The 122,059-nt window shown below is 32.6% G+C and overlaps 8 protein-coding genes and 1 pseudogene across 11 annotated transcripts; 7 read left to right on the top strand and 2 right to left on the bottom strand.

Annotated features, from left to right (window-relative positions):
- Positions 1 to 11,634: 11,634 nt before the first annotated feature.
- Positions 11,635 to 16,454, bottom strand: LOC114381363 (ABC transporter G family member 11-like). The gene is made up of 8 exons (XM_028340603.1): positions 15,448 to 16,454; positions 14,760 to 14,839; positions 14,166 to 14,636; positions 13,989 to 14,075; positions 13,372 to 13,497; positions 13,065 to 13,259; positions 12,893 to 12,982; positions 11,635 to 12,551 (listed from the first exon to the last, which is right to left on the bottom strand). The coding sequence occupies exons 1-8, from the start codon at positions 15,728 to 15,730 to the stop codon at positions 11,946 to 11,948; spliced, it is 1,938 nt and encodes a 645-aa protein (XP_028196404.1). The 5' UTR covers positions 15,731 to 16,454; the 3' UTR covers positions 11,635 to 11,945.
- Positions 16,455 to 31,641: 15,187 nt separating this feature from the next.
- LOC114380739 (2-carboxy-1,4-naphthoquinone phytyltransferase, chloroplastic-like) lies at positions 31,642 to 35,577 on the top strand. Its single transcript, XM_028339773.1, has 11 exons — positions 31,642 to 31,854; positions 31,937 to 32,174; positions 33,009 to 33,112; positions 33,669 to 33,740; positions 33,851 to 33,989; positions 34,082 to 34,188; positions 34,270 to 34,369; positions 34,453 to 34,491; positions 34,582 to 34,692; positions 34,824 to 34,889; positions 34,970 to 35,577. The coding sequence occupies exons 1-11, from the start codon at positions 31,766 to 31,768 to the stop codon at positions 35,096 to 35,098; spliced, it is 1,194 nt and encodes a 397-aa protein (XP_028195574.1). The 5' UTR covers positions 31,642 to 31,765; the 3' UTR covers positions 35,099 to 35,577.
- An 8,427-nt stretch (positions 35,578 to 44,004) lies between these two features.
- LOC114382300 lies at positions 44,005 to 50,945 on the top strand (annotated as a pseudogene).
- Positions 50,946 to 52,455: 1,510 nt separating this feature from the next.
- LOC114382299 (bifunctional riboflavin biosynthesis protein RIBA 1, chloroplastic-like) lies at positions 52,456 to 60,628 on the top strand. Of its 3 annotated transcripts, XM_028341614.1 has the most exons (8): positions 52,456 to 52,528; positions 53,191 to 53,554; positions 53,667 to 53,888; positions 54,419 to 54,741; positions 55,244 to 55,373; positions 59,524 to 59,820; positions 60,039 to 60,310; positions 60,465 to 60,628. In XM_028341614.1, the coding sequence occupies exons 1-7, from the start codon at positions 52,473 to 52,475 to the stop codon at positions 60,306 to 60,308; spliced, it is 1,662 nt and encodes a 553-aa protein (XP_028197415.1). In that variant the 5' UTR covers positions 52,456 to 52,472; the 3' UTR covers positions 60,309 to 60,310; positions 60,465 to 60,628. The 3 variants fall into 3 exon arrangements, with proteins under 3 accessions (XP_028197415.1, XP_028197414.1, XP_028197416.1); XM_028341613.1 differs by having other exon boundaries at positions 60,039 to 60,617; XM_028341615.1 differs by lacking the exon at positions 52,456 to 52,528 and adding an exon at positions 52,535 to 52,725 and having other exon boundaries at positions 60,039 to 60,617.
- Positions 60,629 to 63,774: 3,146 nt separating this feature from the next.
- Positions 63,775 to 64,462, top strand: LOC114381146 (classical arabinogalactan protein 1-like). Its single transcript, XM_028340329.1, has one exon. The coding sequence runs from the start codon at positions 63,852 to 63,854 to the stop codon at positions 64,266 to 64,268; it is 417 nt and encodes a 138-aa protein (XP_028196130.1). The 5' UTR covers positions 63,775 to 63,851; the 3' UTR covers positions 64,269 to 64,462.
- Positions 64,463 to 69,459: 4,997 nt separating this feature from the next.
- LOC114381481 lies at positions 69,460 to 72,307 on the bottom strand. Its single transcript, XM_028340746.1, has 5 exons — positions 71,861 to 72,307; positions 71,689 to 71,760; positions 71,173 to 71,255; positions 70,388 to 70,590; positions 69,460 to 70,137 (listed from the first exon to the last, which is right to left on the bottom strand). The coding sequence occupies exons 1-5, from the start codon at positions 72,058 to 72,060 to the stop codon at positions 70,060 to 70,062; spliced, it is 636 nt and encodes a 211-aa protein (XP_028196547.1). The 5' UTR covers positions 72,061 to 72,307; the 3' UTR covers positions 69,460 to 70,059.
- A 2,428-nt stretch (positions 72,308 to 74,735) lies between these two features.
- LOC114382627 (RING-H2 finger protein ATL54-like) lies at positions 74,736 to 76,324 on the top strand. Its single transcript, XM_028342182.1, has one exon. It carries the CDS (start codon positions 74,858 to 74,860, stop codon positions 75,914 to 75,916), a length of 1,059 nt encoding a protein of 352 aa, XP_028197983.1. The 5' UTR covers positions 74,736 to 74,857; the 3' UTR covers positions 75,917 to 76,324.
- Positions 76,325 to 78,883: 2,559 nt separating this feature from the next.
- LOC114381364 (protein SRG1-like) lies at positions 78,884 to 96,488 on the top strand. The gene is made up of 2 exons (XM_028340604.1): positions 78,884 to 79,598; positions 95,837 to 96,488. Exons 1-2 carry the CDS (start codon positions 79,087 to 79,089, stop codon positions 95,934 to 95,936), a joined length of 612 nt encoding a protein of 203 aa, XP_028196405.1. The 5' UTR covers positions 78,884 to 79,086; the 3' UTR covers positions 95,937 to 96,488.
- Positions 96,489 to 99,921: 3,433 nt separating this feature from the next.
- On the top strand, positions 99,922 to 114,868 carry LOC114382381 (probable protein phosphatase 2C 76). 2 transcript variants are annotated; one of them, XM_028341758.1, is made up of 9 exons: positions 99,922 to 100,090; positions 103,844 to 104,104; positions 105,185 to 105,312; positions 105,439 to 105,537; positions 105,780 to 105,938; positions 106,290 to 106,376; positions 108,246 to 108,337; positions 110,942 to 111,016; positions 114,396 to 114,868. In XM_028341758.1, exons 2-9 carry the CDS (start codon positions 103,857 to 103,859, stop codon positions 114,576 to 114,578), a joined length of 1,071 nt encoding a protein of 356 aa, XP_028197559.1. In that variant the 5' UTR covers positions 99,922 to 100,090; positions 103,844 to 103,856; the 3' UTR covers positions 114,579 to 114,868. The 2 variants fall into 2 exon arrangements, with proteins under 2 accessions (XP_028197559.1, XP_028197560.1); XM_028341759.1 differs by lacking the exon at positions 99,922 to 100,090 and adding an exon at positions 100,155 to 100,339.
- The last annotated feature ends 7,191 nt before the right edge of the window (positions 114,869 to 122,059 follow it).

Below are 122,059 nucleotides of genomic sequence, written 5' to 3'. Positions count from 1 at the left end.
AATCTTATTTGACCTACATAAAATTATTAATTATTATATATGATAAAAAAAATTCTTTAAATACTTAACGCAGTTATATGTTTAGGATTTAAATTCAGAATCCTTAAAATAATATATGATCTAAGTACTGATTTAAGTTTCGACTAATAAGTTAACCAATTTGATTTTCAATTGCATAAAGTTGGACGGGATGATTTAGATATTTGTAAATCTATATTCAAATAGTAAAAATTTTAATATATTTTAAATAGTATATTAGAATGCAGTAATATTAATAAACTCTCAATTAGTTTTTAAAATGTATGAGATTTTATAGACTTGGTATATTTTTAGAGAAGTTCAATTGCATCGATTAGATTTATAAGACTTGACATGAAAAAAAAAAGTGGGTAAATTTTGAACATGTAAAACAGTAAAAATTTGGTGTTTTTGAAAAAACAAAAATTTTAATTTAATTTCTAAATATATACACAAAAAAATACGATAACTACATCATATCTTTATTTTATGGGACTATTTTATTAATAAATTATAATATTTAAGAATTAATTTAATATTAGGTTATAAAATTCTAATATCATCAGTTCGTCGTTAAATTGTATAATCAGACAAAAAAAAATTCATTTTTTTAAAGTAATAAAGTGGCCATTTACCAGAATTTATTTTGTAAGAGGTGAAGAGCATCGTGACAATTAGAGCAGAGTTGTTACATCCAGATCAGACCTTAGCACATACACATCATGTCAGCCTCTGTTAGTTCTGAAGAAATTTCAGCCAGAAGAGCTACCAGATTACAACCTTTCTTGTTGGTCCCAAAATTTAAATAACTTTGGTAAAAGTACGTTATTTTTTATTGAAAATGCTGAAAACTACAATGTTCAGCACACCATAAGGCCCAAAAAAGAAGGGCTCTTGAATGTTTGATGTGAACAGTAGCTGAAGTTGGTTGAGTCCTCAGTTAATGCTTCGACAGAACTAAACTCCATCCAGACATCTTGTGCCTCCTTCATCGCTCCAGAAAGAAACGTGGTCGGTATATATAAAGAAAATAGAGTTAAGTAGCAATATTAATATAGAATTCAAGAGAGTATATATATATATATATATATTTTAAAAAATAAAAATCAATAATTATTATCATAAAAGGAGTGGAATATGAAGGAAAAATATTCAAAATTAGTTGGGGTTAAACTATATGTGATATTTATATTTTTTTATTGAAAAATGTTAATTGTTGATTTTTGTTATTAGGAAATCGAACCCACCATCATTTCTTTCTTGTCTTTTTCTTAACCACTTAATTATTTTATATCTTTTCAAAATATTTTTATGTGAGTTTTTCAAATATATATAATTTTTTGTTTTGTCATGTACAATTTATTATATATTCATGTTATATTATTGTATAGTTATTTTATCCAACTTCAATAAAATTGTCTCTAATAAAAAAATCCTGATGATCTATACCAAAATATGTTATATTCTTGTGAGTGATACGGGTAGAAAATTGGCATTGACTTTATGGGTCAGTTTGAAAGACCATAAATTAGGTAAGACTGAACACTTAAATTTGGCAATTGTTATATCCACTTTCCCTGTATACTCCCCTTTTTTATTTTTTTTCCCCAAACTCTAGTGTCTCTTTTCTCCCCCAATTTAATTATTTTTCAAAAAATGTACACACCCTCCCCCTTCTGTATAACTCTTTCTCTCCAATTTAATTAATTATTTTCAGCAAATAACAATGGAATTATTTCTTCCTTCTATGATTGGTTTGCACTATTACTTCTCATTATGTTTCCGATAAGGGGTTTCACCTACGACGAGGTAAATGACAATGGACTAATCTGCTAGGGACCATATATAAAATAAAAGAATCTTCTATGTTGTTGGGCTTTGAGATACCCTTCATCTTAGCTCTTTACACACCACTCATGTCCTTTGTATCTTCAACCGATATACCTCCAAATGCATGTGAATCAATTATTTATATTTGATTAGATAGCACCTCTTTGAAGAGTTATTCCACATCTATCATGAATAGCAAAAACCTGCTCCTTTGTTCGAGAGCCACAATGATGATCAAGGGGTAATTAAATTGTACAAATGTGCAAGTTGTATGAGACTTAGTTTTGTGTTGCCATATCCTTTGGTTGTTGAAAGAGTTATAAGGAAGGGGTGTGCACATATTTTGAAAAATAATTAAATTGGGAAAGAAAGAGATGGGGGAGTGTATTTTAAGGGTAGTTTGGAAAAAATAATTGAGAAGAAGGGAGTGTATTAGTATATAAGGGGAGTAGATATAGTAATTGTCTTAAATTTTGTCTGAAAAAAAAAACAGAACCAATTTAGTTTAGTTTGATCTCAGGGTGTTGCTAGGTTCATCCAGTGTATTGCTGGTACATCTAGTATTTTTTTCATTTTTCAAAATTTGTCCCCGTAATTAAAAGTTAGACTCGAATTTGTGATTTTCATATTATTAATACAACGTTGTAATCAATTGAGCTAATGAGTCAAAATAAATAATATTGTTATACATAACCCTAAAATTTCTAATGTATTTTTGAAGCGCATGTAAATTTAAATAATAAATTTTGTGACAATTAATTTTAATATAAATCATACAAATTATTTAATATGTATATTTTTTTAAATAAAAAATATTTACTATTACAAAAGTTAATATATATTAAATTTTGTAATAGTAAATATTTTTTATTTTTAAAAAAATATACGGATTAAATAATTCGTATGATTTATATCAAAATTAATTGTCACAAAATTTATTATTTAAATTTACATGTGCATTAAATATACATTAGAAATTTTAGTGTTATGTATAGTAACATTATTTATTTTATAATATAATTGACTCATTAGCTCAGTTGGTTAGATCATTGTGCTAATAATATGAAAGTGTTCGAGTCTTGCTTTGACCATTAATTTCAAATTAATTCGTCACAAATATTTTTCAAAAAAAAAATACGGAAGAACTTCTTCCGTAAGAGTTTACGGAAGAACCTCTTCCGTAAGAGTTTTTTTTTTTACAGAAAAACTTCTTCTATAAGAGTTTTTTTTTTTACGGAAGAACCTCTTCCATAAGAATCCTACAAAGGAAGTTTTTCTGTAAAAAATAAAATAAAATAAAAACTCTAACGGAAGAAGTTCTTCCATAAGAGTTTTTTTTTTATGAAAGAACTTCTTATGTAAGAGGTTACAGAAGAACATCTTCCGTAAGAATCCTACGGAAGAACAAAAAAAAAAAAACTCTTACAGAAGATGTTCTTCCATAAAAATTCATAAGAGTGAAGGGCAAAATTAGAAAAATGAGAAAATGCGGGATGCACCTTACAACATCCATATGATGGGTTAGCTCGAGCCAACAAATATATAGCCTATTAAAAATTTGGGTCGGGTCAATCCAACTTACTCTACACATCGTAGCCCGTTGGCCAACCCTGATTCAGGTGATCCATTTGCCACCTTTAAAGCGTGACATCGCTCAAAGAATTATGAATAGCTTTAAGCTTCAAACCAAGGCATTGGTTCTTTTTCCTGTCGTAGTTCTTTTGTTGAGTAATTATATCATATTTTAGTGTATATGTTAATGGTTGTGTGCTTTTGTTTGTTGGATCTAGTCATTCAATTTTTTTATGCCATGATAAATGGTGAATGAATATTAATTATTTTGTCAAGGTTTCATATTATCAACTATTGAGAGGTGAGAAGTGTAATCTTGGTCATACAACGATACCGAATGGTCTCGATTTTAGCTAGTATTTTTTTTCCTTTTTTGGTGATGAGAATTTGGATTTTCTTTGGACTCTATTATTTAAGAATTTGACATATAATTGTGGCGGTATACATATTTAAAAAAGTATGGTGGTATTTTTTTTTAGCCTAGATAAATGTTTTAAATTTTTTTTCCTCATGCCGATGAAATCATGCATATAAATTCATCAAATATCAATTATCACAACCCAAACTAAGAACTCTGCTTGTCTTCAAGCAAAACAATAATTTCGAGAGGAAATTATATGTGCATGATTTCCAATATTGGTTCAATTGCTTATTCTACTTGTTGTCGTTTTGCTATATCACGAATGGTCGCATGACAAGTCATTCATATTACTTAACTATTCAACACCAGTAAGAACAAATTAATAAGATAAAATGTCAAAGCATGAATTTCAAGATCTCTTTCTTCCCACGGTGCCTCACTCTAGTGTACATGTGTGAGCTTGCATTTGCACTTTTATTTCAAGAAAATCAATTCCTATAAGAAATTTGCAAGGATTCTAAAAAATTTCAATACAAAAATCGAATTTCTTTGAGAGGTTTATTAATCGTAATGGGTAAAGGTAGACAAGAAAGTCATTTAGGCTCAATCGATTGATAAATGAATCCTTAAACTAAAACTTGTATCTTTCACATCATAGATTTTTGTTTTCCCATAACTTTCTAAATTCCTTGCCTTGGAATGACAATCGTTTTCATATTTTTCTTGGCCTGAAATTCATTTATTTATGATTGTTTCACTTGACTTCTTTTTGGCCCAATATGCCTTTCTAACTCCTTTTTTCTCTCAAATTTATTTATACCCACACCTCAAACTTAAAAGTTTTGTTTGTCTCCAAACAAACCCTTAGTTGTAAATAAATAAGTCAACAATGAAGAAGTCAACTTCTCTCTAAATTTGATTATCCATTGTTAACTTACACTATTTCAATAAAAACAAAGGTAGAAGTTACACTAATTAATTAATTAAATTTTTTAGATTTTTTTAGAAGCAAGATATATCTGAAAGTTATGGAATTAACCCTCAAGACATAAAGATGAAGAAAGTAGACTTTACCTATTTTAATTTTACACTATCAGTATAAAAAAAGTCCAATAATTATCACATAAGATTATTTGTAAAAAAATTGACAAGTCTCATCTGACAATTTTGTTTTTGTCTAGATTAACTATGAATACAGTGATATCAAATTTGGATTTATATATATATATATATATATATATATATATATATATATATATATATATATATATATATATATATATATATATATATATATATAATATTAAAGGACCTTATAATCTTGAATAACAACACTAACTAAAAATACATTCTTATGTTCAATTCATACAATATGTTTTTTAATCCATTACAGCCGGCTTAACGATGGAAGGTCAAGGTAGTTTAGACAAGGTTCTAGGTTTTAACCTTGTTACCACTATTGACTATTGATACATTCTTAGTTTTCTATTTCATATAATTTGCTTTTTAACCCATTAGGGTTGTTAGTTAAATGGTGGAGGGTCTGGATAGTCTACACAAGGTTCTAGGTATCAACCTTATTACTACAACAACAACAACAAAAAAACTATATATTCATAAAGTTTTTTCACTTTAAAAAAAGCTTAACAATGGTAATGGATAGACTGTTAACCCCGAGCTGAAGCTGAACTACTGCTTAGACAACATTATGATCATCAATTCCCCTCATTTGGAGTTCACTGATGTTGATTCTGGAGAAAATTTTTGTTTCGGGTTTAATGCCAACATGATTTTGTTTCGATTTCTACTTGCACTTACTGAAGGCCAGGAATATAGAACTTGACACAGAAGAATCATTCCAAACATGATAGCAAGATCAACCCACTTAGAGTGACCCATTTGCACGTGCCATGTGTCAGCTAGAACTTCCGAAGAAAATGGCAAGTCTTCAAATTCATTCTTTAGCAATCCTTGGAAAGCATAGGTGAGGAACGAAATGTAGTAGAAAGGGAATTTCCATACTGGTTTGGGAAGATCATTTGGGAGTCGATAGAATCCACTTGTTAAAATCATGACTCCTTCAATTCCTCCACATACGATCACACCCATGACATAGTTTGGGAAAACACTCCCAACAACCATCATAAGGCTCTCAACGACCCATGTCACGGAAGCAAATAGGACAGAAACGAGGTATACAAAGTTATCAACTTTTTTCTTCTCATGAAATTAGTTGGTTGTGAATGACCACTTTATAACACGTTACTAATATGGCCGAGACCCCCCAGCCATGCCCTAGACTGGGAAGGTTCTCAAGTCAATGTAAGGCTAGATGCATGTCAGTCACTTGAATACGTCTTGGTCCCATGAAGATTAAGGATATTAGTTTATTTTATCTTAAATCTTAATCATATCTTAACTCAATTATGCAATCTAGAATTACATCTCCTAAATCAGAGATAAGGGCATGAAACTTGATGAGGTCCATAAATATGTATAATTGTATATATAAAGACTTAGATTTTCGACACAATAGACATTATATTATTCAGTATTCACTCTCTTATACCTGCTTAATTACTAGTATACCATCCTGCCGAAATATGAAGGAGAAAGGCCAAGCACTAAGGATAATTAAGGATAAGATATTGACATGAAGGAAGAAAAGTACCCGACATCCAATGAGTTTTTTTATGTTAGCTTTCATTTTAATTACTACATGTTAAGAGTAACCAACATCCTTTGTTAATTAGATAAATTAAGGAAAATACTCTGCATATACTCATTTTTCTTCTATCTTATTTCTATTCTATTTTATTTTTTATTTATTTCTTCATTTTTCATCATATCACTATACGACATCTATCTATTTCTTTATATGTTCCTCTTTCTTCTTATCTTTCTCTTCATGTTATGTGATTATTCATGTATTATAGGTTGAGTCAGGTTACTATGGAATCAAAGTCGAGTGCATGAGTACAACAATTGCAGTGAAACTTTTAAGTTAGGAAACAACAATTTTACCTTCATTTCCTCTATTAATGGAGAGATTCCACGAACAAGTGTCATGAAAGTCACAACTGAAACGAAAAAACAAAGCAGCGATCCTCTATCGGGAAGCATAAACGATAATGTATATCAACTTAAATTCTACATTGTAATCCTAGGAGTAAAACTATATTTACATGAAAAAGACATCTTATATTAATTTAATCCCTTTAAGAGACATTAACTCTATCAATTTATATAATCTTTTAATGTTTTAATTTTTAATACTTGTCCCCCCCCCCCCCCCCCCCTTAATTTATTTAAGTTTAACAACATATTAACTATTTTTGCAATGTTATGCAATAGTTCAGTTTGAATTAATAACATCTAACTTATGCGAAAATTTTAATTGTAATTTGTAAAACCTTATTGTTCAGGCATTTTTTTGGCAAGAATGTCAAACTTTTTATAGTTTATACGTGCTTTTATAATAAAATTAGATTAGATGAGTGGGCTTTTAGAAAGTTTGTTGTATCTAAGTTAATATTAATCTATGTAAGAAGTTTAATTCATTTTTTCTCATTAAATCATTTTATTTTATTTTCCTTCAATGCTTGATAAAAAAAGTTAACAGATTAAGTAAAAAATATATTCATTTTACAAAAAAAAATAATTAAATTTATATATATATATATATATATATATATATATATATATTATCAGTTAAAACTTTTTTACACGTATATCACGTCATCCTATTCTTCAATATGATATGATGTGTGTATAAGGTGAAATCTTATTAGATGACTGTAATAATGGTTCGATTCGTCTAAATTAAATTCAAATTTATTCTGAAACCTAGGGAATGCATATATGTTAATTAAGATAGAATATTATATGTAAGCAAAATTCGAAAGTAACGTATAATATTGGCAATGCAAGATCACATTACTTTAACTCAAGTTTTACATGTCATATTATCTTTCACGGTTAATTCTGTATTTGGTCCCAAAACATTTTATAAATTTTATTTTTAGTTCCTAAATAAATTTTTAACTTTTTTAGTTGTATATTTGAGAATTTATTCTTCTGAAGAATCTATGAACAATCTATTTAAGATTCTAAGATGTTGATTTATAAATTCAGTTAGATAGTTGTCATATTGTTTTCATTTTCTTGATTTTGCTAAAACAAATTTATTTGATGTATGGTTAGTGGGAAAAAAAACTATATATTACTACCTTGTTAGATTTTTATTTTGATTTTAAATTTTATGATATTATTTTATTTTTTATTCAAAGAATTTTGATAAGATAATCATTTGTATTTTTTTTAAAACTGTATTTTTAAATCCCTGTCTATTTAAAATAAATGATAAAATCAAAATAGTTGATGAAAGATTTAAAAACACAAATTATGAATAAAAGTTATATCTTATTGTTCTATCAAATTTTTTGATAATTTAACAAGTTAATGATTAACAATATCGTTATTATGTTATTAGTTGATGCGGTTACCGACAACAAAAATAAAATTACAGAAATTAAAATAGAAAAAAATTAAAGGATGAAAATTAAAAATAATTTATTTTACATAGACTAAAAAGGTCATTTAAGCATATGGTATATTAATCCTTTTAAGAACAAAACTAAGATTTTACTCTCTAATTTTACCATAATCGATCGCAAATCCGGGTGATAAAAGATAGAGCCCACGCTTAAAGATATCACGATAAAGACAATTAAACGAGCCCGATAGTTGTTCGTCTCACGATAGGTTTGCAGTGAAGCTCTTCTTATAAGGATCAGGCACTGAGTAATGAATGCAGCGTGGGTCTTCTTCTTCTTCCCAAATGCACCGGAGTCCTATACACGTGCAAAAGTTAGTGAATCATAATTTCATGTACGGTACATCACAAATTATTGAGTTTGGAAAGTTGTACTTCTTTGTTAACTATTATAACTAGACATAGATCCACGACACACGGCTTTATAAATAATTTTAAAAATATTTAAATAAATAATTTAATTGATAAATAAAAATTAAAAATATAATTATTAATAATATTTTATATCATTGACGGTTAAATAGATTTTAAAAAATGTATAAATTAAGATAATTTATATTTATAAGGAAATATTTTAAAATTGGAATATGACCACTCAACTAAAATTGAATAAGGTAAAAATAAAAGTAAGTCTTAAAGATAAATATTATAAAAGTAATATAAGAATAAAGTGAAATTGACATAATAAAGCATATAATGTTAAAACACATAATGTGAAGTATATATAATGAAAGGAAAATGGTCAATCATAATATTAAAATACATAAAAATTATGTTAATAAAACTCCAAAATTTATTTGTTTAAATAGACTTTTATATTTATTTCGTTTTGTTGGCGATCTATTGTTGAATTTTGTTTTTTTTTTGTGTGCTTCTTTTTAAACTTTGAAGTAAAATTGGTTTTCATTATCAGAGGATGTTAGAAAAGTTTGTTCGTTCGCCTTTCTCCTTAATGAAATTTCTAAGATTGAATAAACTTCATTTGATGATGAAGATGCATCTTTTAACTTCTTGGATGCTTGTAGCTTGGAGCTTTTGCTTATGACAGATTTTTTTTTTCAAATTTTTCTTTAATGGACTTTCTTCTTCTTTTGATGATGAAAATATATGCATCTTTTGACTTGGATAGTTATAGCTTTAAACTTTGAATTGTGTCATCTTCTTTATTTGCCTTTTTTCTTAAATGAGTTTGTGAGATTTCATAAACTTTTTCATCAGACTTTGTTTGTATTAGATTGGTGCAAACCCAATTTTGAAGCGATCGATAGAGTAAACGAGATAAGGAATTGTAAGTGGGAAATTAAAGGACAGAAGTAAAAGATAAAAAGATAAGGAAATTAAACAATAATTTAAATGCGAAAGATGTTCAGAATACAAATGTGTTGGGGCCTAGCATACCAAAACTACCTGTGATGCAATGTTAATAATTTTTCTCTATCTAATTTATTCCAGTTTTCACCCGCATCTACTATGATACCCTATCTTTGGTTCTCTACATGAAGAGCCTAATTTATCATTTTTTTTCTCCCAAATTCCTTTGCAAAGGTAAAATAGTAAATCACATTAAGATTAAAAATGCATGAAATAGGCTAAACAAACATCACCCTATTCCTAAACATGATTTCATTTAGATGTCTTTCCCCAGTTCTCTAGAAAATAACCATTTTTTAATGCATTACTTCTTAAACAATACATAAGTATGGGTGATGAGACCACAATTAGCAACAATAAAATACAAAAAAGAACAATAAAAACTAGAATTGTATTAAATAAATAGTAGGGAAGAATTACATCTGGCCGCTAGGCTCCTAATAATGGGGTTTTAGCCTAGCCTCTCATAGTGATGAGAGGCTTTACACGGGTTGATGAAGATAGAAGAAGAGGAATGGATAAAGGATGATATAATGTATATAGAAAGAGAGTTTCTCTCCTTTGCTTCCTATTCCTTTTATAGGCCTAAGGTAGCTTAAAATTCACGCAATCTCACGAGCTAAACGAAACTTGGGCTTAGCAAGTGTGACGGTGATCATGCGCTTAGCATGAGATTTGCGCTGTTGAGCTTCTTCATGGACCTTCTTCGCACTAAGCTTGTGCTGGCCCAATTTTCAACTTTTTTTAAAGGTTTTTTCTTTAAGTTTTTGTATCAATTTTTCTCTCAAAAGCACTTGTAATTTCCTTTTTTTTAACCCCACTGGTCAAAAATTAAAATATATTAAAATTCTTATTATTTCATTAAAACAATCGTAAAATAGAGGAATTTTAATCATTCTTAGTCAAGATTGACTATTAATCCATATTCTATATGAATCTCATTTTTTGAAGTTCAACCAAGTTTGGTGACCCATCGAATCAATCCATTTAATTCAATTAATTAAACATCATAACCAAATATTTTAAATTTCTACTTTATCTTACACCTAGTTCCACTCACCTCTTTTATTTTCATCTAGTCTATTTCTCTTCTATCTACCAATCAAGACATAAAAGGAAAAAAGTTTATGATTGATTAATTGCGAGTAATTAAAATTTTATTAAATATTAAAAAATAAAATATAATTAACCTAACTCAATAATCATTGAAAGCATGAATTTAGCTTTATAGCATATAATTATAATAATGTTGTGAGTGATTTTCATTTTAGTTTATGGGTGCTTTAGAAGCAAAATATACATGTTCTGTAAAAAAAAAAAAAAGTTCATTTAGTTGTTTCGAGCTACCGGTAGTCCGGGCGATTTTTAAAACAGTGGTACTATATCGTACGAAACTTGTTGGTACGAAAATGCACGAACGCGTGGGGATGCGTGATTTTCTTTCTATTAATCTGATTTTGAAAAAAATAAAAATAATGATTCTCCGTCGGCGAGCCACCCCACCCACGTTGCAATACCTCCACCGCACCTGGTCACTTTTATCACATCTTCCATTCCCAAATACAATTACTGCAATTTACTTTAAAAAGTGGCCACTGAAGAGGGAAGAAGAAATTGCAGGCGCCAGGTGGTGAGTAACGGGTCTTTTGGAATAGAGTTGAAAAAAGTGGTCATTGTTGCCACATCATTGGTGTATTATGTACTTCGTACAATTTAACATTTTCCTTTCTAAAAAATGTCATAAATGGTCATTTTCTTGTGCTTTCAAGTCGCCAGTAAAGAGAGAATGAGATATATTTCATGGAAGATACCAATTTCTAAAAAGGATCACTAACTTTGTTAACTCAATTAAAAAAAAATTACATGATGAAGGATCCAATTAAAAACTTTTTTTAGTTTTAGGACCTACTTAAAAAATCTCAAATAATTTCAGGATCAACAAAGTAATCAAACCATTATTACAAACCAAAAATTGTTAAATTAACATAAATTTCAAACACCACCCTATGTGACATAAATTTCAAACACCACCCTATGTGACATAAATTTCCTATGCATCGCACTATAATGCATTGTTAGTAAATAACATATTCACTGTCACATTTGTTATCAGGCAATTTGAGTATTTACTTAACATTCTAGGAATCATTAATTCTAGTTTCTCTAGTTCTAGAAAACACTTATGCTAGGGGACCACTGATAGCTGCAACAGAACCACTTTTTTAGTGATCACTGATTCTAGTGAAAAGGCTTCAGCTTCTCCTTGCACTTAGTGATGACCAAGAACAAAACTCGATACAGAAGAATCATTCCAAACATGATAGCAAGATCAACCCACTTAGAGTAACCCATTTCCAGATGCCATGTGTCACTTAGTACTTCTCTACCACTCACGGTTCTGGTGACTCCTCCATCTTGGTCTACAGAAAATGTTAAGCCTTCAAAGTCATTCTTGAAGGATCCTTGGAAGGCATATTTGAGGAAGGAAACATAGTATAAAGGGTACTTCCATAGTGGTTTGGGAAGATCATTTGGCAGTCTATAGAATCCACCAGTTAAAATCATGAGCCCTTCAACTCCACCAGCAAGGAACATACCTATTACATAGTTGGGGCAGATACTCCCAACAACCAACATAAGGCTCTCAACCCACATCACTATGGCAAATAACAAAGAAGTGAAGTAGAAGAAGCGTTCTGGTCCTTTGTGCATTCCACAAAGGTAGTATGCTATTCCTCCAGGAATAAGAGATATCAATAGCATGTAAGGAACAGCAGAGAATATGTTGCCTATGAGAAATGCCGTGACACCATAGTGCCCATTCAATCTCTCTCGTTCAAATACCTGACATGATACAAGGAAACACTTTAAATTAGAAATGAGAATAAACTACCATTTTAATCCTAAAAAGTACATAGCGTTGTCACATTAGTATCTGAAACTAAGGAAATTTCAACAAAGCCTTGAAAGTGCAATATTTCGATCATGTTAGTCTAAAATTAAAAAAGAAAAATGTGTGAATTAAGTGATTATGTTTATGGACCAAATGACAGCAAGTGGTTAAATTTAGTGGCTAACGTGACAGCGCGTTACATTTTCAGATACCAAAGCGGTAATTTACTCTGGAAATGAAAGCTACGTATTAGATTATCTTAAAATATAGCACAAAATGACAGAAAGTTTACCTTGATTTCTTCCAAAAGTGGAGAAAATCCACCAACAAGGGTCATGAAAGTCAGAACTGAAACAAAAAATATGAACAGCGAACCTCTCCCCTGAAACATCCAAGAGGATATTGTATTACTCATCAAGTTTGTTCATTAAAGCTAAAAGCATTGTATTTATTATCTATCTTACCTGAATAGATCCATTACTTGTGCCTATGTCATAGAAGATAGAGCCAATGCTTATAGCTATTACAATAAAGACAATTAACCGTAACCAGTAATTGCTTATGTCACGAAACAGCTGCAAGGAAGCTCTTCTTATAAGAACAAGGCATTGAGTGGGAAATGCAGCATGAATCCTCTGCTTCCTTATTGCATCAGAATCCTGCACTCATGCAAAAATTAGTATTTCATGTGTATCATTAAGTCTTTGGGTTTGAGAATTTATTCTTTGTGATTTTGTAGGCTTGGTGGGAGTGGTGAAACATGAAACTTACACTTTCACCTATTTTATTCACTTCCTTTTTAACTTGTTTTCTAATTTGAGACGACTTGTAAGACTTTACAAGGTTATCAATTGCTTTTTCTGAAATTACTCCCTTTCCAAAGCCTTGTTCAGCATCCTGGAAACAATAAGAATCAATAAGATGAGTCAATTTAGTTTGAATATTTTGGCTTCATTTTCGTAATTAGAAGACAGGCTTCCAAAATGTAAAAATTAATACCGCACCACCACTATTCAATTTAGTATTAGTGATACAAGAAAGAAAAGACAGTCAATTACTTTGATAACCGTCAATTAATTTAGTCTCTTAAATTGTCATCACTAATTAGTTCAGTCTCTAACATTATCAAATCAATCAACTTGACAACTGAAAGTCAACTTGACCCCTAACTGTAGGGAGCAAATGGACTGATGTACCCCAAACCCAAGGATAAAATTGACTAATAGATCAAATTTAAGGACCAAATTAATTAATTGACAATTATTAAAATCAGTCACCAAATTTGCTTTTTTATATATAATGTCACGGACAAACTGGGTGATAGTGTCAATTTTGGAAAATAAATAGAAGTTTTCCTCCAAAATAATCCAAGTTGAGAATTTGTGTACCTGTTCAAAATCTTTGTTTATGATCCTTAGGTAGTGATCAGAAGGATTGTGGAGAGTCGGGCAAGGGAAACCATTTGAAGCAAAAAACTGCACAGAATCAAAGTGTCACTATGTATCTCTCCAACTTAAAATCAAAGTGTGCTTCTTTATAAGGAATTAAGGATTTTATTTCCTAACCTGATTTGCATCAGAGGCTGGACCAAAATATACTGTTTCACCAGAAGACAGAAGACATAGGTCATGGAAAAGTTCAAAAATTTCACTGCTAGGCTGATGGATGGATGCAACAATAGTCCTTCGAATTCCGTCCCTTAGATTTAGACTTGCAATTCTACTCATAACATAATAGGAAGCTGCACTATCAAGTCCACTAGTTGGTTCATCAAGGAAGAGAAGTCTCGGGCGTGTTAGAATCTCAATGCAAATGCTAAGTCTCCTCTTTTGTCCCCCACTGAGGCCTTTAGAACCCCACCCTCCAACCCTTGTGTTGATGGCATCTTGCAGACCCATTTCTCTCAGTGTCATATCTGCTCGTTCCTTCTTCTCTGCTATGGACATGGAATCTGGAAATTGGAGCTGAGCTGAGTAGTATAAAGTTTCCCCAGTGGTTAAAGTTGATAGCATGGCATCATCTTGTGTTACATAGCCCTGATTTCACATGGTAGTGGTAGAGAGGTTAAGAAATCTCCTTTTTTAAACAATTATTTTTCCTACAAAAATATTGCTACTTTTTCTTTTATGGTCTTGTAGCTTTTGGGAATTGTCTCTTACTGATGTTCCATAGGCCAGTGCTTGTTTCTGGCCATTGATTAGAATCTTCCCTGTATGCTTTATGTTTGTGCTCAATCTTCCTGCAAAATTGTTTGAATCATAGGATAGGCATTACATTTATATAACTAGTATGTACAGATAATATCAAACAAAAAAAAAATATTTTAGCATCAAGATTAAAGAGTAATAGGTACAGTCTGCAGTTAAAAAAAAACTTTTGACTTCTAAAAATTTTCTTTTTCTCCTGAGAATAAATTATTGCTAGTGTTATTTCACATGACCAAGCGCCAGTTCAATTGCTTTTTTAACAAGTAACTCGGCATAAAGAATTTATAAATGGATCTAAGAATAAAGGTTAAAGAATTAAAAGATAAACTTTTTTATTGACTCATATGGGAGCACATTTAAAAATCACATGAAAACACACTTTTACGCATTCCAATTAAAAACTTTATCCTTTTACTTTCTTAACGAATGTCTAGCATTTGCCTTTATAAATCTATCGAAAACTTCACATATTTATCCAAAATGCCTTAAATTCCCTTTAAAACCAAAGGTTGCATTACAAAAAAAAGAAAAGAAAAGAAGAAGATATAACTCAGCAATCAGCATAATAGAAAGGTGGTAAAATACCATTCCACTAGCCAAAAAAATAAAATTGTAGAAAGTAGAGTGTGTTACTAATCACCTGCTAAAGCATCAAGAAGTGTAGATTTTCCACATCCTGAAGGGCCCATTATGGCCAGAATCCTTCCTGGCCGAGCATAACCTGTAAGATCCTGCAGAATTGGCTTTTTTTTCTTCCCACTTGAAACAGTGACCCACAAATTCTCCCATGTCACTGTTATGTCCTTCTCTCTTTGAACACTTCCATTGATTTCTGTTAACTTGATGGCATCACCTTCAAATGTGGTCAAAACTTGTGGGTTAGTTTGCAAAACCTCAGGTTGTGCAGAAGGAAAGGTAGTCATTCTCAACTTTCAGTTGTGTGTGAATAATCTATATGTGTATGAATTATGATCATGGTATAGTGGTGGAGAAAGGATTGGTGCAAATAGAAGCCATTAGGACGGGAAAAAAACTGATTATAGAAGAAAATAATGAGTGGTTACACACAAATTAACACAGAGATACAAGAGAGTTGAACAGTGGCTAGAGAGGATAGGTTTTGAATTTAAACAAGATTAAACGAATGTGATATATACAAGATATCACAGAGAGATAATAGGAGATTACTGATATCCTAAGTTCTTTCTTTGGTAGCAAATATCAGTTTATTTTATTCTATGATAAGAACAATGGCGATTTTACTGAGAGCCTGAGCTTCGAAAGGTACAAAATACATTCATTGGACACGTAATGGCAAAAGATTATTATGTATACTACTAGGTGCTTTTACGAGACACTCAACATTGTGCACGTACATTCCAACTCAAACAAGTTGAGATAACTGAGAGAACAAGGACAATATTAGCCATATACATTTATTCCCTAACACATCTCTAATAGTTTTTTTTTTTTTTTGGTGAGCAACACACCTCTAATAGTGTAACCATAGTAGAGTTGCATTCAGAAAGAAAAAAAAAACCATAATAGAGTTGCTTGACCTATTTTTGGTGGGTCTTCCAACGTAATGTTATCAAACTCAGTTAGGATATTAAGTCATTGGTAGGATCGATCAAGTAAATCATTAATTAACTCTTATGATGTGGTCTATATATATATATTAAAAAAATTAAATAATTTATTATAAGTAATATTTAAGTAATTCTAAATTAAATATTTTTAATTAAATGAACATAATCAAAGTTATTTAGTGTTTAAGTAATTTATAAAAAACTTGTAAATAAGATTTCTAAAGTTACTGACCATTCATAACCTATAATGTTTAAGTAATTTTAAATAAAATATTCTTAATTAAATGTACATAACCAAAAGCCACTTTCCTCTAAAAAAACAAAAACCACTTTAATAATTAATAAGTAATTTATAAAAAAAAAAACTTGTAAATAAGATTTTCAATCTTTCAATAAGATTTCAAAAGTTAACCATTTAAGTGTGACTATACACACGGTGCATTTATATTTTAAATTGTTGATAGAGGATATACATTTATACCTTGTATTGGGAGTCTGCAATAGATAATAATGACTATGAATGGGGCAGCGTGCCTGACTTTTTTTTTTTTCTTTTATTATGATTTCTCAGTTTCAAAATTTTAATTAAAAGAATGCCCTAGTATGTCACGACTCTCCCGTTCTCTTCTCCTAAAAGGAAAACGACTCTCCACTCCAGTCTCCTAATTCCTAACCTCTTCTTAGTATAAACATTCAAGAGTTTCTTCATTTCATTTTCTGTTGCTACGTCTTCTGTGTCTCATTGTTGTTGGAGTCCGAACACAACGCAACACAGTCATCGTCTACCACTATGGCGTGAACGACTGGTCATATGCTGACTGAATCATGTCTTGATCATCAATGTTAGGTCGCCGACTGAGCCATTATCCAGATATCAACCGATCTCATCAGGGTAGCAAGGGTCAAACACTTTGGCTTTATCTCAAAGTTACGTCAACTATACTAGTGTAATTGTCTAAGATGCACACCGAGGATCTCAGGATAATGGTTATGTCGATTACGGAACCTGTCCATGAAATATCACATGATCCCAATTGAATGTGATCGAAGGTATATAACCTTACACTTAGCTCATCAGGGTAGCAAGGGTCAAACACTTTGGCCTTATCTCAAAGCTACGTCAATTATACTAATGTAATTGTCTAAGATGCACACCAAGGATCTCAGGATAATGGTTATGTCGATTACGGAACCTGTCCATGAAATATCACATGATCCCAATTGAATGTGATCGAAGGTATATAACCTTACACTTAAATTTAAAACACTAAATAAATTACAATTTCACACTTAAATACTTTTAAGTTAGATATCCTATTTCCTAGGCATGATGTTACTGCAGAAACATATGCTGAATCAGAATTCTTAAAAATAGTTAAAAGATGGTCACCTATAATAGCAATGATTCCTATAAAAAAATGTAAGGTTAATTGCCCTAATAAATTAGATAAGAACTAATTCTCAAGTTTAAAAACCTCATAAGCTAGAACAAATGCGTCGAGGATGTTTTTGAAGTGCTAGAGATGTCCGTTGTACCAAGTGCTTAGGAAGCACCCATAAAGTTGTGTGTGGATGCTTAAAGAATGTTGTGAGCCCTATGTACATATTTTTTTTTATGAAATATTGATGAAATGTGAAGTCTATGGTTATTGTATATGTTACATTGATGAATTACTTAAATTTTATGACTCATTGAGTTAAAAAGATGAATTACTTAAATTTAAATAAAATATTAGTGATAGATAATAGTGTTACTGGACGAAGAAGTGTATAAAATAAAAAAGATTGTACGAAAATTGCTGTATGTAATTTATATACGAAGATTATTCTTTTTTATATATATTATACCAAGATTATCCTATGATCAACGTTACTAAATAGAAGAAATCAATTGAAGTTAGGCCAAGTGGCCTCTTAACACTTGAATCGTTCAATAATGAATTTACTCGACCAAGAAGTGTATAAAATAAAAAAGATTGTACGAAAATTGTTGTATGTAATATATATACGAAGATTATTCTTTTATATATATATATTATACCAAGATTATCCTATGATCAACGTTACTAAATAGAAGAAATCAATTGAAGTTAGGCCAAGTGGCCTGTTAATACTTGAATCGTTCAATAATAAATTTACTCGATGAAGAAGTGTATAAAATAAAAAAGATTGTAAGAAAATTGTTATATGTAATTTATATACGAAGATTATTCTTTTTTTTTATATATATTATACCAAGATTATCCTATGATCAACGTTACTAAATAGAAGAAATCAATTGAAGTTAGGCCAAGTGGCCTGTTAATACTTGAATCGTTCAATAATGAATTTAAAAAAGAAAAACTGGATATTTTACGGAAGGTAGGGTACTGGGTTTTTTTTGGTTTTATGGTTTTCGTAACCGACGAATTTGGACCATCAAGCTTTATCCTCCTATGATTTCTGGCTAACTAACAATTTTTTTTTTTTTGCCTTCTTAGATTTTTAGATAACCAATAAAATTCATTTATATATAAATTTATTTGATTGGTAATAAATATTTTTTGCTGTATTTAAATAAATTTCCTGAAAATCAAAAAAATTATTTGATATTTTATCCGTTATTTTAATTATTTATCATAATATTTAATTTAATAAGGATAATATGATATTTTTATTATAGTAAAATAAAATTTTAATTAAAAAAGTAATATTTTTACCTTTCTTATAAGAAATTTTTTTATGAAAAACTAACTAAAAAATATTTCTGAAAAATCTTCTTATTGGAAATGTTTTTTTTAAATTGATAAAAAATATAGAAAATGAAAATTCTCAATCTAACATTCACAAAGCCCCCAAGGAACCCACAAAAAAGTATTAAAGAATCTAAAATACGGAGATGGCCTTTATGTTTTTAATTTTAAAAAATAGGCCACTTTAAAGAATGTCGACATGCCTCGATTTCACGTCTTTTTCCTACGCATGTTGTGTTCAGTGTTTAGAAAATTAAACAATGTGAGTATCAGTTTTGCTGATCTCAAGACTTTATATTCTTTCCAAAAAAAAAGACTTTATAGTCTTCTTTTGTGTAGGTAAGAGTGTGCAATAATTAATGTTAGAGGATATTTTAAGCAGGGACTGCAGATTGATGAAAGATGTAGGACATAGGAGGTAGAAAATATTACCCACAAAATTAAACAAGAAATAACAACAAATTTTAAATCTATACCAAAGTTAGCATATCAAATGAATGAATTCGTTTTGTTTTTTTTTTCCAAAAAATTAAACAAGAAATAAGAACAAATTTTAAATCTATACCAAAGCTAGCATATCAAATGAATGAATTAGTTGTGTTTTTTTTTTTTAACTCGGGTATAGTTAACCGAGAGTAGAAAACCAATCCTCTAATTACAGAATTTATTTAAGAGGTTAATTTTTCTTAATATGTATTATTTCTTCCAACATATATTCTTTCATATGCATGGATAAAGGATCAAATGCTGATCAAGGGACAAAGTCATTTTTCAATAATGTGACACCATGTTAGTGATGAAGGAATTAGTTAATGAAATGATTAATGGAAGAAATAAGGAAAGAAGGATTGCCTTGTTCCGAAAAATAACTTGCTCTGCTACTACATTTAGAACAACTTCTCCTCGATCTGCATCTCTCCTCTGAACATTTGGCCAAATTGGCGCCAAGCTCTAAGTCACTTTGTCCTTGTATTGAACCATCATAAGCTTCATCATAATAACTATCTTTAGTTCTGAGAGGATGACAGAGAATGGAAGTCATCATGCTAAACTTTCTACTGTCTTTGTTTGGTAGAGAAGATACAGAGAGGTTTATCAATAATCAAGTCCAATTGTTTAATTCGTGGGAGAAGTAAACGTGAAAAAATAAAACTAATTAAGGAGAATACCAAAGCAAACTACAAAGGGTAAGTAATACAACAGAAAGTGCGTATAAAATGGTACAATCTTACTTGCTATATATAACCTGTGCCATACCTTACACGGGTTACCTTAAACCTTCAAATGATGCGTGCGTAGGAAATTTCCTACTAAATCATTGAAACTATGACAGAAAATTGAATATGTGGATGTAAGTCTAACTCCATCTTATAAAATTAATTTATAAGATAAGAGTCAGGACAGAGGTAAGTTGAAGGTTGAGACTCATGAGAGATCTCTCTTAATTTTTTATAACTAAAATATTTAATATAGATCATATTTTTTAAAAAACTAAAAGAATTAGTTTTATTTAGTAGGTCGAGTTTCAGGAAGAATAGTATTTAAGTATTTTTTTTAATATAATGATATTTTTTAGGTAATATTTTATTTTATTTTAGTCTACAATGTATAAATATAATTTTTTTAGACAAAATATTTGAGCATTATTTGTTTCCTTTTTACTTTAATAATTTGTCATTATTATTATTTTACTGCCGTTGTTACTATTTTAAAGACGGCAAATGATTACATTTGTTATAAAAAAAAAAAAACTTTATTACTCTTCCATTTATACTGATTTATTATAATTGATTTGAGATTAAAATTTATTTATTAACCTTTTCCAATAAAGTAAACTTACTATGAACAATAATGTCAAGAATTCACCACTTCAGATTTGAGAGAGACAAATAAATATTCTTTTTTCTTATTACAATTCTCGATATATTATTTTTATTTTTCTTTTTTCATTTTTTTTTTGGCATTATTTGTGAGGTTCCAATGATCAACTCATCTTGAATGTCTAAACATGTCGGGGTGCAAATTTTGGCATAACAAATATTGGATATTGTGTGGCAATGAAGGTTTTTCAAATTTGCTTTTAAGATAGTCAGCAATGCCACAACACATTATTTTTTTTCACCTAATTTTTAACAATCTGAAAGTAACTTATTTTTCGATGATTGCTGGAAATTGTTGTCGTAAAACATAATAACATATACAATTTTCTTATTCTTTTTATTTTTAATGAATAATACTTGATACAATTATTTCTAAACCTATGTAGGACTTGAGTTATATAATAACATATCTTGAATCAGGATACAATATAATTATTCAAGACACAATTATGAATGATTCAAGATATGAAAATTGAAAATATAAGTTAATATGAAACTTTTTTAATCTTAAAACATGGACGGAGGGAGTATTTAACAAAAAAAATTCATCAAGATATGCTATATGATTATTTTTTAGGGATGAAAATATTTAGATATACCCATGTAATATAAATAATACTCATAAAAAAATAATTTTTATCTCTCTTCTTATTATATCGCATTATCAATTATATTAATCATGTATCCTTTTCCTCTTTCTTTCAAAGTATAAATATCCAAAAGTATCTAAGCACTATTTTTCTATTTCACTTATTACTTTTTATCACACAATATAATTATTTTATTCAATTTCATTTCATTATCAATTTAAAATTCATTTAGGTCATGTAATTTTCAAAACAAAGTCAATGTTACATTCTTATACTTCAATTAGGTTCGTAATTTTTATGATTGAGACAGTATTATCATTTGTTACTTCAATTAGGTATCATAATTTTTAAGACGTCATTACTTTAATTGGACAAAAAGAATGTTTTAAAAATTATGGAATCACAAGTAACAAATGGTAATATTGATTAAATTTTGAAAATTATATAACTTAATTAAACCCTAGATTAATAGCGAGAAGAAATTGAATAAAATAAATAAATAGTAAAACTAAAAAATTAATTAGATCTTTCTAATTTTGGTATGGTGAACCATGAGGCATGAGGCCAGTTATTTTGACACATGCTGTCTTCTTCTTTTAGGACATATTAATGTTCGTTATATCCGTTTGTTAGTCAGCTAGACTTTCTTAGATATATATATATATATTATCTGGCTCCAAATGGGCAAGGAAAGAGCACATAACTGTGGAATTGTTTGAGGCGTGATTGAAGGAACACGTAACTGCGTTCCTTGTTGGATTTGTGTCAAATAAATTCATGCACGTACACTACGAGTTAAAATAGCTTCCGCGTAACCTATCCATGTATTTGAAAATTCCGAAGATAAATAGAACACACAATTACACATCGAAATCAATTTCACGTCCACATAACTAGCGAAATTTGAGTGCGCAATTGATGGTGTTCAATTTTTTTTATATGCCACACAAATAACTTTCAGTCAAAATAATTTTATTTAAGATGGTTAACATTATTATAGGTGATAATTTATGGTTTATTATTTTACTCAAAAGATATTGAGGCGAGGCAAGGTAGGGTATAAATTTTAATGATTTATAAGGATCACAACAATAGAAAAATAAACATAATGTTGAAATATATAATTCTCACAAATAATAAACAAACAATGTGTATTTTTTTTTATAATTAGATTTTTTTTTAACGCGCTTTAATTCCTTAAAAGATGAGAGAAACAAAATTTTATTTTCTTTATCTGTTCTTTTTATTTTCTGTATCTTTCGTGATGATGGCTAAGGTTGATAAAATACTCTAATGTGAGAAAGGAGAGCTCATTTTACATTAGTGAGTATCGATCCCTTTATAATCAGTATTCTCATCAAATAGTAGTTGTTTCTAGAAATTGTTCCACTTAAACCCACAATCCATCTACAACTTAGTTCATAATAAATAATAATTATTTATTAATCCTTAATAAGTCATATATCTCTCACATGAAATATTAAATCTTACATTCTCTCACTTGGTTTATGTGGCATTACTTAACATTAGAGTGACTTTCTTGATTCTTAAGTCATGTTTTCTCATGAACTAACATACTGTGCAACTCATGTACATTTCATTTGTCTTTAATGATATTATAGTTCATTTGAAACGGACCATGCTCAGACGATAATGAGTCAAGAATAAACTGTACTAGGAAGTTCTCATTTACAATCATTCCCAAGGTCTTAAGCCTTGCTGCAATGTTTGTCATCTTAATCACATGCTCGTGCATAGTACGTGAGTCATCAAGCTTCATGGTGGTCAACATATTCAATAATGTCTCAGTAAGAAACTTATCAACTATTTGGGAGTACTCTTTCATTAATCCTATAAACTCTTTAGCATTTTTGGTCTTGGGGATAACTTCCTTAATGTTGTTTGTGAGAATCATTCTCATGAACAATAGGCTGAGTCTGTTTAATATTTCTCAAGTTTTATAATGAGTTTTTTCTTCAATGTTACTAGCATCAATAATAGTAGTACATTTTTCTTTCAATATAGCAAGATCAAGATCCAAAACACTGAGATGAAATTGAACTTGCTTATTCGAGTTAGAGAAGTTAAACCCATTAAAAATTGATATAGACGAAACATGAGAATTCAGTGAGTTGAAAATTGATATTGCATAATAAAATTTCACATAAGTGTTTTGAGTCATAAAATACATGTTATATATATAATATATTCTAACAACAATAAATTTATATCAATAGTTTCCTTTGGGTGATACACCAACACACATCATACAACATAATGATGCTGATAAAATTATAATATTATTGAGAGTTAAATATGCACCAATTAGAATTACTTTCTTTGTGTATATAAATAAAACTAATGACACACACAAATTACCTATAATTATATTCATTAATTAAGAAAACAATTAATCAACCTTTGAACAATCTATATATAAATATTTTATAACAATAAATTTCAATATACCCCATAAATAAATAATTATATATTTCAGCATTCATTATTTTTTGAGTAATTAAAAAAATATCATTAATTTAAAATTAAATAACTTTAAAGATTTGATGGCTTTGATTAATTCCAAATAAACATACAGTCTACAACACACACTTTCTTCTACTAATAATTCATAACATTCTGATTTTTTTTCATATTTGGTTTGTGCATTCAAACACATTCAAGCAATTAAACATAAAATATACAAAATATTTTCAATCATGTATCTGTGCAACGCCTTCTCCTTTTATTGGCTTAAAAGCCTTCATATGTACAATAAGAATACTTATATATATATATATATATATATATATATATATATATATATATATATATATATATATATATCATTGATCGAAATCGGCATATTGCATATGATAAATGATTCACGATCAAATAATTATGCATACCCATCAAAACAACGTGCAAGCCTATATAAATTTCATAAACAGTTTCGATTCATTACGAGATAGGACTTACCATTCGAAAGCAGTTCTTGATCCATACATGATACAATAAATATCTTTGCTTGCAACGAAAATAATCAATAATTCATAATTTTAAAATTAGGTTTCATGCAATTTGGAGAGAAATATGTTTAATGGAAAATCATATAATTTCACAACATATGTCCAAAGATCATGTGTAAATTTTAATAATTTTTTAAGGATCACAATAATAAAAAATAAGTCAGAATCTTGAAATATATAATTTTTCCAAATAATAAATAAATAATATGTATATTTTTCCATAATAAGATTTTTCTTTAGTGTGTTTTTATTACTTAAAAGAGAAAAAAAAATTAAAATTTTACTTCCTTTAACTGTTTTTCTATTCTTTCCATCTTTTGTCATAATGGTTAAAATTGAAAGAATACTAAAAAAAAAATCTATATTAATTCTTTTATAATAATTACTCTCATCAAATAATAGTTATTTGTAAAATAACTTAATTTAAGTTCAGAATCTATTTACAACTTAATTTATAATAATTATTTATTTATTTGTTAATCTTTAATAAGTGGTATGGGTCTCGGATGAGATATTAAACCTTACTTGGGGAAGTCAAAAGAGGTTGGTGGATGGTATGGTTAGCCACTATTTGGTCATTGTGGATGCATAGAAACTGTATAATCTTCCAGGGGGGTAATTTTAAACGCATAACAGTTATTTGACTTTATCAGCTTTTCAGCGTCTTTTTATGAGCGATCAGTTGAACCAATCGTATGTTTGAAAGCTGGATAGGGCAGAAGAAAGGTAGGAAGAAGGAAATAAGAATTACTGTTAAATGTTAATAATATCTATGTTGGAAATTAATTTTGTTAGCTGAAAACTAGTGCATAATTTGGTTGCCAAAAGGAAATTAAAGCATGGAAGGGCCAGTGCAGCCTTAGAGTTTCACTAATTTGCCAATGCTATACAATGTGTTACTCAAGGGCTAAGATTTGGAATGTGATAGGCAGCAACTAAATTAAGGCAGACAGAGGAAGGGACATAAAATTGGTGCTGAGAGAGAGCATAAAAACTCTAGGCAGTGAAAGTAGCTTTTATGGGCTGGTAGGGAGTATTTTTTTTTTAAATGAAATATTAGAGGGGCGGGATATAATAATTAAAAAATTAGTTAAATTTAGGTTATGATTGACCAAATTAGTTAGAATCTAAAAAATTAGTTGAAAGTTGAGGGTTAAAAATTAAAAAATTAATTAAATATTTGATAAAATTAATTGTTAAAATAGTTTAAAAAATATAAAATAATATGGAAAACAATCAAATCATAATTTATTTTTATGCAAAATTTGTTCTATTGTAGATCTAGGGAAGTGTAGTAGGGATGATACTACTTTCTCTAAGCTATGTATTATACGCAACAAATATTTACATGTATAATTGGATTTGGTTACCTCTTGTATCCATATAAATGATATTTTTTTGGCTGATAAAAAATCTTAAAATTTTAAATTTGAGATTATTGGTGAAACTGATATAATCACAAACAATTAATTCACATGCTCAATGGGAATTCAAAAAAGTATTTATGAAAAATATTAGAAACACATTTTTTCACAAATTCTTTTAAATACACTCACTCTTGTTGGTCAAAGAAAAAAGACAAAAAAAATTGCAAGTTTCACATCTTATTTAAACATTTTCATGATTTTATAATTTTCAATAAAATGATTTAATTAATAATAAAGTGTGTTAGAAAAAAATATATTAAGGTGTGTTAGAAGAAATATATTAAAAATTATGTTGCTACTACACCTTGAATATACATATATACAAATTTTGATAATTCTACACATGTATTTGATGTGTAGGGTATTTGCTACTATTTACAAAGTTTAGTAATGATAGTATGTTGATTTCTCCTATAACAGTCAAAGCAGATATTTATATATAGTTTTTTTAAAATAATAAATATTTTTTTATTAATAAAATAAGATTACTGTATATGAATGAAAAAAATTCTCTCTTAACGTATTATTGTATATTCAGAACTTAACATTTATCCATTGACATAATTTTTAGGTATAACATTCCGTTGTAATAAATGAATAACAGCATTCCAAAGAAGCTGTCAAAGTTGTGATTGTTACAATCCTGGTGGAGTACATGCTGCGAGTTTTCAATTGAAATTGGCAGCAAAATGGTCAAGTTTATTCGCTCGCAATTAGGCTGCTATGACGTGGAGTTCAATCCTAATATGCATGCAGCATGCTGCTCACACACCTTACTCGTTCTATGGTCCAAACTCATGTCTTATCAATATTGGAGCCACCAAGGATGACAACATTAGATTAGGATTTAAATTTAATTTTCATTAGTGAAGGTACTGGTGCCATACATATATAGAGGGCACTTGCATTGTCTCCAAAATTACCAATTTTTCTTGAGACCTTGAAGCTCATTTTGTCCAAATAATTGGCACAATTGCTCCTTTCTCCCAGTGTACGACACAGACCATACTCAGGTTTTTCTTTTCATATAGCTATCTAGTTTTCGTATTAGTGGTGAATAGACAAGTCTTCCTGCACTTTGTGTATAGTGTGCCCCGACTCACCGAGTCCAAATAGCACATCACCATGAATTAGCTTCCCAGCAAAGTTGTGATCTCCACGTATAAGACATAAGATATATTTTTACACTTTATTTTAATTTAAAATTTTCATCTCAAATTATTTTTTTCTATTTCATTCTACTCTCCTGAAGAGACCCTGAGTGATCCAAAATCTGCCTGTGATATAGATGGTTTAATTACCTAAATTTAGATTGAGATTTATTTCACGGGCCTAAAAACCTTTTTATGGACCATATTTTTTAGGAACTTACTAGATTGGCACTAAATTGTTATCCATCTTTGTTTGGGAACTATTTTTCAAAATTACTTCAAGAGGAGAAGAAAATAAGATGAATTTTTTTTTTATGTTAATAAAGTTTTCTCACACAACTTTTTTTTAAAAAAATTAGTTTTAACTTATGTATAAATTAATTTTAATTTATAGAGAAGTAATAACCAGTGGAATTTGAACGCGATTGATGCCATTTAAATTGGTATACGTCCACACAAATTCTGACAAGTATACAGCAATAAATGCACTTGATCTATTCACAACAATATGGCAGACGATCATAATTTCTTGAAAAGAATCGTAATTCTCCAATATATAACCAACTTTTCTATACATATGAACAGTAATGCTAGCTTAGAAAAAAGTTGACAGAATTTAGTTAGAGTTTAACCAAATCCAAAAGTAATCATTGGACAAGTAAAAGAGAAAAAGCTCTGTTCCATAATTAAGAGTCAATGTACAACATCAACTCATTTTGACAAAATTTCTAGCCAAAGAATCTAGTGGTTCAATATTTTGCTACACGTATTTATAAATTTAATTAATTATGAATTTTGTTTACTAGTTCACAGTTAAATATTATTTTAGAAAAAACACTTTTTAAAGTTAAATATTTCTTTTTAATGGTGTTCTATCTAAAATTGTATTTGAAAACCTCTATATATAGATAGAACTCAGAGAATTGTTACCCCCTTCTTAGGTTTTTTAATCTTTATTATTATTATTATTATTATTAATCAATTCATCCTTCATATTTATTAAATTTAAATCAATGATTTAATTTTCAAAATTGCATTAATTTTCGTTCTTTTTTAACAATCTCTAAAAGGACTCTTTTCTCTCTCTCATTTTAAGAATTAATAAGGAGGAAAAAAACTTAATAATACATGTTTCTAATGGTCTATTTAGGGTTTAACACATGAGACCACCCCAAATCTCAAAAGCATGTGCATACTTAACTCAAGGATAGATGAGAATGTATATAGTCCAGGGCAATGAACCAATTAATGGAACCCATCAATAGTCCTCCTTCTAGAGAATTGATTTAGAGTGGTTTGTTTAAATTTTTTTAAAAAAAAATTTCTAAAAAAATATTTTTTTTAATAAGCAGATGATATTTTGTTTTCAAAATAAACAGAAAATATTTTTTTTAAGCAGAAATAGTTTAGAAAAACACATTAGGAAGATAAAAATATATATATTTTATTAAAACAAGTGTCTTTTTAAAGTTTAAACAAGTTCACCCTTATTATGTCTCAATGACTTCTCTCCCAAGCTCTCCCTTGAGTGTTGCTTCCTTCACTTCCCTAGCATGCCATTACATTACAGAATTCTCAATCAGTTAAGTAATTTGGAGGTGCAAGAAGTTTTACTCCTCTCTCTCCTTGATTCATCACATTCTCCTGAATAAAGCCTTAGGACAAGACCTCAGACCAACCTTCCTCAACACCATCTAACAAATTTGTGCTGGGAAGATACGAAAACTAATGGCAGCCGGAAGCCCGTGTTTTTGTTAGAAGGGAGTTACTATTGGTGGTTCCATTGCTAATGGCCTCTACCAAGTGACTAACACCTTTTTTTTTTCTTTCTAAAAATGCCCTTTTCATGGAAATATGGTTTTGTTGTATAAACAAATCGTGCTTCCGTTATATTAAAGGAGTAAAAAAAAAATTAACAACGGAAATACAATTCCGTTGAAACGGTACAATAGAATCATATTTTTGTTATTTATTAGAGGATGTGTTAAAAAAATAATGATAAAAATATGATTATGTTATATTGTTTAAATAGAATTATATTTTCATTGTTAGTTCAACTGTGGTGGTGTGCAGCGCAGACGAAGTTAAAAAGGTGACTTTGTGGCCGCATGAACAAAGTTGCAGAGGTGGCTTTGCCGCGGTACGAACAAAGTTGTAGAGGTGACTTTGCAACAACGTGGTGGTGGTTGAGCCGTGGTAAAGGGGGTTGTGCAGGGAAGGGGGGGAGGGTTTGAGGCGCAAGGGAAGGAGGAGTAGGGCTGAGGGTAGGTGGTGGGGGGAAGGGGAAAGAGGGAAGAGGAAGGTTTGCAACAAGAGATAAGGAGATTTTCTCTCATTTGTAGGGGTCAATAACAAAGAAAAGAAAATAGTAGTTTCCTTGTAAGAAAGAACTGAAGCCCAATAGTAACAAGTCCTTTTTTGAGTCCAGTGGACCGAAGTGTTGGAAAAGGCCAGTGTTCCACATCCTTTGGGCACTGCCACGTGCACCCAGCCAAATGGCTGATACATCCAAGGATACGGATCAATTAATCTCTGAGTCTCATACAGATTAGTTGATCCGTATGAGGTTCACAGATTAGCGGACCCGTATGAGGTCCAATCAAATTTTTTTTTTAATTTTTTTTTCAAAAATATGTGTTACGAATTAATTTAAAATTAATGGTTCAAATAAGAATCAAACCTGTAAATTTTAGGTTATTAGCACAACGCTCTAACCAGCTGAGTTAATGGGCCAATTATGTTTTAAAATAAATAATATTGTTATACGTAACACTAAAATTTCTAATGAATATTTAATGCGCATATAAATTTAAATAATAAATTTTGTGATAATTAACTTTATATAAGTCATATGAAATATTTAATCTGTATATTTTTTATAAATAAAAAATATTTACTATTAAAAAGTTTAATATATTAATAAATTAAAAAAACATATTTTTGAAATTTTTTTTAAAGAAAAACACTTACGGATTACGTGATCCATATGAGTCATACGAATTAATTCATATGAATTATGTAATCTGTTTGAGTTAATTCATATGACTCAAATGGATCACGTAATCCGTAAGGTTTTTTTTTCTTTCAAAAATATGTTTTTTTAATTTATTAATAAATTAATTTTTTCAATAGTAAATATTTTTTATTTATAAAAAATATACGGATTAAATAATTCATATGACTTATATCAAAATTAATTGTCACAAAATTTATTATTTAAATTTACATGTGTATTAAATATACATTAAAAATTTTAGTATTATATATAACAACATTATTTATTTTAAAACATAATTGACATATTAGTTCAGTTAGTTAGAACATTGTGCTAATAACTTGAAAGTCATAGGTTTGATTCTTACTTTGACCATTAATTTTAAATTAATTCGTAATACATATTTCCATATTTTCACGGAAGGGCAACATGGAAAAATTACTAAATTGTAAGGTGTACCAGCAATTTTATTGGGTGCACATAGCAATATCCACATCCTTTTATTCTTGGTGTTTGTGGTTATTTAATTAATAGAAATTGAATATAATTATTACGAAATTAATTTAAAAATATAAGTAATTAAAATTTTACCGTACAAAATCTAAAATTTTATGTTTTGAAAAATATAAGAATTTTAAATTTTTTTTTAAAAAAAGTAAAAAAATATTTAACAATTTGGAATTATCATCAGACATAAACAATAACAAATGGACTTAAATGTAATTTTGATCTCTATTTTAAAAATTATACAATTTTAATTATTTTATTTTAAAATAGAAAAATTTAGTACTCCTTTTTTTTTAAATTTTACGGTACAAAATCTAAGATTGGCTATTTTGAAAAATATAAGAATTTTAAAATTTAAAAAATATTTAATAATTTGGAATTATCATAAGGCATAAACAATAATAAATAGGCTTAAATTTAATTTAGGTCTTTCTCTTTTAAAAATTATTCAATTTTAGTTTTTTATTTTAAAATAGAGACATTTAGTACTTTATTTTTTTTAAAATCTGTAAGTTTGGTTCTTTTATTTTAAAATAAAGACATTTAATTTCTCACTTGTGTCAAATTTATAATTTTAATTCTTTCATCAAATGAAGGTATAGAATGTTAAAATATTAACATTAATTATTAGATAGATTAAATAAATAATATCATGTCTATCACTAAATTTAAGTCATATTAGATTAATTTCTATCTCAAATTTGATAAAATGACCAAAATTATTAATTTTAGAATAGTGAAGATTAAATATCAAAAAATGTGTTATTATGATATAGGAGGACTACTATTTTCATTAATTAATAATGTGTTATTATGATTCTTGTCATTAGATATGGCCACACGAAGTCATTACATGGCAGCATTCTAGTGGTCCATGGAGAGGATAACAATTTGCAAGCAGATAGGATATATTCCTCAAAAGGAAAGATTGAGAGAAAGTGTTACTACTTTCAGCTTCAGTTTCTCTTGTGTTTCTCAAAGTCAAGTTACTCATCTCAGTAATCATTTGCCTCCTTCTGAGAGACACACACATAGATAGATATGATAACGTTGTAATCGAGATGGCTGCCACGTGTTGCAACTTCACTCAAGCTTCTTCTAGTTTCAAGAAACTGCATGAGAACATTCAGCTGCAGAGCTACTTCACAAGGCAAGTTCCCTCTTCTCTGGGTTGATTAGATAATTGTTTCTGTAATGCTGTGTTGAAGAGAATGTGTTAGTTGGTTTTTCAGGTGCCATCAAAGATCAGCGTGTAGTGTTGAAAAAGACTTCCATAGGAGATATGGAGGAAGGTTGCAAGTTGAAAGATGGCATCAATATCAGCATGTGTTATGTGCAAGAGGAGTGGAGTTGTCCCCTTCTGTCAATGAAGATGTTGGAGAGGAAAGTGAGGAGGATATTTCAAAGGAAACCTTGATTTGGAGAGCCATCAAGTTGCCAATTTACTCTGTTGCATTTGTTCCTCTCACTGTAAGAATCTAAACTTTTAAGTTGAGCATGAGTAGGTAGCTAGTTGCTAGGTTTCTGTGATGCATTAGTATGATGAGATAAGATGTCACACTGTGTACTCAAATTATGTTGTGTCTAATGTGTGGATGTGTGTTGAGAATTTGAGTGTGAGACTGTGAGTTAGATGTGGAACTGGATGAACAAGTCCCACACTTGGAAAGGAATGGACAAATATAAGCAGAAAGACTAATAGACTTCTTCTTGGTAAGTCCATAGGATGCCATAACAGTGCGGTGGAGTCCATAGGAACTAACTATGTGTCCAGTGTTCTTGTGCATGTGAATTATGCAGTAAATCATTATTTCTCATATCAATAATATATCACCTCAAATCTCAACTATATTGTCTTACTTAGTCAGTGCTAAGTTAAATTCTTTTCCCTAGTAACATAGAAACTTGAAGAGGGCGACCCTTGGCATAACGGTATAAGGTTGTTGCCTTCTGACCTGGAGGTCACAGGTTCAAATCTTGTGAACAGTCTCTCTGCTGTGGTGGAAGCCTCTGTACCTAAGCTTTTTTATTACCCCAGGAAGTAGGTTAAAATTAGTTATATGGACAGAAGCTACTATATTTTGAAGCATACTATAGAAGATTTTCCTCAAGTGGTTATCCCTCCCTTTCCTATCTTTATGATGAACCCATATCCATAGCTTACAGTATTTCAATTAGAACTTATTATAGTCTTTTCATTGAGAATTCATGTCGTTTTAAGCGATGCACCAATTTTACAGTTTTTTTTATATCATTAGACTGTGTGTGAGCATCTCTAATTTGTTTCTCTGTTTACATGGATAGGTAGGCAGTGCAGCAGCTTATTTGCAGACAGGGATATTCTCAGCTAGGTGTTATTTTGTTCTCCTGGCTTCATCAGTTCTTGTTATTACCTGGCTCAATTTAAGGTAAGTTTCAATACTGTGTGAGACTTTGAGGGATGGAGTGAATGAATATAAAATAGAAGTAAATGATTGCTTAACACCACAAGATCTCACTATTTATAAATTGTTTTCTTAAATATTTTAGTAAAGACGGATTCCAGTAACAACTTCATCATTAGAACTTTTGGTAGCCATAATTTTCAGTCAAATATATTTTAAACAGGGTTGATATCTGTTGAAAACTTGTAACAACATGGACACTATCAAAATGTCCTCCATAATTCTTGAACCATTCTATTAAGTTCTTGCCCTTAAAACACTGATTGGAAAGCTGTCAATGACCACAAAATGATCTCTAACTTGTTGCTTTGCTAGCTGTTGTTTTCATTTTTGTGATCAACAGTACTAACTCATTGTAGGAAAAAGACGCAATCGCACAATTGAATGCATTACCAATTTTCAGTCCATCTCTCTCCTTCATTTCTCTTATGCATCCTTCTTATCAAAAACTTCCATTGTTCTTAAAAGGAATATATTAATTTTTATTAAGTAATTAATTTCTTATGTGTGTCCATGACAGCAATGATGTTTATGATTTTGACACTGGAGTTGACAAGAATAAAAAGGAATCAGTTGTAAACATGGTTGGTAGGTGAGTTTTTCTTAAGACTTGTTTTTTATGTTTTTCTATTTTCTTTTGCTTTTATATTTTATATAAAGAAATAACTCGACTTGTTTATTCCTCATGTTGAATTTGGAAAGCCGCAAAGGAATCTTCATTGCTGCCTACTCGTGCCTTGCTCTTGGCTTCCTTGGGCTGACTTGGACTGCTGTTGTGGAAAGAAACTTACGTTCAATATTGTTTCTTGTTTGTGCAATTATTTGTGGCTATATATATCAGGTAGAAGTTTCTCCTGACATCAGAATCGTGTTGGAAAGTTATGCAGAAGTTATTAACTTACAATTTCTCTTCTTGGTCCATTGCCATTCCAGTGTCCACCATTTCGGTTAAGCTACCAGGGGCTAGGAGAGCCCTTGTGCTTTGCAGCATTTGGTCCTTTTGCCACTTGTGCTTTTTATTTATTACATGCCAGTGCAAGGTTACCTCAGCTACCTAATTTGAATGTCTCTTATTATAATATTTGATTTTTCATGGTTTTGATTATGAATGATGTGGACAGGGTGAAGAACCATTTCCCATTAAGTGGAACAGTTCTTTCAGCATCAATTCTTGTTGGCTTCACAACATCACTTATCTTGTTTTGCAGTCATTTCCATCAGGTACTTTCATTTCTGTAATTGAATTCTAATTTTCCGATTTTGAGTAATATCGATTAGGTGAAATGTTTTTATGCCCAACACAGGTGGAAGGAGACAAGGAGGTTGGGAAAATGTCACCTTTGGTACATGCACTTTCTTTAATTGAACATTTTTCTTGTTCATGTTAACAATGTGAATCTACCTATGTTACTTATTTTCCATTTCTCTTTCAGGTTAGACTTGGCAATAAAAAAGGTGCAGAGGTAGTGAAAGGGGCAGTCTTTATGCTCTATGCTCTTTTGGTTGCTTTTGGTCTAATCAAGGCACTTCCTCTCACTTGTATAGTATGTACTTCTAAACTCAACCAAGTTTTTGCATCTCATTTATTATTTTTTCTCTTCTTTAGATGTGTAGTTGTTATTTTGGACCATGTGCTTATGATTTATTTTTTTGGTTATGAATATGATTGTGCTAGTCCCTTTGTACATTGACCTTGCCGTTGGGAAACCTGGTAGTTAGATTTGTTGAAGACAATTACAAGGCAAGTGAATTTTCTTATAGATTTGATCCGTTGGTGTATTTCTTATAGTTTGCTATTAAACCTAAGTTGTATTCTTACAGGACAAAAATAAGATTTTCATGGCTAAGTACTTTTGTGTGAGGCTGCATGCTATGTTTGGAGTTGCACTGGCTTTAGGACTAGTGCTGGCTAGGAATACAAAATTTACATCATGGCCAATATTGAGTTGAAGATTGGCTTGTCGAAAGAGGAAGTAATGTAGTGTACTAAGGGGATTGCTCAAGAGGACCAAGGATGCAAGTCTGCATGGTGCAACAGCCATTAAGATTTCGGTCATGAGCAATTTTTCTGCAGGGGGTTTTGAATCAGTTCTCATTTTCTTCCCATTTCCGTGGCCAAATAAGATTGAAAGAAACTGCATGACACTGATACCAATCAAGAGTTGTGTGCAGCAAGCTTACCTCATCAATCTCAGGTCAGGAGATGGTTCCACTATCTAGGCACCTCGTTTTAACATTCTCCAATAAACCTTAGTTGATGCAACATTTGCTGCAAAGAATTTTTTGTGAAATCAGACCACATGTTGATTCTTTTATTTTTGCCAAGAATCTTTGCAAATTACAGTGGAAATTGGATTTACAACATTTGGTGTAAGTTCTTGAATGAAAATATATGGCAGCTAGCCTTGGAAAGGAGTTAAAGAGCAAAATGCTTTTATCTTTAGTAATTAATGTAAATTTCAAAATAAAAATTCTCAAACGTATATGCTTCTCCTATATTCATGTATAAGGTAAGCAAGCATTATAAAAAGTTAGAAGGAAAAGAATAGCTATTTCTATCATATTCAAATTTTATCTGACATTCCAACTTTTTTCTTTTTTACAATGATGAGCTTGAGTAAACTTTTAACAACTAATTCAATTCTAATGACTTAGGCAAGCGTAAGATTCCAATATCAGTATCTCTATCCCAGAAAAAAAACTACCAAAATTTAGGGTGACATTTTTTAACTAATATTTGTGTGCTTGTATCACTGGAAAGCTTTTTACTGATATATATATGCATATGCACCTGAACTATCCATTTAATTTTATTATTCCATATACCAGTTGGTTACTATTCTAAGTCTTCATGCAAAGTCATTCTCATTCGTGAATTCCAGTTCCTCTGATAGTGATGAAGAAGTAAAGATTGTTGTGAAAGTGATGAAGCAGGGTGTTTTGTTATGCAGAACGTGGGCACAGTTAATTGTACCAGCAAGATAATCGATGAGGATCTATTTTGAGCTTTTAATATGCAAAATGAAATGTTTAACTTACAGTTTAGGAAGATGGGAATTGGAAACTATTATAAAACATTTTTCAGTTATAAGTCATCAATTCCATATCAGCTCCAATGAAAATACTACCTTGGAAATTCTTACCTCGTAGTACTCACGTTGTTTAAAACTCCCAAAGATTTGTTATTTTCGTCGAAGACGGATCCCAAGTACATTGCAACTTCTTTAAATTCAATTATTACATATATCTATTGACTGCTGATTAAAAAATGATTTAGAATTAGATCCTCTCCTAGATATGATCTTGTTAGAGAAAAAGACACGAAAATTAATTAACGAGTCTCGTGACTAATTATGAGTCATGTTTGATAAAAAAAATTGGGCTAAAAATAAAATACCTTTTTGTTCCGCATCTTATTTTTTAAGTAAGTTTCAGTTTAGCCCCTTAAATTTAAAAAGTTTTATTTTAATTTCTTATAGTCTCTTGTTATATTAAATTGGTCTTTCCATCATTTAACCATGTTGTGTTAACTTTGATTGACTTAGCGATTGCCTATATGATGTGGCTTCATTTACATATTGTTTGTTGCCAATTTAATCAAGTTAGTGTGTGATAGAACTTAAAAGAATGATCAATTTAATCTATCAAAAACACTTTAAATACCACAGTAGAACTTTTCAAACATAAGTGACGAAACAGAAATGGAAAAAAAAATATTTTAGCATAAAATTTGTGAATTTATCTTTGGTGAGAGATCCAAATCCATTAAAAGAATAAAAGATATGCATTATTTTTCCTGACCCCACATACATAATTTACAAACGAGATGACGCATGGATGAACTAGCATGCTAAATGAGGTAGTGAACAGCAAAAAAGGGGTCCTCTTGACCGGTTCTCCTTGTTCTTCAAGTTAGGTGCTAACAAAAAACTTTTCTCAGACGTCCTCTGATTTCCCTTTTCTGTGTATTGTTATTCAGATTGGAAAAGGAGAAAGACAGGGAGAGAAAACTGTATATATAAGAAAAAGGGACATGCATACATAACGTGAAAGATAAGAAAGTGTAACATATATAAGCATAAAAATGTGGGTGTTCTATATGTTCTCATTGCCTGTGGCCATTGGCATGGTGATTGTTACATTGAAATATTTCTCTGGACCTGGTGTACCCAAATATGTGTTCTTCACCGTTGCATACACTTGGTTTTGCTCTCCTCCATCATCATCCTCGTCCCAAATATGTGAATTTTTTTCATTAACAGCTATTTTATTTTTTGGTATTCGATTCATTTAAACCTTTCCCTTCATTGATAGTCACTAAATGATGATGAAAATGAAGCAATTTCCTTCTTGTGGAGTTTGACATATTGGAGTACCTTGTTACTTACATGGTAGGCTGCTTCCCTTTTATAAAGCTCTAAATAATATTTGTCCTCAACTAACTTTGTACCCTCTTGACCAATTCCTCCGAAATTTAATTGCTCTATATGATGTTTATGTATGCTTCCATCAAATCTTCTACACAAACTGATGCAATCCTACTCCCCAAGGGCATTGGATAGAAGATTCAAAGAAAATTGGGTAAAAGATGCAAGAGAAGACACTAGGGTTCTCATGAGCCTTAGGGTAGATTTCGGGCCCATGGGCTAAGTATGAGCCCACTTATCTTTGTAAATATTAGATTAAGGTTTCATTATTTTTGGACCTTGTATTTAGGGCTCCATAATGTAGGTAGGGTACCCTAGAAATATAGGATTTTTTAGCCCTTGTATTTTAGGGCACCTAGACTAGTTTTTATATTAGGGGTAGTTTTGTAATTTCACATACACTAAGTGGATATTTGATGTGTGTGGTTGGAAATAAATTTAATTGAATTGGTAGAAGCCCAATCCAATTAAATTTTAGAGGGGGAGGTGAGCATTTGCTTACTACACCACATTGCCACATCATATAGTCACATTTTGTGCATGTCCTTCATGCTTTTCATGCCTCATGACACCTAAGCACACTTAGTGGAGAATCTTGGAATTGATCTTGGATTAGTGGGCTGAACCATAACTAAAATTCACTAATCATAATTAGTGAAAATTTGGCTCCAAAGTTTGGCTCCACAAATTCAATTTCAAATTCAAGTGAAATTTGAATTTCCCTCCAATTTTGTGTGACACTTAGGCTATAAATAGAGGTCATGTGTGTGCATTTTTTTCAACTTGGATCATTTGAATATTAACTTCAGATTTCAGAGCTCTTTTTTAGCACAAAATTTCGTGCTCTTCTCTCCCTCTCCCTTCATTCATCTCCTTCTTCCTCCAAGCTCTTATCCATGGCCTCCTATGGTGGTAAGCTTCTTCTAGACTCATCTTCTCCTTGAAGTGGCGTCTCCTCTCTCTCTTCCTTCTCCATTCCGCTGCCATTTATCTTCCAAGAAGCAAAGGAATTCATTGATGAAGAAGATCTTAGGCCTACAAGCTCCAATGGAGCTTGCATCATGTGGTATCAAGAGCATCTTCATCTAGGTGATGTTCTTTTTCTTCCTCTATCTTTTTGTTCGATGAATTCTCTTTAATTCCTTGTTCTTCATCTTATTCTCCATGTATATCCTCCATTGTCTTGTGGTTTGCTGCTGTTTAGAGTAGATTCAAAAAAAAATAAACCGATTAAATCTTAGATCTACACTTGTTCTTGCATTTCTATGATTCAAATTTTGTAGATCTACTCTTGAATCTTGTTTTTGTGTTGATTTTAGGTTCTATCATTTTTCATTCATAATATTCTTGTGTTGAACCTTAGATCTAAATTTTCTTCCAAAATATTGATTAGAAAAAAAAACACAAAAATCTAAGTTTAAATCACTTAATCCATGTTATCTTAGAGTCATGTTTAGTCATAGTAATTGTCACATTATGTTCTAAGTTTGTGTTGAATTTTACTTTGTTGATTGAATTCTATATACATTTGTTCATGTATTCTTGTCATTCTTAGCCTATCTTTTGAATTTTGAGTCTAATTCATGCATGTTATTTAGTTCATAACATGTTCTAAATCAATTCCTAGAAGTAGTCTTGTTCTTGAACTTTTTTTTTGCTTTCTAAGTTTCCTACATGATGCCTATGATGAAGTTGAGTTGTGGTGCTGAGTTGTGGCTGGATTTGTGAATCAAAATAAGTCTTAAGCTCTCTTTAATTGTGTTATTCAAGATAATTGAGCATAAGCAAACACAAATTGTAACTATCCAAGCCTTAAGCAACATAAACACTACTCTTGGCAGCTTGAACATACGAACTTGTATAAATTACTGGGAATTGGTCACTACGTTTTTTGAGCTGAAACTTTTACTGAATTTTCTAGACATCTGGACCAAAATTATAAAAAAAGAACCAAGCGATTGGATTAAAGGAAAAAATAAGAAAAATCTCACAAGTTGGCAGAAAAATCAGTGTCCAGGAAAAAAAAAGTGAAAGGAAAGCGTGCTTGTTGTTTTGGCTCAAAATTTGTTCTATAATTGGTGCCTATTTTATACCAATCCTAGTTTTGAAATTTCAATTGAAAATTATTGTGAAAACAAGTGCCAAAACTAGAGGTTTCTTGAGTCTTTTTTTTAGAGTTTTTCTACTCTACTATAGAGCCATTCTAGGTTTCTCTTTGAGTCCTAGCTTGCTTTTTTGTGCTTTTCATTGCTTTAATTGTTGAATAATCCTTGGAAATTTGTCTTGTTAAAACTCTATTGGTTTAGCTTTCATTTCATTTTTTGTCTTTGGTTATTGCTTGTCTCTTTGTTTCCTTGCTTGTGAGTTGCCATATAGGGAATTGGAAAGGAGGATTGGTGCCATATCTTGAAGAATTTGAGTCAAGAAGTAAGGGGCCAACCACCTTAAGAGCTATTGGACTAAGAAGCACTCTAAATTGAGTGAAATACTAAAGAGAGAATAGCCACCACAATTGAGGACTTTTTTTTTGTAATTTTGTAATTGGCAATTTGTTTTGCTTTCAAATTTTGTAACAAAAAGGCCTTTCATTGGAAGTAAGTTGGGAGCCTCCAATAGGTCACCCTACTTCCATTTGTGTGTAATAGTTTTAGGCAATTTTCCCTTAGGATAGTGAGTGTTTTGTTGGGAACCTTAAATGAGGTCATCCAAACACTCTTAGGATCCGCCTAGTTTGCATTTCTTGCACTTTAATTTCTTGCTTACTTTCATAGCTTATTTCCTTTACCCTCCATTGTCAAACCGCCTAGATAGCTTGCCTTTTACCAACTAGTTTTTACATTATCTTTCACACCTCTTTTAGTGTTTATTTTGGCTAGTTTCAACCATAGTTTCTTTTACCTTTTTTTCAAACCCCCAACAAGAAAGAACCATAACTTAGGAACCAACATGAGTCTTCATTCTTCATCTAGTGTTAATGGTGAAGGTTCTACTCCTAAGGACCCCTTGTATAAGATATTAGATGAGTTGAGATCCCTTAAGTTGTGGAAAGAAAAACAAGAGAGAAAAGAAAAAGGTAAAAAAAGAGTGGAAGAAATAAGTCAAGATGAAAGAGAGAAAATAAGAAAGGAAGAAAGAAGAAAAATAATGAAAGAAATGAAAAGGGAAAAACATGCCTCCTATAGTAGTCATGACTCTTGCAAGAGTTTAAGTGAAGAACTTAGTGACTATTATAGAGGGCGTCATAGTTCACATACTAAACATCACTCCCAAAGAAGAGAAAAGGATAAAAGGCCTGAAGAGGTTAACATTAGCCTCCCATATTTCCATGGAAAAGATAATGTTGAGGCTTACTTAGATTGGGAAATGAAGGTTGAACAACTCTTTGCTTGCCATCATATTAGCGAAGAGAGAAAAGTTCCATTGGCTACCCTTAGCTTTCAAGGGTATGCCCTCTATTGGTGGACTTCCCTTGTTAGGGAACGTAGGATTCATGGGGATCGTCCAATAGAGTATTGGAATGATCTTAAGAGTGTCCTTAAGAAGAGGCACATTCCCTCCTACTATGAAAGGGAGCTTATGGACAAGCTCCAAAGGCTTAGACAAGGGAGTATGAGTGTTGAAGAATATAGACAACAAATGGAACTACTCCTTTTAAGAGCTGGACTTAGGGAAGAGGAAAGAACAAGCATAGCTAGGTTCCTTAGTGGACTTAATATGGAAGTGAGGGACAAGGTTGAACTCCTTCCATATAGGGACCTAGATGAGCTAGTCCAACTTTGTATAAGAGTGGAACAACAACTTAAGAAAGCCTTCTTCAAAATCTTATGGCTCTCACTCTTATCCAAGGAAGGACCAAGCCCATGGAATTTTGGGGGCTGCACCTTCAAAACCTAAGGAAGATAAGGGTAAGACCATAGAGAAATACACCCCTAAGACTAGTTCCCAAGAAAGGACTAGCAATATTAAATGCTTCAAATGTCTTGGGAGAGGTCACATTGCCTCTCAATGCCCCACAAAGAAAACCATGATCATGAGGGGTCAAGACATTTATAATAGTCAAGAGGAGACTACTTCTTGCCCTTCCTCTAGTGGAAGTGAAGATGAAGTAAGGGGTGGAGAGTCTAGTGAGGAAGTCTACCCCCATGAAGAAGGTGACCTTTTAATGGTTAGAAGGCTCCTTGGAGGTCAATCGTGTGATCTATCTCAATCCCAAAGAGAGAACATCTTTCATACAAGATGCAAAATTTTAGATAAAACTTGTTCTCTCATTGTGGATAGTGGATCTTGTTGCAATTGTTGTAGCACAAGATTAGTTTCCAAGTTGAACCTCACTATCATTCCCCACCCAAAACCTTATAAACTTCAATGGCTCAATGAGCAAGGGGAAATGATAGTTAATCAACAAGTGAAGGTACCTTTCTCCATTGGGACATATAAGGATGAAGTTAATTGTGATATAGTTCCCATGGAGGTAGGACATATTCTTTTAGGAAGGCCATGACAATTTGATAGGAAGATAATTTATAATGGCCTAACTAATGAAATTACCCTCACCCATCTTGGCACTAAATTTGTGTTGCATCCTCAAACACCTTCACAGGTGGCCAAAGATCAACTAACTATGAAAGATAAAAGGGATGAGGAGGAAAAACTAGAAAAACAAAAGAAAAAGAAGGATAGTAAGGCCTTGTCTTCAAAGGCCAAAGGGAAGGGAAAGGAGGAAAACGATTCCTCCAAGAAGATTGTTAAGAAGGAAAATCATTTTGCAACAAAAGGTGATATTAAAAGGGCACTCCTTCTTAAACAATCTTTCTACCTTCTCCTATCAAGGGAAAAATCTCTTAGCACCGCTATACCTCTTGAGCTTGAGGTTATTCCTCAAGTAAAGGAGTTGTTGGATGAGGGTTTGGTTCGCAAGAGCTTAAATCCTTGTACTTTGTTGGTGCCTAAAATAGGTATTATTAGGCACCAAATCCCTATGATAGGTGGTATGATGAATATGTTGAGTAGTGCAACACTCTTTTCTAAAATCACTCATGCACCCAACATCTTCATGATTTGTGTACATAGGGACTCATTAGGTAGGTTTGTTCTTATTTTTTGTTTCAATGCAAACCTAGGTGCTCATGTGGGACACCTTAGGTTTGTCATAATTTTTTGTAGGAATAATCAACATGAAAATAAAGAAAAAGGTATGTTTTATTCCATTACTTTCCTTAAATTTGTAAATAGTGATCAAGGGCTTCCTATGGACCCTAAGAGAATAAAGGTCATTCTTGAGTGGCCTACTCCACCAAGTATAAGGGAAATTTGGGGCTTCAATATCTTAGCAAACTTTTACAAAAAGTTTGTCCCATATTTTTCTATACTTGTAGCATCACTCATTGAGTGGGTGCGGAACTATATTCTCTCATGGGAAGATGGCCAGGAAAGGGGTTTTCAGTCCTTACCATACTCTAACATACCCAACATCACCAATACATATGTTTTTATTCTTTTTGCAGGTGTTGAGGAAAGAATCCATGAGTTTCAAGAACCCCTGGATTTGAGGTCAAATCCTTTTCAAGGGGGAGGGAATGATGCAATCCTACCCCCCAAGGGCATTGGATAGAAGACTCCAAGAAAATTGGATAAAAGATGCAAGAGAAGACACTAGGGTTCTCATGAGCCTTAGGGTAGATTTCGGGCCCATGGGCTAAGTATGAGCCCACTTATCTTTGTAAATATTAGATTAAGGTTTCATTATTTTTGGACCTTGTATTTAGGGCTCCATAATGTAGGTAGGGTACCCTAGAAATATAGGATTTTTCAGCCCTTGTATTTTAGGGCACCTAGACTAGTTTTTGTATTAGGGGTAGTTTTGTAATTTCACATGCACTAAGTGGATATTTGATGTGTGTGATTGGAAATAAATTTAATTGAATTGGTAGAAGCCCAATCCAATTAAATTTTAGAGGGGGAGGTGAGCATTTGCTTACTACACCCCATTGCCACATCATATAGTCACACTTTTGTGCATGTCCTTCATGCTTTTCATGCCTCATGACACCTAAGCACACTTAGTGGAGAATCTTGGAATTGATCTTGGATTAGTGGGCTGAACCATAACTAAAATTCACTAATCATAATTAGTGAAAATTTGGCTCCACAAATTCAATTTCAAATTCAAGTGAAATTTGAATTTCCCTCCAATTTTGTGTGACACTTAGGCTATAAATAGAGGTCATGTGTGTGCATTTTTTTCAACTTGGATCATTTGAATATTAACTTCAGATTTCAGAGCTCTTTTTTAGAACAAAATTTCGTGCTCTTCTCTCCCTCTCCCTTCATTCATCTCCTTCTTCCTCCAAGCTCTTATCCATGGCCTCCTATGGTGGTGAGCTTCTTCTAGACTCATCTTCTCCTTGAAGTGGTGTCTCCTCTCTCTCTTCCTTCTTCATTCCGCTGCCATTTATCTTCCAAGAAGCAAAGGAATCCATTGATGAAGAAGATCCTAGGCCTACAAGCTCCAATGGAGCTTGCATCACAAACTCAAACTGATTTTAAGCTACCCCTTGTTTCCTTGTTATTCATAACATGTTAAATATACAAATACACTCGCACATAGAAGAAAGAAGCAGCAATAGCTAGAAGACTGAGCATGTAGAATATTTCCATTACTTTTATAATTGACTTTATTTTGATTTTTTTCACAAGTTATCCTAATTTATATGAATTTGTGTACGATATTATATTGATGTCATCTTATATTCACTTCCATTTACTTATATATCTCTTGTGGGAATCAATTAGGTTGTTTATGGCAGCTAGGTGAATAGAAATACACACTCATAGTTTTGTATTAAATTATTTCTCTAAACAGGGCTGTGGTTCCCACCATTCAGGGTTATGAAGATGCCGGAGACTCTACAGTGAAAGCAAGATTGAGGACCAGCTTACACGGAAACCTTGTTTTCTATCTGTGTCTCAGTTCTGTAGCACTCTTTGGATTGATATTACTAATTTCTTTGCACAAAAACTATTGGTCTGCTTCTTTCTTTTAGATTTCTATTATTACTCATTTATTTACTTGAACCATAGAATGTGACCCCTTCTTTTTGTTATCTGCGAATTGATTTTACAATTGCTTTTATTGCTGACTTCAAAAATTTCAGTACACTGCCAAACTTTTAAATCATTTCAAGCTAAACCACTCTATCTAACTTTATGCTAAATAATTTGCAGGAGTGGTAATATTACGGGTTTTGCCATGGCTTGCTCTAATACATTTGGACTGGTTACCGGTGCATTTCTACTTGGATTTGGTTTGAGTGAAATTCCAAATGGCATTTGGTTGAATTCAGATTGGAACACTGAGCAAAAAGTTCTTTCACATAAAGTTGCAAAAATGGCTGTCAAATTAGATGATGCTCATCATGATTTTTCAAATGCTATTGTTGTAAGCTATTCATATCATTAGTCTACGCTGATCTTCTAACAATTGAATTTGCATTTTGTGTAAAGTCTTCTGAGTTTGTATTTAGTGTCTCTTGCCCTGGAAGTGGGATGGTTGTCATATAAATTCAAGTATGTGGATTAAGTATTTTGCCCTGCATTATTAATCATAATTCTTGTTATGAATCAAAATTCAATTTTGGGTAGGACTATAATAAAACAGTAGAAAAATTTCGCCATCATCTAGATAAATATCATTCACTTTTCTTATATTCTACTGGGTATTCCATATATGTACTGAGATTTTATTGTAAAATTTGGTGTGCATATATAATATATTAGTGGATCAAATTAAATCTGCATTGCAATGATAAAAATAAATGCTTTCTTTTTTATCCTTTATTCTTTGCAGATATGATTTTTCATGGTGTGCCATTGTCAGATCACACAGGCAACATCAAAGCAAATGTCCAAGCGGGATTCTTTGAGACCCTACATGAATATAATTGACAAAATGTTGCTTCAGATAGTAAAGTCTTGTAAGTGTATATACATGCAGGTATTTTGATTCTAAAAGTTCTATTGATACATGTTCATGTAACTGGATTTTCCAGTTGAAAGAAGACCCCTCCTTCAAACCACAGGGTGGAACACTAGGAGAAAGTGGCATGGATTATGATACAGATGATAAATCTATGGCAGCACTAAGACGTCGTCTTACGAAAGCTCGTGAACAATACTATCGATATAGAAGATACACACTAATTTGCTTGGTATAGAAGTTGGGTTCTGAAATTCTAATTATGTAGATTCATCAAAATCAAGGATTCATTTGGTGATTAGCTTCTGCCTGGTGGGCTGTATGCAAGACTCTTGTAGGAGTAATTGTGTTCCTTCAATAAAATCCTTTGCCGCATTGAAATAGCTTAAAACTGCACGGCATTTTGATAATTAAATGCAATATGGTTGGGAAAATATTGGTAAATGAGTTAGCCTTTTGTATATGTATGTGCCTATAGTGTGTGTGTGTGTGTGAACATTGGGAAACCCACAAATTTTATGCAGCAAATTGATTCTTTCCTTTCTTTTTCTGCCCTTATGCTATAGACATTACACCCTTCAGTTTATGTGATAGATTCCCTTGATACTCTTCAAGAAAAGAATGTGATGTCTTCATTTTCGACATGCTATTTGTCACAACATACCATAATACTTCACTTAATTACTCTTGTTTAGTTGTTTTCAATATGTACGTATTCTCTTCAAGTCCTAAATAAATTAATCTTTTGCAGTGAATATACAAAATTCGTCCTAGAAGCCCTTGAGCTGGAGGATACCATAAAGGATTATGAGCGACGTCATGCTACAGGATGCTTTGTCTTAACCTTCACTTTTTCTCATTGTTGAGTCTATTATTTCATCTTTTGACAGTGAACAAACTATGTCAATAGTAAGCAACTATGTAGCTTATATGATTCCAATAGTTTATTCTTCAGTTCAGTTAAAAAACCATGGTTCTTCTAGGCTTCTAGCCAACAAACTTGAAAGTGACATAGGGAGAGAATGTTTGTGCTATTTATTTTGGGATATATTCTTGGCTTAAGATACTGATTAGACTCTACCTTTCAGCCACACTCAGGTTTTATATTCATCAAGTAATATGCAGTAGCTCTATATTTAAAGGTATTTTTTTCCATTCTTGCAGGAAATATTTTTCATGCTTGAGGCCTGAACGCATAGGCAAAGTAGGTGCACTTTTGGATACAATTGTTACTTAATACTTATTAAATTTATGAGCTCTTTCTCCTATTTTGCTGGTAAATTTATGCAATGTTTTCTCAATGGAATAAAAAGTAGAATGTCACCCTATAACTTAAAGCTGACTTAACAATGACCTTGTGCATTATGGTATTATAACTAATCTCTTTACATGTAGCAAGTTAGAAATTAAATCACAGTCCCCAAAGATAACAACTATCTAGATTAGTATGCTTCATAAGTAATCTGTGTGATAAAATTATAAATCATCACCATAAATATTCATCACTAGAAATTCATTTTCTTTTATTCCTATAAAAGTAATAGCGATTGGCTCTTCAATTTTTTTCTCTTATTATGAACTATATAGTATATAGAATAATTATATCTTACTGAAATGTTCATTTATAATTTTAACAGAGTTTCTATGGCGATGTATATTATGGAAACAGCTTGAAAAATCATTGGCTGTTATACTCGGCTGCATGTCATTTGCAATTCTATTAGCAGAGGCTACCATACAAGAGGTGCTTGTGCAGGTAATATTTGTAGCCTTGTTCCTATATAGTTTTTTTATAAAAATAAATTCATTTTCCTCTTTCTTATTTTTTTTTTCTGTTAAGGCTATATTTTTTCCTTAAATTTAATACATGACAATTAACACCATCAACAAACTTCATATAAGTGATGTTATTAGGTAACAAAAAAATTGATGAGGAAAAGAGTGGAATGGATTAATTAACTTCAACTGTTTTTGTCCCAAGATAAAAGTTATATGTAGGTCCATTCTGATGCCAATAAAACCTAAAGTAGGTTTGGGATTTGCTGCTTCCCCTGGATTTTTGTGAGTTCAAATTATTGATATTGATTGCAGGAGGGAACTATTCTTATTTGTATAAGCATGTTTATTAGTAGTTTGCTTGCAAAGATAAACAGGGCAACTTTTCTAGTGAGAAAGAACAAACATTCCTAAAAATTCACAGTTTAGCCATCTTATGTTGACTCATATATGAAATTAATATTTTTCTTTGTTCATATTCTTGACAAATCCCTGTTGAATTTTTTTCTAGTTGGCTGCTTTCATCCCATTGATTTATATGTGTATATGCACATATTATTCCTTGTTTAAAATGGGAATGATGATGTTTTACTCACTGACACCCAAGACAAACAAGCTCAGTAAGCTTGCTTATGATATGCTCGTAAGTCACTTTCTTTAAATATATTTTTGGTCATTTGTATGAAGTAAATAATTTTCTAAATAATTTTCCTTAGCATCTCACATTTTTTTGTGTAGGATGATTGCAAGATATGCAATATGCAGCACCCATTTCATACAACTTTCTCAACCTCATTAATCTTGGTGGGGGTAGAAAAACCATTTTTGAAAAAGTATTTTACTATTCACTAATGGTGCTTAATTTGTTGTTCTAAAATTATGATGTTGTCATCAATAACTGGTGTTGTTACGTGATTGGTGCACTTTCAGTTTAGATGCCATTATCCTTGAGATGTTAAGGGCTGATATTAAGGATACAAAAGTAGAAAAAATTTATTGGGTAAAAAAGAAAATACTGTAAATGACTTTTGCATTTTAAATAAATGTTTTCTGTTAAAATAAAAACTCCAAACTTTTGTATTCTTAACATCAGGCTAATACTAACAAAGCCATCATTCTTATGTAAAAGGTTTCTTTAAAATGAGTTTGTCTCTAAATTGAGCAAGTGTTCTCCAACCCTTAAAATTTACCAAGATCATAATACCCTAATCGTGGTTGGATACGCTTGCTAAATGCTAACTTAAAAAAAGCCTTATTCTTCTTATAAAACCTTCTTTTATTTACTTTTAATAAAAATCTTGTTTTTTGAGTATAGGTATTAATTGTCTAACATTTATTCAGTTGTAATAACTCAATTTTTTGTGCAGAAAATGGGAAAGATCAATGACGCTGTTCCTTTTTTTGGAAAAGGATTCAACAAAATTTACCCCCTCATCATGGTTATATACACTTCACTAATAGCAAGCAATATTTTCAACCGGGTCATCAAGTATTGTGGGAATTGGAAAATATTCAAGTTCAGTGATGAAGCAGAAGATATGGATGGATTTGACCTGTCCGGAGTAATAATCTTGCGGAGAGGTGAGTTCAAACCTTTTTAGTTATTTTTTGTCACTATGACATCAGAGTATCCGCCAGCTTTACTAATAATTAATCTTTGCTAGAGAATGTCATCTTTAATAGGATCTCTCCTTTCAATTATGATTTTTTCATCCACAATACTCAAACTGAAACCTTTTTATTTATGAGATTTGATGTTCCATTCTTTGGCATTAAACAATTTAGATTTTATGTAGTTGTAACAGGTTTAAACACCTCTTTTAGATAGAAAAAGAAGAAAGTTTTAGAAAAGTAAAATGAGAAAAATCACAAAAATGATCAAATGAAGGTTAGAAAACAAAACCTTAAGATTAATTAGAAAAGGCCTTCCATCATTCAGTGGAATATATCTTAGAAAAAAAGAATCGGTGATTAAAGAAAACCATATGAACAATTTTGTTCAAAATAAAGTAATTGATTACTTCTTTCATGCAAATTCTGGCAGTCTTCTTTGGTTATAATCACTTAATGATATTAAAAGACAGACTAAATGATATCAAATGTAGAGTAGAACACACCTCTGTAAAACTAGGCTTCCTCCTTTAACATACAACTTTGGATAACCATATAGTGATCACCTGTTATTTAAGAACCTTAACATCATAATATTTTGGGGAGTACCTTCGTTGCATCCGAACTTAATACCTTAATTACTCTTTCTCCTCAGAATGTTCTCTTCTCCAACAAGGGCACAAAGTTGGCGAACTTGTTTTTCCTTTGGCAAGGAGTTTCAGCGTGAGTACGGATGTTGAGTCCACCAGCAAGGCCATGGTATGCATCTAAAACCACAAGGCATTGATCATTTTTCTTCTTAAAATCTTAGGAAGTGTACCAGTTTCAAAACTCTCAAATACTTAAGCTTATATGTCTGACTCAATTTTTCACTTTTTAATGGGTATACTTTGTTTTTAATCCCTGTACTTTTGATAAAAATGGGTATTTGTTCTTGTACTTTAGCTTTAATCAATTTGGTCCCTGAATTTTAGAAAAACAATGGTTTTCGTCCCTCATCAGTGATCAAATTGATAGAACTTGAAGTTGGGGGACTAAAACCAAATTTCACCAAAAATACAAGGATTAAAAACATATTTTATCCTTTTTTATGTATATTGGTTACTAATTTTTTTGTACAACTGAAGATGACTTGCACCACTGAACCAAGAAAGCTAATAGAAAACTGAGCAAAGATTTGTAGAAGCAACCTCACACTATCTCAAGGCTAGTCTTGTGTTACTAACTACAACTCCCCCCTATTTCTTCTTCAGGCTCTGGATGAGAGTGCCACTACCAACAAAGTGGAAGAGAAAAATGAAGGCATTCAGAATGACATGAGCAGAAAAATTGGCAGCAAATAGTATGCAGCCTTATGGACAAACTTCAATGAAGAGGTGTCTGGTAAAGATTTGACCCAGGAAAGAGTTTCTTCCTCCTTGACAAGTGATGTTAATGATTCTCCGAACACAAGTGCAGCTCCATCATCTGTATTAGCCTCAAAATGGGAATCAATGATGCATGGATTTAAAATTTTGAGATCTAACATTGACTCCAAGGGATTCCTCCCACTTTCTAATGCTCAGGGGTCAACTCTAAACTCAAAATCTTCATCTGAATCCCTTGATGATATATTTGAGAGATTGAAACGTCCTCCATCAGAAATATAGAGATTCTGGTGACTGATATATGATCAGGGAGTGGACTTCAGGGAATTGGAATTTGCAAGAAAAACTGTATATCTATAGAGAAAATTGATAAGAAAATTTTCTCCACTGAAAGAAGTGTGCCCTGAAGATAGATTTATGCTGAACTAAATGAACAAATCTCATATTTTGATGATCAACAAGAAACACTTGGTATTTGTTAGCTCTACAAAGTGCAAAACAAAAACGCGTAGAATGTGGAGACATAGTTTGATGAAATGCTTTAGGAATACAACTAGCATGTAAGAGTAACTCTATTTAAGCAGCCATTCTGCTTGTAAAACTAAGACAATTTCTTCTTTTCTTGCTTGGTAAAATAAAATTAAGGGAAAGGAAGGTTGTCTTGTTCATTAGTCAAAGCTGACCAATATATGCATATGAAAATGAAAGAGTAAACCATCAACACGTTCTCTAAATTTGGCAAACGTTGAGACATTAGTATTTAGTATCGCCTAAAGAAAGAATGTAACAAAAACAGATGTCTAAAGGAAGAAAGAAATAGAGAAAGAAGTATAAATGTAGCAAGTGATATGATATGACAAAAAAAAAAAAAAAGATAAAAAGAAATAATAGATGTAAATTGGAATTTTGTACGGTTGGGGTGTCCAAAAAATATTATTCTATAAAGAAATGAAAAAAATAGTCCCTATGTAAATACGTCTTAACTATTTTTTTTAATTAAGTCTTTGAATTTTTTTTTAATTAGGTCCCAATAGAAAACTAATTAAAAAACCAAATATAAATTAAGAGATCCAATTAGAAAAATAAATCAAAACCTAATTAAAAAAAAATCAAATAGTTAAAGGGTATATAGATGAATTTTACCTAACTTTAAGCTTTCCTCCTAGTTTCTAATGTGAATTTAATTATAATTATAAATGTTATTTATGAATGTAAAACATTTGAATATTCAAACTGGTTCTCGAAAAATATTTTATTTTACTGGACATGAGTTTATTTTTAATGACTAAATTTTATTAAATTAATTTTTTCACAACAATTTAGTTTTTTATAGATATGTTTTAAAGAAATATTTTTTCGTGAGAAATAATTATAAACAAAAAAACAACTTAAAAGTAAATGATTATTAATTAAAAAATACATATTTATATTCTTTTATTCATAGATATATGGAATGAGAATCATTTATTTTCCTAAGAATTATAAATCTAAACCATTTATTATATAGGATAGAAATCAAACTACATTAATATAACTTATTATAAATTACTATATATTTTGAATTCTCACTCAAAACATATTAAACTACAACAATTTTACACTAATTGATTCACAAATTTAATGATATATTATATTAATTTTGATATACCTCAACTAAATATCAAATAATTTTATATTAATATAAATTTTTTTAGAAATAATTTAAAAGAAAAAACTTTTAATTCAATAGTAAAATTTGAAATAAAAATATTTAACTAAAATTTATTAAACAGTAAAACAGTTTTTTTTTATATCTTTAATCCAATAATAAAATTTAGAATAAAGATATTTAATTAAAATTTATTTAACAGTTAAGTAAGTCACACCAGTATAAATGGATTAAAAATATAATTGTTATTTAAAAGAAAAAACTTTTAATTCAATAGTAAAATTTGAAATAAAAATATTTAACTAAAATTTATTAAACAGTAAAACAGTTTTTTTTATATCTTTAATCCAATAATAAAATTTAGAATAAAGATATTTAATTAAAATTTATTTAACAGTTAAGTAAGTCTCACCAGTATAAATGGATTAAAAATATAATTGTTGATGTAATAGTATAATTGAAACTCCCTTTAAAATAAAAAAAATTAATGTCTGCATTACACTCAGTGCCATATCTTAGAATGCTAAATAAGAAGCAGCAACCTATATTGATTGTGGTTCATTCTTACAGTAACGGGTAACCCTTCCATCCATGTTTATGTTTATCCACTGATGAAAGGGAAAGGGTAGTTGGGTGTGTCTTTGTTGCAATCACAGCTCCTTTGCTTCCTTTTTTTCGCATTCACGCAATCAAATTCAAATTCGCTGAAACCCTTCAACACAACCAATGGCTTCTTCTCTCAGTCTCTCCACTCCCCCTCTCTGTCACCCTAGGTCATTTGCCCTCTTTTCTTTTCTTTTCTTCTTTTTTATCGGTAAATGTTAGTTATTAGTATTGTTAGTTTCTGTTAGCAGGAGATTCGAATCCCTTCTCCCCTCACCATTAAACCAACCTTTCCCTTTTCTGAATTTACTTCACACACACACACATACATATGCATGTTTGGTTCTCATTTATTTTAGTTTAATTGGAGCTGGTGATAATTTGATGTCTGGAGTTATTAAGTCTAGTGCGGCATATATCAAAAACAATGTTAAGTCTGGCTATAATTTTCAGTTTGTGAATTGAATTGAGTTGAGCATACATACGTGTGTGGATTCAATCAAGCACGTTCAATTTCTGGAGCTGGGGGTTTTATATCATTATATTCTGGCCTTGTGTGTGTGTGTGATAATGAATTTTGGATGTCAAAATTGCTAATTGTACCTTTGTTTGTTCTTCTCTTCTGTTTTATGTAGGGTATGTAAACATTTCAAATTGTACAATGGGTTGCATAAGTTCTCATTCAATGGACATGGGTCGGATTTTGCCGTTGTCCGACACAACTCTAAAGTCCCCAATGCTGCTGGTAGAATTAGAGCTACATTGACCTCTGGAGGAGGAGGAGACCTAGGATCTTATCTGAAGAGCTCTGGTTTTGTGACCAATCATTTCAGAACTGGGGCACAGCTTGATGTCATAGCATTTGGAACACTGAGAGCAGACACAGCAGTGCCAGCAGGCAGTGGTTTTTCTGATGATGAAGATGACCATGATTTCGATAGTCCAACGGAAGGTTTTGCTTCCATACCGGAGGCCATTGAAGACATTAGGAATGGAAAGGTTGTTACTTTCTCTCTGTTTTTGGGTTCTGTGTTTTTCTGTTTTGTGCTAGGGAGGTTTATAATGTGAAAGGTTTTGGTTTTGCATTTATGAACTAACATTTGTGCTTCAGATGGTAGTGGTTGTAGATGATGAGGACAGGGAAAATGAAGGAGACTTGATAATGGCGGCGCAGTTGGCAACACCTGAGGCTATGGCTTTTATTGTGAAGCATGGAACTGGGATAGTTTGTATAAGCATGAAGGAGGAAGATTTAGAGAGATTGGATCTTCCTTTGATGGTGAACAGTCAGTATAATGATGAGAAACTTCGCACAGCGTTCACTGTGACAGTGGTATGTACAATTTGGTGCATGCATTATAGGTCTGGAGTTAGTTCTGTATCTCACTTATCAAGGTCTTCCTTTGTCACATTAGCTAAAAACACTACATTTCATTGCCCAATGAGATAGTCAAGTCATCAACTTTAGGGAATAATTTGTCTTATCTGAAGCTTCCCTTGGATATGCCATATTGTTGATTGAGAATTTAGTGCAACTTCATTACATTTAATATCTTTTATCTATAAAAATATTTTAGGGTCATTACATTTACCAGCAATGCATTATGTCAACAAAGATTATTGAAATTTAATGCACGTTTGCTTCCCTGTTAAAAATGCACTTGTTGAAATATTTTTACATCCAAATGAATGAAAACCCCAGAAGCTACAGAGGGAAGAGTCTAAACTGACGTGGATCAAATTGTTTGGAACCTGTATCCAGACATGCGGTTAATCATTTGCTATGTTGTGGGAGGAATTGTTTTTTGGTGCTATTTATTCATGTAATTTTCTATTTTTTAACACTTTACCTTGTATTTGTAGGATGCTAAACATGGTACTACCACAGGGGTGTCAGCTCATGATAGGGCAACAACAGTCTTGGCCCTTGCATCCAAAGATTCACAACCAAGTGACTTCAACCGCCCAGGCCATATTTTCCCACTAAAATACAGGGAGGGTGGTGTGCTGAAGAGAGCTGGACATACAGAAGCTTCAGTTGATCTTGCCATACTTGCTGGTTTGAATCCTGTGGCAGTTCTGTGTGAGATTGTCGATGATGATGGTTCCATGGCTAGATTACCTAAGCTTCGCCAGTTTGCAGAGCGAGAAAATTTAAAAATTGTATCTATTGCTGACTTAATAAGGTATGCATTTACATTTCATGGAAGATGTAATAAAGGTCATTATATGCATGTTTATGATATCTTTAAAGTAAGCTTTCAACTACAGATATCATAATTTAAATACCCAAACTTGTCTTTCTGTGATACTTTTGACTTTTGAGATTACTGCCAATCAATTACAATGATTGCTTATGAGGCATATTTGTTTTAAATTTTTATTTTCTTAATTTTCACTCGATGGATTTTTCATATAACATTATAAAATTGGAAATGCTATTTTGTTTGTATTGCATTATATGTCCCTGAATTAGAGTGTCATTTAACAAAAAGGTTTCTTTATGAAAAGTTAGAATTTTCTTGATGGTTTGTTTTTATGCTATTTATTTATTTTGTTCCTTACATTCCCACTTTCACTCCTCCCCCATACCTCCCTACCAAACACAACATAAGTTTCCTTTCCCTGGTTTTGTTTCCTGAATACTTTTTGTTGCATAGCAGAGAGACTCACTTATTTTTATTGCAGGTACAGAAGGAAGAGAGATAAACTAGTAGAGCGTGCTGGTGATGCACTAATACCAACAATGTGGGGGCCATTTGTAGCTAACTGCTATAGGTCACTTTTAGATGGGATTGAGCACATTGCAATGGTTAAGGTGAGCAATGCTTGTGTTTATTTTGAACTATAATATCTAGCAACATGTGTGAATATTATTCATAATTGAACTAAATGATTTTAAACAAATAAATGAAGGAAACAAAATATGAGAATGGAAAGCATACTGATATGGTAGAAACATGATTTAACTTCAACTGGCAGCTTCTTCTATGTTAGTCTTACTGCACTGCAATATAGCCTAATTCCTATGCTTCAATCCCACCTTTTTTTTTGGAAGGGCAGCTTGATATTGTCAAATTTCTTTGTGTGTGAAAATTAAAATGACTTATGACTCATAAGTTCTTTTTAGCTTATTTCAATAAGTTTCTTTGTGAAACTTATCAAAATACAGTTTTTTTTTATGGCTTACAAGTTTCATGATTGAATTCATGGCATAAGCTCTCATAAAATGAAAGCTTATTATATAAGTGCTTAATTAAGCTATTTATATGTATGGGGACCAACATCATAACCGAGGTAAACTTTAGGGATTAAAAATGTATGTAAACCTATTATCATTTAAACTGACACTTTCATAATATTTTTTCTATGGGGATTTTTTTTTTGCTCAGCAAAATATATGTATATTATATTAATACTGGGAGTACCGGAGGTACTAAAAGTACAAGCAGTGGTTATGTGACCAGCTGGTTCAGAGGTGAATACAAGGACCCAAACCAACTCCACAAACCCTGTTACAAAAATCCAGTCCCTACCCTTCCATCCTAGGTACAGAACCCTACACTTAGGTTAGAGGACCATTGATTGAAATGTAATACAAAATCTTTTTCCATTACTTTTAGCCACGTCCAAATTAGCAGTAAAGCATCATCCAACACTTTGCTTCCATTGAACGTTTCATTTTGGAAAACAATCTTGTTTCTCTGCTGCCAAATAGTCCATGTTAAAGCAACCCACCAGCATTTCCACCTTGTAGATTTTATTCCAGCCACGATCTGATTTCCATGTTGCATAAAATGGTCTCGAGGGTTTTTGCGGGAGTGCAGTCACTATTTTAAGCCAAGATAGTAACTCTCACCACAGGGGTAAGATTTTACTGCAGCCTCCTCCTCATGATTACTGCAGAATGGGCATAGCGTATCAGTCACCTCCACTTGTCTCCTTCTAAGGTTCAGTTTTGTTGGTAATCTATCCTTGATTAATCTCCATGCAAACATTGATGATTTGGGTGGGATTTTCAATTTCCATAGTTCCTCAAAAACAGCATCCTGTTGTTCCCCATTAACTCTCCCCATAACAGATCATACGCGCTTTTTGATGAGTAATGTCCACTTGGCTCGGGTTTCCAAACCCAAGAGTCTGCTCTAACTGGATGGATTTGTTGCGACGCTATCTCCCCAAGGAAATCATCAGCCATTATAATCTCACTGTCAAATAAAGGTCTCCTCCAATTGAAGTGCCATTCCCAATCTGAACTAGTATTGCTCCCCAACTGCATAATGGTCTGTTGTTACATGAGATCTGGTATAATCTAGGATATTTTAACATTAGTGGTGCCTCATTGTCTACCCAGCAATCCTCCCAAAATCGAAACTTGTCGCCACATCCCGTCCTCCATGCAGTTTCCTTTTTAAGTGCACTATTCTGTTGCTGATTGAGAGTGTTAGTAAGGTCCTTCCACCATAAGGAGTCGTGCCTGCCTCTTCTTCCTTCTTCCAGAGTCCTCCAGCCGCCGTATTTAGATTCTAATATCTTGGCCCAAGGTTCTTCATGCTGCTGGAATAGGTCCCATCGCCATTTCCCTAGCAAAGTTGAGTTAAAGGTCTTGATATCTTTTATGCCGAGGCCCCCTTTGTCTTTTGGTAAGCACACTATTTTCCATTTGACTCATGCAATTTTACTTTGCTCTGATGCGCCTCCCCATAGGAACCTTCGTTGAATGGTGACCAATTTATCAACTACTGTTGATGGTACCCTGAAAAAAGAAAAGAAGTAAATGGGAATAGATGTTAGGACTGCGTTAATAAGTGTCACTCTCCCCCCAAAGGATATGTGTCTCTGTTTTCATTTGGCTAATTTTCTCTCACATTTTCTAATTATAGGATCCTATAGGTGGCTACAGCTTGGGTTTGCCCCAATGGGGATGCCCAAATACAAGAAAGGCAAGGACAACATATTGCAATTGAGGTATTTTCAGCCGCCTCCTTCTGCCATTGATCTGATTTCCCTAGTGCCCCAAAACTACTTTTTGCAAAATTAATCTTTAAGCCTGAGACAAGTTCAAAACTTCTCAGCATGGTCTTAATTGCCCTCACATTCTGCATTGTGGCTTCACCAAAGAAAATGGTGTCATCAGCGTACTGTAGGCAGTGGGTTCCGCCGTTGTCCGGCATCCATATTGACTGTTGAGACCACTTTCGCGTATGACTTAGGATCTGTCCTATGCTGCACTGCCGTTTGTCCAGGTAACTTCCTTTCATTGCTAGCGCCGACTGCTTGGGTGCTGTGTTTGACGCTGCGCTCCATATACCTCTCCTTTTTTCTCCTATATTTTGGAACATTAATGTACATTTTGAGGCCTCCAACAATGATGTTATCGAGCTTCCTTTCTAAGCTGCGCTCATCGGACACCACCTTAAACCTTACAAAGCCATAACGCCTGCCACCTTTGTTCCTGTGTTTGGAGATGAAAATCTCCCTCACATCCCCCATTTTTTGAACTGGGTCCATAAATCCTGCTCTGTTGTTTGTTCAGGGAACCTTGTGAAGTAGAAGGTGGTGATGTCTTTCCTTTCCCTGCAATTCGCATGTTGAGGCCTTTGCAGTTGTCCAAGCCTGGTATCAACGTAGCACTATCTGGGATCCACTCTCATTCTCTCATCTTTTCTCTTTCTGCCCCTCTCCCTGGTCACAATGGTCCACTCGATCTCTCTCTGTTTCTCTCTCTCACTCTCTCTCCCACTCTCACTCTCTCGCACACTCTCTCTCATCTCTCTTTAGGCAGTCTACTTTCTATGGGGATAAATTGATGTTATTCCAATTATCACCTACATCTACTCTTATACTCTAGCTATGATCCCTCACATGAAAGAGTTTAATTTACCTAATTCTTCTCCTAATCCCTTAAGAGAATAAACTAGTTAAATTGTATTATTAGCGGAGATGCATACAACAGGCTAAATAAAATCATTCTATCCCTAGACATGAATTATTTAGATGTCATTTTTCAGGTCTTAAGAGATAAACACTTCTCAATGTCTAAACTCTAAAACACATACATGAATATGGGTGATCAAACCACAAGCATGAAATTTAGCACAAAAAAGAGACAATGAAATTGAAATAACATTAAACAGATAGTGAAGATCTTTACATCAAGAGTATTTGGTTGCTAAACTCCCAAATATGGGCGATTTAGCCTCTCATTGTCATGAGAGGCTCTACAATTGTAAGAGGGTGAAGGGGGAGAAGAAGGATGGAGATGGAAGGAAGAAATGACTCCTAATGGTTGATTTCCCTTGCTCTTGCACAAACCCTGGCCTTTACTCTCTATGGGATGCTCTGTAATTTCATGAGAACTCCCCTAATGGTTGATTTCCCTTTCTTTTTTTTCTTTTAATAAAACGTAGCTCTATTTTGTTTTTTTTTTTTTCCGACCTCGCGCTAAGCAAGACTGCGCGCTAAGCACGGAGTAAGTGGTTACACGCTATGTGCGCGACTCACGCTAAACGCGCTTTCACGTGATGTCAAGCTTTCCATGTGACTTCTTTGTGCTAAACGAGTGTTGTTTGCTGAGCGGTTGTGTTAGGCTGAGTGCGTATGGCTCCCTGAGCGAGAGTCTCCAGATCTTCAACTTCTCCAAGCTTTATTCTGTGTTTCTGCAACAAATATAACATCAAAACAGTATAAATTCACCAGTTTAAACACTTATTGGACACAAATTCAAATAGTGCCAAAATTTTAATTGTTCACACAAAAAGAAGCAGTAAAAGAGAAAAAATCTGACAATTTTTGTATGATTTAATTACAAAGTATAACTATGCACAGCAATTATCATGTATAAGCCCGAAGGATTTGCATATTGGCATTTTTTTCAAATGATCATTAACTTTTCCATTTTAGATTTTAACATTGCTTGATTTAATAGTAAAATTTTAGCCAATTATGTGATTTTGACGGATTAACAGGGTGACATTGGGGATGGACATGATGTTCTTGTAAGGGTACACTCAGAGTGTCTCACTGGAGACATATTTGGCTCTGCCAGATGTGACTGTGGAAATCAGCTTGCTCTTGCAATGCAACAGATTGAGGCTGCTGGTCGAGGTGTATTGGTATATCTTCGTGGACATGAAGGAAGGGGCATTGGCTTGGGCCACAAGCTACGTGCCTATAACCTACAGGATGATGGACGGGACACCGTAGAAGCCAATGAGGAGTTGGGATTGCCTGTTGACTCAAGGGAATATGGAATCGGTGCACAGGTAATATCTTTGTAGTAAAAATACTCAATTACTGGAAAATTGAACATGTTAGTTATACCCATTTGATTCTTTCACACAGTCACACTTTTTAGTTCATTGTGACTTACAATAATATGGAAGTTCATTGGCATGCTATATCTGGTGCAACATAGAATTCCTTGAGTTTTTTTATTTTATTGCATTGATCAAAAGGTTGGAATTTGAAATTGTACTTGCAGATTTTGAGGGACTTGGGTGTTCGATCTATGAAGCTAATGACAAACAATCCAGCAAAATATGTTGGGCTCAAAGGTTATGGCTTGACAATTTCTGGTAGGATCCCATTGGTATCTCTTATCACAAAAGAGAACAAGCGATACTTAGAGACCAAACGTGTGAAAATGGGTCACGTATATGGCTCGGAATTTAACAGCAAATTGAACCATCAAGACACTGGCAATGGTAAAGCCAACAGTGATGATGATTCTAATGCTGCTGCTGGCTTATAAAGGTGCATTTTTTCTGCCAGATACACAATTTTATGTCACAAACAGCTGAGAGGAAGTGTAGATTTCGGCACTGCAGATGGATTTATACAAAGAGAATCTGGATGCTACTCATGATTTAATTTTTCTAATTCATTTGCCTGACTTTTCTTCTGGCAGGCTCTATAAATCAGGCTTCCTCAAACATTTGTCACTCCGAAATTTTATCTAGTGCCATGTTTAAGGTTTGACTTTCTTGCTTTCTTTTCGTGTTCATGATATATAAAGGTGATATTCCAATTTCCACATATAATGTAGATAATTTTTCTATAATTTATATAGTAGGTCAAAAGGTTGAACTTTTATAGTCAACTAGGGGTATTTTGGTCAATTGCAATGTAAAAATAGATTAAATTAAATTAAGTTCCTTATTGCTTGATATAATTAAATTAAATAAAAAAATAGCGAAGTAATCGCTGTTACGAGGGCATATAGCTGTTGCCGAATTTCATCTGGGAAGAATGGAGTCAATCAGATAAAGAGATCATTGGAATGAAACCAATATGCAACAAAAAGAAAAGGAGAAAGAGAAGTTAGAACAAGAAGTTTGACACTTTGACCAGAAAGTTAACAACAGGAGACGTGCCACTAAAAAGACGTTCCGTAAAGCCGCTAACTCAATCCATAACACAAGACTAATCAAAACATGACAAGATTACAAGACTAACAAGTCACAAGTAAAGATGGATAAAAAAATTCTAAAACAAAACAGATGGATTCAAAAGAGAAATACTATTATATTTTGATTTGTTTTCTATCTATAGTAAAAAAAAATTACAACAATTATTTAAAAATCATTTCAATAATAATTTATAGTAAAATAATAATGCAAAACTGGTTTTCACATAATGCAAAACTGTTTTTCACAGTGAATACATAGTCATTAAATTCTTATTTTTTATATTTTAAAGTTTAGCTTACGGGAAGGTTGGCCATTTGGTTTCTATTTATATTGTTTTTGGTTATGTGCAATGATAATGGAAACATATGATATCAGTCTCGGTACCTAAGAAACTTCGTTTATCATGCATTATTCAATTTCATGTAGCCCAAAACATAACCATTCAAAAATTGAGACTGTCTTCTGTATAATCTTTCGTTTTGGTAACTCACGGGATGGAATCTGGTTGGACAGCATCATTTCGTGACAACAGCTTTCCAAATTTCATAATAATTTATCAAGACTTGCCTCCACGCTGTGCTGTGAACCACAGCATTATCGTTAAAGGCAATATTCCAATTGTCCATATGATTTCAGCAACAGGGTCCAACCTAGCATATACCAAACATGCTCCAACACATTTTAGTTAAAAAGGCTTGTATATATGCTTCACTTCTCTTTCAGCTGGATTAGCATAATATAAGACTGATTTTAAAAATAAACTCTTCCAAATCATCACCACTTAGTATGACGTTGCATTCTTTCAAAATCATAAAAAAAATGGAATTACAAAATCAAAATTAAACTATTTTTATAATAACATATATATTTCGTCCAATAAAATTAAACTCCAAAAAGTTAATCAAGTAAAACAAGTTCACATCAGGTCTCACTTCGAAACCCTTCTCGTCTAGGTGAGGATAAGTATTTATGTAAGTACTTTGAAAGTTTTTTTTTACCTTGGATTCGGATGCCATTTTGTCCTCCTAAATTTTTGTTATTAAAAAAAATATTTTATCCAATAAATTATTACTAAGAACAATGTAAGGGTAATTTTGTAACATCAAACGAATATTTTATTATAATGGACACATATTTAAAAACGTTTGAAATTTTCTCCTTTGTCAATTAAAACACGGCTTGCAAGTCTTTTGTTTCATCGAGAAGATGAATATAGAAGAAAAATATTTGAATTAAAAGAAAGTATAAAAAATTTGAAACCTATATTATTTTCATCTTGTTCCTCTCTTTAACCAAGGTATGTTTGGCTTGTATTTTTATGTTCTGTTTTCATTTTTTGAAAATTATTTTTATTTTCAAAATATTAAAATTCTGAAAATATATTTGATTTGATTTCTTGTTTTCTGTTTTCAAGAAATAAAAAAAAGTTGAAAATCCGTTTTCAAAAGGAAACATATTTTTAGATTTGTTTAAAATTACATTCATTATCGTCGCGTTTTACTCAAAATCAGATTTCTTGTTTCAACGGAAAATACTGAAAATTTTATTGTTTCTAATTTTTGATATTTTCATTGAAAAGAAAATATTTTTAAAAATTCAATCAAAAACATTTTCATCGTCATTTCTATTTCTAATAAAAACAATCAAATCAAACGTTCCTGGATTATTTCGGAGGACAAATTTGTATAAATACGAGGTGATACCTACTTATGAAAGTATGTAAACATTATCATCATCTTTTACATAAGATTCTTTATTTTAATGAAAAACATTATAAATGACCTAACAACAGAACTTTTATATTTAAAAATGAGAAAAGTTAATCTGATTGGCCAACACCCAACATCAGCTTACCAGTTTATTTTAGTAGTTCGATTTATTCTTCCCAAATTCTTTCTGTAAAGTTTCCGTTCAACGGTTACGAGAAGAAAAAAAAATAAATAGACACTTATAATTGTTAATTATTACTCTTGTGAAAACAAGGGAGGTGGGTCCCTGGGCGTTTTGGAACCGACTCCGACATTGTCGCCGAAACTGTATATCAGAAAATTCACATGAATGAAAAACTTTGCAGCTTCCCTTTACTTATTTCGACCGTTACGACTTTCCCTAACGAGCTTCCATCCAACGCTCACCGATTCATCCCCTTCTTCGAACTTCTCACGACGTGTACGGTCCCGATTCAAAGACAGCTGGACCAGCTTGCACGCCCTCATTCACTCTCCCCGCGTGTCGTGTCTTGCACTGTGTTACCCTTTCACGGAAACTCAAGTACTCAACTTCTTTTCCAATTTACATCATTTTTATTACTACTATTATCCTTTTTTTTCCTAACTTTATTTATTACTAATTAATAATATAAATATACAAAAAGAGACCATATAACAATTTTAAATATTTTCTTAAATCACATATCGTATTTGAGATATAATTATTATAGACGATAAAAAAAATTTCTTCAAATATTTAATATAACGATTAGATATTAGAATATGAAACATTGATTCCCACACTTGCTAATATAATCATAATTTTAAGTGCATATATTATTTGACTCATTTTACATTTTCATGGCTATTGATACATGGTAATTAGTTTTAAATCGTGTAATTTCAGTTTTAGATTATTATTTTGTAGTTAATTTTGTATTTATTAAATATACTTTTAGGTTTAGCTTGTACTAGTAGTCTAGAGGCGCAGAAGGAATAAGCACCGTAGGTTGAAGCATGATAATCATTTGAAAGCATCAACGGCTCCCAACGACTCGCCTCCACGCGGTTACGCTTCTATAAATACCCTCTCAACCCTATGTTTTTCTCTTCACTACACACACTCACATTCCCACTCAATAGTATATAATCTCTGTTTCAACTTTCTATCTTCCTATGATGGCTAGCTCCACCGTCTTGTTTACACTAGTCGCCGCATTGTTCGTAACCTCCGTCGTGGCTCAGTCCCCGGCGTCCTCCCCAGCCCTGTCTCCAAAGCGCACCCCCGTGCTGGCCACGCCGCAGAAGTCTCCTTCGCCGGCGATTTCTCCTTCCGCCGTGTCACCGTCATCCTCTCCTCCTGCTCCGACGGTGAACGCTCCGTCTCCTTCGCCTACCTCCGTCGACTCTCCGCCATCTCCTCCGTTGTCTCCCTCCGATTCGCCGGCCGGTGTTCCCTCCGTCACTCCCTCAGCAATCTCCTCTCCGCCGTCTGAAGCACCAGCTCCCTCTCAAAACGGCGCCGCTTTGAACAGATTCACTGTCGCTGGATCTGCTGCTGTTGTCGTTTTCGCTGCTGCTTTGCTTATGTAGAGACTAGAGAGGGTTTCGTGGAGTTTTTTTATTTATTATTATCATCGTTCCGAATTTACGCGGATCGTGAATTCTAGTAATTCATTTTTGGTTGCTTTTTTTTTTATGCTGTGTGAGGATTCATTCTTTCCATTATTTTGTCTATTGTATTTAAGATGATGATAATGATGATGAATGATACTGCATTTTTATTATCTTAATTTTTGTCATTTTAATTTTAATTCGTTTTTATTTGTAATTTATAACTAATATTTACAGTCTTAATTTCGTATGGAAATAACCAAACTCGTCAACTTTAATTTGTTTGGGATGTTTAGTTGGATAGATTGAAGGGAAGATCACTTGCACAAAAATGATAAATATTTAAATTTTTGTTTTTCTTTTTTGCTGATTTTCTTTTAACCCAACCAAGCATAATGTGTGTGCTTGATTTTTTGTTCGCATCTGTTCCAATACCCGTTTAACAATTCATGAGATGAACTTTGAAGCATTTGAAAGGAAAAAAAAAAAAAAAAAAAACCACACCCTAAGCCTAGCAAATTCGTGATCTAAATGTACCACTAAATGATTATGAGAGGAGCTCAATTTTTAAATTTAAATTTTTATGCATCTTAAAATGTTTATATTATCACTAATAACTCGTGTGTAAGGTTGGTCAAATTCCACAATGAAAATTAATCACATTATTAAGATTTTAGATTGCACTATGAATCTAAAAAAGAGAGTGAGAAAGTAATGTTTGCTAAAGTTGAGAGAAGAATCAAATCTAAAGTGGAAAGCGGGGCCATTGTGAGGAATCATATGCAATGAACTTCGTGTTCGTGGTTCATTTTGGCTTGCTTTTTTTTCTCTTTTGAAAGTTTGGTGGAAAATTGAATGAGACAAATGATACTTTGGAGGGCAAGTTCCTCACTTTCCCTTCTTCCATAGTGTAAATTTCGCCTCACTTTCACTCTCATTGTACGATGAAATAAAAATTGATGCCTTATTGAGGTTTGGTTGGTTACAGTCCAAAACACAACCAAGATAAGGTCACATGTCTAAAGCGAAGTGACGAAGCACAAAATGTGGCTGTGGCTGTATGCCCCTACCCTTTGCAAAGGACATGGGAAAGAGTACCCATTCATTTTGAATGGAATGTACAGTGTGATACTAGGGTGCCCATCTATCATTATTGATGGATATGATTTGTTAGAGGCAATAAGTATTTTTTTTTATAAGTTAATTTTTTGTGTAATTAAATTTACTCATATGTTTAACTCATATTTGGTGCTTTGATTACAAGTTACCACTCAAACTAATTCAAATGATTAAATTGCCACGTAACTTGATCTCTAGATTGATTCAATCATTCTTAACAATTATGCTATTTGCAAAAATTAAGTATGATACAAGAAATATTTTTGTAATAAACCATATTATGTTATTATACAAGATTTTTAATTAATTTTGTTGTTAAGTTTTTATACTCTTATTTGATTATTTTGAATGTTGAAAATGATTTCAAATTATTATTATTAATTTGGGGGTACTAAATATTTTTTTGTAATCTATGTATCTTTCTTCATTAATTTTTTTTTACTATTTGTCCCTTTTCTATGTTTGACTTAAAATATATATATATATATATATATATATATATATATATATATATATATATATATGAATTCATTAATTGCTTCACATTTTAAGATTTGATTTAAACTGTTTTTGTTATGAAGAAATTCTACATTACAAATAAAAGTATTACAAAGAGTAATTTTGTTAAACAGGTAAACATAGTTTTTTTCTGATACAGAACAAGTAATTAATTCCACTGAAACCTATAAATTACATTTCACTTACGCGTACATTAATTTTACCATAAACTCCTTTACAGCTGGTAATAGAGTATAGGGAAATTACAATAAAATATAATTTCACCATTACGAAAATAAAAGGTGAACACAACAAAGAGCTAAAGTAAGTCGAAAAGCCAAGTTCAATTCTTTTATGAAAACGGTAATGTAGTGAATAAAATGTAGTGAGAAACTGAGGATGTATATATTTAATAAGAATTATGTGAAAAATATAATAATGATATAACGTGAGAAAAAGAAAGAAATAACAATGAGGTAATAGAGACATGAACATATTCAATTCAAGTATATCTATTAAAATTGGATGAAGAACAGAAAAAAAATAAAGGAAAAAAAAGAGAGAAAATTGCTTGTTGAAGCTGGCACTGACATTGTTGGTTCTTTAATCTTTTCTACGCGGCTGAAACGTGAAAAAAAAGCATAGTAGTGTATTGTAATGTAATCAAGGTGTCCATCTACAATCATTTTCTTACCAAATTCTCGGAAACAAAACATGGTCCCAACTCAAGAGATTCTTCCCATTTTGTTCTTAAAATAAGGGTTGCTATATATATCATCAATGCTTTATCCTTTGAGCAAATTGACTAAAGTGGGTTCCTTTTAGAAACTTATTCTTAAAAAGGATTTGTTTCGAAACTTTTTTTGGAGGGTGTTACTTTTTGGAGGCATTTTATCAATCATGTTGGCGAGTTGGACACGTGACGGGTGATGCGGAATTCGCCAATGGAGTTTGCGAGACATGGGCCACGTGGGCGTATTTCGCCATTCGTAATGACGAAATGCTTTTTTGTACGGAAAATTTTTTGAACTTGAAACAGGTATAATTTTTTATAGGAATGTCCGTTTGAGGTCTATAATAAGTCAAAATGCTCCAAATTAAATGAGGAATCCCCTGGAAAATTTCCAAACGGGATTTGATCAACTCATTTTTCCAAAAAAATGCCTCTAAGTAACTCAAAAATAGCATTTTAGATAAAAAAAAATGATTTTGAGCTACTTAGAGGCATATTTTGGAAAAATGAGTTGATCAAATCCCGTTTGGAAATTTGTTAGGAGATTTCTCATTCAATTTTGAGCATTTTGACATATTATGGGCCTCAAACGGACATTCTTATCAAAAGTTATACCCGTTTCAAGTTCAAAAAAAATTTCGTACAAAAAAACATTTCGCCATTACAAATGGCGAAATACGCCACGTGGCCCATGTCTCGCCAACTCCACTGGCGAATTCTCCATCACCCGTCACGTGTCCAACTCGTTAACATAACTGGCGAAATGCCTCCAAAAAGTGATCCCCTCTGAAAAAAGTTTCGAAACAGACCCTTTTTGAAAATAAGTTTCTAAAAGAAATCCGTTTTGGTTAATTTGTCATCCTCTTGCTCAATTGGTCCCCACCTTTTCACACCACCCCCATTGAATTTACCAGCCCAAGGGATATGTTAGAATGTTTTATGGAATTATATTTTGTTTTAAAAGAATTTATTGAGACAAAACTTATTTTAATAGTTATTTTTAGATTAGTTGAGCTTGTAGGGAAAATTTGTATTTAATTTTCATCAGGTCTCTTAGGAGTAGTTTGGTACAGTTGAAGAGGAGTGATGATTCCCAAAGATTTTGGGAAATATGTACAATTTGAATGTGAAGAGGATGAAAATTTATAATAATAAAAAAAAAATGATAGGACCCATGGTTAAAATAATCGATTCAAATATGAGAAGATTGACAAAGAAATGAGAGGAAATGGCATCATATGTCTGTTTGTGTTTTGGGCGTGCCATCACCACTCACGAGCCTGTTTGTATTTTGATTGAAATTTGAAAGTCAAGAGTAAGAGTGTCCAAAAACGTCATTTCATCCAATAAAAATTGAAAAATTAATAATATGATATTTTAAATTATTTGGCGGTGATTTTAAAAGTTGAAGAAATTGACAATAATTACTGACCACTATTGTTTTAGAAATGTTTACTCACTACTATTTACATGCTTGTTTACAGTAAAATAAACTGAACTATAACTCATATTAGTGCATCTTTGGTTTTATGTTGAAAAAATTTTAAAATTAATTATGAGTTTATAATTAATTTTAGGTTGAAGCAACTTTAAATAAATTTTATATTTTTAATCTAAAATTTTATATTAATTTTTTCCTAATTTAATTTTATAATAAAAATATTAAAATATAAATCATATCGCTTTAAAATCCATTTTAACCAAAATTAATTCCATTTAAAATCAGATTTATCATGCTGATCCAAATACACTCAATCTTTTAAGAAAGAGAAGTGTAATTTATTTTTATTCACCAAAAAGAAAAGAGAGAGGATGTATTTTACTGTAGTTTATCATGATAAAATGAACCGGCTAACAAATAGCATAAATTAACAAACAAAAAATAATAATATGCACATAGATTTATTGTTAAAAAAAGTTAATTAAGTTTTTCATACTTGAATTATAGGTAATTTTTAGATTATTACTTAACATTTATTTATTTTTTCATCCAAGTATCTGAAAAAAAAATTCAGTTTCAGTTTACTATATGTCGTTAGTCGTCTTCCGTTGAGTAATGATATGACAGATAGAATGCTTTGTCATGAATACCTTATTTTCACATCATTACCTTCAATGATGTGTCAATGATTGGACATGATAATGTGACACTTTGTTTGTCACGTCATCACTCAATGTGGAAGCTGACTAATTACGGGTAGTGAGTTGAAAAATAATTTTTTTTTCAGGTAGTTATTTGACAAAAAATAAATTTTTAGGTAATAATCTGAAAACGGTCTATTTTTTAGGTATGAAAAACTTAATTAAGTCAATCTGAAAAAATAAATTTTTTAGTTAACAAATGATAAGAATGAGTTTTATCAAAAGAAATAATTTAATTTTAGATCGAATGATAAACTTTATTGAAAATAAAAATGATAATCCTAAATTTAAGTTATGTTTAAAAGAAAATCTTATAAGTCAATAAGAAAAAATCGTTTGTCAAATACTTTTATTTGATTAAATATTTGTAAACTTGTCAAAAAAAACTAAAAATTAATTAAAATAATTTGATAAACATACATGTAATTTACTTTTATATAGACTTAAGAAATTTTAACTTATTTATTTTTTTAAGATAATTTCTCATTCAAAATAAGAAATACACTAAATTAATAAGATTTTTTTATTGGTAGAAATAAAAAAATACTATTTAAAATTTATAATAACTCACATATTAATTTATCATGTTTAATCAACTGAACTAGACTAATAAGAAAGGATTAAAGGTGAAATCAAAGAACTAAGATGCTTACATTTAATATTTCGACAAAGCTAAAAGAGAACCAACAAGATCAAATGGTGAAATATATATTTTGGGTCTAGAGAATAGTGAAGAAAGAGTGATGGAAGACATAACATGTTACATATGTACATTGATCATAGACGGCAAAACATCAATTATATATGATTTAAATAAGTTTTTCATACCTGAAAATTAGGTCATTTTAAGATTAATATCTAAAAATTCATTTTTTGTCAAATATCTATCAAGGAATTTTTTTTGTTTCATTTCGCATTTTGATAAGTGATAAGATAACAGATGAAATGTCATGTCATCACTCTCGATCACTAACATATTGTTGTCATGTCATTGAAAGTAATGACGTGATAATAAGATGTCCGTAACAAGACATGATGACGTGACACTTCATCAGTTACGTTATCACTTAATGAAAGATAATTAATAACAAATAGTAAAATAAAACTGAAGATTTTTTTAGATACTTAATTGAAAAAAATAAATATTAGATAATAATCTAAAAACGATCTATATTTTAAATATGAAAAACTTAATTAAACCCAAAAGAAAAATATATACAGGGATGTGCAGTCACACAATACATACAGAGAAAGTAATTTTTACTTCGGCATGAATCATTATATCTTCACAATCTTGTCAATTACTGGTTCAACGAAGGCTTCTAAATCATCCAGGTCATTCTTGAGTTCTTCAACCTGTGTTTCAATAACCAAGTTAAGCAAAAAATAATCAGCTATCATTTGAAGAATTTGGTGAATCCATGTGATTAAATATTAGTGTATATTTATTTTTCCATTGGAAAGCCCCCAAACAGACGATGAATCAAAACTAACGAATTGAAGTTTCTTACAAAACTTGTATTGAAATGTGTGTTTGTCTGCCTAAACGGAAAAACCAAACCCACCCTAATAGTAATGGTGGTAAATAGTAAAAGCATATTAGTACCTTGTGTATGAATTCTTCAGTTAACTGAGCATCATGTGCTGCCTCTTTTGATGCACGTTCTACAACCAAAGCTGCTTTTCTTAGTTTACCATTCTCAGGAAGCATCTCTGCTACATCTTCAGATACCTTTTCTGCTACCGTTGCCACTTTTTCTACCACTTTTGCCACTGCTTCAGCCTCTTCAACCACAAACTCTGCCTCCGCTGAATGCACATTTTGCCCCCACTTAACAAACCATGTAATTTGTTTTGTTTGGATAATAAACATTTATAAAATAAAGAAGGTAAAATGAATTGAATTTCTTTCAGAAACTAAAATCAACTTTTTTTTATCATTAAATGTTAGTTGTTAATTATTAGTTTTTTTAGCAGATGATCAAACCAACAACTTCCTTTCTCTTATCCCTTAATCATTCAACTCACATTAAATCTCCAAACTAAAATCAACTTATACATTTCTAGAAATTATCTTCTAATTTCTTTAGTAGGAGTGTGCAAGTTAATTTTAGATCATGGCAAGTCACTCATTTGTTAGCAAGAATGTCTAGATTTCACGCTAGTCCCCAAAGTTTTGATCGTGTACCCAGTTGTATTAATACCATCATTTTTGAATGAAATTATACAATCTTGTTGCAGTAAAAAAAGAAGAAGTTAATCTTAGATTATGGAAGAAACTTGATTTATTTCATCTTGGTGAGAGTATATCCAAATGAGGTCAAACTTCTAAATATCGAAAAATTGAGAAATTAATTTGAATGTTAAATATTTCATGTGCATAAGATATACCTTGTATTATCTGTAGTTTTCGCCAGTAAGATTTCCAGAAAGGTAGCAAGAGAGAAAGTACCATGCCCAAAACCCATCTTAACCTGCATGTTCATAAGTAAATGCTCATTATAAATGTTTTGCACACTATTATTTTCCATTCAATGGGGTTAGTACTCCCAATCCTCTCTTTAATTTTAGGTGAATTTTTCAATTAAAGGTGGATCAATGAGTTAGTTATCTTGATGTAACTAATTTGGATATCCATATCCCCGAATTCAAATCATATGTCCCCAAATTGTGTGTCCATCCCTGTCCCACCAATAAAAAAATTGACATTTTAGTTTTATATATTGACTTAAAACCAGATTATTTTAAATGACATGTAACTCATTTACTGGTGGGACAGGAACAGGAACACGACAAGTAATTTCCATATTCCACGTAAAGTACTTATTGTGTCTCTCAAATGGTTTGTTTGGTTTATTCAAATCAGTAAATAGATCAATAGCAGTAGTAAGGGATGTTAGCTCATACCAATGAGGGAAGAAGGTGAAGATTTTAGAAGCAGGTGCAGGAGCTTCTGGTTGAGCCTTCACATCCTTTATTCTACAAGTAAAGGTCAAAAACAAATTTCAGCACGTAAAATTCAACACTGAGATAAGAATTGATAGAAGATGAAAGTAAAATAAAGGTTGTTAGTAGATACCCTTTTGGATTAGTGCTTGTGTTGTTGCTATAGAATTGCTGACCAGGGTGCATCCAATAACCTCTTTCAGTTCTAGCTGCTGACACAATTGGTCTGTTTCTCTGTAGTGCAACATAGCTTGATTGGTATCTGCTGGCACGAATTACATCAACAACACCTCTGAATTTCAGAGCTATCCATGATGAGCCTCTATTTGACATATTGGTAGTATTTTCAATTTCTTCACAAAAGTTGGAATGAGAAAAGATGATTGATCCTTGCTAGAGGTACTTCTTGGTACAAAATAACCAATTCAGTAATGGAGTTGCCTCGCTTTTTCCATTGGTATATACATGTGGGATTGGTTAGTCTTGCAGGCTAAAAACACTAAGAGGGATAACAAATTAAACCAATAATTTGAATGTGAATTTGGTTGCTTCAAGCAAAGTTGTGGCCTAAAAAAGGGAAGCGTACGCTAAGTGTTGTAAGTGTCATGTGTGTTCCTTGTAAGTTAGTTCAACCTTCTGGCTTTCAAGGTAAAGTGTATTATTTTATTCTCCCTTTTGGCCTAAGTAGCAAAATTTTGGCCTTTTCTTTGGCCAGTATTTTGGTTATCTAGATGTAGTATGCAACAAAAACAAGCAAAAAGGGTTGAATACATGAAAAACATGAATAGAGATATACCAAGTGTTGATTTGTGGGATGGAAACATCGTTCTTCCCTTGTGACTGATTTGGACATTTGATCGTTAAGATTGGGGCGTTGAACCTAAACTATAGAACATGAGGGAAAAGATAATATTTTTAAGATTTTATTTAATTCTGGGCTGGTTCAGATCTACGGGAATATGAATATAATGGTTTAGGCCTAGGCGTAGGCAACCAGTTTAATAATAATAAAGAAAAAGGCTAGCTTTGAGAATGCTTTAACAAAATTTCAAAACAATAAGCTTTTATTTGGATAAACTTCTTTAGAATTATTTATAGAAAAAATAAAAGGCAAAATAAGTTAATTTTTTTTATAAGTTCAGATTTGTTTATGCATAATGACTTTTAAAGAAATTAGATGTGACAACTAGTTGAAATGGATAAGTTGATTTATTTTTTATATTTTATTTTCTTATTTTCTGTTTTAAACAAACAAACTTAGAAATTAATTAAACAAAATATAGATTAGAAATTGACATAAATGGCTTCCCAAGTACATTATTGGTTTTTTTTATTAATTTTTGTTGTTGAATGAAATGTGTACTCTTTGCTTCCAGTGCTTGTGTTGAAAAGACATCGAGAAGTTGTTCTAACAAGTGTTTATATAATCACAGAATATTACCAGTGGCACGGCATCTTGCTAGCTAGTCATTTGACATCGTATTTTTTTGTATAGGTGAACTTTTAAATAATAATATAATTGTATTACAACATGACTTTTATAAATAGATTACAGTGAAATAATTTTATTGTATTTTGGTCTGATGAAAATGGACTATGAGATATAGACAATCTCTATACAAAACTTTCCTACGTACCAAACAACATATCCTTGTGTTGCTTTTGTCCCTATAAAAAAGTTGCCGACTTTTCCAACTAATTCATAATTAATTTGTAGCTGGGTTGGCTTAGCTAGGTCATTTTAAGTTGACAACTTCTGCAAGTATTATCCGTTGTTTTCTTAAACGGCAATATTTTTTTTTTATCATTTCTTTAACGGCAATATAAAAAAATATTTTTCTCTCAGGAAAAGTCCTTCTAAGTTCAACATTTGATAATGACACTTGAAACTCTTTAATTTGGCGATGTTAGAGCAACTGCATCAGAACTGTTTGTATAGTGCTAAATGTTGAACTATATAAGCACTTGCTCCAATCTTATTAAGTACAAAGAGATGTTTGTTGGAGCAATACGTAAGTACTTATGAAGTTAATTTCAAGCACCAATGATTAAAGAATTTTGCCGCTCTGACAGTATATATTTTTATGAAATATAAATAAAATATAAGGATGCAAAGTTATTATAAGACTTAATAAAATTTATAAAGTTATTGGATCGAAGAGGGTTGCTTAAATTATATATATATATATATATAATCAATAAAATGTGATATAATAGAAGTATAGGATTCACTTGAGAAAAAAAAGTATTATGATTTAATGTTGTCTTCATCAATTTTTTATAGAAAATTAAAAATTTGAAATTATTCAAAAGAATTAATAAAAATTAATTATGTGTCATTCAAAAATTGATTAAGATTCTTTTTATATAAGAGGTAGAGAAATAAATTTAAATCATATAATTATATATAGATAATCAAAATTTAATATCATGTGATTACTTAGAGTGTATTTTAATCTTGATTGATCTAACTTGCTTATAAATTTTGCAAGTAAATAGACTCAAAATTAGAAAAAAGAGCTGACTTTTTGAAAAAAAAATGAGGATTTGGGAGAAAATAAATACATAAATGGATTCTTTTGAGAAGTATTTATATGACAAAATTGTTTCATATGCCTATTTGTCCTAGAGGCATTATTCTCAGTAACGCCTTTAAGTGTTAGTATTTTTTAGCTTCTACGGAAAAACCCTAAAAAAAATGATCTTCTATAATCAATCTAGAAATTATTTTCTTGCCAACCACATCAAAACAATCGATTTGCGTATTTATTTTCACCAAAATCTCCATTTTGGTCAAAAAGCCAAGAAAGCCATTCCTTGGTATCTTAAATGGTAAGGTAACTAAAAGTCATTTTTATTTGGTAGTAGGCTGGGCTGGGGTAGGCCCAAGTGAGCTCAAAGACAAGGACTTCAGCGGCATGAAAACGAAATGCAAGAGAAACAAAACACAAAAGTCAAACCAGCAACCGCGTGGAAGACACAAAAACTATGTAAAGAAAAGAAAATATAACTTTCCCCCTCTTGCGTTGCATAATGCAAATAGTCCATAGTGAAACTTCCAACCTCTCCTCACCTAACCTACCATTCATCCAATTCTTCTTCCATATTCCCTTATTCCCATGTTGTTTTGATGTATGCTTTCTCTCTAAACATGGTGCTGCATCACAGAAAGCTTTTATTGTTTCCACCACCACCACCACCACTCTGTAGAAGTGCCTGTCCTGAGAAATTTAATGACCCTCTACCCCCACCTAACTCCCCAGATGATTATTTGACCCAAAGTCCCACCAAAAACATCAAAATCTCCAAATACTTGATCATAAGTTTCTCCATTGTAGCAACCGCTTTCATTGTCCTCAGCTTCTACGCCATCTACGCCAAATTTTTCTCTCCTCGGAACAGGTCAATACGAAGAACACTATCACGCCCAGAAACAGAACAAGATTTCTTGGACGAGGAAGAACAACAACAACATGGTCCTGTCGTTGACCACCCCATCTGGTACATCCGCACCACCGGTCTCCAACAAGCAGTCATTACCGCCATCACCGTCTGCAAATACAGAAAAGATGAAGGCTTGATTGAAGGCACCGATTGTTCCGTTTGCCTGAGCGAGTTTCAAGAAGACGAAAGTCTCAGGCTTTTGCCAAAGTGTAACCACGCTTTTCATTTACCTTGCATTGACACGTGGCTCAGATCACACACCAATTGCCCCATGTGCCGTGCTCCCATCGTCACTGACCCCACAAGGGTTCCTTCCATGGACCCTACTGCGTTTGAAGCAAGTTCTTTTGTGGAGGAGGTTTTGGAAAATAGTGTGGAAGATGCTCAAAGCAGTAGTGATGATTTGGTGAGGAATGAGGAAGAGGAAAGAGTGCAAGAAGGTGAAGTGTGTGAAAATGAGAACTTGGCTGTGACTGTGCAGCCGAGAAGATCGGTGTCTTTGGATTCTTCTTCTGCTGCTAAGATCAGTCTTGCTCTTGCAACTGTTGTGTCAGGGGATTCTCATGGGAATCATTCAAAGAGGGTTGTTGGGAATGTGAATGGGAATTTGTCAACTAAAGGTGGTTCTTCTTCTTCTTCTTCGTCTAGTTCGGTGAAGAGGTCACGATCATTCAATGCCAAACACTTGCTATCATGGTATAGCCGTAGTCAGAGAAAGCCAAATGCTCCTTTGAGAAGCTTCTGATTGATTTCGAGTTGGAACCCAGCCTTAGGTCGGTTCTATGAAAAATTATTAGGTGGTCTGACACCATTACTAAGTATCTATAGTCTCGATACTCCATCAATCTCTATGTAACATATGTCTAAGTTTTTTCAATTTACCAGAAAGAATTAATAAAACTCAAATATATGTTATACAGAGATAAGTGAAGATTATGATGGTCATGGACCATCCTAATAATTTCTCTGATTCTTGCTAACTAGAGTGTCTTTTGAACTCTCAACAAAGGTGAGGGTTTGAAGGGTTTATGTGTGAATTGATGTAATAGGTCATGTGATGATCAAGTGTATATAAAGTATGATAGCAAAACAAAAAGGTTATGAATGAATTGAAGACTGATATCCTTGCCATTTTGGCTGATCATAAGGTACCTCGTATGATGTATGTTCTGGTTCCATCGAATTTATGTAGACCTTTTCTCAAACGTGATCCATAGAGGCTGAAATTAAATGCAGGGCATCTTATCTAAACAATTTAAGAAATTAATGTATAATAATATCTTCGAGGACTTGTGAAAATTGGTATAGAAATTGAAATTATTTTTCTAAATTTTATTTTTGTATTAAGTTTTAAATATATATATATATATATATATATATATATATATATATATATATATATATATTAAGTTTTCAAATAAAAATTAATTCATAATTTTCTATCTCTTTATTTTTATATTAGCATATCTATTTAATTTGATATTTATTTATTTATTTATTTGAGATGTTTCTTTATTATTAAGTATTATTTTTAATTCAACTTATTTAATAAATAAATAATTTTAATTCAATTAAGTCTGTATTATATTATTTGCTTACAATATTTTTTTATATTTTATTTATTATAATAATTTTAATTTACTAACAATTATATTTTAATATTTTTTTCATACTCAATCAACTCAACTTCAAATACAAAGATCTATATCAACCTAGACAATCCTAGTTTATACCAAAAAATATCATTTAACATGATGTTTTTCTCAAAGAAATTAAACAAGTAACCATATTTATAATTTATTTACACTTTATTTCTGGTACAAAATATTAATAGTTTTATCCACTAATTAATATTTTTATTAAAAAAAGAGTCCACTTCACCACAACAAATATCATCAAATGAGTAAGATAAAGAACTAATTATAAGTTAAAGTCCAAAGCTACAAACATTCAACAAGTCAAAAGGTGCATCTTCATCATCTAATGAAGAATTTTATCAAATTTTACAAAGTCCATTAAGAAAAAAAACGAATAAATAAATTGTCACCAATCAAAGTCTAAAGCTATAATTATATAAAAATATCAAAAGATGCATCTTCATCATCAAAAGAAGAAGAAAATTCATTGAAGAAAAATGTGAAAAAACAATCTATCATAAGTAAAAGCTCAAAGTTACAAGCATCCAAAAAGTCAAAAGATGTATTTTCATCCTTAAATAAAATTTATTCAATCTCAGAAAAAGTTTAAAAAGGAGCACACCAAAGAAAATAAAATTCAACAGGTCACCAGCAAAAAAAAAAAATACAAAAAGTCTATTTAAATGAATAATTTTCGATGTTTCATTCACATCATTTTTATGTATTTTACCATTATGACGGATTATTTTCCTTTCATTAAATATATTTTTGTGGTTGTTTTATTATGTCAATTTCACTTTATTTTTATATTGTTCTTATAAAATTTATACGAAACACTTACTTTGATCTTTACTTTAATCAACTTTAGTTAAGTGATCAATTTCTAATTTTAAAATATTTTCTTATAAATATATTGATAAATAAAAAATATCTTAATTTATATGTAATTTTTATCTCATTTAATAAAAAATAATATAAAATATTATTGACAATTATATTTTTAAATTTAAGTTAAATATTCCTTTAAGTGGATAGTTGAGCTATCATAGTTCAAGAAATGAGTTCTAAGAATTGGTCGTTTAATAAAGCCATAAAAAGTTGGATAAGTACCCTCTGGGTCTGATGGACCTGGCTTGTCTTAAAATTAAAACAAAATAAATTGCCGTGTCTTAGCTTGCTCTTGATTATGTAACGACCACGAAACGAAAATCCACAAATTGATCTAAAATATGCGTATTCCAGTATTTGTAAAAGTAATTTTGGCATTATCCTTAAATCTTTTTTTCCATCGCGAATAATTTTGTAGGCACCATCGAATACAAGTCAGAATTGTGATCCCAATTACAAAATACATCGCTATCCAAAAATAATATTCCTTTTAGACATTTCGTCGAATATGTCCGGTTATCTTTTTTGTCTGTACTTAATTTTTTTTTCATAAGTAAAATATTTTCATAATCAAAAGTTATAAGACTATTTAGATGTTCTCTTTCAATAAAATCTCTTTCGCACGTACGATTACAGAATTAAAACCCTGTCGGCGCATTTAACCAATTATGTTAAACTTTATTGTTCCATACTTCATATACTTAGTTGTCATTTATCCTTTGATAAATCACTTATCACATCTATTAATTTGTCTCTTTGTCCTTTTCTTTTCCTCCCTTCATACTCAATTCTTTCACCCCAAATTCACATTTTGAGGTGCACGTTGATATTTTTCCTATTATAGTGTTTCATTTTCTTTATTTGAATTTTATAATATTTTTTACTAAAAGAGTGTAGAAATCCAACTTGCCCTCTTTCTCTTCATGACACCTAATCTAAATGATTATTACATTATGTGGAACCATCATATATTTCTAATTAATTTTTACATGACAAAGTTATATTATATTTTATAAATTCTATTTCATAAATTAAAAAATTTAAATATGTATACATAGAGATTAACCAAAATTATAATATATTAATATCATAATCCCAAAAAATCTAATGATTTCTTCTTTTTCTAAGTGAGATACATGCATATAGTCCAACTTTGTGACGTACGTGATAGTTATGCAACACCGAATGAACAGAAGAAATAGTAGCTAACTTTACTCTCAGACACGTTTCAGATAACCATGAACCGAGTAATGAAGACAACATGAACATGATAAGAATTAAGAAAACCAGCCTCATTCGTTAATTTGTAGTGGCAAAAAGCCTTGATATTGCTCACTATCCCTTCTTTATTCAGTCTTCATTATCACACTCATCACGCACTTTCTCTAACATGGCTTCAACCGCTTCTGAGGTTAGCCAACAAGTACAATCCAATAACAGAACAAGTTTCACAAGTGTGAAAGCACTAACTAAATCACCAGAACTCACTTCCCTCCCACCCTCATACACAACCACCAATTCAGATGATGAAATAGTGGCAGACCCAGATGAAGATGATCCAATTCCCATCATTGACTATTCTCTCTTAGTTACTGGCACACTTGATCAACGTGCCAAGACCATCCATGACTTGCGCAAGGCTTGTGAGGAGTGGAGGTTCTTCATGCTCATCAACCACTTTGTGTCAAAGACCATCTTGGAGAAGATGGTTGATGAAATTTTTGCTTTCTTCAATCTTAGAGAGGAGGAGAAGCAAGAGTATGTTGGTAAGGATGTGATGGACCCTGTAAGGTATGGCACCAGCTCCAATGTTTCGATGGACAAAGTCTTGTTCTGGAGGGATTTTCTTAAAATCGTGGTGCACTCGGAATTTCACTCACTTGACAAACCACCTGGGTTCAGGTTCTACCTCACTCTCTTCCCCTTTTCCTTGTAACTCTTAAACCTTACCCTGCGTTTGGATGCAGGAATTTAAGTTGGTGATTCATTTTTTTTAACAATTTAAAATACTCACCTGTAAAATAAGCTGATTGGATGCAAAATTTAAGGAGTAATTAAAATTTTGGTATTTGTATAAGAAATTTTAATTAGTTCAAATAGGAGAATTTTAAATCTCTAACATTTTAAATTTTTTAAAATTTTAAAATTTTGCATCCAAACACATGATAACTCTTTCCAACAAGAGTTACTTATAAATTAAAAGAACTAATTCTTATCAAGTTCATATTAGAACAATCTTTCATATATATAAGAATAGTTATTTTCTATTCAAACACATAATATCTCTTTTCAACAAGATTTACTTATAACTTAAAAGAACCAATTCGTATCAAGTTTATATTGAAACAATTTTTTATATATATAAAAATAGTTATTTTTCATCCAAACACATAATAACTTTTTTCAACGAGAATTATTTATAACTTAAAAGAATCAATTTTTATCAAGTGCAATTGGAGCAATCTTTTATATATATAAGAATAGTTGTTTATATAAACAAAAGCTTACAACAATTCTTAAGATTATAAACTATGATACATAGATATTATACATGTATCTGATACCATACATATCTGATGATGTTGATGTAGCGATGCAATGATATAATGCATACACCGATATGATAGAATCCGATGTAGCGATACAATTATTTTGAAAATATAAACATATGATATGACACATGTAAGATACATATTTAGAATTTGAAATTTGAATTTTTTAATAGAAATTATTGTGTATAGTTAGTTGATTGTTAATTTAATTAATTTGATTTGAAATATTTGATGATTGATTTATTTGATTGTGTTTGATTGATGTCTTAGTGTACTTGTTTTTTGCTTGATTAATATTGAATGATTGTTTTAATGCCTTTTGGTATCACTTGATTCTCATACATTGCGAAAAGTGGTAACATCTTTCTCCTCTCTATTCATGATTTGTTTTTGATGTTGACAAAGGGGGAGAGAAAGATAAAAGATAAAATAGTAAGAAAAATTATCTATTGTTTATGAGACAATTTGTTTACATATGAAAAATATGAAATTTTCAACTGTCTCATATAAGCAATCATTGCAAAACCAAGGGGGAGTAAACTATATGCAAATAGATATTTTTTCTTTGTTGTTGCTCCTAACCTATAGGTGGTTGTCATCATCAAAAAGGGGGAGAATGTAAATCATGAAGATTTTGATGATGTCAAGAAGAATTAAGAATTTGCTTGAGAAAGGGGGAGAATGTAAATCATGCAAGCTTTGATGGTGTTGAGAAGAAATCACATGTTTGTCATCATCAAAAAGGGGAACAATGTGAATGTATGTATACATGATTTTGATGATGTCAAAAGAAGAATCAAACAAGGCTCATTTTGCTTCAAGATTAATACAAGATTGTTTCAACGAACAAAGCCTTGATTTAAGATTTCTTCAAGATCAAGCCTTGCCTCACAATGAAAGGTTTGAAGTCATTCAAGGCACATGTAATCGATTACCAATACATGTAATCGATTACCAATGGTTTGAAAGTGTGTAATCGATTACACATCATATGTAATCAATTACAAGAGACTCTGAACGTTGGGAATTCAAATTTTAAATGAAGGGTCACAACTGTTCAAGAAAAACAACCGTGTAATCGATTACACTAATTCTGTAATTGATTACCAGAGAGAATTTTCAAGGAATATCGCCAACAGTCACATCTTATAATTTGAATTTTGAATGGTCATCAAAGGCCTATATATATGTGTGACTTAGGATGAAATTGAAGAGAGAGTTTTGCTTGACAAAAATGTCTTATCCTCTCAAAAGACAATGAGAGAGATTCCAAAAGAACTTCGTTGTCAAATGCTCTCTCAAAAGAAATCCTTGACCAAACACTTGCAAAATCTATAAGGATTCTTACATAATCTTCATTGTAATATTCTTTTCTTGAAGAGAGAATTCTTCTTCCATTCTTCTTATTAAATGAGATTGGTTAAGAGATTGTAAGTCTCTTGTTGTAAAGCATCTGAACACAAGGGATGGGTTGTCCCTGTGTGGTTCAGACTTTGTAAAGGAATTTACAAAGATAGTGGAAATCTCAAGTAGGTTGCTTGAGTACTGGACGTAGGCACAGGAAGTGGTTGAACCAGTATAAAATTGTGTTTGCATTCTCTCTTCCCTTATCTTATTTATTTTGTTGCAATCAATTGTGTCTTGTATGTTTAAATAACATTGTTAAATTGATTGTTGTTGCTTCTTCTGCATTCTAAGCCTATCCCTCTTAAGATTATTGAGGCCACAAGGTTCAACAGCTACGAGGTTACCTTTGCAATTTTGAGCGCCTCGATATATTACTGGACTCAATCGGACATCCGACTAAAAAGTTATTGTCGTTTGAATTTGCTACGAGCTTCCATTTTAAACTTCAAGTGTCTCGATATATTAGGGGACTCAATCAGACATGTGAGTAAAAAGTTATTGTCGTTTGAATTTGCTAGGAGCTTCTGTTTTCAATTTCGATCCTCTCGATATATTACAGGACTCAATCGGGCATCCAAGTAAAAAGTTTTTGTCGTTACAATTTGCTCAGAGCTTCTATTTTTAATTTCGAGCGTCTCGATATATTACAGGACTCAATTGGACATCCGAGTTAAAAGTTATTATTGTTTGAATATGCTACGAGCTTTTATGTTCAATATCGAGCGTCTCGTTATATTACAGGACTCAATTGAACATCCGAGTTAAAAGTTATTGTCATTTGAATTTGCTATGAGCTTTCAAGTTCAATTTCGAGGGTCTCAGTATATTACGGGACTCAATCGGACATCCGAGTAAAAAGTTGTTGTCGTTTGAATTTGCTACGAGCTTCCATTTTCAACTACGAGCGTCTCGATATATTATGGGACTCAATCAGACATCTGAGTAAAAAGTTATTGTCGTTTGAATTTGCTAGGAGCTTCTATTTTCAATTTTGAGCCTCTCGATATATTACGGGACTCAATCGGGCATCCAAGTAAAAACTTATTGTCGTTAGAATTTGCTTAGAGCTTTTGTTTACAATTTCGAGCGTTTCGATATATTACGTGACTCAATTGGACATCCGAGTTAAAGTTATTATCATTTGAATTTCCTACGAGCTTCCATTTTCAATTTCGAGCCTCTCAATATATTTTGGGACTCAATTGGACATCCGAGTAAAAAGTTATTGTCGTTAGAATTTGCTCAGAGATTCTATTTTCAAATTTGTGCGTCTCGATATTGATGCAATCCTACCCCCAAGGGTATTGGATAGAAGACTCCAAGAGGCTTGGGCTAGAGCTACTAAAGAAGGCCCTAGGGTTCTCATGAACCTTAGGGTATATTTTTGAGCCCATGGGTCAAGGTTGGATCCATTCTTCTTTGTAAATGTTAGAATTGGTTTTTCTTTCTTTTGGGCCTTGTATTTTGGCCATTCTAGTGGTATAGGGTTTTAGCCTTGTATTTCAGGGCATTTTGAGTAGTCCTTGTAATAGGGACTTTTTTTTATATTTTCATGTATTTTGGCATGGGGGTGAGCTTAGCTATTATAGGGGGTGTGTGTAGCTAAGCTCTAGCTTCTTTAGGAAGTTTCTCAAGGAGGTGAGCTTAGTTATTAGAGGGGTGTGTGTAGCTAAGCTCTAGCTTCTCAAGGAAGTTTTCTCAAAGAAGCTTTTCAAGGAAGTTTTCTCAAGAAAGCTTCTCAAGAAAGCTACCTAGTCTATGTTGGATCGAGTGGTCTCAGAATAATTAAGAAGGGGGGGTTGAATGAATTATTCCAAAAACTTTACCAATTAAAAATTTACTCTTTTAAGGCTTTTACATATGTTGTTAAGAGAATATGGAGTAGAAGAGAAACTTAACAGAAAGTAAAAGCGAAAATTAAATGCACAGCGGAAAGTAAAAGAGTAGGGAAGAAGGAAACAAACACACAAGAGTTTTTATACTGGTTCGGCAACAACCCGTGCCTACCTCCAGTCCCCAAGCGACCTGCGGTCCTTGAGATTTCTTTCAACCTTGTAAAAATTCTTTTACAAGCAAAGATCCACAAGGGATGTATCCTCCCTTGTTCTCTTTGAAACCCTAGTGGATGTACCCTCCACTAGAACTAATCCACTAGAGATGTACCCTCTCTTGTTCTCAGTCAAACCCAAGTAGATGTACCCTCTACTTGTACCACAAAGGATGTACCCTCCAATGTGTTAAGACAAAGATCTCAGGCTGTTACACCTTTGATACTTTGTGAATGGGGATACAAAAGAATTCTCAGGCGGTTATACCTTTGAACGCTTTTGTATTAGGGAATGGGAAGAATCAAAAGAATTCTCAGACTGTATCATTTTAAATTCTTTGACAAGGAAGAAGGGAGACACAAAAGAATTCAGGCGGTTAGTCCTTTGTTCTTTTGGAAAAGGGAGAAGAGAGACACAATAAGAATTCAGGCGGTTAGTCCTTGGCGAATTCTTTTTGGCAAAGAGAGAAGAGAATGAAAAGATGAATAGCACAAGTTTTCAAGGTTTGTAAAACCAGAAAACTTCAGAAAGCTTTTGGTACAAAGAAGAAAAAGAAGTTTAAAGAGATTCAAGGCTTGTAAAGGATTGTAAGAGATTAATTGATAAAATGCAAAACAAAGCCTTGCTTTTATAGACTCTTCATGTCTGGTCAAGAAGGCCATTCAGAAGAGTTATAACTTTTTAGAAAAACTTAAAACCCATTTGAAAAATTCAAAACCTTTATGAAGAGTTACATCTTTTGATTTTTCAGAAACAGTCACTAGTAATCGATTACCAAATAAGTGTAATCGATTACCAAATAAGTGTAATCGATTACACAAAGCTTTTGAGTGAAAGGATGTGACTCTTCACATTTAAATTTGAATTTCAACGTTCAAGGGCACTGGTAATCAATTACCAAAACATTGTAATCGATTACAACCTTTTGAAAATATTTGGAACGTTGTAAATTCAGTTTGAAAACTTTTTCAAACTCATTTTGCTACTGGTAATCGATTACAACAATATGGTAATCGATTACCAGAGAGTAAAAACTCTTTGGTAAAGGTTTTGTCAAAAACTCATGTGCTATTCAAAGTTTTGAAAAAACTTTTTAATACTTATCTTGATTGAGTCTTTTCTTCATTCGTGAATCTTGAGTCTTGAATCTTGATCTTGATTCTTGAGATCTTGAATCTTGATTCTTGATTGTAGACTTTATTCTTGAGTCTTGAATTCTTCTTGATTCTTGAACTCTTGACTTGTTCTTGATTCACTTGAGTTGTTCTTTGATCTTTGAGCTTTTTGTTCATCACCTTTGTCATCATCTTTTGTTGTCATCATTGTTATCATCAAAACACCTTTGAATCATTTTTGATTCATCATGAAGCTTTGCTTCCACAGTCTATAAATAGAAGCATGTGTAACGCTTGTTGTAACTTTGATGAATGAGAGTCTTGTGAGAAATACTTCAAAGTTCCACTTCTTTCCCTCTTTTATTCCTTCAATTTCGTGCTCCCCCCTCTCTCTTTCTCTCTCTCTTTCTTTTCCTCCATCGAAGCATCCTTCCAAGCTTCTTATCCAAGGCGTATCTTGGTGGTGAAACTCCTTCTTCCATGGCTTATTCCCTAGTGGATGGCGCCTCCTCTCACCTCTTCTCCTTTGTCTTCCGCTGCATCTCCATGGTGGAAAATCACCATTAAAGGACCTCGTTGAAGCTCAAAGATCCAGCCTCCATAGAAGCCCCACAAGCAAGCTTCCATCAAGTGGTAATCAGAGCACAAGAGCTTCAAGTAGGTGCTCCTTAAACCTCCATTAATTTTTTGCTTTGCCTTCTCTTCCATTGTTGTTTCTTCATTTTTTCTCCATGTATCTCCTCACATATCTTGTGCTAAATGTTTTTAACATGATTCTTTAGAGTTTCCACCGGTTAAACTTGTTGTAGAAGCTAGATTTGATTTTCTATGGTTCAAATTTCTTGTTCTTGTTCTTGAACCATGAATTGTGTTGAGTTTAGGTTCCTTTGAGTTTTGTCTTGTTATTTTTTGTGGCTGAAACCTAAATCATAAAATTCTTACAAAAATATTAAGGTAGAAGAAAACCTAAAAAATCTAGAGTTATTTGTTCACCTATTGTAGTTTTGTCATAGAAGTCATGTCTAGTCATGAAACTTGTCACATAAGATTTCTTATGTTATGCTGATTTTTATTTTCTTGTTTCTTTGTCTAACTCATTTGTTCATGAGTGTATAAAATTCTTTTAGCCTATTATTTGATTTGAGTCAAATCTTTCATGTTAATTAGTCCTTAACATGTTCATGCAAAATTCTTAGAGAGTCTTTGATTGTGAACCTTTTCTTGAACTTTTAGGTTTCCTTATGATTGTGTCTATTGTGAATTTGAGTTTTGGTGATTGAATTGCTGGCTGAAATGTTAATCCTAAGTGAATATTGAACTCCTAAAACTTTGGTAAACAATACTAGTGAGTTCAACATACATAGGAAGGTTGAAAGTAAGCCCAAGGCAATCAATATACTATGCTTAAAAAAAATTGCTGGTGCTGGCAGCTTGGACATACAAACTTGTAAAAATTACTGAGAATTGTTTACTTCGAATTTTGAGCTGAAATTTTTACTGAATTTTCTAGACATCTGGAAAAAAGTTAGAAAAAAAGAAACAAGTGATTTGGATAAAAATAAAAAATACGAAAAATCACACAAGTTGGCAGGAAAATCAGTATCCAGAAAAAAAAAGTGAAAGGGAAGTGTGCTTGTTGTTTTGGCTCAAAATTTATTCTATAATTGGAAATTTCAATTGAAAATTAGTGTGAAGACAAGTGCCAAAGCTACAGGTTTGTTGAGTCTTTTTTTTTAGTTTTTTTACTCTACTCTAGAGCCATTCTAAGTGTCTCTTTGAGTCCTAGCTTGCTTCTATGTCCTTTTCATTGCTTTAATTGTTGAATAATCCTTGAAAAATTGTCTTGTTAAAACTCCATTGGTTTAGCTTTCATTTCATTTTTTTTGGTCTTTGGTTATTGTTTGTCTCTTTGTTTCCTTGTTTGTGAGTTGTCATATAGGGAATTGGAAAGGAGGATTGGTGTCATCCCTTGAAGAATTTGAGTCAAGAAGCAAGGGGCCAACCACTTTAAGAGCTATTGGACTAAGAAGTACTCCAAATTGAATGAATCACCAAAGAGAGAGCAACCACCAAAATTGAGGACATTTTGTAATTTTTTTAATTTGCAATTTAGTTACCTTGATTGCTTTCAAGTTTTGTAACAAAAAGGCCTTTCATTGGAAGTGTGTTGGGAGCCTCCAATAGGTTACCAAACTTCCATTTGTGTGTGATAATTTTAGGAAATTTTTCCTTAGGATAATGAGTGTTTTGTTGGGAACCTTGAATGTGGTCATCCAAACACTCTTAGGATTCACCTAGTTTACTTTTCTTGCTTACTATCATAGCTTATTTCCTTTACCTTCCATTGTCAAACCGCCTAGATAACTTGCATTTTACCAATTAGTTTTTTCCCTTATCTTTCACACCTCTTTTAGTGTTTATTTTGGCTAGTTTCAACCATAGTTTCTTTTACCTTTTGTTTTCAAACCTCCAACAAGAAAGAACCACAACTTAGGAACCAACATGAGTCATCATTCATCTAGTGTTAATGGCAAGGGTACTAGTCATAAAGACCCTTTATCTAGAATCTTAGATGAGTTGAGTTCCCTCAAGTTATGGAAAGAAAAACAAGAGAGAAAAGAAAAAGGGAAAAAAAGAGTTGAAGAAATAAGTCAAGGTGAAAGAAAGAAAATAAGAGAGGAAGAAAGAAGAAAAATAATGAAAGAAATGAAAAAAGAAAAATATGCCTCTTATAGTAGTCATAACTCTTGCAAGAGCCTAAGTGAAGAACTTCGTGACTATTACGAAGGAAGGCATAGGTCACATCTTAGACCTCACTCCCATAGAAGAGAAAAGGAAAGAAAGCCTCAAGAGGCTAACATTAACCTCTCATACTTCCATGGGAAGGACAATGTAGAGGCTAACTTAGATTGGGAAATAAGGGTAGAGCAACAACTTAAAAAGAAGTATACTTCAAAATCTTATGGCTCTCACTCTTATCCAAAGAAAGACCAAGGTCAAGGCATCTTAGGGGTGACACCTTCTAAGCCCAAAGATAATAAGGGGAAGACAATAGAAAAAGCAAGCCCCTAAGGCTAGTACGCAAGAGAAAACTAGCTCTATAAAGTGCTTTAAATGTCTTGGAAGATGACACATTACTTCTTAATGCCCCACCACAAAAACCATGATTATGAGGGGCCAAGACATTTATAGTAGTCAAGATGAGGCTACTACTTCACCTTCCTCTAGTGAAAGTGAAGAAGCAAAAGGGGAAGAATCTAGTGAAGAAATCTACCCCCAAGAAGATGGACAACCATTAGTGGTTAAAGAGAAGTGTAAGGAGGTAAGTGTCTCCTCCAAGAGGTTAGCTAAGAAGGAAACTCATTTTACAATAAAGACAAACATTAAAGAAACTTTCCCTCTTAGACAACCTTCACATTTTCACTTTTATAAAAAGACACTTGTTAGCACTGCCACACCTCTTGGGCTTGAGGTTATTCCTCAAGTAAAGGAGTTGTTGGATGAGGGTTTGGTTCGTAAGAGGTTAAATCCTTGTGCTTTGTTGGTACCCAAAATAGGTATTATTAGGCACCAAATCCCTACAATAAGTGATATGATGAATGTGTTGAGTGTTGCAACCCTCTTTTGTAAAATCAGTCATGCACCCAACGTCTTCATGATTGATGTACATAGGGACTCATTAGGTAGGTTTGTTCTTATTTTTGGTTTTAATACAAACTTAGGTGCTCATATGGGACACCTTAGGTTTGTCGTATTTTTTTGTAGGAATAATCAACATAAAAATACAGAAAAAGGTACGCTTTATTGCATTACTTTCCTTAATTTTTTAAATAGTGATCAAGGGGTTCCCACGGACCCTAAGAGAATAAAGGTCATTCCTGATTGGCCCCCTCCACCAAGTATAAGGGAAATCTGGGGCTTCCATGACTTAACAAACTTTTACAAAAGGTTTGTCCCATATTTTTCTATACTTGTAGCACCACTCATTAAGTTGGTGAGGAACCATGTTCCCTCATGGGAAGATGTCCATGAAAGGGGTTTTCAGACCTTACCATACTCTAACATACCCAACACCACTAATACATATGTTTTTTTTACAAGTGTCGAGGGAAGGAGCCTAAAGTATGAAGAACCTCGGGATTTTAGGTCAAATCCTTTCCAAGGTGGAGGGGATGATGCAATCCTACCCCCCAAGGGTATTGGATAGAAGACTCCAAGAGGCTTGGGCTAGAGCTACTAAAGAAGGCCCTAGGATTCTCATGAACCTTAGGGTAGATTTTTGAGCCCATGGGTCAAGGTTGGATCCATTCTTCTTTGTAAATGTTAGAATTGGTTTTTCCTTTTTTTGGGCCTTGTATTTTGGTCATTCTATAGTAGATGTCAGCACATGCACTACAACCCAAAAACCTAGAGATAAGTGGACAGAAGAAGATAAGAGAAGAATCCAATATGATCTCAAAGCCAAAAACATCATCACCTGAGCCCTAGGAATAGATGAGTATTTTAGAGTGTCAAATTGTAATAATGCCAAGGAGATGTGGGATACTCTCCAATTAACCCATGAAGGAACCACAAATGTAAAAAGGTCTAGAATCAATACCCTTACCCCTGAATATGAATTATTTAGGATGAACCCTAATGAAAATATCCATAGTTTGCAAAAAAGATTTACACATATAGTAAACCACCTTGCCTCTCTAGGAAAAATCTTTCCTAATGAAGATTTGATTAATAAAGTTTTAAGATGTTTAAGTAGGGAATGGCAGCCCAAGGTAACTGCTATTTCTGAAAGTAAAGACCTCTCTTCCATGTCTCTTGCCACTTTATTTGGTAAATTGCAAGAACACAAGATGGAACTTCAACGACTTAATCAAAATGAAGAAAATGACAAAAAGAAGAGAAGTATAGCCCTTAAAGCCTCATCATCAATGCAAGACGAAAACGAAGAAGAAGATTCAGATGATGAAGAAGATTTTTCTTTCTTTGTTAAGAAATTTCAGAAATTCATCAAGAAAAGAAGAATTGACAGGCGTCAGAACTTCAATAATGGAAGAAAATCACAAGATGATTCTCAAGTCCTTAGGTGTTACAAATGTAACCAAATTGGTCACATCAAGGCCAACTGTCCTTCAAATGAAGAGTGGCCTGAGAAAAGCGAAAAGAAAAGGTTTGATGAAAGAAGAACTAAGAAAGCCTACATTGCATGGGATGACAATGATTCATCCGATGGTTCAGAAAAGGAGATTAATCTTCTAACCAAAGATTATGAAAGTGATGAGAACATCTCTCAAGAATGAAAAACAAGGAGAAAAAGCATGATCCTCATCTTTGAAGATCTAGACATTTTAATCTTGAAAAAGGTAATATCAAAACCATTATCCTATTAAAATTTCTCTTAAGTTGAAATGTTTATTCAAACAATTTGAGTATGATGACTAACAATTCTTTATTTGTTTGTTTTTTATTGTTTGAAATCATGAGTATGTTTGTTGATTGATTTCATCTTATTTGCATGAAATATTTATTCATATATTTAAATAAAATCAATATTCTTCATACTTGTGTTTTGATTGTTTTTGATAAAATTGATTATCTACATGTTTTAATGTTTTCGCATGATATGATATGTGAATTACATGATTGAGAATTATTCATAAAGTATTTTTAGTATATTTTCCTTTAAAAAGTGTTTTTGATAATCACTCAAAATTTCTTTTCTCCTAGAAAGCCTTTTAGTTTTTGTTTTTCGGCTAAAATAACCTCTGGTAATCGATTACCATAATAGTGTAATCGATTACAAGCAGTTATTTCTGGCAATGTTGTTCTCTGGTAATCGATTACCATATTTATGTAATCGATTACAACGCGTCCCTGCACCTATATATTCAAATTTCAAATTTTAAAACCTGCAACTCTTCTCTCTCTCGAAAACCCTCACCCCCAATTTTTCTTCCAGCCATATCTCACTCAATTCTTGTCCAAATCACTCCCCACAAAGCCCAAACTTCATCTTTTTTCACTCTCTTTCATTAGAACCGATTGAAATCTCGAAAAATCTCTTCAAATGGTGGAACAATCAAAGAAGCGAAAGGGCACTTCGAGTCAGAGTCAACGACATTCCGGGTCACAGGAAACGCCAATTCCTTCCTCCATTCCCTATGGATCATTGTTTTCATCAGAGGAACAACGTATACGGTACACAAACCTCTTTTCCTCTCGTTCCATTATAGACCCAAAATTCATAGATATGGATTTCTTCTCAAATGAGAGTTTTGAATGCTTTCAAGCATTTGAAAACTCCAATCTTATTTCATTTATGTCTCTGAAATTACCTGTTTATTCTAAACTAGTCAAAGCTTTTTATTCTAATTTAGAAATCCATGAAGGTGTCCTAATGTCTGAGGTTTATGGGATTAAGATAGTCATTGACCAGTCCCTATTCTATGATTTAACCCAATTGCCAAGCGAAGGTGTACCATTTGAAGGTGCACTGATTGACGATTGGAAGTTTGATTTCTCTGTACATGATGACCGCCGGTTGGTTTGCACCAACCAAGCGGATATGATCGGAAGGCTTCTTGTCGGTTCATTGGCTTTTGAAAGCCGCATCCTCCATTACCTTATTGTTCGCATCTTGCTTCTGAGATCTTCAAACCTTGCTCAGGTTTCTGAAGAAGATCTCATTGTTATGTGGGCCTTTCATAAAGGTTTACAAATTGATTGGGCACATCTTGTTAGATATCGCATGCATAAGGCATTGCGATTGAATGCTCCATTGCCCTATCCTCATCTTGTTACCCTTTTCCTTCAACACTTCAACATCCCTCTTGATTATGAACCCTATGTTCCAATCAAGAGATCTTTCCTTATAGGCGCTTCAGTCATAGCATCCTTTGGTTATCAAAAAGAGCATGATGGTTCTTGGGTGAAGAAGGGTGCTCGAAATGTTGGTGAAGAAGGACATGATGGAGAAGATTCATCTCTTCTGTCAAAGATAATGGACAAGTTTAATGGTCTTCAAACCTTTGTTGGTGAAAGGTTTGACACTTTGGAATTATAAGTGAATATGCGCTTCAATGAAATGGAGTCAAGAATCACAGAGGTTAAAGAAGATGTGTCTTACATTCGTTCAAGCTTTGATCTTCCACCACCACCGCCACCATCATCTTAGATTTCTATTTTAATATTATTAGTACTTTGATTTTCAGCCTTGTATTTTGGCTATATTATTATGATATTTGAACAATTTGTTATTTCCTTATTTGCATGGTATGTTTGAACAAATATTTAGTATGTTATTTGACTATGTGGATTTTATAATTAATCTATTCATGATTGTTGCTTCATGGTTCTTGGTTCATGATTTGGTTGATATTTTTCCATGAATGTTGTATGGATGTTTAGTTATATTTGAATACTTCAAATTTGATACGCACTTTGGCTTTTTGTTGATGCCAAAGGGGGAGAGAAATAGGGATTAAATCAAGAACTCACATGAGTAATCAACTTAATTTTAAGAGAAGCATAAATTCAAAAACAAAGGGGGAGAATGGAAATTTATGGGAGTGATCGACTAGAAAAAAGTGTGTGTGTGTTTCTTGATTTCAGAAGTTGTCATCATCAAAAAGGGGGAGATTGTAGAAGCAAAGCTTCATGATGAATCAAGATTGATTCAAAGATGTTTTGATGATAACAAATATGATGACAAAGGTGATGACAAAAAGCTCAAAGGTCAATCAAAGAATGAGTTCAAAATGTTCAAGATAGAATCAAGAACACTTCAAGACTCAAGAGGAAAGTTGAATTCAAGAATCAAGATTTAAGGATCAAGCTTCAAGAATCAAGATCAAGATTCAAGACTCAAGATTCAAGAATCAAGAGAAGACTTAATCAAGATAAGTATGAAAAAGTTTTTTCAAAAACTGAGTAGCACATGAATTTTTCTCAAAACCTTTTTACCAAAGAGTTTTTACTCTCTGGTAATCGATTACCAGACTATTGTAATCAATTACCAGTAGCAAAATGGATTTGAAAAAGTTTTTCAACTGAATTTACAATGTTCCAATTGATTTCAAAAAGCTGTAATCGATTATAATGTTTTGGTAATCGATTACCAGTGCCTTTGAACATTGAAATTCAAATTCAAATGTGAAGAGTCACATCCTTTCACATAAAAGCTTTGTGTAATCGATTACACTGATTTGGTAATCGATTACCAGTGATTATTTCTGAATAAATCAAAAGATGTAACTCTTCAAATGGTTTTTGACTTTTTCAAATTGGTTTTAAGTTTTTCTAAAAGTCATAACTCTTCTAAATGGTCCTCTTGACCAGACATGAAGAGTCTATAAAAGCAAGACTTTGTTTTGCATTTTAAATCAATCCAATCAATCTAAAACAATCCTTTACAAGCCTTGAATCTCTTTAAACTTCTTCTTCTTGTTTGTGCCAAAAGCTTTCCAAAGTTTTCTGGTTTTCTAAACCTTGAAAACTTGTGTTATTCATTCTTTTCATTATCTTCTCCCTTTGCCAAAAAGAATTCGCCAAGGACTAACTGCCTGAATTCTTTTTGTGTCTCTCTTCTCCCTTTTCCAAAAGAACAAAGGACTAACTGCCTGAATTATTTTGTGTCTCCCTTCTCCCTTGTCAAAGAATTCAAAATGACATAATCTGAGAATTCTTTTGATTCTTCCCTTTCTCATATACAAAATATTTCAAAGGACTAACCGCCTGAGAATTCTTTTGTATCCCCATTCACAAAGTTTCAAAGGTTTAACCGCCTGATAACTTTGTCTTAACACATTGGAGGGTACATCTACTTGGGTTTGACTGAGAACAAGAGATGGTACATCTCTTGTGGATCAGTTCTAGTGGAAGGTACATCCACTAGGTTGTTCAAAGAGAACAAGGGAGGGTACATCCCTTGTGGATCTTTGCTTGTAAAAGGATTTTTACAAGGTTGAAAGAAATTTCAAGGACCGCAGGTTGCTTGGGGACTGGATGTAGGCACGGGTTGTTGCCGAACCAGTATAAAAACTCTTGTGTGTTTGTCTCCTTCTTCCCTACTCTTTTACTTTCCGTTGTGCATTTTAATTTCCGCTTTTTCTTTTGATTAAGTTTCTCTTCTACTCCTTATTCTCTTAACAACATAGTAAAAGCCTTAGAAGAGTAAATTTTTAATTAGTAAAGGTTTAGGAATAATTAATTCAACGCCCCCCTTCTTAATTATTCTGAGGCCACTTGATCCAACACTACCTCCACAAGACGAGCGTACTCCTTCTCATCCTCCTCAAAGAGATGATTCCTCAGCCCTTATGAATGAAGTTCTTTCAGAATTATGGGGTCTCCGCATGTATGTTGGCAAACGCTTTGATTCCTTGGATGGTTGCTTTGAAGGAATGGATACCTATATCACGTAGCTTGAAGAGGATGTGACTTATCTTCATCGGTGCTTCGACCTTCCACCACCTTCCTAGTTTTAGATCATTATTATCTTTTATTTTAAGTCGTGTAGTTGGCTATGCTTTTTAAGTTATCATTCTCTGAACTTTAGTTATATTTCGGTATTTGGCACTTAGTATTTTATGACTGGATTATATTTGGTTTTGGCTTATGAATGATTATGTGAACTTTAGTTATCATTTTCTTCCATCTTGTGTTGCTTACCACGTTCTTTGGCTTTTTGATGTTGCCAAAGGGGGAGAGAAACAAAGTGGTTTAGAAGCTTAGAAATCAAGTGATCATGTGATCATTAAGTCCAAAACATAGGGGGAGTATAAAATGAGTGAACGCAACATTATCTCTCTTGCATATACTTTGTCTTGTATCTTGATTTCAGGAATTAAATTGTCATCATCAAAAAGGGGGAGATTGTAGAAGCAAAGACTTTGCCTTTAATGTTTTGATGATGCCATATGATCATGATGTTTTGATGCCATGTGAACATGTGCTTCTCAAGTTAAGACCAAGACAAAAATCCAAGAGATTCAAGATACATCATAAAGAAGATCTCTAGTGATTTAGGAAGGGAATTCCAAATTGAAACAACAAAAGGTTTGGCCAAGAAATTTAAGCTAAAATGTCTTTTTCAAGAGATTTACTCTCTGGTAATCGATTACCAGAGGATGTAATCGATTACCAGTGGCCAAAATGATTTATAACAACCATTAGAGATTTAAATTCAAATTTTACACTGTGTAATCGATTACACATGGATGGTAATCAATTACTAGCAGTTACTGAACGTTTTGATTCAAATTTTAAAGCCTGTAATCGATTACACAAGTCTTGTAATCGATTACCAAAGGAGATTTTCAGAAAATTATTTCCAAGGGTCACATCGGTTTAAATGGTTTTTACATGGCCATAAAAGGTCTATTTTTATGTGACTTGGAACACGAATTTGCTTAGAGTTTTTCAGAACAAAAAGGTTTTATCCTCTCAAAAAGAAAAATCATCTTATCCTCTTAAAAATTCCTTGGCCAATACACTTGCAATTCAATAAGGAATTATTTTAGTGCTTAATTGTTCAATCTATCTCTTTCAAGAGAGATTTTTTCTTCTCTTCATCTTATTTCTAAAAAGGTATTAAGAGACTGAGGGTCTCTTGTTGTAAAGTAATATGAACACAAAAGAAGGGTAGTCCTTGTGTGGTTCAGAACTTGTAAAGAGCTTTTGCAAGATAGTGGAACTCTCAAGCGGGTTGCTTGGGGACTGGACATAGGCACAAGGGTGTGGCCAAACCAGTATAAATCTGAGTTTGCATTTTCTCTTCCCTTAAACTCCTTTATTTATTATTGCTTATTGCTTCTATTCAGTAGTATTAATTTGCATAATTCTTTAGGAGTTCATTTTGAAAGAAATCTTGGGATTTGGGTTTAAATCAAAATAGAATTTTTAATCTTGAAAAGTTTGTGATATCTTAATTCAACCCCCCTTCTTAAGATATCTAAGGCCACTTGTCTGACACTTAGTACGTCCATTTTGTGTGTTTAATAATCATTTTCTCTCAATTTCAGGTTAATTAGGCAAGTTTGTGAAGTGTTGATTTTCACCCTCTCGCTAAGCCAATCTTCCGGCTTAACGAGCCATCCGTTGAGCACAACACTCCTCGGCTGAGCGCGAGGAAGAATCTGGGAGAAGGATGAGCTGTGCATTTGCGTTAAGTGAAGGGTCATCCAGAGAAGCACACCACTTCAGTCCATCCGCTGAGTGAGAAAAACACGCGCTAAGTCGAAATCCACTAATGAACGCTAAGCGGTTCAGAGTTGGGCTAAGCGCGCAAGCAGGAACAAAGCCACTTATTTAAGCTTGAAACCAAAATTTGGAGTGGAGTTTGGGCCTTTTCTTGAAGTTGCATGTCTAGGGTTTTCTAGAGAGAGAAAGGTCCAAGTTCTAGAGAGTTTGAGAGATTTTGCAGTGTGAAGACCCGCAGAGAATTGAGCTTGAAGAGGAAGTCGCATTAAAGAGCTTGAGATAAGTTTGTGAGTGATTGTGAGGTCCTAGAGGTGGAGGAGACATCCTCACCACTTGTATTTCTTCAATCCTTCATCTTTCTCTTCTTTTTGTTGTAAAGGAAGCTTCCTAGTTATGGAGAGCTAAATCCTCTGTTGGTTCTTCCTTATAGGTACTTGATGTAAATACCTGTATATCTATTTAATGATGTTTTGTGTGTTTACTATGCTATCAGAACTTCATTCTATCATGCTTTTGCCTTGATCATGTAGATGCATGTGTTTTTAGGATCATTCAATAGTGGAAACTGGTCTGATTCTTAGAACTTGATAGGACGGGGCTAGTTTATCGTATTATCACGAGGGATCGGGGTATGATAACCTAATTGTTATATGTTTATCTTAATGCTGTTCTAGTCGAGTTTAGTCCAACAAGAGGAATCTGCGGACGATGCCTGATCAGGATTAGGCTAGACTATCATGAGGAATCGGGGTTTAGCATTTCAGGAGACACCATAGAACACCTGAGCATTGTTAAGTAGAGAATATCTTTTTAACATCAGGCACCTACTAGGAAGACCAACGTGTTGTCTACTTGTCTTTACGCATCATTACTCACGTGATTTTCCTTTTTAATAGTTAGTTTATACACTTGTTCATAGTAAACACATCTCTTTTTATACTAGACACTTATTCACTGAAGTAGCTTTACCAAGTAACACAAGTTCCCCGAGAGTTTGATACTTGGTTCTTACTGTTTTATACTACTTGCGCGATCCGGTGCACTTGCCGCGACCAAACAATAAGAAGCTTAGAGAAGAAGTTTCAATGAAGGAAGAGAACGAGAGAAAGAGGGGGGGGGGGACAAAATTAAAGGAGAAAAAGAGGGAGAGAAGTTGAACTTTGAAGTATGTCTCACAACTTTCACATTCATCAAAGTTACAACAAGGGTTACACATGCTTCTATTTGTAGCCTAGGTAGTTTCCTTGAGAAACTTCCTTGAGAAGCTAAACCTTAGCTACACACCCCCCTCTAATAGCTAAGTTCACCTCCTTGAGAAGCTTTCTTGAGAAGCTAGAGCTTAGCTACCCACACCCCTCTAATAGCTAAGCTCACCTTCTTGAGAAGCTTCCTTGAGAAGTTAGAGCTTAGCTACACACACCCCTCTAATGCTAAGTTTACCTCCTTGAGATGGGAAGCTAGAACATAACTACACACACCCCTCGAATAGCTAAGTTCACCCCCATGCCAAAATACATGAAAATACAAAAAAATCTCTACTACAAAGACTACTAAAAAATGTCTTGAAATACAAGTCTAAAATCCTATACTATTAGAATGGCCAAACTACAAGACCCAAAAGAAGGAAAACCTATTCTAATATTTACAAAGAAAAATGGACTCAACCTTGGCCCATGGGCTCAGAAACTACCCTAAGGTTCATGAGAACCCTAGGGCCTTCTTCAACAGCTCTAGGCCAATCCTCTTGGAGCCTCTGCTCATGGCTCTGGTGACTAGTCCCTTCCTAGGGAGGATTGCATCAATCAGTACTTCTCATGGATAGCTACAAACAGACTTGCATCTTCTTATGCATATAGCTCTCACTTTCTAATGTGTGCCCTTAGTGAATGTGGCAACATATGGAAAATGGTTTTGATGTTGTCTAAGTTATGCTTTCTGAGTCATTTTGAACCATTTTGATGTTGAAAATATCAGAGTCAAGGTCTTCATTATTTTGATGTAGACTCTGACATAACTTCATTCTGATATTGGATGCTCTTTATGTAACCTTCAGTAAGTCTTCTATGTAAGGTCTTGTTGTTCACTATCTTGCCAAGAACTAAGTACTCAGTGGGAAACAACTTTGCTAGCTATCCTAACCCTTTATAAGCATCATTCTGAGCACTTCAAAATGAATGAACATGTCTACTTCTTAAAGTCATAAACACTGAAACACTTAAGCAGAATATTAGTTATCACTTAAACCTTTCATCCTTTCAATTTGCATTTTTAATGATTTGTCATAATTAAAAACAGGGATGTGGATTCAACAATATTATCATAATTTTTCTTTTATTGGGAATACATATTTTTTTTTTGAGTAGATGAAAGGGTAGGAAATCTTGTCAACATTTTTTTTGAGATGGGAACTCTTGCCAACATATATAAATATAAATATCTACTAAAGTTTTAATGAGTAGATAATCAATTTATCTTTGAACTTTGTAATTATTTATTATTCAATTTTATAACAAATATGTAAAATAATGAATGAGGATGGAAATATTTGACAAAAAAATTAATGTTATCTTGAATTTTGAAAATGCTAAATAAATATGAACAAATTTTCATTAAAAACCTGACACACAAACAAGGGAGTCTTATATTTTATATCATTAAATATGTTTATTATATAAATTGTGTAGCATTATTTTTTTCTCACTTTAACTATAGTATATTTCCTTCTATCTTTATTATAAGGTCGTATTAATTTTTTTTCTATGAATCTAAGGTCCTACTAACTAATTCATCAAGATTTAAAAAGTTAGTTAATTTTACTTGAAAACATTAAATTTGTATTTTTATAATTTTGAAACTGACTTTACTTAAGAACATTTTTGTAAAAAATAATCATGACATTTTAGATTGAACCTTATAATAAGAACCAAATCACACTTTTTAATTTGAACCTTGTAATATTATAATTGAATTGAGAGTGTGCAATGTTATACAATTAAAAAAGTTTATTTCTTTGAAGCATTTAAAACATATGATTGTTTTATTCTTAAAATAATTTTATGAAAGATATTTATTAAGAGAGTTCATGGAATCAAATTGATCCTATGAACCCTACAATCCAAATAAAATTAATTAAATTAGTTCATGTCCATTTGGTTAATTAATTTTTTTACTGTAAATTTAAATAAGGCAATTTTATTTCAACTTGATGTCTCACACTAAAATAACCCAATCTTAATTATATTAATTTGATTTATGTTAAATAAAATAATTTTAAAATCAAACTACCTAATTAAATATAATCCATTCAAGTTTAACTTTAACCTAAATTGAAACCAATCCAATTCATGAAGACTCTTAATATTTATACAACACATGATTTTGCAAGTATATATTTCTTATGAGAGAAATACAAGCCACATTAACTTGTTAAAAAAGTATAAAAAGGAAATTGATAGATAGATTTAATTAAAAAAATTTGTTTGAATTTATATTTTCTAAAATTTGTTTATGTATATTAAGAATAAAAATGTATCTACCTTGATTTTAAAAGAACTTAAGTCTACATGGTATTTTCATCAATATATTATATATAAATTAGATTTCACTTTTTTTAAGTGAATTGATGTATAAATTTAACTTAAATATCACTTTACTTTCTCATTTTACATAAATTCTTAGTTTAAAAGAATTAACTATTTTCCGCAAAGAAAATTAACTAATTGATAATCAAGTCTTGAATAGTTATTGATAATCAAGTCTTAGACATTCAATAAATGCTATGATTGAAAACTGATATTATTATTATTAAACCATAGTCTAAAACTATTAGTTATAAATTAACCTTAGTTAAGATTTAGAGTCCCAATGCATATAGAAAAAAGGGATGTTGGGGTTAATAATAAAAAAAAAAGAAGAGGAAAAACCAAAGGGCTCAAAACTTGCCATTTTCACAAGTATTTTTGGGGCAATTAGAGATTCTTCTTCGGGTGGTTTTGACAGATAGGTCATTTTGTGCCGTGCATGGTGATGGTCTTCTCTGATTGAAATTCCACACACTGCCTCCTCTCTCCAATTTGGTAATTTCACTTTTTAATTTTCATTCCATTTTCTTTACTTTGCTTTTACTTTACTGTCCTTCTCTTCGTTACTGCGCAAAAATCCTGTTCTTCGGATTCGCGTTGCGATTCGGTCTAGGGTTTCAGTTCAACGCGCACTGAATCCGATTGCGGAATTTCCAGCTCTGTATTTCGGTTGTTACGTGTCGTTTGAAAAATGCATGTCCCTGTAGATCCATGGCGAGCTTCTTTACTCTCTGAAATGGCGAGGTTCCGTTTTTTTTTTTTTTTTTTTTTTTTTTATTCCGTTGTTGATAAGCTTCGTTTGTGCCCTGGGTTTTGTTAATTTGATGATTTGTGATATCAATCAACATGTTCAATTTTGTGGTTTTATTTATTTATCTTAAATATATTTTTTATAGTTTTTTTTTCTTTTCCTTTTTTTTGCTGAATGTTCAAATTTGGTACTTTTGAATCCATGGTCCATGATGCTAGCTAGCTACCTCGAGTTTTGAAATGCAGTTTGATATTGTGATATTATTGTCCCCAAACGGGAAAAGTAGTGGTTCACTTTATTGAGCTGAGTTTTCAAGTGCTTATGGAAGTGGTGTTAGGTTTTATATGTTCTAGCAGCAGTGGGACTGGGAATGGAGCTGCTAATCGCTTCTTGATAGTGTGAATAAGTAATAAGTAGTGTTTTATGTGTTCATATCATTTTGTATTTCATTTCCTTGTAGATCTGTCCTTCCCTCTTTTAAAGAAAATTGTACTATGTGAGGAATGCTAACAAGTAGCAACACATGCTCTGATATTCTCCTTCCGACACGCACCCGCACCCGCACTTTACTATTAGTTGAAAATTTTATGTAGGACCCACTATAATTTGGTCTTGCTGTCTTACATAAATTTCAATGAAAGTAAATAAAGATTGTGCTGGAAAGGGTGTGTTGTTAACATTTTTCATTAATATATAGCACATGCTTGGAAGTCTGTTGAACTTGATCTAACTCAGTGTTGGTGAGCATCTAAAGGAAGGAAATTGTAGACTATTTTTGTTTTTTGGTTCATAGGGAGGAGTCAAACTCCGTTACTAGGGGTTTACAACAACTCGCACACACTGCTCAACCAAATGAATTTGATCCCCTTGATTGTAGACTATGTTTACAGGATGCGTATAGATTCCTTAAAAGTATGTCATAATGTGTGACTAGAATTCTCTTGAACATGTGAGTTGTCTAGTTGCTCTACCTTGAAAAAGTATAAATTAACGGATGACACTTGAAAATGCTACTAACCATTGCAATATTCTGTCTGTCTATCATTTTATTAGAAAGAAAGAAAGAGCTGCTTAGGAATGGTATTTATCAAACCATAGTAGATATGACGCTTGGAGGAGCAGCAGGGTGCCGCGGTGCCGTGCTGCTATTGCACACTATTAACTACTATGAATCAAACTAAACTTAAGAGAATAAGTTTTTATTTTTACTTGTTAAATTTAACATTTTCAAGTTTCATGTTTTGTCAAAACATTTAGAATTGTAATGTATGATATCCAATGTTGTTAATGGCGGATGGCGGTTCATGGCGGAAAGTCAAAAATCCGCCATAAAAATATGGCAGATGGCGTAGCGGAAAATGGCGGATGTCATGGCGGACAAAAAAAAAAATATATATATATATATAAACTCATTGAAATTGAAAAAAACAAAGGATTGCATTCAAATAAACTAAAAAAGTTTGATGAGTTCATACAATAATCAAGTACCAACACCAAATAAACTCATTAAAAAGAGGACTGAACAGAAAAAAAAAATTGTGGTGTCAAATAGAAAAAAGAAATTAAAAATGGGACTGTCGAAAGTAAATGGGGGGTGTCAAATAGAAAAACGGAAAAAAAAGCTGCAGACAACAAAAAGGGGTGTCAAGCAGCAAAAACAAAAAAAAAGGCTTTGGCCCACCCACCAGTATAAGTCGCGGTCGCGGTTCTGGCTGGGTCGTCTTCTCCGTTCGCGTTGCCGTCGTTCACGCTGTGTTCGTCGCCGTCGTTCGCGTTGCCGTGGATGGTCGCTGCCGTGCTCGTCGCCGCCGTGGGTCGTCGCTGGTTGCAGGTGTGGGTGGTTCCGAGGTCGTGGCTGGTTTGCAGGGGTTGTGGGTCGTCGCTGGTTGCATGGGTCGTGCTGTGTTGGAGCTTCGAGGTCGAGGTTTGCAGCTGTGTTCTGAAAGGTAGGGGGGGGGGTCATGGTTTTCATTAAGTTTCCGGGTAGGGTTGGGTCGGGTCAGCCCAACTCCTACCGCGGACAAAAAAAAACAAATTCCGCCATTTTCTGCCTCGCCACCACATCCGCCATGGCGCCGCCATCTTTAACCCGCCACGCCACCGCTATTCGGTGGCGTTTTTTCAGAAAACCGCAACGCAACTCCGCCATGGCCACCATTTAACAACACTGATGATATCTAACATATTGATGTTTCAATTTTGGTCATTTTCTTCTCACTCCATTCCTTGGAATCTTCAGTTTGTATTTCTGACAGTTAGAGACTCAGTTCAATAAATTTTTTAAAACTTTCCTTCTCTTTTGGTTTTGATGACCATTGACTGGGGTTGGCTTGCCAAGATATTTAGACAATATAAAATGGTGGATACTTATTGTCTATTTATTTTCCAAGATGTTTAAACTAGATATTTTGAAGAATAAATGCACTTCCTGTTCCTGTTCCTGAGGTAAACACTTTATTTTGAGAAGTTGTATAGGATCTCATTTGTTAAAATGACCTTGTGAAATCTGCCATATAATTTGGTTTTGGAACCTACAGCATTTGAAAGGAATCTTGGATGATAGAAAACTTGACCATGGGTCTTATCCTAGACGGTAAGAAAATTTTGAATTACTTACCACCATAGGTTTTTTTATTAATAGTTTTGAATATCTGTAACACAATATTGAATTTTTGGTTTACTTATAATTGTTGATTCACTAGGATCTTAAGAATTTTTGTAGCATGTTTCATTTTTTCCTTCTGTGGTTTTGGTGCACAATTGAAGGTTCATCAAACAAGGGTTTTATGGAATCCAACACTGATAGTTAAAATCTTGTCTTTTAGCTATGTGAGGAAGCAACATATTAAGAGCTGAGCCTGATACGACTGGGAAAACATGGAGTGCAACAAAGATGAGGCAGCTAGGGCCAAAGAAATAGTAGAAATAGCAGTTAGGGCCAAAAAGATGACATACGCACTTGTTGCTATCTTTCTCATGTTTTTTCCCCTTCTTTCTCTCACCCCCTCTCCTTTTCCCTCTGTCGCTTTTGCCAAATCTTGCTATGCTTGTCTTCTAACCTCTCTCTTACTGTCTAAGGTATCGTTCTCATTTCTGATTCCCAAACAGACACTATCATTATTTGATTCTTCAACCAACCTTTCCTTGATCCGGATTCAGATTCCTGGCATGTTTTTGATCCGATCTGTTTCATATTGGATCCAAATTCGAACATTCAACCCTTGATTCCACGATCCTCTCTGAATTTCACTTTGAATTTGCTTTTCGAATCGATGGTTACAGTTCCTTAGAGAGTTCAATTATTAAAAAAGGTTTTGATCCCCAAACTTTTTTTTAAAAAAAAATTCATGATACTGTCTTGATTGGATAATTATATTGATTAATAATGACTATTCATCGTGGTTTTTGAATTTGTGAACTTGCCTTTTTTATTTATTATTTATTTGTTTTGAGTTCAATTATTGTTGGGATTTGAGAGCATTTGTGTGATTTGCTAGGTACACCGGTTAGATGGTATGCAGCAGTTGTGTAAGGTCTTTGGTTGTTCAAGCTGGAACCTTCGTCAACAGAGTGAGAATCAACGAATTTGGGAGGAGTTTGCTGGCGGTTCAGAGTTTTTCTCATTGGCCGATTCGTGAATACAAGACAATCACAGGGATGATGGTTGATACGGGTTCTATGTCAAGTGCTGGACCCCTTGTTGATATGATGCCAGAGAAAGATGATGATGGTCGATTTGCTAGTGGAGGGTGGAAAAGGTGAATATGATTCTCACAACTTGCTTTCAACTTGAGCTGACATGTTGAAAACTGTATATCTGTTAATGGTCATAGATGGAGTCTTTACTTTGTTGCCTTGGTACTATGGTTTAACATCCCTATTGACCGTTGGAGTTAAGCATTTACAGGGTTAGGAGTTCCAACAGCCTCTGAGTTGGGTTATTAGATTTTAGATTTGAAGAGAACTATGATTTGAAAAAATCAGTTCTATGATTAGGACTGTTATCTGGAAGTTCCTTTTGGAGATGCTTTTTTGTTTGGCTTTATAAGGAAAGTTATTCTTGATTACATCAACTTACCCAAAAAGTGATTGACATTTATTATTAGTTTATACTAGATGATGGGGAAATTTTGAAAACAAGAGAGGGTGTTAGGGTTATATCACTGCCAAAATAACCTTTGGCTGTTGAAAGCAAGATTTACAAAGGCCTAATGAAATTTTTGAAGACCCCGCATATCAAAGTCAATGACATAGTGCAATCTAATGAAGCACACCATGGGTGGCCATTTCTAAGGGTTCTTAAATCATTAGGTTCATGCGCTGGCTTATCTTTTGTTTATTGAACTGTGTTTCTTTTTGCTCAATAAAAGCAACAACAAAAACCCTTATCCCTACAAGGTGGAAACTGGGGAACCAAAAAACAAGATGACAATGACAATAAAAAGAAAACATAAATAGAGCTAACCTCCCATGCCTCAATATAATGAATATGTTAGAGAAACCTCCCTTAAAAGGTCAAGTTCTTTTTGTGGAAGGTAATACTATTATTGTGGTGGAAGCCGGAATTTTAATAACTTATACTTGAAAGTTGAAATTAAGGAGTTAAATAATAATATTTCTTTATAATCCTTGTAATTTTCTTAGCTAAATTCATCTTTATTCACCCATATTATGATACAAATTGATGTAAAATTTTAGTTTAGACTTGCATTGAAAGAATGGAATTATTGAATAATTTGATTTGCTTGACTGGCTGGATTTGGTGTACTTTATACTTTTGCTGATCTATATTGTGATCAAATAAATGGTACTTATTTCATTGAATTTTTATTTGGCAGTGAAGATGGAAGACTTAGCTGTGGTTATTCAAGTTTTAGGGGAAAGAGAGTGACAATGGAAGATTTTTATGATATTAAGACATTGAAGATTGGTGGCCAATCAATATGCTTATTTGGAATATTTGATGGTAAGATTTTCTACTACATCACTTGCACGGGAGAAATATAGTTCTATAATCTCAGTGATTGCACTCCTGTTCATCTGTTATGCAGTTTTGGTAATATACTTTAATAAATTTTAAAATTCCATACAGGTCATGGTGGTTCTCGTGCTGCTGAGTATTTAAAGGAGCATCTTTTTGATAATCTCTTGAAGCATCCAAATTTTTTGACAGATGCCAAATTGGCTATAAGTGTGTTTGCTTTCTCTCATTTATTTTCATGAATGTCTCGTAATATCTTTTGTTTATTTGTTTATTATTTGTTATTTTGTTAATGCTTTCATGTGTGTTCCAACTTTGTTGAAAGTGTTTAATGCATACCCATCACGCGTTTGTTGTATATCCTTCCTTACGGGGTCTGTGGCCAGATTCCTGCATGGAATGTTCTTCCATTATCAGTTTTTGCAATTATAATAATCTCTGCAAGCTTGCAGGTGAAACATATCAACAGACTGATGCTAATTTTCTGGATTCCGAAAAGGACACCTTCAGGGATGATGGATCTACAGCTTCAACAGCAATTTTGGTTGATAGCCATCTTTATGTAGCTAATGTTGGAGATTCTAGGACTATAATATCAAAAGCTGGTAAAGGTACTATTTATATAACCTACTATTTTATGATATCTTCATTTTATTGTCACTATTAATTAACAATAATATTGGTAGAGTTTAAGTTCGCATATCCTTTTTAGATTCTGATGCAGTATTTGGTTATATTAGTCAAATTTCTTTTTTTAAAATGAAAAAAAAGTGTTTATATCTTAATGATGTGATGTTGGGGAAAAGCTGCTTGATAATGTAAATACTGAGATCATGTGGAAGATAGAGCATTTCAGACAAGAGTCCTTGTCTGGTCATATGATAGATTTTCTACTATAGTTCCACTTGAATACATTTTAGAAATAAGAATGATATCTTGAATTAATTTTTTTTTTTTGGCAGCAATTGCTCTCTCTGAGGATCATAAGCCAAATAGAAGTGATGAGCGGAAGAGAATTGAGAATGCTGGTGGTGTTGTCATGTGGGCAGGTGAGATACAATATTTCAAGCATATAAATAGCATCATTCAATAGTTCTGTTAATATTCTATTTCTGCCACATATAGTGCAACATACAATGGGGATGGGTCATTAGTAGCTTGAGATTTGAAGTGATTTGGTGGTGACATTAGAAGCTTGAGCTGACTCTATCTTGGATCATTTTTATTAGGGGTTATATTGGCAACTTGGCATAATAATATGGATGGAATTATGTTCTGGGTGATGGCCATGCCAAATGTTTGCCCACCTTTTATCCGTAAAATTTTGTTATCTTTTATTCTATCGTATGAGTACATGGAAATTTATAGAAGTTCGTTGGTTCAGTCCTTTTATTAAATTTTATTTTGCTACTCTTGAACAAAATATATGTCATTATCACTTTGGTACAAGATAGCCAAAAGATCCTACCTTGAATTGGATTGGAAAGGCAGAGGGAACTCTTAAGTTGTGTAATAATATGGACAGTATGTTCTTTCCTAAAATATAAAAATATATCCATACATATTGTTCGTGCATAACTGCATATAACATAAATAAGAATAATAGCTTTTAAATTGTTACTAACATTTAGTTAAAACTTACACCGAAAAAGGATAAGGTTACATATGACTTATACAAGTCACAAACTCACAACATAAGCTTAAGTTGCAATTTAAATGCCTATATAGATGGCATATGCCAAATAAAACTCAAAACACCAATAGAAAACAGTCCAACTCTAGATCTCTTCTCTACTCTAGCAAATAATTCAGTGCAGCAAAACAGGCCAGAGAAGCAAAACCCCAGTCAAACCAGCACCAACATAGAGAAGGAAGGCAAGAAAACCAATGTAGTATCCAAATGGCCAGGAGTTGGTTAAAATTTAAACCAAAAACCTAGCTGAACCAGAACCCAGAGAATATCATATCAAACATATCAGAGACTGTGGAATCCTTATCTTGGATAAACATGGTGGCAGTGTTTCCGCAGAATCTTTATCTTGACACTCTTTTTTTTTAATTTTTGGTTCTGCTTTTTTTTTTTTTTTTCTGTTCAGTCCTCTTCTACTAATTACAAGAAGAGGATTATGTTGGGATTGGAGAAGATGATTAGAGCCTCAACCTTTACTTTGCACTTTGCATTATGCTTTTATCCTTTTGTTATTTTGAACTCTTGAATGAGTTTATTTGGTGTTGGTTATTGTGTGAACTCATGAAACTTTTTTAGTTTATTTGAATGCAATCCATTGTTTTTTTAATTTTTTATTTATATTTATTTTTTATCTATTGTTTTGTTAATATATATATATATATATATATATATTTTTTTTTTTTTTTTTTTTTTTTTTTTTTTTGTCCGCCATGACTTCCGCCATTTGCCACTACGCCATCCGCCATATTTTTATGGCGGATTTTTGGTTTTACGCCATGAACCGCCATCCGCCATTAACAACATCGGATCCCACACAATCTCTCCAGAACAAATTTGAGCATGATAGGATTGCTGGGTGCCTCCAAAATCCCATCTGATCTCCTATGAATAAAAATATAAGATCACATTTTTGACTATCATGCATCGATGTGTTTCGGGCACATGGGCAGTAATTAAGTGGATGATACCTGCTGTGCTTCAGGACAAATGAACTTAAAACATTTGTATTACATGTTCCATGTTTTGCTAAAATCACTAGTTCAAGTAGGTGTTGACTTATTTAGTATTGACATCAGATTGATTTATACAAATAGTTATCCATGTTCTGAACCTGTACATAAATGGAAATCATGCTTCATATCTTCACCTGAAAACCATGCCAACCATCCAAATGATGGAATGTTTAGTTTGGGTAGGTGATTTTACATCTGTTTATTTTGCTGTCCAGGTACTTGGAGGGTAGGAGGGGTGCTAGCAATGTCTCGTGCCTTTGGTAACCGCATGCTGAAGCAGTTTGTAGTAGCAGAACCTGAGATCCAGGTGATCCTTGATTACTGTGTGCAATCTGAGTATATAGTCTATTAATTGCTAGAGATGATTCACTCTAATAATTATTTTCACTGTATGGATTAATAACTTTCTAGTTTTATAAGTGAATAACTTGGTAGAAGAAAGTTTAATAATGATGCAATTCTAGCTTTCAGGGGCCAAATTAAGTATTCTATTTATTAACGAGTATAATACAAGCATAATCATATTACAAAAAAATGTATCAAAGTTTTAAAACCTATTATTAATTTAGGAGTTACTAATTAGTCCTTGTGATTAGGAAGTTCCTTTTTTTATCATGTGATTATTGACAAAAGAAGTACTGAATCAAATCATGGGAAAGATATTGACAATTAGAGAGAAAAAATGACCAACCCACTAATACAATGTAATTCTTGTAAGAATATAAGAAAATATCCAATAATAACTTGATCATATCTTAGTATCTTATTGTATCTTAGCATGATTCAGACTTTAGAGTATTCAATAATATCTAGATCATAGTAATCAATGATATCTTAGTATCTTATTGTATCTTAGCATGATTCAGACTTTAGATTATTCAATAATATCTAGATCATAGTAATCAATGGCGTGCTGTGCTATAGCGGAGTACTGGAGCAGACCTAGTTTGTTATTGGATTCAAATAGCAAAGCGATTTCCAATAGTACCATTGCGGCTGCAATAGCCAGCCAAAATTGCAGCTTTTCATGTGTTATAGCTGCACTACCAGGTTTCAAAAACCCAATTTTACCCCTAGAACAATGTTGTTTAGGTCTTCTCTTTGGTTAAACTTGTGATTTCTCTCCCAATTTCTGATGATTTTTTGCTTTTCAAACATAATCAAATTTGAAACCCTTCCTTGCCATTCCACCAAGAGTTACCTATGTTCCTTCATACTGTATAGGACTATTTCTTTCCTGTGTTTCATTCTTTCTTCTTCCTTTAAACTTCCCAATTCATATTTTGCTAATTTTTATCTCATTTGTTATGTTATTTTTCTGTTAATTTTACCAACATCTTTAACTTCTTTGTACTTCATTAGTATGTTCTTATTGCTCCTAGATTGATGGTGAGTGTATGTGTAAACTGTGACTTGTTATATAACATGGATTTCACCATCATCTTTAACTTTTTGATTTCATTACTATGTTTTTTATTGATCCTAAAATTTTGACGGTGATTGTGTGTAAATTGTGACTTGTTATTTATTTATCATGAAATTTCTAAAATTTTGGTTTTTTTAAGTATTTATTTGTGTAGTATAAATTATTCAGTTTGTATTATAATTATAATATTCAAAATATCAGCCATTTTGCTTCCAACTATATGCACCGTCATTTGAGATTGATAACTATGATCTAGATTGCATTTTCATATTTCATGGTATCTTAAAGGTTATCGCTTGGAATTAGTTTCCATGTTTCCTAATATGAGTAATATCCTATGATTTATTTTCTTATTTAGTATTGGTTAATATAAATAAGGATTAGTGCTTAAGGTTTTATTAAATATGAACAACATAAATACATAATCACAATATTAAGAGAATATTACTGGAAGTCTTTCTTTGCTCAATTTCTTCCCTCAATACCTAAAATCCTACAATTTCAGCATATCCAATAATAGATATCATCATTCATGACCTATCCCATCACTAAGAAATTACTGAGCTTCCTAAAATTCCAATTTCTACTTAATTTCCCTGATTATTTTTTCAAATTATTCATTACTGACATGATTGTCAAGCTTCCTAAAATTTGGAGTTCTATTTTACTTTCATGATTTTTCTTTCAAATTAGTCATCTCTCCTGCTGGTTTATCTTTCTAGTATTTTTCTTCTCTAGTCAAAAAAGCATCCCTGGTCACTAATTGCCTGTACTTTAGCTGCAGTTCATTGTTGTGACATCTCCATTGTTGAACTCCATGTTTTTCTATTGTTTCGGATCTCTGTTGTGCATTTTTCTACCATGTTTCAAACTGTTTTCCAGTTGCCATGTCCTCCTTTCAGAAGTTTGAAGAGTATCCTTGACTTGTTCTATACTCTGGCTGTCTGCTTCACTGTTTGTCTCCACTATCAGCCTTCTTCTGTCATGAGATCATTCTGGTGAATAGATATTAAGAAATATGGAGGTCTTTCTTTTCTCGATTTCTTCCCTGAATACCTAAAACCTCACAAGGAAACAAATATTGAAACATAATAAAATAAAGAAGCAACTCTTTAGGATTGTTTCCTCAATTAGACTTTAAGGGATTATTACAGAATATCTTCAGAAAATTTACTGAGATATTCTAACCGAACACAAAATGTAAAGCACCCAAAGACCATCAATATGTGAAAATAATCTTCCCTTTCTAATTAGTGGTCTACAGTTAATAGACTGTTAAAAAAAATCACTAAAATCATGTGTATAAGGTAATTTCTTTTACTAAGTTGCCTTTATAGGTTTAGTCTGGACTAGTTAACTTATCATGCGCATATAATTAATATTTTGTTGGAGCCATGTGTGATTTAGGCATATTTTGTTGGAGCTATGTTAAAGTGATAAGTGGTAATAGTTTGACAATGTAATTTATCTTTCATATACTTTCAGGACCAGGAGATAGATGAACAAATTGAATTGCTTATTCTTGCAAGTGATGGACTCTGGGATGTAGTACAAAATGACGTAAGCTTTGTCTTCCTTCTTAGTCATGCATTTTATTCATATGTGCATATTTGATGCCTCCTAATATTCATTTCTTATCAGGAAGATGTGGATTATCCTGATAGTTTATATTGCCAGTAAAAGAAATCAGAGAAATAATGAACATAAAGGTCCATATTTTATCAAACAAGAAGAATAATGAACATTAAGGTTCATGTTTTATCCAATGGAATGATGTCATCCTTCCCAGGACCTCTCACCAGTTAGGATACAAGGAGAAGTGAGAGTTAGTTAAGATAGTTAGAATATTATGAGTTAGTTAATTAGTTAGTTTGAGGGGTTATTTAGATATAAATAGGGGAAGAAGGATAGGAGAGATTCAAATTTCTTGTCATTGTAAACTGAGCATTGATCAGTGATGTCAAATAGTGCACATCACGGTGATATAATGCTATCGTGACTGCATTGGGTTGCGGAAGCCACGTAAAACACCATTGCAGAGTGTCATGGATCTTGCGTCTCCATTCAAAAATTGCGGAGCGGCAAAGTTTCTCAACCGTGGCAGAGCGGAGTTGAGGTAGTTTCAGATTTAAGGTTCCCATGAAGGAGATGACTGATGTTTGGGCTTGTGGGTCTTGGACAAATTCGGCTCACATGATTTTTAAACTGAGTAACCCATGCCTGATTAAAACATAATAAGGATTCAAATATGTGTTATATTCTATACTAAAACCATGTGAGTTTTTAAACCATAGAGTTGGAGTCAAATGTGAGTTGGGCTTTCATATTTTAAAATAGGCCCAACAGTAGCCTTTTTTTTTTTTTTTTTATTTCTATTGCATTCTACCTTTGAAGATCATTGCCATTTAAACATCTCTACATAAATCCTTCCTCCATAGTTCAGCCTTCTTCTCCACTCCTTTACTAGGACTTCTTTAGTATTTAGCACTTTTTTTAATGTTCCCAACATATTTTGTCTTGCCCAATTTAACTTTTGAGTTAATACTATGTCAATGTTTATCCAACTTATTTTTGTTTGCATATAACTTATTTTTTTATAGATATTTAATTATATATATTATATTTAAACCGCTATTTGCTTGCGACCCTATCTGCCAGCTCATTGCAATTTTTCGTGATCCACTATTGACAACATTGACATTGACTCTTTGTGAAGAAGGAAAAACCCTTGGAGTAGAGTTTTCTCTCCTAATCATTGTTCTTTTCATCATATTCAGTAAAAATATTTCATTTCTTTGTCATTTCAATTCTTGGTCCCTAATAATTGATTTGACTGGTTGGAAGATCTCCGAGGAGAGCTAGTGTTAGAGATGGAGGAGGCACACATTTGAGCTTTTGTTAGGCCTTGTGTTATATATTAGGTTTAAGCTTCTTTCATTAGTTTGTTTTTGACTTAGTAGAAGCATCGGACAAAAGAATAAATTCATGAAATAATGTGTGTTGTGCACTTTTGTTTTGCGATCAGTTTTCAGTCTTTTCACATTTTTTTTCCTTCCCTTTGACATCTTTAAAGTCTAAAACCCCAAAACTGAAGCCCCAAAAACAGCTTGTCTATTGTAATCCTAAGTCCCAAATCGTGTTTTCTATTTATCAATACTTCTAATATATATATATATATATATATATATATATATATATATATATATATATATATATATATATCACGATTTAGAACTTAGGGCTACGAGAGACGAGTTTGTTTTGGGGCTTGGGTTTTGTGGGCTTAGGTTTTAAGAAGTCCAAGAGGAAGAAAACAAAATGTCAAAGATCAAAACTGACCCGCAAAACAAAAGTACAAAACACGCATGATTCCACGATTTTATACTTTTGTGTAACATTTCTATTGAGTTTGCAAAATTCTGATTCTGTGCATGGACCTACTCACCCAGCCACAGTAGACCCGCAGAATCATGCACTTCTACCATGAGAATTATAGATTAGACATATTTTGCATTTGGGCTTTTGTTAGGCCTTGTCATATATATTAGGCTTAAGCTTCTTTCATTAGTTTGTTTGGCATGGTAGAAGTGTCGGACAAAAGAATAAATTCATGAAATAATGTGTGTTGTGCACTTCTTTTTTGCGATTAGTTTTGAGTCTTTTTGACATTTTGTTTTCCTTCTCTTGAGCTTCTTAAACCCTAAGCCCACAAAACCTAAGCCCCAAAATCAGCTCTTCTATTGTAACCCTAAGTTCCAAATGGTGATATGTATTTATTAATACTTCTAATATATCATGATTTGGGACTTAGTACTACTGCAGAAGAGTTGAGTTTGGGGCTTGTGTTTTGTGGGCTTAGGCTTTAAGAAGCCCAAAAGGAGGAAAACAGAATGTTGGACTCAATAGTCAAAACTGACCCACAAAACAAAAGTGTACAACACATGATATCACAAATTTATGCTTTTGCGCGACGCTTCTACAGAGTTTGCAAATTTCCGATTATGGGCATGGACCTACTTGCCTAGCTATAGTAATTGTGTGCTTCTACGATTCTGACCATCATGAGAATTATAAATTAGACATATTTTGCATTTGGGTTATTTTGGGCCTTGCCATTTATATTGGGCTTAAGCCTCTTTCATTAGTTTTTTTTGTTTGACTCTTGTTGGGCTTATTAGTTGTAGGTGCAACCCATCATTAGTGGGCTTCATTCATAAGGCCTAAAGCTTCATTCACAAAAAAATGAGTCAACTCATTCCAAAGTCAACACTTTGTCCATTTTTACTATGAATCCACAGCTATCAATGCCCATTGCTGTTGGCCCAAACAAAAAATCTTATATTAAAAGTGGCACCTCACACAAAAGCTAGCCCACTAATGATGCACCTACAACTAATAAGCCCAACAAAAATCAAACGCAAACTAATGAAAGAGACTTTAGTCCAATACAAATGACGAGGCCTAACAAAAGTTCAAATATAAAATATGCCTAATCTATAATTCTGCTCATGCTCTTCCTAGTGAAGCTCTCCTTAGGTAGGTCTTAATCACAATGACAAGAAATCTAAATCTCGCCTCCTATCTTTCTATTTATATCTAAATAACCCCTCTAGGTTCTAACTAATTAACTCGTTAATATTCTAACTATATGTCTTGACAAACTCTTATATCCTAACATTATGTCTTCAAGAGTAGTGTTCCGTGGACCAGAAAAGATTAGCTATAAGAAAATAACAAAGATAGCGTCTGCTTGGGTTTTGGGGATCTGGTGAGAGATTGTCTGTTTGAGTTGCGACTTCTGCAGTTCTACTTCTTTCTTGAACATGCTGCTTCAAGGGTGCCTGATGCGGAATTAATATTCTGTTTGATACAACATATTTACACGCTCATCTGTTATGTACTTGGTTCCAGTGTTCTTATTGTTCTGTTTGATGTTCAGGATGCTGTTTCTCTTGCCCGCACGGAAGAGGAGCCTGAGGCAGCCGCACGAAAGTTAACAGAAGCAGCATTTTCTCGTGGGAGTGCAGATAACATTACATGCATTGTGGTGCGATTCCACCATGAGAAAGCAGAAGTAGCTAATCCTGATAAAGCAGAATCAACTAGTACTCAGCATGAGTAGATGATGTGAAAGCACAAAATGCACGTGTTGGTTATATTCGCGTCAAATTGAATGAATTGAGGTCAGCACGTGCATGATGGTTCACTCTGCATGGCACAAGGCAATTTATTTATTCTTTAGTTTTCTTATGTAAGTCACTCTTGTTCGTGTATTGGGATTTTTGAATCGTGTTCTTCTCTGATAACTGATTTCAGTGTGTCCGTATATATTTCAAGTTTTCCTGTTTGTAGAGGCATCAAGTTGGTATTTTTGTTCTGATCTAATAAATGCAATATGCATTTTTTTTATCATACTGATATGTGATAAAGTAGAAATCGATTAATTTATCATTGTCGTCATTACTATGAGATTATGTTTACCTGTCTGACTTGGTAACTAAAAAATGGAATTATTTTCAAAACTGGTTAACAGCTGGTTAAATCAGTATACAACCCGTGAAAATCGGTGCAATAATGTATAGCAAATCAGTTTGAACTGTTTTTTTTAATTAATTATTTAATATTTTTAATTTTTAATTTAAAACATATTTAAATAAAAGCATATTATTTATAATTGTAAATGGATACAAATTATTTTATTAATTTTTATTATAAAACATATACTGTAGTTATTAATTCACATATTCGGAAGTCAATGTTTGTGCTGACTCTTTGGTTGGTTTTAGTAAAAAAAAAGAAGGCAACTCACGAAAAAAAAAGTGCTGACTCTTAGGCCTAATGCAACGCATGATCTGCAAGTGGGTTTTTCTAGGGACATGCTAGGTGCGCCCAGCAACATAGCTGGTGCACCCAGCAAATTTTTTAATGGGCAAAAATGTCCTTGTCGCAATCTGTTCATCCGGAAGAAGGTTCTTTCGGAATACTTACTAGAAGTACTTCTACTGATACTTTTTTCGGTAGTTATTCCGGAAAAATCTTATTCTGGTATAAGAACTTCTTCCGGAATAAGGTTCTTCCAGAATAACTATCGGAAGAAGTATTTCCGGTAAGTATTCCGAAAGAACCTTCTTCCGGTATAAGAACTTCTTCTTTCGGCATACAAAGTTCTTCTTCCGGAAGAAGATTTTTATTGGAAATATTTTAAAAAAAATTAATAGCCAAGACTCGAACCCAAGATTTTAAGATTATCATGACAATGCTTTAACCAACTAAACTAATGAATCAATTATATTATAAAATAAATAATATTAGTATACATAAATTATTATTATACATAATTATCACTAACATTTCTAATACATATTTAATGCGCATGTAAATTTGAATAATAAATATTTACTTATGTAATCTGTATATTTTTTTAAAAATAAAAAATATTTTTTATGACAACATTTTATTTGTATTAAAAAATTTAATAATATTAAATAAATATTATTTATTTTATAACAACGTGAATTAAATATGCATTAAATTTTATAATAATAATCCGAATTAAAAAAATATTTAATGCAAGCTTCGGTTTTCATAAAATTTTAATGACAATTTTGCCCCTATCTTGTTTTTCTTTAAATTTACTACGCCTTCCAGTTTTACGCTTCCTTTGTGTTTCACTTACACTGTCGTGTCCTGTGTGCTGGGTGGTTTTTGCAAGCTTTGGTGGTTTTTGCAAGTTTGTTGGAAGTCGTTGTTCGGTGAAGGTTAAATATTGGTGGTTTCTATCATAGTTGCTCTTCTTATTCCGTTGGAGGTACGCATTTTATGATTTTTTTGTTTTTTTTTTGTGTGTTCATGTTACAGAAGAAGCAGTAAAATGGCAAGGAAGGTTATTCAGTAAAAACTTCTTCCGAAAGAAGTTCCTTTTACCGGAAGAAGCTGTTCTGGAAGTTAATGCTACTTATTTCGGAAGAAGGTCTTTCGTAATAAGGTGTGTCAGCTTCTGGAAGAACTTCTTTTATAAGAAGTTTTCGGAAGAACTTCTTCCGATAGTACATACTGCTTCTTCCAGAAGCTGTATTTTTTTAAATTTTTTTTTGGAGTTGTGTTTTTAAATTTGTGAAAAAAATTAATATATATATATATATATATATGAATATTATAATTTATAATATTTGTATTTGATATTTTTTAAATTATGGATAATTGGTTTGATTAGGTATAATAATTTAGGTATATCATTAAATGATTTAGATAAAATAATTGTATTTTGTTGTAGTAGTAAAATGTTTTATTAGTTGTTAGTTATAGTGTTAACTTTAGTTTAAGTAAATAATTTAGTTTTAATTTAGTTTTAACTTTTGTATTACTTGTGTATGATGCATAATTTAATAATATGTCGTTAAGATGGACGAAGATCAATGAACGTATGACTATATGATGTCACAAGAAGTTCATATGGATTATGATAATGAAGAAGAATGTGGTGTGAATGAACCACATGTTGATTGTTCAAATGCTTTTAATACCTGTCAGGTAATCATGTTCATTAGTTTGAGTCATTTGGTTGAACGTATGTTTTGTATAAAAATTAATATGTCGGAGTTGCGTTGTAGGTCTTTGGTACTCGAGATGATGTTTTGCAGTGGACTCGAACAGTTGCCCATGAAAACGGATTTGTTGCAGTGATTATGAGGTCTGACACAGATACTGGTAGCAGAGGAAGAAGTTTATTTGTGTTAATTAGGTGTGAAAGGAGTGGTCTGTACAAGTGTAGGAATAAAGAATTTGTTAGAAGAGACACTGGGAGTAGGAAATATGGTTGTCCCTTCAGGCTTCGTGGGAAACCAGTGCATGGAGGGGAAGGTTGGATGATGAAGTTGATCCGTGGGATTCACAATCATGAATTGGCCAAGTCCTTAGTTGGACATCCATACGCTGGGCGATTGACTAAGGATGAAAAGAAAATTATTGCTGATATGAAAAAGTCGATGGTGAAACCAAAAAATATCTTGCTAAGATTGAAGGAGCACAATGCCAATAGTTGCACCATGATCAAGCAAATTTACAATGCAAGAAGTGCATATCGTTCTTCAATAAGAGGAGCTGATACTGAAATGCAACATCTGATGAAACTTCTCGAACGTGATCAATACATTCATTGGCATAGATTGAAGGATGAAGTTGTGGTGCGAGATCTGTTTTGGTGTCACCCAGATGCAGTAAAGTTATGCAATGCATGTCATCTGGTGTTTTTTATAGATAGTACCTACAAAACAAACAGGTACAGACTCCCACTACTTGACTTTGTTGGGGTGACACCAACAACGATGACATTCTCTACTGGGTTTGCATATCTGAAGGGTGAGCGTGTTAATAATATTGTATGGGCTTTGGAATGGTTCCGAGGTTTATTTTTAAGAAACGATCGTCTCCCTGTTGTTATTGTCACTGACAGAAACCTAGCATTGATGAATGCAGTGAAAACTGTGTTTCCGGAGTGTACAAACTTGTTGTGCAAGTTTCACATCGATAAGAATGTCAAGGCGAAATGCAAATCTTTAATCGGTCAAAAAAATGTCTGGGACTATGTGATGGATAACTGGGGTACTTTGGTTGATTGTCCTTCCAAACAAGAATTCGCTGAGTCCCTTCAAAAGTTTCAAATTGCTTGTTCACCTTGGCCAATGTTCGTTGACTATGTTAACGACACATGGATTATCCCCCACAAGGAAAAATTTATTACCGCTTGGACGAATAAGGTCATGCACCTAGGCAACACAACAACAAACAGGTATTAAAATCTTATTTTTTTCAAGTAAGGATTATTAATAAATGGTATTTAACTGTTGTATATTTTTTATGTTTGTTGTGTATTTTAAATGTAGGGTTGAGTCAGCTCATTGGGCTCTAAAAAGAGTTACAAAATAGCCTTGGAGACCTGTGTAGTGTTTGGGATGCCATGAACAACATGATCACGCTACAACACGTTGAAATTAAAACATCCTTTGAAACTAGTACGCATGTGACTGGACATGTATTTAAAAAAACCTTATACAAGAGGCTTGTTGGAATGGTTTCAAGGAATGCTTTAAATGAGATTGCTGGCGAGGTTGAGTGTCTACGTTATCTCGGCAACGATCCCTCTTCTGGTGGTAGTGTGATGAGAAGCACGCTCGGTCTTCCTTGTGCATGTGAGCTTTCTAGGTATACTGCTGGAAGCATCCCATTGGATTCAGTCCATATGTTCTGGAGGAGACTTTGCTTTTCAGACCAAGGGTTATGTGAGACCGAAGTCAGCATCAAGGAAGAGATTGAGACCATATCTAAAAGATTTGAGGAACTTGATGTGTGTGGCAAACTAACTCTCAAGAGTAAACTTCGAGATATTGCATACCCTGATCATAACTCTATGTGCCCTCCTCCGTTAAAGGTCAACACTAAAAGTGCACCAAAGAAACCGATGAAAAGAAGTCAAAGATCCACAAAGCGTGATCCGTCTTACTGGGAGTATGTTGATGTTTTTCATTCTGTTCAAAGCAGCAACTCTTCAGTGAAACATAGTGCATCATGTTCTGAACCGCCGAAGCCAACAAGGATCATCCCGATGTTGGATCAATTTGTGCCATTTATACAGGATTTCATTCACAATGTTGTGGATGTGAAAGCGGACGGTAACTGTGGATATCGGTCCATTGCTGGTTTATTAGGTATGGGGGGAGATTCTTGGCTATTGGTGCGCAATGAATTGATTAAAGAACTTGGCAGATGGTCGCATGACTACACCAACCTCTTCGGTGGCACATAGAGATTTGAAAAATTAAGGTTGTCCCTACTTGTTGATGGGTTTTCCAAGGTATGTTTTTAGGTTATTTTTTTTAAGAACAAACTTTAAATAACTTAGATGTGTCTGTTTGCTTGATTCAGGTTAGTGTGGACAAGTGGATGGATATAATAGAGATGTGATATGTCATTGCATCACAGTATAACGTAATCTTTGTGTCGTTGTCTCGAAAACAAAGCATGACATTTTTTCCTCTTAGAAGTCAACCACCACCCGATTCTTCTGTGCACCGCATGATATGTGTCGGTCAAATGTTTGGAAATCATTTTGTTCAGGTACATTGAAGGTAGTTAGTCTGAGAATTATGCAATCACTTCCCTAGTTCATTTGAGTTAATAATGTTTGTTCACACACAACATGTTTTTTTGAAAGACCGTTGTCCTTTACCGCCTCTAGCGTTGTTGTGGTCAACCAATTGTTATTCTCAGGCAAAGCAGTGGCCAACTCCATATATTAGTAGAATGCAGCAGTACACAAGCTTGATGTCATTCAAAAGAGACTATGTCGACCTAAATGAAGATTGAACATGCATTGTTTGTCTAATTGTATTCACTATGCGATATAATTTGTTGTAAGCCATTAAAGGATAATTATTAAGTACTCGTTGCATTAAGAAAAAAATTAGTTGGTGCAACCAAAATCAATTATGCATGTACGATACATCGTTGTCATAATTGACAACACATAATGATATGCATGCGTATTAAAGTTTGAGCGTGACATGACATTGACTTAGTACGAAACATAAACACGAAACATGTTCACGCGTGTTCTTTTGTAAAACAAAGTGAAGCAATATGTCGGTGAGAACCATGTATATATATGAGACACGGCAAATGCTAATAAATCACACATTATCTTGCTTTCACGTGCTCTCCCAATTGATACACAAAGTATGACATTTTTAGGAGAAACTAGCAGTCAGACGATTGTCAACTCAAGGTTGGGTTTCATTTTTCCAAATGAATCGATTATTCACAATGATAGTGGGGTTTACTTCCAAACTTCCACTCCGGTGCCCATTCGAGTACCAAACAGCTGTGATTTTGCAAGCCTAAAAACCATAATACACAACACCCTTCAGCTAACCAACAGACAATTTTTGGATGAAATTCACTACCGCCAGCCATTCACCCATACAGGTAACCAAATTCGCTTTCAATGTATGCAATTGAGAAATGATGACGATGTCAACACAATGTTAATGTGTAATGATCAATTTTCGTGTGTTGGTCCGATTGAGTTATTATGCACTGTTGGAAGAACACCAGATGGAGTAATAAACTTACTTGAACGCACTACGACCCCTACTCATGACGCGCTGTTGTATTACAACAGGAGATGGAACATGCCACCCCAGAACAAATTTGTAGGATGCGCGTTCACAGGAAAAAATCCAAAGAAATTTGAAATTCCTTTAGGATGTACCCTCGACGAACTGAAGGATTTGATAAAGCAAGTTGCACTTAAAGGGATTCCCTCTCATGGAATTCACGATTCACAAGTGGTAAGACGATTGTTTTTTTGACAACCAGGACGTTTTGAGTATTCAGATAAAGTTATAAAATATGAAATTAATGAGCTGAAAACCAACGATGAAGTGCTGAAGGTGTTAGTACAGTCTAACTACTGGAAAAAATATGGGCCAATAGAAATTTTAGCTGTTTTTACTAAACATGGTATGGAATTCGAAGACGATGTGGATGCCATGTCGCTAAACGACTGAATGCAACATTGTTTTTTTTGTTTTTGATGTAACTTTTATCTGTTTGTTTACGCCTCTGGGGAACATCGACTGCATCATGCTCATCCTGTCTACCTCTGCTTATAACCCTATCTAAAGCATGACCTAAACCTCATGTTCTAATCACATTCTCTCCCAAACCAACTTGACAAACCAAATTTTACAACAAACTATGGCATTTTTGGGAGAAACAAGCAGTCTGACGATTATGAACTCCAAATTGGCTTTTATTTTTCCGAATGGATCGATTATTCACAACGAAATTAATGTTTATTTCCAAAGTTCCACTCCAATACCCATTCGAGTACCTAACGCTTGTGGTTTTCAAACGCTAAAAAGCAGAATGCACAATACCCTTCAGCTAACCGACAAACAATATTTGGATGAAATTTACTACTGGCAGCCATTCACAGATGCACATAACCAATTTTGCTTTCAATTTATGCAATTGAAAAATGATGATGATGTTAACACAATGGTAATGTGTAATCATCAATTCTCTTGTGTTGGCCTGATTGAGTTATTATGCATCATCGGTAGAACACTGAATGCTATATTAAACTTACTTCAAGCCACTATGACCCCTACTCATGATGCCCTGCTATATTATAACGGGAAGTGGAACATGCCACGCCAACACGACTTTGTCGGTTACTCATTCGCGGGAAAAAATCCAAAAAATTTTGACATTCCTTCCGGATGTACCATCGATGAACTGAAGGATTTGATCAAGCAAGTTGCACCTCAAGGGAATCCCCCTTATGGTATTCATGAATCATAAATGGTAAGACGATTGTTTTTTCGACAACCAGGTCATTATGAGTATTCAGACAAAGTTATCAAATTTGAAATTATTGAGCTGAAAACTGACGATGACATGCTAAAGGTCTTAGTACAGTCTAACTACTGGAAACAATTTGGGCCAATAGAAATTTTAGTTGTTTTTAGTAAACAGGTAATGGAAATGGAAGATAACGTGTCTCGGTCGGAACATGATTCAATGCAAAATTAGTATTAGTTA

The sequence above is a fragment of the Glycine soja genome, chromosome 13, assembly GCF_004193775.1.
Source record: "Glycine soja cultivar W05 chromosome 13, ASM419377v2, whole genome shotgun sequence".
NCBI classification, from domain to species: Eukaryota; Viridiplantae; Streptophyta; class Magnoliopsida; order Fabales; family Fabaceae; genus Glycine; species Glycine soja.
Note: the sequence above shows the minus strand (reverse complement) of the source record. Positions and strands in the feature narration are given on the sequence as shown.

What these genes read in the sequence shown, in the direction of transcription:
- LOC114381363 (XM_028340603.1), bottom strand. Translation starts at nt 15,730, where the DNA reads ATGACTACCTTTCCTTCTGCACAACCTGAGGTTTTGCAAACTAACCCA. An exon ending in CAGCCTCTGATGCAAATCAG is followed by an intron (nt 14,076 to 14,165) that starts GTTAGGAAATAA and finishes GATTCTGTGCAG; the next exon opens with TTTTTTGCTTCAAATGGTTT. An exon ending in CACTTTTGGAAGAAATCAAG is followed by an intron (nt 12,552 to 12,892) that starts GTAAACTTTCTG and finishes GTATCATGTCAG; the next exon opens with GTATTTGAACGAGAGAGATT.
- LOC114380739 (XM_028339773.1), top strand. Translation starts at nt 31,766, where the DNA reads ATGGCTGCCACGTGTTGCAACTTCACTCAAGCTTCTTCTAGTTTCAAG. An exon ending in TTGCATTTGTTCCTCTCACT is followed by an intron (nt 32,175 to 33,008) that starts GTAAGAATCTAA and finishes TTACATGGATAG; the next exon opens with GTAGGCAGTGCAGCAGCTTA. An exon ending in TTATTACATGCCAGTGCAAG is followed by an intron (nt 34,189 to 34,269) that starts GTTACCTCAGCT and finishes TGATGTGGACAG; the next exon opens with GGTGAAGAACCATTTCCCAT.
- LOC114382299 (XM_028341614.1), top strand. Translation starts at nt 52,473, where the DNA reads ATGCTAAATAAGAAGCAGCAACCTATATTGATTGTGGTTCATTCTTAC. An exon ending in AGCACATTGCAATGGTTAAG is followed by an intron (nt 55,374 to 59,523) that starts GTGAGCAATGCT and finishes ACGGATTAACAG; the next exon opens with GGTGACATTGGGGATGGACA. An exon ending in AATATGGAATCGGTGCACAG is followed by an intron (nt 59,821 to 60,038) that starts GTAATATCTTTG and finishes TTGTACTTGCAG; the next exon opens with ATTTTGAGGGACTTGGGTGT.
- LOC114381146 (XM_028340329.1), top strand. Translation starts at nt 63,852, where the DNA reads ATGATGGCTAGCTCCACCGTCTTGTTTACACTAGTCGCCGCATTGTTC.
- LOC114381481 (XM_028340746.1), bottom strand. Translation starts at nt 72,060, where the DNA reads ATGTCAAATAGAGGCTCATCATGGATAGCTCTGAAATTCAGAGGTGTT. An exon ending in ACAAGCACTAATCCAAAAGG is followed by an intron (nt 71,761 to 71,860) that starts GTATCTACTAAC and finishes CTTTACTTGTAG; the next exon opens with AATAAAGGATGTGAAGGCTC. An exon ending in TTCACCTTCTTCCCTCATTG is followed by an intron (nt 71,256 to 71,688) that starts GTATGAGCTAAC and finishes ATGAACATGCAG; the next exon opens with GTTAAGATGGGTTTTGGGCA.
- LOC114382627 (XM_028342182.1), top strand. Translation starts at nt 74,858, where the DNA reads ATGTATGCTTTCTCTCTAAACATGGTGCTGCATCACAGAAAGCTTTTA.
- LOC114381364 (XM_028340604.1), top strand. Translation starts at nt 79,087, where the DNA reads ATGGCTTCAACCGCTTCTGAGGTTAGCCAACAAGTACAATCCAATAAC. An exon ending in GACAAACCACCTGGGTTCAG is followed by an intron (nt 79,599 to 95,836) that starts GTTCTACCTCAC and finishes TCTCAATTTCAG; the next exon opens with GTTAATTAGGCAAGTTTGTG.
- LOC114382381 (XM_028341758.1), top strand. Translation starts at nt 103,857, where the DNA reads ATGGTATGCAGCAGTTGTGTAAGGTCTTTGGTTGTTCAAGCTGGAACC. An exon ending in GCTAGTGGAGGGTGGAAAAG is followed by an intron (nt 104,105 to 105,184) that starts GTGAATATGATT and finishes TTTATTTGGCAG; the next exon opens with TGAAGATGGAAGACTTAGCT. An exon ending in GGGATGTAGTACAAAATGAC is followed by an intron (nt 111,017 to 114,395) that starts GTAAGCTTTGTC and finishes TTTGATGTTCAG; the next exon opens with GATGCTGTTTCTCTTGCCCG.